The 117,328-nt window shown below is 43.9% G+C and overlaps 2 protein-coding genes across 3 annotated transcripts; both read left to right on the plus strand.

The window, feature by feature from the left end:
• The first annotated feature begins 2,668 nt into the window (after positions 1 to 2,668).
• Positions 2,669 to 36,710, plus strand: LOC136580290 (myosin-4-like). The gene is made up of 41 exons (XM_066580737.1): positions 2,669 to 2,679; positions 4,432 to 4,472; positions 5,190 to 5,402; positions 5,483 to 5,626; positions 5,848 to 6,004; positions 6,095 to 6,122; positions 8,317 to 8,431; positions 10,048 to 10,140; positions 10,223 to 10,286; positions 10,443 to 10,541; positions 11,849 to 11,952; positions 12,041 to 12,179; positions 12,272 to 12,390; positions 14,155 to 14,304; positions 14,396 to 14,566; positions 14,649 to 14,955; positions 15,043 to 15,119; positions 17,500 to 17,587; positions 17,662 to 17,779; positions 19,935 to 20,058; positions 20,141 to 20,277; positions 22,833 to 23,088; positions 23,167 to 23,409; positions 26,228 to 26,404; positions 26,495 to 26,640; positions 26,719 to 26,809; positions 26,894 to 27,283; positions 27,367 to 27,493; positions 28,065 to 28,183; positions 28,265 to 28,461; positions 28,853 to 29,036; positions 29,863 to 30,028; positions 30,859 to 30,983; positions 33,116 to 33,424; positions 33,510 to 33,713; positions 33,836 to 33,961; positions 34,046 to 34,216; positions 34,296 to 34,400; positions 35,025 to 35,120; positions 35,727 to 35,861; positions 36,603 to 36,710. Exons 3-41 carry the CDS (start codon positions 5,202 to 5,204, stop codon positions 36,618 to 36,620), a joined length of 5,820 nt encoding a protein of 1,939 aa, XP_066436834.1. The 5' UTR covers positions 2,669 to 2,679; positions 4,432 to 4,472; positions 5,190 to 5,201; the 3' UTR covers positions 36,621 to 36,710.
• Positions 36,711 to 52,407: 15,697 nt separating this feature from the next.
• Positions 52,408 to 98,530, plus strand: LOC136580293 (protein bicaudal D homolog 2-like). 2 transcript variants are annotated; one of them, XM_066580740.1, is made up of 9 exons: positions 52,408 to 52,588; positions 61,003 to 61,210; positions 63,742 to 63,954; positions 69,235 to 69,387; positions 71,469 to 71,885; positions 81,534 to 82,478; positions 90,210 to 90,361; positions 92,777 to 92,989; positions 95,105 to 98,530. In XM_066580740.1, coding segments are annotated over exons 2-9 (2,295 nt in total). In that variant the 5' UTR covers positions 52,408 to 52,588; positions 61,003 to 61,009; the 3' UTR covers positions 95,106 to 98,530. The 2 variants fall into 2 exon arrangements, with proteins under 2 accessions (XP_066436837.1, XP_066436836.1); XM_066580739.1 differs by having other exon boundaries at positions 52,409 to 52,588; positions 60,976 to 61,210.
• Positions 98,531 to 117,328: the final 18,798 nt, after the last annotated feature.

Consider the following 117,328-nt stretch of genomic DNA (forward strand, 5'->3'; position numbering starts at 1 on the left):
TTATTGCAAAGACAATCCTGATGATAGAGAAGTGTTTCCCTAAGTGGAACACTTGTGCTTCGTGGAAGCTAGGCAAACGTTTTGCAAAAGACACATCAATACATACTGTAACCTGTGCTCAGTAGTCCAAAATCTCACACGGGCTATAGCAATAACCCATGAGAAGATAATTTGAGGTAGGAGCAGATCAGGGCATTTTTAGAGAACCTAGATAACGTGACGCAAGTCCAAAAAGCAAACCAATAAATACCGCCATACTGGAACTGAATGATACTACCATACAGTAAGTGAACCCTTTAAGGAAGCAGTGATTTTAATTTCCACTTTTCAAAAGCTGTAACTTTTTTATTTTTCCATTGACATAGCCATATGATGACTAGTTCTTTGCGTGGCAAATTGTAGTTTTAAATGGTACCATTTTGGGAGTGGCGTAGCTATAGGGGTTACAGTTATGCCCAACCCCTAAGCCAGGGGGCCCAGAGGCCCCTCTTGCCACTATACTGTAGCACCTGTAAGAAAGTTCCCCCAGTGTGCAGCCCCCTGCACCTCAACTCCGGGCTTTAATCTGCACTGAGGTTATCACATCTTCCCGTTCTGGGCCTCATGCTGGTGTTAAGTGCCTGACTCCTCCACTAGTAGCATGTTCTCAGTGCAGGACGAGCTTGTAGAAGAGTCCATCGCTTCGCAGCAGTGCGAGTGCCAGAACGTGATAATGTCCACGCAGATAACAGCCCAGAGTTGCAGTGCATGGGGTGTGATATGGACCATGCTGGTGTAACCTGGACATGTTCTGTACATAATTATATATGTACAGCTGGTATAAGTTAAACATCTCCCTGTATATAGTGATATGGGCCATGCTGGTATAACTTGGGCATGTTCTGTATATAACTAATATATATACTAATATGTATAACTAATACCAGCTGTACTAGTATATGTACAGCTGGTATTAGTTATACATCTCCTGCATATACTGATATGGACCATACTGGTTATACTGGTATAATCTGGGTATCTCCTCTATATAATTATTTATGTACAGCTGGTATAAGTTATACATCCTGTATATAGTGATATGGACCAGGCTGGTATAACCTGGGTATCTCCTGTATATAATTATATATGTACAGCTTGTATAAGTTATATATCCTATATATGGTGATATGAGTCATGCTGATACAACCTGGGTATTTCCTGTATATAATTATATATGTACAGTGGGTATAAGTTATAGATCTCCTGTATATAGTGATATGGACCATGCCTAAGGGGCTACAAACACATTTCCATGCAGTTCAGGAAAGGAGATATGTTTGGAAAGCTTACACCAAGGGCCGGGATCATATATGTAGATTTGTTTTGCAGGTTTAGGTATGGGTACAGGTGATCTCCAGCGCACTCCGATTCCATTCACTGAATGACTATTGCTGCTATGTGAAAGAACAGCAACAATAGTCATTGGGGCAGCTGTAATGTGTTTATGGTCCTGACAGTTGTCCTGTATAAAGTAACTGTAAATGCATATAATCACTATCACCGTGTAGAGCTGGTGTCTGACTATTATATGGTGACAGCATAATTTTGAGATATCCAAAATACTAGAGCTAATCTTTTCTGAGTATAGCAACATTCCTGGTTGCTAGCGTCGTATGCGTGGGACTCCTAAGAGGCCCAATGATGCTGCAGAAAGCTCCGAGCAGACCATGGCCAACAATCGTCAAGTGCGGTAATGGAGAGTAGAGGCCCGCAGCTGGACTTTTGCACCTTGACCCTTGAGCCTTTAGCTACGCCCCTGCATTTTGGGGTACATGTACTCCATAACTCTTATTAAATTTTTGAGTGGCAAGGTGAAAAAAAAAATCAATTCTGCCATAGTTTTTCTATGAGGTGTAAAAGATATGACTATTAATCCCACATGGGAAACACATCTGTAAAAAAATATGCAATGCCAGAATTGTGCTTTTTGGGGTCACCCTGACTCAGAGAAAAAAAGAAATAACAAGCAATCAAAAAGTCAAATATCCATACTCAAAATGCTATAATAAAAACAAAAGGTTACTGCACAAAAAACAAACCCTTATACAACCCCATCAATGAAAAAGTAAAAAAGTTCCGACCTACACTGTTAAGTTTTGACCCACAGAATAAAGATAAGATGTCATTTTTTCTGTATCATGAAGACTTAAAATTTGAGTTTTCTTTCAGTTTGGCTGCTTTTACATGCCACCATTTTTGACTGTGTTTAAAAAGATACCTTGAAAGCAGCATGTAAAACTGCACACGCGTTTTGCGTTTTTAATACATTTTAATTATTCTCAGTGACGTAAAGTTGAAAATGCAGGGGCATTATTAAAAAAGGCCTGTGGTTTTACATCCGTTTTTCAAAGTTTGTTCTTACACACAGACAAGATCCCTGCAGTGTAACAGCATCTTTAGGACTTCCTATTCCTGGTCTCAGTGAAAAACAATCCCCACAAATGTCACATTGAACATTCAAGTATTCATGGTTGCTTCTAAATTAGGTGTGTTATTTTCACATGTGATGAACAGACAATATTGGGTCCTGGTGCCTGATTAAGGTTCATTCCGGTAGTGAGGAGTGCCGAGTTTGCAGAAGGATGCCCTATATAAGCTTACTCGGTGTCCTTTGTTCATCTGATTTCCTCTTTGGTCTTGGTGAGTATTTGTTTGTGTTGCATGTGAAGAAGCATGAATGCCTAAATCTCTATACCAGTTTAAGTGACTTTGGATCATGTACTGATTTACTATTAGACAAAGCTCTTAAATCATATAGAAAATGTCACAGTCTAGGTAAATGTCTCTAATAGGTATAAGGAGCGAGAGAAAGAAGGAAGTGACCGCTGGTCATTGATCTTCTCTCCATGCTCTGTATATAAAGCGTTGCTTGGAATATGTGCTAATGTAATCCACTTCAACATCACTGAATCAAAAGTTCTTCTGCTTGACAACCAATTTAATTATTAACCCTTTCCAATCCACTGTCTGACGTCTGAAGACATTCTGATTGAAGGCTGTACACAGCTCCGATGTCGGAAAACGTCCGGCAGGGTATTCTTACTGTATATTACCGGCTGCTCTGTTGTCGGGGGACCTCTTCAGCAGGTCCCATACCGCAGTACTGGCTCTAAACAGCAGATGGCGCCTTTGTATAATGGCAGAAAGAGAAAGCCCCCTAGGCAACCCTGAATCCAAAATTGGATTGCAAAGGGTTAATAATTGTGTTAAAAAATAATAAAAGCATTTTCTTTATGTAAGCAGTCAGTATTGATCAAGCAATATTTTGTATACAAAATTTCGCATTAAAGAATATCTATCAATGATTTGCTTAGAACAATGATAGCTCCTAATATATCATTTTAATTTGGTGTACCTAAAGGGTTTGTGCCACAAAGAGATCTTATCCCCTATCCACAGGATAGGGAATAACTATATGATGCATAGGGGACCAACCACTGATTACAGAAACAGAGCTTTCAAAGCCAATGCATGAATGAAACAATGGTCATGCATGCACACTGCCAATCCATTCATATTCAATGAGACTGACAGATATAGAGGAGAGGGAGCACTTGGCTATATCCAGCAGTCCCATTGAAATGAATGTAGCAGCACTGCACAGGTGTGATTACCGCTCCATTCATTTGGGGCCATACAGACCCCTGCTCTCATAATCAGTAGAGGTCCCAGGAGTCGGACATTCACTGATCAGATGGTTATTCCCTAACTTGTGGATAGGGATGGAATTCCATTTGCGGGACAACACCTTTATAAGTGGACTGAAAATGATCTAGGTCACTAGGCACTAAAGTTGATAGATTCCTTGGCAGTGACTCTAGTTGTCCATCTCTGAGTTTTGCCTATCACAGAACAAGTCTATGAGGCGGAGTTGTAGACCTACTGAGTGATGGCTTTTACATATGACAGAATGTATGTAATATATCATTCTTATCAAACTTATTTGTGTCTTGAAATGAAGAATAACGTTATTTTAATTAAGTTTAGGTAACTATCACAGACCTTAATGGAGAGAGCAAAACACATGCAAACTACCGTGTTTCCCCCGAAAATAAGACAGTGTCTTATATTAATTTTGGTTCAAAAAGGTTTAACTTTTTTACATGTATAGCTGCCTGGACACTATTTAAATAGACTTTTTAAATTAACTGTTAGCAGGGCTTAATTTTGGAGTAGGGCTTATATTTCAAGCATCCTCAAAAAACCTGAAAAATAATTTTGCATCCTCAAAATTTCTGGAAAATCATGCTATGTCTTATTTTCAGGGAAACAGGGTATTCACCACTCTCTTAATACATAGACATCCCAGAAATGGGATCTCCCCCAATCTGACAGAAATTTCTATAGCTGAACAATTATTACTGATCTGCAATTTGCTTTCTTTTTTTGTAGATAAATCATATATATTGTTTATCCCGCGGCTGTGCTAAAAGGTAGGTGGTGATACAATACAAATATACAGAGAGTTCACAAGAATATTAGCATAATTATGCATCAGCATACGTTATTATACATCTACTACATTTAAACATAACACAAAGAAATAATGGGGCCACCTAAAAAAAAAGTTCAACTTACTACATAATTTAAAATCATCCCTTATCTATAGTGGCGTTACACTAGAAAGTTATAAACAATGGGGCGGATTTACTATTGAGAATTCAACAGCTTTCTGGATCAAAAAAACCTCTTTAACCCTTTCCAACCCAATTTGTATCCTGGTTTTCCTAGGGGGCTTACTCTTTTAGTCCCCTAGGAAAACATACTTTGCACCACATTTATGGTGCATTTTAGACACTTTCAAACACTTTATTACCATATCTCACAAAGAGGCGTGGCTTTGTGAAAAGTAGGCGTGGCCTAAATTCAATAATTTATGTAAAAATGCGAACTAATAGGTGGTATAAAGTTAACTAGACAGTCTAAAGATATACCAAATGTATCATTCAGCAGGATCATTGTAATAAGGGCGACGCATTTAAAGACTGTCCAGTCTAAGTTTGCACTGTCTAACTATTAGACAGTATTAGTAAATCTGCACCACTATTTTTTCTGAGGAAAGGTAAACTGACTGTTTAATGAGAAAATTATTGTTTATTGTAACCATACCAAAGGTACTAGACTGACCTACCTAAGATATATTTTTACAGAATCCAGCAACCATGGGTGACAGTGAAATGGCGGTCTTTGGTGAGGCCGCCCAGTATCTCCGTAAGAGTGATAAAGAGAGAATAGCATCCCAAACCAGGCCATTTGATGCCAAGAACTCTGGCTTTATAGATGACCCAAAGGAATTGTATGTGAAAGCAACTGTTACCTCTCGAGAAGGTGAAAAAATAACCGCCAAGACTGATGATAATCAGGTAATGCTAACCCTATATCTAATAAATTAGAGTACAGGCCTGTATTTAAGATGAGAACTAATTTTATTTTATTTTTAAAGACTGTGACTGTAAATGAAGATCAATTTTACCTTCAAAATCCGCCAAAGTTTGACAAAATTGAAGACATGGCCATGATGACCCACCTGAATGAGGCATCTGTGCTGTATAACCTCAAAGAGCGTTATGCAGCCTGGATGATCTACGTAAGTCTTAACATTTCTTTTAAATAGAAAGCAAAATATGAGATTTCTCGACCTCTTGAATAGGCAGTGAAAGATTTTTGGTGACACATTTTTAATTCTAGCATATATTATGGATATTGACCATTTTCCTTGAGTGGATCACCCATAACGAAGACCACTTTTTAATGCTTTTTGGGTGGTCATCTCAAACATCCTCATTAAAATTCTGTCATGTATTGCAGACCTACTCTGGGCTTTTTTGTGTCACTGTCAACCCCTACAAGTGGCTGCCAGTGTACAACCCCGAGGTGGTGGCCGGCTACAGAGGCAAAAAGCGCATTGAAGCCCCACCACATATCTTCTCCATCTCTGATAATGCCTATCAGTCCATGTTGACAGGTACAGACTCGTCCTTTGACATACATCTTGGTTCATAATATATTCATGTTTAGATACTACTGACCTGTTGTTAATGTCTTATTTTGATAGATCGTGAAAATCAGTCTGTCCTGATTACGTAAGTCACACACGCTATTCCTATTTAACAAATTCTGGGTTAGCTACTATGAAACCTTGAATGGTTACAATGGTCCACCAGAGGATTCTTGAGAGGGCCCTGGTTCAGACACAATTTATTCAAGAGTGTGACCATTTCAGTGGCTGGCTGAGTGGACTGCTTAAGAAAAGCCAAGTTTTGTCCATATTACCAAGTAACTCTTTCCAAACTGTGAGGCAGTCATCTATCCAAGCATTAATCTACCTTTAGTGGGGGGTTAAGATGGACAGCACTTCTTCTAATTCCTTGAGAAATGATGATCAATCACATGAGGGTTGATAGATGAGTAATGTTTAGATTGTTTTGTCTGTTGAAACATCAGTACCAAGGTATTCAAAGAAGTTGGCATCATTATCTTTAAAGAAGCTTTAAAGGGGTTGTCCCGCGGCAGCAAGTGGGTCTATACACTTCTGTATGGCCATATTAATGCACTTTGTAATGTACATTGTGCATTAATTATGAGCCATACAGAAGTTATAAAAAGTTTTATACTTACCTGCTCCGTTGCTGGCGTCCTCGTTCCCATGGAGCCGACTAATTTTCGCCCTCCGATGGCCAAATTAGCCGCGCTTGCGCAGTCCGGGTCTTCTGCAGTCTTCTATGGGGCCGCTCGTGTAGAATGCCGGCTCCGTGTAGCTCCGCCCCATCACGTGCCGATTCCAGCCAATCAGGAGGCTGGAATCGGCAATGGACCGCACAGAAGAGCTGCGGTCCACGGAGACAGAGGATCCCGGCGGCCATCTTCAGCAGGTAAGTATGAAGACGCCGGACCGCCGGGATTCAGGTAAGCGCTGTGCGGGTTGTTTTTTTAACCCCTGCATCGGGGTTGTCTCGCGCCGAACGGGGGGGGGTTAAAAAAAAAAAAAAAAACCCGTTTCGGCGCGGGACAACCCCTTTAACCTCTTAAGGACCAGGCTGTTTTGTACCTTAAGGACCAGACACTTTTTAGGGATTTTACCCATGTGGTGGTTTTACGGCCCTATTTTTTTCCTTTAGCTATCAAAATTATTTTTGCTTTGTTTTTTTTACGTGACCTATAGGATGATTTTTTTGAATATCTTTTTTACTGACTTTTTAAAAAAGTTTTTTAGTTTTATTGGAGGCAGAACGCTAAAAAATGATTTTTTTTAACATTCCGAGTTATTATTTTTTTAATTAGTATATTTACACTAAAATAAAGTATGGGAATGGGTTCCTCATTTTGTTTTGGATGTTTTGATATATAATATGTACGGTTTTGGATTACAGGGCGCTTATAGCGACGGTTTCGGTTTTGGTTGATGTCAGTTTTGGGTTATTTTCTTTCCTTTGTATGTATTGTTGTTTTATTCTGTAATTTTGTTTTACTTGTGTATGTAATCATGTTTTTTACTATCTGTGTCCCCCATGATGTCTTGTAAGACCTCTGGGGGACATTCACAGTTTTTTATTTTTTTTATTTGACACTTTCCCACTGTAGCTGGGGCATCCATAGGAGCCCCAGTTACAGGGGAAAACAAACCCTGCAGTGACATTAGTCACTTGCAGAGCTGATAAGGGTCTAATATGACCCTGCAGCTCTGCTATAGCGGGGAATCCCAGCGATCACATGACCCCCTGGCTCCTGTAATGAAAGTTACACTTCTACTTTCACTTTTGGAGTACACAGTGCTCTTTGAGTGCTCTTTCTGTGTACTCAGGGAAGACAAAAGGCAGAAAGGGTTAAAAAAAAACCTCTTGCCTTCTCCTCTGGGTTATCAGCTGTTACTAACAGCTAACAACCTGTCCTCTCTGATTGATTGATTGATTGATTGCAGAGGCATAAAGCTTAAAGCTGCGCTGTAATTTTATATACGGCTAGGCTTTGAGCCCCGGACCAGCTGCCGTATATTTACAGTGCTGGTCCTTAATGGGTTAAATCAGACAGCTACCTCACCTCCTTTTCTTCCCTGTCTCTCACAATGCAGCACTAAATAGCTCTTGGTATTGCAGGTTCAATTACAGGGCCCTAGTTTTCATCAAGCCATGTTTCAGTTATAAAAATTGAAGCACTGATTTAGTTTTTTGCCGTTCATTTATAATTGGGAAACAATTCATGTTTATTGTATATTGTTCAATATTCGATCCTTTCGCTTTCTATATATTTACGTTTTGTTTTTTTCCTATTTACCTGCAGTGGAGAATCCGGTGCTGGAAAGACTGTAAACACCAAGCGAGTCATCCAATATTTTGCAACAGTTGCAGCTATTGGGGATTCTGGAAAGAAGAAGGAAACTGTCAGCAGCACAAAGGTAACTTTTTACATGGAGGCATGTGTCAGTAGTTTCAATGTTAGTCAATGTATTACATACCAACTTCACAGACTTTTTGGAAGAAGATTTGTAACGGAGGTAATAGTGTTTGTTCATAAAACAAATTACCTTGTTTGTGTTAATATTGCGTTTATCAGGACAGCTAAGTAACTGAGAGGGTACATGGAGTGTCATGGTCGAGTTCAAGATTTGAGGATGTGGCTTTATGAGATTTCTGTGAAGAACAGATCTTGACATTATGGCATACAACTAGAGATGAGCGAACCTACTCGGTTCGGGTGTTTTTGAACTCGAGCACCGCTTTTTCCGAGTAACTCACTACTCGGACAAAAAGATTCGGGGGGCACCGGGGTTGAGCGGGGGGTTGCAGAGGGGAGTGGGGGGGGTGAGAGAGAGAGCTCCCCCCTGTTCCCCACTGCTACCCCCCACTCCACCACGCCGCCCCCCGAATCTTTTCGTCCGAGTAGTGAGTTACTCGGAAAAAGCGGTGCTCGAGTTCAAAAACACCCGAACCGAGTAGGTTCGCTCATCTCTACATACAACCTTTTCCTACTACTGAAACTAGAACAGAGTACAGTAAAGAAGAAAGATGTAAACTAGAACCGGGTCAATTTCCCAACTTTTCCTAATATTTGTGAAGTCCGGATAAAGTTGTGCTTTACTTCTATCATGTATTCTTCTTATTTCTGCCAACATGTTTTCGTCTGCTGTATCCTGCTAGAAGAAATGTATGTAACAGGAATATCTATATGGATACATAGCGGCTTCCAAAAACCAAAGAAAAGAGGGAACAAGTAGGACAAATATATGACAATATTATTAGCATAATCATGGATAGTAGCATAAATGAAAAGTATGTTTTATAATTCTGTTAAATTTATATTTTCAATTATTCTGCCATTATCGATTATGTGAATAATATTGTCTCATAATATATCTGTCCTCCTTGTACCCTCTTTTCTGCGTCAACCCCCTTTCTTTTGATCTGTCTCCCTATTACATATGATGTAGTATTGTACCCAAGCATTATAGAAGAAGATGCCTTGTGCCTCGAAACACGTATATTTTGTGGTTCTTTCACAATAAAAGATACAATCTTTCTGAATTCTCACCATCACTTTGTTCTCTGGAAGGTTGTGCCATTCACCAGTCAGTTTTTGCCTTTAACCTTGTGTCCAACCGCTGTTATAGTCAAGTTAATGGGGTCTGTCCGACGCTGTTCGGTTCTATCCCCCCCTCCCCGTTCGGCCATGAGGATTCCCCTTTCCTGCTCTGAGAATAAAAGCGGAATAGCCAACGCAGATGTGAAATCACTCTAACATTTAGATTTAGTTAGTTTGGCCGAGATGAACTGCCCGAGGTTTGTATTCGCGCAAAACAGAGCTTTTAACAAAATTTGACCCGAAACAGGGTTTGACGGTTTTGGTTCGCTCAACACTATTGATATCCCATTGTGATAAATTCAACTAAACATTTAAAAAAATAATGATGGTTAAAGAAATATTTCATGCAAAACTGATAAATTGTGTAATGCCTAGTGAAGTTTTGTCCAAAATGTTCCTTTAACTAAATATGCCTATGTCTTCTATTTTTAGGGTACTCTGGAGGATCAAATCATCCAGGCTAACCCTCTGCTGGAAGCTTTTGGTAATGCCAAAACTGTGAGAAATGATAATTCCTCTCGTTTTGTAAGTATTGAAGCATGTTCAGATTCTTTTCTATTTTACCCAATACAAAAATGTGTTCATGTTTCCTTTTTGTTTTGTTTAGGGTAAATTCATTAGAATTCACTTTGGAACCAGCGGAAAACTGTCTTCAGCTGATATTGAAACATGTAAGGATGAGTCTGTACAAAATACTAGATCCTAGACTGTTACACAGGCCTACATCAGTAGTTTTACACATATATTACAGTTTCGCAAAATTATAAGGTAACTTACTTGGGGTTCTGTTACTTTTTGTGACTTATAACGTTTCCATGCAACTACAGATCTGCTAGAAAAGTCCAGGGTAACATTCCAGCTCTCAGCTGAAAGAAGCTACCACATCTTCTACCAGATCTTAACAAACAAGAAGCCAGAGGTTGTTGGTAAGTTTTAGATTTTGAAAGAGATTTAAAAACTGAACAGACTTTAAGGACAACACGGTATAAGGCTACGTTCACACGAGCGGATATTGGCCGGCCGATATACACTACATTGAGAGAGGAAAATCTGGTGAACGGGCGCACGAATCAAACGTTTGAGCACCTGTTCATATAGCCTGGTGAGGTCAGTGCAAATGTGCTGAGCTCATCAGGCCATCGCCCATTTTCCCTCCCTCCCCATCGCAGGCTCACCTCTCGTTCCTCCCCGCTTGTTCTGTGCAATGGGAGGGGGCATAGCTAAGCGTCGGTCCACCCTGGCTCCTCCCATTGATGGCTATGGATGAGGGGCGGAGAGAGGGCAGTGCTTAGCTCCACCCATGGCCCACCCCTTGTCCATAGCCATCAATGGGAGGAGACGGGGTGGACCAGCGCTTAGCTCTGCCCCCTCCCATTGCACAGAATGAGCGGGGGGGAACGAGTGGTGAGCCTGCATGGGGGGAGGAGAACAGAGGGAGGGAGTTTAGCAGACACGCTGCTAAACTCCCTCCCACATACGGCCACTGCCATGAACTCCCATAGGAGCCCATGCAGCGGCCGACGTATTCCTGGCTCAAAAGATAGTTCCAAGACTATCTTTTGGGCCCGATGTAAAAATGCCCGGCGCTATATTGGCTTGGCGAGGCGTTTTCATGTCTCAGAAATATGCCCATGTGATCCGATACATTGGAATCCAATGCATCAGATCACAGTGCATATCGGCCGGCATGTGACAGAAACCTAATGCATATACTCCAGAAGTATTTAAAGTGATCTGGTTTTGGAATAAAATTTTGTCCCAGGAGCAGAGGGGGCATGGGAAAAGTTTTTCTTCTTTGCATCCCTGCAATCTGCTGATTCTAGGTTCCATTTTCGGCCTTCCAAGATGGGCAATGCAATCTTCTGACTACTTAATCTCCACAATGCATTGGTTGTGTTAGATTATCAGTGCACTATACTTGCTCTCCGACTGGCCACAGCTGATCTTGTGATCAGCACTGACCAATCAGAGATCAGTGCATATTGTCAGCAGGTTGTTACAAAACTGCTGCTGTCATCTTGGATGGCTGTAAACAGGACCCAGAACAGGCGGATCGGGGACGGCAGAGAAGAGCAGCTATAGGTAATATACCCTTCTCCCCCTACTTTCCTGTAACAGAAATTTGTCTTGAAACCATAGGGTCACTTTAATGCATAAATCACTAGCAAGGAAAATACATATAGCAAAAGTTGTGCCTTGGTCACTAAGTGGATTATGGTCTTCTTGGATTTAGAGATGCTTCTTCTCACCACTAACCCATATGACTACCCTTGGATCAGCCAGGGTGAAATAGGGGTGAAGAGTATTGATGATTCGGAGGAATATATAGGCACAGATGTAAGTAGCTAACAACTTTATTGTAAAGCACACACTCATAAAAAGCAAAGATGTTGTTACTTATCTTGTTCATTTCTCTTCTTAATAGACAGCTATTGACATTCTTGGATTCAATCCAGAAGAAAAAAATGGTATCTACAAAATGACTGGTGCTATCATGCACAGTGGTAACATGAAATTCAAGCAAAAGCAAAGGGAAGAACAGGCTGAGCCAGACGGCACAGAAGGTTAGGTTATCTTTAATAGGCAATAAGATATCTGAATTGTTCTCTTTTATCATTTACTTACAATAAAATGGCGCTATGTATTCTACATGCAGTTGCTGACAAAGTTGGATATTTGATGGGATTGAACCCCGCTGATTTGCTAAAGTCTTTGTGCTACCCAAGAGTAAAAGTCGGTAATGAATATGTCACCAAGGGACAGACTGTATCACAGGTACATTAATCCCTCCTACTGATTACCCCGAGCTATGTTCATTCTACAGAAAAGGACTTTACAGTTTTGGACAGAGTTCATTCTACTTCAAAAGGTTGTGGCTCCGGTTCTATTGTGGTTACAGACAAGCTTTTGGTCTCATTTCAAAGCCACAGTTCAGCAGCCTCTAAAGAACCAAGGCTGTAGCTGTTTGAAGTGAGAGTGGGAATACTGATTTAACAGCTGTCATGTCAATCTGTGTGCAGAGCAGAGTGGGGCAGTGTGTGTGTGCGGAGGGGAGCTGGGGGGGGGGAGGAGCGAGCAGCAAAAAACTGATCTGTGATTCTCCTGCCTGTTCCACTGTCCCAGTAGAGGCATGACATGGACTTTCGCTCATGTAATCACTTCCGAACATACTTGCTCTCTGATTGTTACATATTGGGAGGAGGACTTGGGCAACTGAGTTTTGTACCAAATATATTTACGTGAGACATAAAATAAAAATCTGCAATTAAAATCGAAAAATCTCTCCTGGAAATGACACTTTTTATGTGACTGTAGGGGCTCCTGCACACTGGTGATCGTGATATTGCCGCTTGAAAATCGCGTCTTTTAACCCGCGGTTTTTGAGCGTCAGCACTGCTTTTTCTTGCAAAAACATCGCTGCCACTTGTGATTTTCTCATGCGTTTTTTTAGCACGATTTGTAAGCGCGACAGTCAATAGGACTTTCTAATGTTAAAAACGCATCACAAAGCATGAAAATCGCAAGTTCCTGCTTTTGGATGTGATAAAAAGGAGGCTCCATAGGGAAACATGGGAAATAATAAAACTCAGAACACAGAAAGATAGGACATGCCGTGATTATTTTTCCTGCAACATCACTTGAGTGAAAACATCGCAAATGTGAAGGAAACCATTGAAAATTATTGGTTTCATAATTCTGCACTTTCACTCACTCTCACATCGTGCAAATTTATAGCTAGTTTGCAGGCCCCCTAAAGGCTCCCTTAGCTAAGAGAAAAGCTAAGCACTGGCTGTAATTGGCTGAGCGCTCAGCCAATCAGCACAGCCCTTTCAGAAATCCCCGCCTGCTGAAAGTGCTGGACAGCACTGCAGGGGAGCCCGCCGGAAGACGCGTCTGAGCGGCGGAGAGGTGAGTAAATTTTTATTTTTTTTAACCAGCTAATGATGATTTTCAGGGAAGGGCTTATATTTCAAGCCCTTTCCCGAAAATCATACTGCGGGGGTTGCTACAAACCACTGCTTTCAACAGGGCCGGCAGCAGCGTTGGCCCCGTTGAAAGCAATGGGGTAGCATGCTGGACTTCTGCCACAGCTGTGAGAGCTGTGACAGTTGTGGCTGAAGTCTGCGGTCTTCTCCCTATGTTTTCAATGGGGCTGGTGCTGCTGCCGCTGGCTCCATTGAAAACACTGGGAATATCACAGCGTTTTTCTTGTGCTGTGAGGCGAGTGTTTTCACTTGCTCTCGCAGCGCAAGAGAGAATAAAACGCCAGTGGGTGTGAGCCCAAAGATAGAGCAAGCCACGATTTTGTATCCTCTCAACATCGCATCAGTGAAAACATCGCAGATGGGAATGAAACCATTGAAAATCATTGGTTTCAAGTTTTGCTTTTTTACTGACTATGACAGCTGGCGAAAATTGCGCGATTTTCTCGCGCATGTGAAACCACCCTTAGGGGGATGAGAAGAAAAATATGTAAGGAAGGATTGGTCCAGAGTAATAAACCCCTTTATGTAAACGCTGTTGTATTTTCTACTTCAGGTGTACAACTCTGTTAGTGCCCTCAGCAAGTCCGTCTTTGAGAAACTGTTCTTGTGGATGGTCATCCGTATCAATCAGCAGTTGGACACCAAGCAGGCCAGACAGTTCTTCATTGGTGTGCTGGACATTGCTGGATTTGAAATCTTTGATGTAAGTCGTAATCTGTTCTAGCTTTACTTATCTGTTCTAGTCCACAAGTCAAACATGCTGTATCTTTTCATTGGCTTCCTATGTGTTATAGTATAACAGTTTGGAACAGCTCTGCATTAATTTCACTAATGAGAAGCTGCAGCAGTTCTTCAACCACCACATGTTCGTCCTGGAACAGGAGGAATACAAGAAAGAAGGTATTGACTGGGAGTTCATTGACTTTGGTATGGATTTGGCTGCCTGCATTGAGCTTATTGAGAAGGTACTCTCATATAAATCCATTTCTATTAATCTGTTTCTACATGTTGTTCAGCAACTAAACGCATTTTGCTATGTGCTTTCAGCCAATGGGCATTTTCTCAATCCTTGAAGAAGAGTGCATGTTCCCCAAATCTACTGACACATCCTTCAAGAACAAGCTTTATGAACAGCATCTTGGCAAGTGCAAGAACTTTGAGAAGCCCAAGCCTGCTAAAGGGAAGGCTGAAGCTCACTTCTCCTTGGTGCACTATGCTGGGACTGTCGATTACAACATTACTGGCTGGCTCGATAAGAATAAGGATCCACTGAACGAATCAGTTATCCAACTCTACCAGAAGTCTTCTGTCAAATTGCTGGGCTTCTTGTATGCGAACTACGATAGTCCCGATGGTGTGTGCTATGTTATTACACTTTACGGTTTTACTCTGAAAGTTTACATTGCAGTATTTGTATTTAAACCTGTTATCGTTATCATAGCTGATGCTGGCAGTGGTGGCAAAGGAGGAAAGAAGAAAAAGGGATCCTCTTTCCAGACTATGTCTGCTGTATTCAGGGTCAGTATAATTTACACTCAACTTGTAATAAACCCAACATTATTTTTATTAGTAGTAGTAATAATAATAATAATAATAATAATAAAGGCTTTTTCAAAATGAAAAGTATTGGCAACAGTAGGGGACAAGCAAGGTTAAAAAAAAAAAAAAAATACTCATCTCCCATTGCTATGCTGCTCCCCCAGTACTGCTCACTGCTGCTTCAATCTCCTGTTTTCTTAAGGCTCGTCTCACGCTTTTGCTCCTGGTCTTATGTGATTTTAGAAATTTAAAAAAAAATCTTTTTTAGCACCTCTTGCTGCTTTCTGTGTGAGGGCTTAGTCAGAAGAGTGTTTTTTTTTGCGCACCTATGTGCGCAAAAAGAAGCACACTACGCATTAGCAAATTGCACGTAACCATGGATCCGTGCCCATTTCTTTCAATTGCGTCTTCTTGCTTGGTCCCCGGCACTGCTCTGAAGCACTTTCTGCTGGCCTGGGATTGAATTCAATGAACGACTGAGCGCTGCCTCTGATTGGCTGAGCACTGTGACCAATCACAGGCAGTGCTCAGCTGTCATTTAATGAATGGCTGAGCGCTGCCTGTGATTGGCTGAGTGCTCAACCAATCAGACACAGCCCTTTCAGGAGGCGACAAGACGCGATTGAAACTCGACAGCGGCTGAGAGTTGAGTATATATCTTTTTTATTTTTTACACACGCTAGGGATGATTTTCAGGGAAGGGCTTATACTTCAGGCCCTTCCCTGAAAATCACTGCGGGTGTTGTCTGCAGCCCATTGCTTTCAATGGGAGAAGATTGCGATCCTCTGCCACAGCTGTGGCAGAGGTTCCCGAGGAAGTTCCATCATCACTGAACACTGTGACAGTGCTTTTACAGTGTTCAGTGATGAGGGGACTTCCCCGCAGGTATCCTATTTTTCGCAGGTGCAAAGATTTTGCTACTGTAAAAGACGAACATGTGAACACATCATAGGGAACAAATGGTTCTATCAGATGCGCTTTTTTTTTGCGCACAAAGACGCATGCAAAAAAATGGTGCATTTACACATAACAATATCAGCAAGATTGTTCTGCATGAGGCCTTAGTCACACGGGCGTTTTTTGCCGCAATTTGCGGATCGCATGATGGATGCGCATCCGCAAATCGCGTGACCGGGGCCGAAAAATCGCCCGAAAAAACTGCTCCTAGCCGTGTTTCAATAGAAACGGGCCGGAGTTGTCCAGCGCATTGAATTCAATGGAGTCAGCAATACAGCCGGCTCCATTGAAAGCAATGCGCTGCGGGCAATCTCACGGTGAATTGTCGGGAAGGGCTTAAATATATAAGCCCTTCCCTGCAATTCATCCAGAAATGTGTAAAAATTAAAAAATTATATATACTCACCTTATCCCGGCAGACGGAGTTCAGCGCGGCCGACCGGCAGTGGGTGTGAGTGAGAGCTGCCCCTGATTGGTCCCTGCGCTGAGCCAATCAGAGGCAGCACTCACTCACACCCATTCATGAATTCATGAATGGGTGTGAGTGAGAGCTGCCCCTCATTGGTCCCTGCGCTGAGCCAATGAGAGGCAGCTCTCACTCACACCCATTCATTCATAAATGGGTGTGAGTGAGAGCTGCCTCTCATTGGCTCAGCGCAGGGACCAATCAGGGGCAGCTCTCACTCACACCCACTCACACCCACTGCAGGCCGGCCACGCTGAACTCCGTCTGCCGGGACAAGGTGAGTATATATATTTTTTTTATTTTTACACATTTCTGGATGAATTGCAGGGAAGGGCTTATATATTTAAGCCCTTCCCGACAATTTATCCCGCGATCGCCGGCAGCCCATTGCTTTCAATGGAGCTGGCTGTATTGCCGGCTCCATTGAATTCAATGGGCAAACATCGTTCTTCTCTGCCACAGCTGTTACAGCTGTGGCAGAGAAGAATGATTTCTCTTCTATATGTTCTCAATGGGGTTGGCGCTGCTGCCGCCGGCCCCATTGAGCGCATATGGAGAAGAGAACAGGAATTGCAGATCGCAGATAGGTGCGATCTGCGATTTCTGTTCTATAATTTATCGGACGAGCGCATAAAAAGCGCTCATGTGTCCAATACCATTGCAAAGCAATGGTTTTATAAAATCGCCGGACGCATGCGCAAATCGCGCGAAAAAACACCCGTCTGACCTAGGCCTGAGGGTGCATTTGCACATAACAATATCGACAAGATCGTCCTTCCATTTGCTACTGCAGCTAGCCGGAGTCTAAGCCGCAAGTGATTTTCGTTATGAGGGAACGCATCCTTAGTCAAAATGTCTGGACATTTGGATGCCAGCTTAAAAGGATTTTAGTGTTCTTATGTTGCACCAAATATATTGTTTCATTTTTACTAAAGGAAAACTTGAGCAAGCTGATGACCAATCTTAGAAGCACCCACCCCCACTTTGTACGGTGTCTGATACCCAACGAGACTAAGACTCCAGGTATGTTTTTTCTTCCCCGAGCATTTCAATATTATAGCATTTATACTCTTACATAGTTATATTTTTCTACCTAGGTATCATGGACAATCACCTGATCATGCACCAGCTGAGATGTAACGGTGTTCTGGAAGGTATCAGAATTTGCAGGAAAGGTTTTCCAAGCAGAATAATCTATGCTGACTTTAGGCAGCGGTAATTATTCTAAAGACTTTTTTAATCACTCATACTGCTAGCAGATAGATTGCAGAGTTTTACCAGATTTGGTACATGAGGATCAGAATGGATTCATCAAAGGGCAAAAATATGAAAATAAAAATATAATAGACTTTCCCCACACCCATATACATTACATTTATGCAAAAATAAAAAACTTTACTGAGCATTTCCTGCGCCGGGCTTAGTGCAGCTTTCCCGGGCAGACGGCGCACTGAAGGCCTGAAGAGGTGCACGCCTCTTTCTGTGTTCAGCGCATCCCTGGTAGCTCCGTGCACCTAGACAGAAATGTATGCATTGTCCGACCTGGTGTATATTTATAGTATAAACTACATCAGTTTCTGGCATAGATTATGCATAAACATGTCGGTCTGGGGAGGTCACGCCCTTTCTCAACAAGACCCACCCACTTTTTGAAAAAGTGGCAGGCTCAGAGCAGAAAGGAAAAAAGTCACCAATTTTTGTGCAAGTACACGTTTGCACCAAAATGTTCAACTTTTTTGCTCCAGAAGCTGACATAAAAAGGGTCATAAATGTTTTAAATATTGTAAAAATAGAAAAAACTAAACTACAAATAATGGGTATCGTACATCCATAAAAACCCATACTATAAAACATTACATTATTTATCCAAGACAGTAAATTCTGTTTTAAAAAAATTAAAAGATAATGCGAAAATAGCAATTAATAGCAAAGTAATCAAAAAGTCGTATATATCTCAAAATGGTACCATAAAAACTACAAGCCATCTGTTTGTCGATGGACAAATAAAAAGATTAATGTCGTGGAATGTGGTGAGATGCAAAAAGTGTTTTTGTAAAAAAAAGGTGTTTCCACCAGTAGCAAAACATAATAAAACCTGTATGAATTTGGTGCTGTCATAATCATAATGACTCGTAGAATAAAGAGAACACAATATGGTGAATGCCATAAATATCAATCCAGAAAAACAATGGTGAAATTGTTTATTTTTTTGCCATGGCCCCCCAGCAAAAAAATGTACAAAAGTTATTCATTACATTATATGTACCCCAAATTGGTTCCTATAAAAACTAGAACTCGTCCCTCAAAATAAAAGGTGTTATACAGCTACATGGACGGAGAAAAATAAAAGAGTTATGATTACCGGAACACAAAAGGGGAAACTATTTACCGGTCCTTAAAGGGGTTGTCTCACGCCGAAACGGTTTTTTTTTTTTATTCATTAGGCCCCCCGTTCGGCGCGAGACAAACCCAAGGGATGGGTTAAAAAAAAAAAAAAAAAAAAGTTTATTACTTACCCGAATCCCCGCGCTGCGGCGACTTCTTTCTTCCTTTACCAAGATGGCTGCCGGGATCTTAACCCACGATGCACCGCGGGTCTTCTCCCATGGTGCACCATGGGCTCTGTGCGGTCCATTGCTGATTCCAGCCTCCTGATTGGCTGGAATCGGCACACGTGACGGGGCGGAGCTACGAGGAACAGCTCTCCGGCACGAGCGGCCCCATTCACCAGGGAGAAGACCGGACTGCGCAAGCACGTCTAAAAACGCCAGAAGACAGCGAATTTAGATGGATCCATGGCGACGTGGACGCCAGCAACGGAGCAGGTAAGTGAATAACTTCTGTATGGCTCATAATTAATGCACGATGTATATTACAAAGTGCATTAATATGGCCATAGAGAAGTGCTGAACCCCACTTGATTTCACGAGACAACCCCTTTAAGGCTAAAATGAGTTATGTCACTCAGGGGGTAAAAATACACTTAAGCCAACTGAAAATCTACAATTAAAAAAGTGATATTTTCAGGAGGATTTTTCCGATTTTAATGTAACTATTGAGGGTCTCCAAGGGTTGTCTGAGGTAATCTTTTTGAATTCCTGCTCTTCGGGTCTAAAAATAATAAAAGACCGTATACTTGTTGACAGGCTGCAGTCAACTTCTTTACGGGACATCACAGGCTGCAGCAAATCACAAACCTCAGTGATTGAATGCTGATGGTATAAAATGATCGGTTATACTTTTGGGCATGATGAACAGGAATTAAAAAAACAAATAACTCTGAAAACCCCTTTAAGAGATAATAAAACAGAACACTTTGAAGTTTGGAAGCCTTGAGAAATGAATCCTACTCCTCTCTCCTATCTTTTAGTTACAAGGTGCTGAATGCCGCTGCAATTCCTGAAGGGCAATTTATTGACAGCAAGAAGGCAGCTGAGAAACTCCTGGGTTCCATTGATATTGACCACACACAGTACAAGTTTGGACACACTAAGGTATATAAATAGTACTTATCAGTCTTTTAGTTTCATTCAAGCATCTTCTTTGGCCTATAAAAATAGTTTTCTGTGTCTAAAGGTGTTCTTTAAAGCTGGTCTCCTGGGTACCCTGGAAGAGATGAGGGATGAAAAGTTGGTAGAACTTATAACTCGTACTCAGGCTCTTTGCAGAGGATTCTTGATGAGAAATGAGATTAAGCAGATGATGGACAGAAGGTACTTTTTATTGTTTAATGATATTGTTAAATGCTGATATTTGTGTAGTTGCAGAGCCTAACACTGATACTATTAGATCACCGAAACTATGACAGAACCAGATAAAATTATGATGGACTTTCGGATTATAAGTAGGAAGTTATATTAGATGCCACAGAAAATGAACCTAATTTCACTAATGTAAAAGTTTACTTGGATGAAGCCGATTTTCCTTATCTAAGTACAAAACAAAGAGCGACAGAAGCTCAAGTATCACTGGAGGAGTTGAAAGGGGCATTGGCTACAACATCTACTGGTAAAATGCTCAGGAGTCCAGTGGGCGTTCCTAATATATGACTGACAGCTATTGCTGTATATAACCTCATACAGAGAAGGCTGTACATCACGGAGTAGGAATGACCACTAGACTTCTAAGTTCATACGAAGAAAAGATCCACGGCAGCACCCCGATGCAAAGGATAATAAAATTACTTTAGTCCTCCATCCAAAATATGGCTGCAACATTTCGACCCCTGTTGTTACTAGGTCTTTGTCCTTTTGGATGGAGGAATAAAGTAATTTTATTATCCTTTGCATCGGGGTGCTGCCGTGGATCTTTTCTTCGTATGTATATCCTATGGAACTGAGGTCCGGGTTCCTTTCACCATTGGCTTTGCACCATCGGATCCTGCCCTGTTTGGGAATAAGTGTGTGCTGCTTGTATAAAGCTTCTCTATTATATAGACTTCTAAGTTCAGATTGAGCTGAGGTTTAGACTTCTAACTTCTTTTTAACTAGTAGGAGTAAGGTAAGGTTGACTATTTTCCCTCCTGTTAAGATAGTGGGATTTAGGTATGTTGATAGGCATGAAAGGATCACATAATTTGCAGACAATGTTCTACTGTTTATGGGATCACAATGTTTAAATCAAAAGTTATTTAAACGGCTAACAGAGCTCAGGGGACCTTCTGGACTACACATTATGTGGGAGAAATCCACAATTATACAATTAGGTAATAGATAAGTGCCCTTAAAGGGGTTGTCTCGCGAAAGCAAGTGGGGTTAAGCACTTCTGTATGGCCATATTAATGCACTTTGTAATATACATCGTGCATTAAATATGAGCCATACAGAAGTTATTCACTTACCTTCCCTGCGCTGGCGTCCCCGTCTCCATGGCTCCATCTCCATCGGGCGATTAGACGCTGAAGTTAGACGGAGCCATGGAGACGGGGACGCCAGCGCAGGGAAAGTAAGTGAATAACTTCTGTATGGCTCATATTTAATGCACGATGTATATTACAAAGTGCATTAATATGGCCATACAGAAGTGCTTAACCCCACTTGCTTTCGCGAGACAACCCCTTTAATTACTAGACTTATGCCCCTGTTACATGAGCCGATTGTCATTTGAACGGGCCCACAAGCGAATGATGTCACCGCTAATTTGTTTGCAGTTGTTCGCGCTCCTGCAGAATGTTTAGACAGGCAGATCATCGCTGAGAATGTTTTATTTCTCGTTCATTTCTCTTTCAGTGCTTCACATTCCCATGTGAAACACTGAGCAGGAAGTATTTAATTGTACCAAGAAGTAATGATTTTTATGTAGGCTGAAACTGAGTGGCAAACGAAAAAAGCACGTTGGCTCGCATTTAGACGTAATGATTATCAAGCACTTTAGTTAGTTTGAGTGAATTTTGAGCGACAATCATTAGGCGAAATTGGCTTTAAGGGTCTTTTTACAAACAAAGATCAACTTGTATAAACAAATGAGATTGCTTGTCTTTTCTCTTCTCTCCTCTGCTAATGAATAGCAGATGCCTGTTTACACAAGGGGATTTTAACACTGACAAACAATAAATTTTGGTCAGCTCAAAAGGTTTTATCAAAGACAAACAAGGGAATTCTCATTAAAGTGCTCTCGTAAGAAGTCCATGTAAGGGAAAGTTCAAAATCTGTCATCTATTCACTTGGTTGCAGAAAAACAATACAAGTGGCAGAATATCAAAGATATATAAATTAATGACAAATACAAAAATAAAATATTACTCCAAATGCCTACTAGGAGAGAAGAGTCAGACCACTATTTACTGAACAATGGGATAAGATCCATAAGGTTATCCCAAGACTATCTGTTAAAATATCACAACTATTGGCCTACTATTCACCATATAGACTATTTTAGTTGTGCACAAAATAAAAGATCATGAATGCAGGCAGGTTTGATCATTTATCACATATGTTTGGAGCTGGTGTAAGATGACAGATTTTTTGCCAAAAGGTTAGGATTAGAGATGAGCGAGCACGCTCGGTTAAGGCAGTTACTTGAGCGAGCATCGTTTTTTTTTCGAGTAACTGCATACTCGTCCGAAAAAAAATCCGGGGGGGGGGGGGAGGGGCAGCGGGGGGCGAGCAAGTAACTGCCTTAACTGAGCGTGCTCTAGTTAAGATGGATAGATAGATAGATAGATAGATAGATAGATAGATAGATAGATAGATAGATAGATAGATAGATAGATAGATAGATAGATAGGATAGAAAAAATACATTAATCACATATCAAATTTCTCAAAAAGGGAGTCTATATATATCATCCAGTACAATCTCCGATCCTTCATGAATGTCAAACACTGGCCATGGATGAAGCTATACTTCAAGATTAAGCCTCTTCTGAAGAGTGCCGAGTCAGAGAAAGAAATGGCAAACATGAAAGAAGAGTTTGAGAAGACAAAAGAAGCTCTGGCTAAGTCTGAGATGAGAAGGAAGGAGCTGGAGGAGAAATTGGTTTCTCTTGTGATGGAAAAAAATGATTTACTTCTACGAGTCCAGACGGTAGGAACTTTAGTAAATATCTATATTTATGTGTGATTGTTTACCATTAATGGCTGACTTATATCTACAAATCTACAGGAATCTGAGTCTTTGGCTGATGCTGAAGACAGATGTGATGGTCTAATAAAAAACAAGATCCAAATGGAATCTAAGATAAAGGAGCTAACTGAGAGACTTGAAGATGAGGAAGAAAGCAATGCTGACTTGACAGCCAAAAAGAGAAAATTAGAAGATGAATGCTCGGAGCTGAAGAAAGATATTGATGACTTGGAACTTACTTTGGCTAAAGTAGAAAAGGAAAAACATGCCACAGAAAACAAGGTAGAGTTAAAGAGGTTTTCTGGGCCCAAATGATATGTCGCAATTAGAGATGAGTGAGCACCAAAATGCTCGGGTCCTCATTATTCGAGTTGAGCTTTTCGTAAAATTCAAGAGCTCTATTCGAGTAACGAACCCCATTGACTTCAATGGGAGACTCAAGCATTTTTGTATGTGACCCGCCAGTTGTCAAGCTTTTTTTTTTCCAGTGTTCGTTCTCTCTCTCTCTCCTCCGCCAAGCCAGCCACAAACTACCATTGATGTGTGCAACGGGGAGGGGTCAAATCTGACATGTCAGCGGCGGGGAGGGGCTTAAACTGGAGCGGGATCGAACACGGCGTGATGCTCACTCGAGTAGTGAGCATCATCGAGTATGCTAATACTCCAACGAACATCAAGCTTAGAAGAGTACGTTCACTTAACTCTAGTCACAATCAGTTTTGCACTCCTAAACCGAGACAGATCATAATGTACATATGTTTTGCAAAACACAGCATTCTCACGTTACCAGCAAGTCAATTGAATTTTTTTAAGTACTCATATTGTCCCACCCAATGGACAGCCCAGGCTGCTGTCTAGCCTCCTCAGTCTATGAAGCTTCATAGGAGCGTCAGGTACACTGAAGCCAAAAGTACCCGGTCATGGCCTAAGCATCAGGGCTAAAGGTAGCCTGAGAATTAGGCACAATGCATAAAAGTTGATGTTGGCTGGATGCATGGGATGACAACAAAAGTGTGTACACTAATAGAGCCGCGATTGCCTAGAAACAGATTTTAAAAATTCAAAAAAGGTAGCTGGGCAATGTAGCTGGACATTAAAGGGGTTTTGTCATTAAAAAAAATTATCTAAACTTACCTATTCCTTCCGTCTGTCTCCTTATCACATCTTCTCCTGGTTGAGCTTCTCCAGTGCCCCAGGTCAGTTCACTGCAGGCTGGGCCCAGCTTGTTATGAAGGCTGCTCATCACAAACTCCTTCCCGCTGGGTCAGTGAAGGTCACATCCCTGTGCTGTAGCTTCACTGCCTAGGAAGGAATTGTAATCTATTTCAGAGACGGCTCGCATGAGCAATCTCTGAAGAAGATAAGCAGTCTTCCTGCTGGCCTGTAAGCTGTGATGTAATGTACATTGGCAGACTGCCAACCTAATGTACCAGACTGCCAACCTAATGTACGTAACCTCACAGGAAGGAGAAGAATCAGGCAGCTGGAGCTAAAGTGAGCCCCCGGACTGCAGGAGACAGGAGAAGATAAGGGAGGTGAAGATCTGGTAAGTAGACTGATGGGGGAGGAATAGATAAGTATAGCATTTTTCTTTTTTAGTGACAGAACCCCTTTAATGTGATATGCCAAGATAATTTTAAAAAATTCAATTTAGGGTTGGAAAACCCCTTTAACCCTTTAAGAACATGCCCTATTTTGGCCACAAAAACGCAACAATTATTTTAAATTTTCATCTCTACTTTCAAAAGCCACATTTTTTTTATTTTTCTATCAACATGGCCGTATGAGAGCTTGTATTTTTCATGGCGAAGTGTAGTTTTTATTGGTACCATTTTTGGGTACATATAATATATTGTAAAACTTTTATTTTTTTTAGAACAGGGAGAGAAAACAAATCAATTCTGCAATAGTTTTTTTTAAAAACCCTAATCATGCAGCATTAGTGACATAATACATTTTTTCCACATTACAACAATACCAGAATTATTATTCCACTTTTGCACTTTAAATATTTTTTGGGGAAATCATTATTTTTTCTACATTGTTGCATTCAAAGTCCCATAACTTTTTTATTTTTCCATAGACAGAGCTCTGTAATGAGCTACGGTTTTTATTAGTATCATTTTGGGTTAAATACAGCTTTTTTTGATATTTTTATTGCGTTTTTTTGGGAGACAAAATTAACAAAATAAGCATTTTGCCTCCGTTATTTATTTTTTTTTTACAGTTTTTGCCATGTAGGATAAATAGTGTGTTCAATTTATTGTATGGATATGATGATACCAATAATGTTGGAATTTTTTTTTTAACTATTTGTATTTGGTTTGTACATTTTTTATGCCCCTATAGGGGACTTGAACCATAACTACTATGATAACTGTGACAATGCATTGCAGGAGCTCTGTTCTGCAATGCCTTATCACTTACTCTTTACATGACGCGATCCACATAGATCGTGGCATATAGTGAGTTAACAGCGGAGGTCGATGTTCTCACCCATCTCCAGTGTTGCAGCAGGAGGCTGGCTATCTGTCACAGTCAACTCCTACTGCAAGATAGCGCGGGCTCATTTCTGATCCTGCGCCATCCACACAATGTAAGTTGGTGTGTTAAGTACCGCACTGCCAGGAGTAATAGAAGACAACCTTTATTTCTAAAGGTGCATTTAGACACAAAGATGATTGTTCAAAAAAAGACTTTTGAGCGATCATTTTGCATAAACTACTACTTGGTACTAATGCCTATTAGTACCAATTAGTAGCATGTGAGCTGCTGGGAGCTGTATTTGGGGAACAGACCACCTGCTGTTCACTGAATACATTCCCTTTGTTCTGCCTTGGGGCTGACAGCTGAGACAAAATAATCAACTGTAATAAGCACTCCCCGGGCAGAACACAGTGTGCGGTCCTGCTTATCAGCTGTTCTGTGGAATGGGGGATTTCATGCCGAACTGAAATACATTGTTCGACAGAAAACTGAAAGATGGGCACATTTAGACACAAGGATTATCGCTCAAAAGATGGCTTTTGAGAAAATTTTGAGCGATAATCGTTGTGACACAATAGGCAAAACAATGCTTTAAGATAATCTTTCTTTATAGGTTAAAAACCTCACTGAAGAATTGGCTGGTTTAGATGAAAACATTTCTAAAATCACCAAGGAAAAGAAGGCTCTCCAAGAAGCTCACCAACAAACTCTGGATGACCTTCAGGCCGAGGAAGACAAAATCAGTTCTTTAACAAAAGCAAAGGCAAAGCTAGAACAGCAAGTAGATGATGTAAGTATTTGTAAAATATTCAGTATCATTCCACAGTTTGGATGAATTCCATTCGATAAGAAATAAATGACTTGTTTTATATCCATGTAGCTGGAGGGTTCTCTCGAACAAGAGAAGAAACTCCGTCTTGACCTTGAGAGAGTTAAGAGGAAGCTTGAGGGTGATGTCAAACTGTCTCAAGAAACAGTCATGGATCTTGAAAATGATAAACAACAAAATGAGGAGAAATTAAAAAAGTTTGTATTTCTTCTTTTCTTTTTTTAATTTTAATTCCATTCAGCTGATATAAAAATTTTCCATATTGTCCAACACAGAAAAGACTTTGAAATTACTCAGTTCCAAGGAAAGATAGAAGACGAGCAGGCCTTGGGATTACAACTACAAAAGAAAATCAAGGAACTACAGGTAGATCTCCGTGAAACGAAAACATGCATCAATCTTTTTTTATCAGATTTCCTTACTTTCATAAAAAAAATCTTTGTTGTTTAGGCTCGTACTGAAGAACTTGAGGAAGAAACTGAGGCTGAAAGGGGAGCTCGTGCCAAAGTTGAGAAGCAAAGATCTGAGATCACTAGAGAACTGGAAGAAATAAGTGAAAGACTTGAAGAGGCTGGAGGTGCAACATCTGCCCAGGTTGAGTTGAATAAGAAACGTGAAGCTGAGCTCCAGAAAATGAGGCGTGATCTGGAAGAAGCTACTCTTCAACATGAAGCTACAGCTGCTGCCCTACGCAAAAAACATGCTGATAGCATAACTCAGCTCGGAGAACAGATCGATAACCTGCAGCGTGTCAAACAAAAACTGGAGAAAGAAAAGAGTGAACTGAAAATGGAAATTGATGATCTTTCGAGCAACTTGGAGAGCGTCACTAAAACGAAGGTAGTGCAATTCTGTATATGTTTTTCTTCAGTTGTTCTATTTTAGCTATGATACCACCAATATGAATTTTTATTTATTCAAAGGCCAACCTAGAAAAAGTCAACCGTGTATTTGATGATCAACTCAGCGAAATGAAGGCAAAGGAAGAAGAGCACATGCGTTTGATTAATGACCTCACTGTTTTAAGATCTCGTTTTCAATCTGAGAATGGTAAACTTAAATAACATAATAATTTCCATTTAACATTTGACTCAGAAGCTTTGATATGCAGTGCACCTTACAAGAGAAGAGAAAAGATAGTAATTAGAGATGCGCGAGCAGGCTCGAATAATGCAGTAACTGCATTCTTGTCCGAGCAGGCTTGGGGGGGGGGTGAGCAGGGGTCGGCAGAGGGTAGCGAGAGAGAGATCTCTCTCAATCTCCTGCCTGCTCCCCCCGTCGCCCCCCCGAGCCTGCTTGGACGAGAATGCAGTTAGTTGAGAAGAGCAATGCTCACTTGAGTACTTGCCTTATCCGAGTGTGCTCGCTCATCTCTAATAGTAATCAACAATAAAAATTGATATTTTTTATTTATACATTGACTAATACTTCTCGTTTTTCAAGATTCCAGTTTATCAAACAAGTCTGTTTAGCTGGAATTGCCAAATTATTGCCATCAGATTACCAAACTACTACTGCATGCCAGTATGCATTTTATACAACCAAATAGAAATAGGTAAAGTTGCTGTATCTTGTACTTAACCTTTTTTAAAGATCGTTCACCAGTATTATTTTAATCTAGGTGAGTTGTCTCGTCAACTGGAGGAAAAGGAAACACTGATTTCTCAGCTATCCAGGGGAAAGCAGGGATTTATCCAACAGATGGAGGAATTGAAGAGGCAATTTGAAGAGGAGACCAAAGTAATCAATCAGTTCTGATCATACTAAACTTGGTCAAAGTGCAACGTTCTGTAAATGTTTACAATATTTTGTATACTTCAGGCTAAAAATGCCCTTGCCCATGCTCTTCAATCTGCCCGTCATGATAATGATTTGCTCCGTGAGCAATATGACGAGGAGCAGGAAACAAAAGCAGAACTCCGTCGTGCTTTGTCCAAAGCTAATGGTGAAGTTGCACAGTGGCGAACAAAATATGAAACTGATGCTATTCAGCGCACAGAGGAGCTGGAAGAAGCCAAGTAACTAATTTAAACCTAACAAGCACAAAAAGCTAAAGAATTTAAAGAATAGCTGCCCAGTAAAAAAAAACTTTTGACATGTCATATTGACACATCAGAGGTTTTGATCAGTGGGGTTCCAGATGCTGAGATCCCCACTATTTTCTGAAATAAAGGGGAAGAAGTGCTAAACCAAGAATTGCCAAGAAGTAATGATTACAGTAGAAGGGACACAACGCTTAGATGAGTGCTTCTACACCTTCATTTTGGTAATCAGTGAAGGTCTCACCACCCTGATCCCCACTGATCAAACGTTTTGGCAGGTCGCTATCAAATGCCAAAAGTTTTTTAAATGTGCAACTACTCTTTAAAAAAATTTATGATACCCCTTAACATTTTAATGTATTTATAGAAAGAAGTTGGCTCAGCGCTTGCAAGAAACTGAAGAACAGGTAGAAGCTGTAAATGCTAAATGTGCTTCATTGGAGAAGACCAAACAGAGACTGCACACAGAGGTGGAGGACCTAATGGTGGACATGGAGAGAGCAAACAGTACAGCAGCAGCTCTTGACAAGAAACAGAGAAACTTTGATAAGGTAGTTTTTAAAGTCAACTGCTATTGTTGTATAGGGCTGCATGTACATTGTGCTGTGGAGATCTGCTGCCCTGCACAGCTTTGCTCATAATTTTAATTATTGTACTTTCTCTCAATTGTTTATTTGTTATCTGTCTGATGAAGGACCCTCTGAGCTCCAAAAGGTTGCAAATATAATTTTTCTGATTAGCCAATAAAGGTATCACCTCCATAATAATTTTTTATACAAGAGTATTTTTATACAAGAGCATTTAGCACCACATACGATATATTTGTGGTACTTCATCAAAAATTGAAACAGATCCCAGCACAAAGATGCAAACATTATCTAAAGGTAATTTTATATGTGAAAATATATTACTAAACACGAGTGCTAATCATCGAGCTAACCAGTATCAAAGGGGTTATCTGAGACTTAAACATTGATGACCTATCTGTCTGGGTCCAGCTCCCAGAACCTCTGCCATTCAGCTGTTTGAAGGAGCTATAGCTGACAGTGGAGAGGGGAGGGGGAACTGCACTTGTGCTCCTTCATGAGAGAGACCAGCTGATCAATGCAGGGTACATCATCCAGTCACAAATCTCAGTGGAGGACTTTATCAAAGCAAGTATGTTGCTTTCTTAGTGCACCAGAACGAAAGCTCAAAGCAAAAAAACAGGTAAATGCATCATTTCTTTCTGCAGGGTCTTAGTAAGAACTGTGTGTATTGATTTTTATTCAAAAAGGCTTCCATAAACTTTAAACAAGTGGATGTAATGCTGACAAACGATATTTTTTAGATCATCCTATGTTTTAGTTTAATATTATATTATTTGTTCTTTTATAGGTTCTTATGGAGTGGAAACAAAAGTATGAAGAGGGTCAGGTTGAACTGGAGGCTTCACAAAAAGAGGCTCGTACCTTGAGTACCGAAATCTTTAAGATGAAGAATGCCTATGAAGAATCCCTCGAACAAACAGAGACCTTGAAACGTGAAAACAAAAACTTACAACGTATGTTTATATTTCAAAGAGCTAAACTACTAACCTAATCATGTATTTCTAGTGGTTGCATTTGCCATCATTTGCCCGATAGCTCATCCCATGTAAAAGGACCATTTGTCTTCAGGGAAGGTAACTGGAAAGGTGAAGCCGTGTTCTACTGTGATGTATTCTATCTGACCTTGTTTCATATATGGAAACTTTTGGTAGACAGACATCCAATTTTAACTAATGAGTGACAGCTGCAGCTCAAAACACTGCACTCGGTATTCTCACAGTATTCCGGCTTATTTACACGAGCGTATATTCGTCGGTTTTTCACGACTGGCTGATATACGCTTCTATCTAAGCTGTTCCCCCTTTCCCTCCGACTCACCAGCTCTCTGCATCTCTCCTCCAGTCCGGTGTCTGCAATGGGAGGGGGCATGGGTGGAGCTAAGCTCCGCTCTGTCCCACCGACTCCCATTGCTGGCTATGAACAAAGGGCGGTGAGGGGGCGGGAGCTTAGCCCTACTCCTGTCCACTCCCATTGCAAGCTGCTCGGAGGGGAGGAGAGAGATAGAGAGCCGGTGAGTGGGAGGGAAGGGGGAACGGCTCAGATGGAAGCGTATATTGTCCGGCCATGAAAATGCCGGTCGATATACGCTCGTGTAAATAAGCCCTTCAAGTTATCACTTGATAGTTAACATTGGAAAGTCGCACTACAAAAAGTCACCATGTAGCCCCAACCTAAAGGTCTGGTCAAATTTTGGTAAATTAGCTGGTTATTTTACGGATCAACAAAGTTGCCTTTGTCTGTTTTTTTTTACACCTGTGAATATATATTCATTTTGTTTTTTCAGAGGAAATCTCAGATCTGGCAGAGCAGATTGCTGAGTCTGCAAAACTTATCAACGAACTAGAAAAGACTAGGAAGCAGGCTGAACAAGACAGGAATGATTTGCAGGCTGCCCTGGAAGAAGCTGAGGTTTCTCACTATGCATGTTGTCTGCAGTTTTGGAATTTACCTGATATGTTAGAATGAATTAAATTTCAATGCTTAATTTGTATTAATATATTTATTTCTTAGTAGCAATTTTATTTGCTCTACAATGTCTCCCTAGGCCCCCAACTAACTTGTGTTTTGCATCTTGACATCATGCTTTTAATTTAAAGTAAAAATCTTAAAATCTTAGTATTTGTATAGCACCAACTTATTCCGCAGCGCCTTCAGGTAATTATTACTTATTATCCCCAACCAAGCTGGGTTCTCATTTTACCGACCTCGGAAGGATGGAAGGCTGAGTCAACCTTGAGCCGGCTACCTGAATCATGCGGTGATCGAACTTGTAACCTTCAGGTCGTAGGCGTTTCTTATGGAATAGTTACCATGCTTCCTATTCCAATGCTTGATTATGAGGGAGGTAATGTATGTGTAGCACATAGTGGCAGGCTATTGGATATCTGATAGACTTTTCTGTGATCCTTTCAGTGTACACATTTACAAGTGCTCAAATTGTGGCTGGCAAACTAGACAATGTGCTAGGCAAATTTGATATGCAACTTGAAAAATCAAAGCATGATGTGAAAGAAAGTAATATACATGCTGTATATTTCTAAAATAACTTCCTTGGAGTTACACTGGTCATAGGCATCAGATGAGATGCAAAGAAAGTGGAAGAAACCGGTGGAACAACCTTGTCATGATGCCCAAAGGCCTACCGGTTTGTTGTAACTGTGCAGACGGAAAGATGGAAGATGATGGTGCAACAAGGAGGTTCATCCTAACCAGATCAATGCCTCGCTGAACCTGGTTGTAAGACAAGCCAATATTAAAACTGCGATTAGAAACTGGTAAATGGTGCAACTTTCCAGCAAAGAAGCATGAAGACAAGGATAAATACTAGAGTTGAGCAAACGTACTCTGTTGAGCTTGATGCTTGTTCGAGTATTAGCATACTCGATGGTGCTCATTACTCGAATGAGCATCAAGCTGTGTTCAACCCCGCCCCAAGTTTTGGCTCCTCCCCACTGTGAGGTGCCTGTTTTGGCCCATCCCCGCCGAAACGCAGCGTGAGTCAATGGCAATTTCTTTGTCTGGCAGGCAGGGGAGAGAGAGAGAGAGAGAGAGAGAGAGAGAGAAAACACATGAACCAAGAAAAAAAAAAAGCTCGGGACCCGGCGTCCCACATATAAAAATGCTCGAGTCTCCCATTGTAGCCAATGGGGTTCGTTACTCGAGTAGAGCTCTCGAATTTTATGAAAAGCTCAACTCGAATAACGCAGACAGGAGCATTTGGGTGCTCGCTCATCTCTAATAAATACCTGACTTCTCTTTTATTGTAAGGCCTACCAGTAGAGATGAGCGAACGTACTCGGTAAGGGCGATTTCGCAATCGAACACCGCGATTTTCGAGTACTTCACTACTCGGGTGAAAAGTACTCGGGTGCGCTGTGGGGCGGGGGGTTGCAGAGGGGAGTGGGGGGTAGCAGCGGGAAACAGGGGGGAGCCCTCTCTCTCTCCCTCTCCCCCCCACTCCCCGCTGCAACCCCCCGCTCACCCACAGCGCACCGAGTACTTTTCACCCGAGTAGTGAAGTACTCGAAAATCGCGGTGCTCGATTGCGAAATCGCCCTTACCGAGTACGTTCGCTCATCTCTACCTACCAGCAATAAAACACATTTTAAAGCACAAGGCCTCTTCCTGCTTCTCCTAGACGCTCTACAGGATGTATTGCTTCCCTCTCCAGCTGGTGTCTGCTTAAGATTCTCCCTGTATGTACAGCTAAGCCCTCCTAGAGTGTATCCACACCCCAGCCTTACTGAGGAAGAGGCCTTGCACCTCAAAACGTGTCTTATCAGGGATAGACCTTACAATAAAAAAGAAGTCAAGTAGTTATCCTCATCTTCATGATTCTTTTCGGGAAGGTTGTACCATTTACCAATTTCCTTTCTCAGTCTTAATAAAAGCATGAGGTAGGCTTATCGACTCAACTTTCTCATTAACATGCATGTTTGCCTAAATGGACATGTCATTTTAGCTGAAGGTGGGTAGTTGATGAACCTGTCTACTGCAATGTATGCCTATGGCTAGATTTTATTTAATTGTGTCTCCAAAAGGGTTCACTGGAACATGAAGAATCAAAGATCATGCGTACCCACCTTGAACTCACTCAGGTGAAATCAGAAATAGAAAGAAAGATTGCAGAGAAGGATGAGGAAATTGAGCAGTTGAAGAGAAATAGCCAGAGGGCTACTGATATCATGCAGAGCACACTGGACTCTGAAATCAGAAGCAGAAATGATGCTCTGAGACTGAAGAAGAAGATGGAAGGAGACTTGAATGAAATGGAGATCCAGTTTGGCCATTCTAATCGCCAGGCTATGGAGGCACAGAAGCAACTAAAAACTGTTCAAGTGCAATTGAAGGTCATTTAATAATATAAATACCGTCCAATTAAATATGAACTTTATAGATTTCATATAAAGCAATTATGCATTTTTCTCTCAATAGGATAGTCAGCTGCAATTAGATGATGCCTTGAGAGGACAGGAAGATTTGAAAGAACAGCTTGGTGTCATTGAACGTAGAAACAGTCTGCAACAGGCTGAGACTGAGGAATTAAGGGCTGCTCTGGAACAGACGGAGAGATTTCGTAAGATTGCTGAACAGGAACTTCTGGATGCCAGTGAACGTCTTCAGCTCCTCCATTCACAGGTAAAATCTTCTGCTGATGATCACCAAAAGTGTCTAAAGCTGACCATAAATTATTGTGCAAATGGGCTCTGCTAATTCATCCAATTAATGAAAACTAATGGATAACACCCAATTCTCCTTAGAACACCAGCCTCATAAATAGCAAGAAGACGCGTGAAAGTGAGGTTGCTCAGCTCCAGGGTGAAATTGAGGAAGCTATCCAAGAAGCTCGAAATGCTGAAGAAAGAGCTAAGAAGGCCATCACTGATGTAACTCTCCTCTTTAATGCTATTAGTAGGCACTGATCCATTTATTGAGCACCAAAACGTATTCTTTATTAATGTTTTCTCAAGGCTGCTCTGATGGCAGAGGAGCTAAAGAAGGAGCAGGACACTAGCGCTCACTTGGAAAGAATGAAGAAAAACCTTGAACAGTCAGTGAAGGATCTGCAGCACCGTCTTAATGAAGCTGAAGAGTTGGCAATGAAGGGTGGCAAGAAGCAGCTCCAGAAACTGGAAGCTAGGGTAAACACAAGTTATACAGCAACTCCAAAGATACTGATTTGGTAGGTGTGAAAAGTAGGATTAACAGTTGTATTTACAGGTTCGTGAACTTGAAAATGAGTTGGAGAATGAACAGAAACGAGGTATCGAGTCTCTCAAAGGTGTTCGTAAATATGAGAGGAGATTGAAGGAACTGACCTACCAGGTAATGTATACTTTTTTAAAATTATGTCACAAGTATTATATCCACATAAACCATTGAACATAATCATTCAAAAACAAATTTGCCAGGATCTCTAAAGTAATCCTCTTTAACCCTTTGCAATCCAATTTTGACTTCAGGGTTTCCTATGGGGCTTTCTTTTTAAGGCATTATACAATGGCGCCATCTGCTGACTAGAGCCAATACTGCAGTATATGACAGGCTGCAGAGCCCCCCCAACCCCCCGACAACAGAGCAGCCAGTAATCTACAGTAAGAATACCCTGCCGGACGTCTTCCGACATCGAAGCTATACAGCCTTCAATCAGAATGTCTTTAGATGTCAGACAGTGGATTGGAAAGGGTTAAGCCAAAGTAAGCAAGTGGCATTGTATTATCAAACACTTGCTCATGCTTTATAGCATTTCACCTGGCCCGACTAGTTGACTGGCAGCTATGGAGTCCTCCTCTGATATACTTCTTATCATTCCGCCTTGGTTTGATACAGCACCTCCCATAACCCCCTCTCAATGTAATGCCAAGACTCGCAGTCATTATAATAGCACTCTTTCTAGGAGCCTCCTTCTCTTATAGTCAATAATTAGTACCATCTCTATTGCTCACTTAGACTGAGGAAGATAGGAAGAATAATCTGAGACTACAAGACCTGGTTGACAAGTTGCAGTTGAAAGTTAAGACCTACAAGAGACAAATGGAAGAATCTGTAAGTTCAAATCTGTATATTAATTCTTGTAGAGGTACCTTTAAACGGGCCGACAGTCACCCATTGAGAAATTATGGGTGACAAGTCGCTCGGTCGTTGCTAGTCGTTCCATTTCAGCTCACTGAAAGGGGATGACTTCTGAGCGGTTTCTCGATCCATCTTTGAATGGCTCCTGTTTATTTAATGGAGGCGAGTGGGTATTAAAGTCTCCGGCCACTCCACCACCATTCTCTGACAAATGGCAATGTTAAGTGACTGACAGTGATCAGATAGTTATTAGTTTATGTGATACCCTCAGTTTCATCTTTGATTTTAGCACTTTAGAGAGAAGTGTTCTTTTATATATTATGATGTCCAAATTTTTAGGGATTTGAGCTCTGCTATGATTTCATAATGGTCTTTTGGCAGAACTTTAGCAGTGCCAGCGTATCACTAAGGTACTACTAGTTTATATTCATTCAGCATAGACAGCAAAACTGGTAGTCTATATTGCTTTCTATATGGATTAAATGCATTTTATGCCCACTAGTGTCAAAAGTTAGTTTATTAATGGGAATGGCTCATCGGAAAAATAATACAGTATATTGTCAATTTTTTCTTTACCAGGAAGAACAATCAAATGTTAACCTGAGCCGCTTTAGGAAGGTTCAGCACGAACTTGGAGAGGCAGAAGAAAGAGCCGACATTGCTGAGTCCCAAGTGAACAAGATGAGGGCTAAAAGCCGTGATGTTGGTGGAAAGGTAACATAAAATATTGTTTATATACTCTATTTGAGTGTATGTTGTATATATTTGTTTATTCATGTTGCTTAGAAAACAGCATATTCTGCTGTGCTGTACAGAGAATATCATCCCTCATATCAGTGCCTTTCACCAATGGCGCTCACAATCTAATTTGCCTATGGGCTCATGCCCACAGCCGGGTCGGATTTCGCCTGCAAAATATCGCAGTGCAATCAGACTTGGCACCCCCAGAGACCCCATACTCACCTGTCCAGATCCACTGTGAGTGTCTGTCTGGCGAGCCAGCGCTGGGCGGTGACACGGATTCTCGCGGTACTTCCGCTGTGCTCACACAGAATAGAACATGCTGTGATTTCTTGCCCGCGAGTGGCAAATTGTAGTTGATTTCCACTCATGGGCATGGGAGAATCATTTAACACAGCATGTCTATGGACGGACATTGCTGCAGAATTCGCTGCAGTTTCTAGCCTGTTTCCGCAGCGATAATCCTTTCGTGGGCATTTGCCCTATCTCAGACATAAACAATATCATAGGAACCTATAGGGTTTTTTTGGACTGTGGGAAGAAAGCCAGAACATCAGGAAAAAAACCACACAAACACAGGAATAGCAAAGACTGTACAGATGTTGTCCTTGACCAAACCTGGGCCCAGGATCCTAGCACTGTTGTGTGTGTGTGCATGTGTGTAGATATGTACATATATGTATATAGTGTAACATTTATGTTTTTCTTTTACAGAAAGAGAGCAAAGACTGAAAACCTCTATAAAAATGTGGGAATTTATCGAAATTCCCATTTGTTCTCCCCTATTACTTAAATGAAAATAAAATATTTTAAAAACTCTTAGTCTGTTTTTTCTTTCCAATGATTTTTATTGGTATTTTCAATAACATTACATACACGTGTAAGTATGGTTGTGGACATCAGTATTAATTACGAAGAATATATTATACATTCTGAGGCCTGATGCCCACGGCCGTATTTGCACTGTGGGATCGGGAGCGAGCGTTCGCCTCTGGATATGCAAGGAAAACTCTTTCCATGGTCACTAGCAGGAAAAATCGCGGCATGTCTTATTCTAATGCGAGGCTACGGACGGCTTCCATTGCAGCGAGAGACAACAAGACAGGTACGTGAGGGTCAATGCGGGGCACAGGGTCTGATTTTGCAGTCGGAAACCGACCCAGCCGTGGGCATGAGACCTTATACATATAGTCGGAGTATGCAGATTTTTTTACATAGTCTGTTCTTTCTAATCACTGTGTGACTCAAAGTATAAAATGTGTTGAGGGCTGCTTTTTTTCCCTCAGCATGGTAGGTATCATTTCATGTTGCTAATTAGAAATAATGAAAGCATGCTGATGCATCTGTTATTCTTATAGGGAAGAGGGGTCTTTATCGATGCCCCTTTTACACAGGGTGTTCACTGACATACCGTTCAAAAGAGGGGTTACCATGCAAATTTGTTTACAAGTTTTGAAGTACAAATGACAGTAACTTTACACCAGATGACTTTCGATCAACCAGTAACAACTATCAACTAGTGAGCGAATTACCGCTCATTAGGCCACTCTCACACATGGGCTACTTGTAAAAACACTTTTTAACACAGCATTTACTGCATTGAGAGCCGCGTCGACATGCGTTTTTGACATGGTTTAACTGTGTTTTTAGCACCGTTATAAATGCCAGAACTGAAAAAATGCAGTCAAAATCGCGATAACCACATTCTACCGCGTTTTCAGCACCCCATTCATTTCAATGGGCAAAGCATCACGTTTCAAAACGCAGAAACGCATGAAAATAGAAAAGACAGCGCTTGAAAAATGCGGTGTTAAAAACCATTAAATTCAACGGTAGCGTTTAACAGGGTTTAGCGCTGCGCTGAAAACGCAGCGTTAAACGCTGGAAAAAACGCATGTGTAAGAGTGGCCTAACCCGGTTAGTGGCCAGAACGACTATTGTTTGCATTTTATTTTTGAAGGGATTAGAATCTACACCAATCACAAGAACGAAGGGGCTGAAGTGTTTTGAAAAGACCTATTGCCCATTCAGACTTTAATCACAGATGGTTCTGCCATGTCCAGTCAATGTGTATATGGCCCAGCTTCAGGACTACATGTTCTGCCTAGTGCTGCCCAAGAAAGGCAATAGGACGTGCCATACAGCTCAGCTGATTTCAGTAAATACAAAATAAAAAATTACTACAATTTCCTGATCATCAGAACAGGACTTATAGCATAATGGACTTATGGTATAATGGACTTATGGCATAATGGACTTATGGTATAATGGACTTATGGTATAATGGACTTATGGTATAATGCATTTTATTGAGTATCATGGTCTTTTTTTTAACTGATTTCTCTTACGCACACCTATATGGCACTGCTTCTTCTGCCGTTCCCCTTGTTGGATGCTAGTCACTGATAGACTACTTAAAGAGTAACTGCACTTTTTAAAAACTTTGACATGTCAGAGCAAGATATCAAAAATTTTGATAAGTGAGGTCCAGGTAATAAGCCCCCCGCTGATCGCTAAAATGTAGGGACTGTAGTGCTCACCCAAGTGCTGTGCCCCTTCAGTTGTCATTGTTGCCTGTTGGCTCCTCTAGAAAACTGAGGATTGGCACATAGGAGGATATTTAAAAAGGCTTTAGGGCTTCTGTCCACGGGCAGATATTTGCTGTGAAATCTGCGGCGGGTGTCCACACCACGGATCGGCAGCAAATAGCGCCCCTAGCATGCTATGGGAAATCGATTCTTCCTCCACAGTTTCGGAAACCACTTGCAGTTTCAGCAAGCGGAGTAAAAATCGCAGCATGCTCCATGGAAGCCGGCCGATCTGTGGCCCGTCCGCAATGAACATTGTGGATAGGTCGGGGATTCCGCGTCGCCGCTTAGCTACAGCACAGGCAAGAAAATGTGAAAAAAAAGACTGTACTATTCAGCCAGTACAGATTACCCGGTGACAGACCAGGTACGCGCGAACGCTGCTGCTGGCAGAGCCGAATTCCACTGGGGGATTCTGCATGCGGAATCTGGTTCTGCAGTGTGCAGGGGGCCTTATGGTACTATTCTGATGTAGCAAAGTAATAACATTTGGTGCAAGTGTTGCTTGCGCAAAAACCTTGTGACTTTACAGCCTTCTGTGCCAGCCTTGTCACTTTCAAGGACAGTGGGAGGGGGCAGGGCAGACGGACTGCCAAATTTATGTATAATCTATGCCAGAAATGTACGCCAGGTCAGGACCATTTCTGTCAGGGCGCACAGTGCTGCCGGGCATGCGCTTAGACATCTATAGATATTTACCAAGAGTTACTGACAAACAACGATGACAGTTGAAGGGGCAAAGCACCCGGGTGAGCGCTGCAGCCCCTTCCTGTCAGCAATGAGCAGGAGACTCAGCACCCGGGTGAGCGCTGCAGCCCCTTCATGTCAGCAATCAGCAGATTCTCAGCACCCGGACTCTCACTGATCAAAACTTTTGACCTGTCACTCTGATATGTCAAAAGTTTTTAAAGAGTGCAGTTACTCTTTGAGACCAAATTTGTGTTTACTGTATAAGCAGTACTAATAAAGCTGAATATTGATGGTGCCATCAGCGCTCCGCACTCAGGAAATAAATAATATACTGAATTACATAGTCTCTATTTATGCGCATTAATTATTAGTAGGTGATGTGATTTATAGATATAGATTTATATAGAGGCAGATTGCATGACACTCAATATTTGCAATTAAAACTAATTTAAAAAGACCTAATAAAACAAAACGCCAATGTAGTCATTACAGAATCAGAGTTCCTGAAACTGATGGCGCTGGCATCAAGTCTGGAAATAGTGAAAGGGAATTTATATTGATTCCTATTGCAGTAAATGTTACTGTCTGTACAACATTACATCATCTACTAGCGACAATTAGACTTTAAATTACATTTGACATTTTAGATGATTAGACATTTGTGTCTTGTCAATTTAACATTAACATTTAACTACAAGCATAAATGTCTGTAATGGGAAAAGCCAGTAAATGAAGCGTGCACTGCCATCTACAGTCCACAAGTGTGAGTTCATAATCTGATGTAACATCATCTTCACCAGGACGGGCTCAGACGGCCGTAGGCGCAACTACGGAGCATAGTTGCACTTGAACGGGGGAAATTTCTTCAACTTCACGGCATAACGTAGGAGTTTGAAAAAAACAACGCGGGAAGATAGATCCTGCCCTAGTTAATTCTACGTGTGGGTAAAATAGGGCATGTCCTATCTTTTCTCGGCCATAGTATTAATGGTGGACAAAAGAGCTTGTGAAAGCGAAACCACTAAAAACCATTTAAATAATTGGTTTCATTTTGTCCCGTTATGTGTCCGTGATTATCACAGCCGCATAAGGGGCGAAAAAACTTGTTCATGAGTTTAAACCCTAGAATGCACGGTCCAAACAGTTTCTTAGAATAATCTTTAATCCTGTTGATCCTGTTGCTCCTGTCACAGCTCCAGCAGGGGATTCCTTCACCCCCCGGGGAGTCCCCTCATCACTGAACACTCTGCTGCTGCTGTCACAGTGCTGAGTGATAAGGGGACTCCTCGCAGGGGTGAGGGAATCCCCTACCGCTGCTGTCGCTATGATCTCCCTATGTTTTCAAAGGGACCGGTGCTGCTGCTGCTTCTGACCCCATTGAGAACAAGGTTAAGCCCCTGGATGTGACAGCCTTACATCCCTGGGGGACTGAAGGAATCCCCTGCTGCAGCTGTGATAGCTGCAGCAGGGGATTGCGATCATCTCCCATTGTTTTCAAAGGGGCCGGCAGCAGCAGCGGCTCCATTGGAAACAAAAAGATAGAACATGCGAACATGAAATGCAAGCGTGAAAACATTGCATATAAAGTAAGCCATTGGCTTCATAATTTTGCAATTTCCTGCAGACTTGCAGCGCTGGGAAATCGTGTGATTTCATCGCTAGTGTGAGGGCACCCTTACACAGACCAGTAAGATAGAAATACATTGGTGTTACGATGAAGAGTCCTAAACCAGGATTATATAAATATCTATGCTCAGGAAAATTAGTCAGTGGAATTAGATATAATAGTTATAATTTGAAGGCGTTAGTCTGAATACACAAAATACCCGGTACAAACCAACGCGGAGTTCCCTTTATTGTCTCCTTCTCTCTGCTTGCACAGCTTGGCGCTTTGATAGTATATATTTGGTCTGACTCTGTTCCTATCCATGTATCTGTATGTACGTCGCGGGTATAAGAGATAAGATGAACCAATAAGTGTTAGCTTTTAATAAGCCCACCCACACTGTATAAGGCTGTTAGAATCTTTTTGTATAATCACTCTGGGTGAAAGATGTGAATCGACCAGGGTCTGTGCGCACATAAAATAAATACCACTTCCTGAAGAGATCCTGCATTATCCTGTCAAATGTCGTATTTCATCTGGGGACCTCGTCTGGGATTTCACGGAGATGGCTTTTTGCCAGCTGGCTTCCCTGGGTTGGGGGACAGAGACGTTTCAGTGAGATTTGACCGTCGTGGCACCACTCAGAGATTTCTATGGGATGAGGGGAAACTCTTATGGGATGTCTCTGCCTCCCAGCGAAACAAAGGGAACTCTAAGACGGATCCCAGGATCTGGACTGTGTTCAGTGCTGTTCGTTTGAGGGCAACTACAAAAGGTAAGACACGGCATTCTGAGATAGTATATTCTGAGATAGTATGGTAGCGATGGTATAGAGGCCATCGCAAGTAAACAAGCTGTCCCATATGGACAGAAGTAGGGCCCTGGCCACGCCTTAGATAGACCTTAGTAATTTGAAGGGAATTCCAAGTGAAGATGTCTTGAGTAATAACGATGATTGGAGGTCATCGTAGTACAGTTTGTAGATATTTGCTAACGAACCTTGCTAGTATGAAGTAAATAAGGTTGGTAGATGGGATCTACCAAGGATTTGAATACTATCTCAAGTGTCACCTTTGGAATGTATGTTGCAAAATTTCAGTAAATGGTGTTGTAAAGTTAGTAATGTAAAATTAGACAGCAAAAGATGTTATAAGATGGCGATTGTTACATGTGCTGTGTGTAAAAGACAAAGAAGGCCAGCCCTTTTTCACCATCTGAGGGCTCTGCCCTGGACATGTCATGGAGGATGTTTCCTCCCTGTTGCCCTGCCCCTAGATGGCTGTGTTGTTAATGTGGCCAGTAGCAGTCTGCATACCTTGTTCCGTGTTTAGTGTGCAGACCTACCCCTTACCATTGCCCAGTCAGGCCACACCCCCGGTTGCCATTTCAGTGCCAGTCATGGCCTTGTCGCCTGTTCTGCCCAGTATGTCCCTCAATATCATGAAGCAAGTTCATGCAGAATCTGTGGAAGAAAAAAATTCCCATTAACAGGTGTCTGTCATATGTGACAAATAACCACCGTTTCTCCTGTATGTCTTGCTGTTGTGTTGTCTCTTAACACTGATATTTTCTGTACGTGTTGTCCCCCTCATACAAGTGTCAGGTAGCATCTGCACTGAGGGAACAGGTCACTATGGGTGACAGTAGCATTGATAAGGATCAGAAGATAGCAGACAGCAGTATAAAATCTTTCGGAGAGAGAGAGAAAGGATTATTACATGATAATTTGAGTCTTGTGAGAGTGCAAGAGTGTTCTTGTGTCAAATTGGGATGAATATAGGAAAAAGATGTATGATAATAGACATATATATATAGGAAAGGGGATTGTAGGCTACACTAGCATTGAATGGAGTTGCATCTATAAATGGTTAAAGGATGCTTGATTCTCGCCAACCTCTGATAAAGCTGCAGCTCCACCTTGGCCCCCCCTTTTCAGCCTTACAGATACTTTCAGCAAGAGAAGGAATATGTGTTGACCTTGTACTGCAGACATCTCACAGCGGTACTCGGCTACCATTAATGGAACAGAAACTTGTAATGAAAACAAACTTGTAATGAAATGAATTACACTGTCTTTATTAGAAGCTTATGCAAATAGGAATGATAATTAAAAATCATCAGAAAGGGGATTGACCATACCTTCTTTGTACTCTGTTTAGCATTGAGGAATGTTGCTGTATTGACACAAGTTTTAGGGAGTTCCTGACAGACCATAGTCCCACATTTCTGGAGGCATGGAGGTGATACTAATAGTGACATTAGAAGAAAGTTACAGTGCACAATGGCTGGAGACAAAAGACTTAAAAATGAAAAAGATGGCCTGCAGCAATCCAGTCAAGGCAGCCCCACCCCAGTACAATGCCCAAAACAACCCACCTCCTTCATATGTACAGAAGGGTGGGCCCCAACAATGCTCCCTTGATGGAGAACAATGCAGAGGGTGCAGGAAGCATGGTCACAGGAATAGAGACTACCCCCTCACTTCCTCTGCTCATACAGGAAGAGAAGGAGGAAGGGGCCAAGCCCAAAATGGCTGCTACCAGAGATGAGCACATGGCAGAGCCATTCAGGCCCCCCACCACCACCACACCACCTCCATCTTGTTTTGCTCCTATTGTTCTGTTGTATGAAGATAATGCTGATTGAGGATGACCAGGTTCCTATCTGCTGGACCCCCAGGAACCGATGGTCAGAATAAATGTATGGGGTTATTCTGTGAATTTCATAGTTGACACTGGAGCTGAATATTCAGTTATAACCCAAAGAAGTCACTCATCAATTCCTGTATCCAGAGGACTGTCCAATACCAAAATTGGAACAGGATAAGATGAGAAAACTACAGGCTCAAGTGTCCTTTGAACCGGAAGGACAGATGCCTTTACAACTTGCAAAAACTCCCGCCCACATCCTCTCACTCACAGCCCAAGGAGGAAGAATGGAGATTGTTTGCTGTCACTCATAAGCCAGAACACTCAAGTCCCACCCGAACCTATTAATGAAACTGCTAGGAGTATGAGCGGAAGATAGTCCACCAGGACTAGCTCAGAATTGTATGACAGCTTGTGGCTGCTGCTTCTACAGTGATCTCTGTTGCTACTGATCTCCAATCTGCTGTAGCTGTTTGCAACTTGTGTACCTTCCAGGTTCTCTGTTACCTACTCTCACCCAGACTTCTTTTCCTGCTTGGCATGACCCGTTCTGGTGTTAGGGTTGAGATAGGGTTAGTCAGTGCCCAGGTTCCAGCTCATGACTGTCCTTGTCAGGACAATGACCCTGCTCTCTGTTAGGCAGGGATTTCATATTCCTCACCAGCGCAGGGCTAGTTCAGTCCTAGTTTCCACCTCGTACCAAGCTACGCGCTGAGGAGTGAGTATCCAGTCTCTGAGGCAGCTGTCAGTTTCACCGAATGGTTTTCCTGCCCAGAAGGATGACACAGTGTTTCCACAGCTGACTACGTAACAAGAATATACCTCTAGTCACAGTGCAGCTGAAGCCAGGGGCACAACCGGTGTCCATCAAGCAATACTGCTTACCATCTGCGGCCTGCCAGGGCATCCCACTGCATCTGGAAAAGTTTATGAAGTACAGTATCCTGAAGAGATGCCAATCACCTTGGAACACCCCTCCCAGGGCTGTAAGGAAAGCTAGAAAAACACCCAGTCCAGAATCTTAGAGCAGCGAATCAAGCTATGGTTACTTTGCATCAAACAGTGCCCAGCCCGTACACACTGCTTGTACTGATACCTGGAAAAGCCACTCACTTTACTGTGCTGAATTTGAAAGACGCTTTCTTCACCGTCAGGCTGACAGAGGACGGTCGGCTTATTTTTGCCTTCCAAGTGGAAGATCCAAGAATTGGAGAAAAGCATTGTTTTCCCCAAAGGCTCAAGAACTCACCTGCACTCTTTGGAGAAGCTCTTGCTATTGACCTAAAAAGAATTCCCAGCCAGGCAATGTATTGCTACAGTACGTGGATGACCTCTTCATAACCTAATCTACCTCTGAACGATGTCTTCAGAACACTAAGGCCGGCTTCACACGAGCGTGACGGGCTCCGCCGCGTAATATTCCGCAGTGAAGCCCGTCATGGCGCCCCCCAGAGACCCCATACTTACCAGCGGAAGATAGCGTGAAGACGCTTCCCCGCCCACCGCCGTCGCGTCATGTGACACGCCCACCGCGTCACATGACGCGGCCGGCCGTGTCACGTGACGCGCCGGCCGCGTCATATGACGCGCGGCGGTAGGTGGGGAAGCGTTTTTTCATGCTATCTTCCGCTGGTTGCAGCGGGAGATAGCGTGAACGGACGGCTTCCATTGACTGCAATGGAAGCCGTCAGCGTGTACACCCGCGGCAAATAGAACATGCTGTGGGTGAGGACGGGAGATTTCACGGTGCGAAATTCCGCGGTGGAATTCCGCACCGTGAGCATTGTGCTATTAGGTTCAATAGAACCTAATAGCTGCGGGCAACGCAGCGGATTTTTGCCGCGGATTTACGCGGCGTAAATCCGTTCGTGGGAAGGAGGCCTAAGACAGTGCTTCATCATCTCTATGAAGCCAGATACAAAGTCTCAAAGAAGAAGTCACAGATGGGCCAAGCAACTGTCAAATACCTGGGATATCATATCTCACAAGGGAAGGTATAACTGGGAGTTGAAAGAAAGTAGGTCATCTACAATATCCCTGTATCAACCACCAGAAGAAAAAGTCAGAATTCCTTGAAGTTGTTGGATTCTGCAGAATCTGGATACCTGGCCTTGCTGAAATGGCCAAACCCCTTTATGAAGTCACAAAGGGAGGTGAAGATGCCCCCTTCTGCTGGAAGCAGGGACATACAAGGGCCTATGACATTATCAAGCAAGCTCTGCTAAAAGCACCAGTGCTGGCCTTGCCTAATCTGGAGAAACCACTTATTCTGTATGTTCATGAGAAGAAGGGACTGGTGATCGGTGTTCTCACCCAGATGATGGGATCATGGCATCAACGTGTTACCTATCTCTCCAAGCAACTTGATAATGTAGCTGTGGGATAGCCTCCCTGCCTGAAAGCACTGGCAGCAACAGTGGCCTTGGTTACAGAGGCTGACAAGCTAACCCTGGGTCAAGATCTTACAGTATGAGTGCCACCTTCTGTCCTAACTCTGATGGACACCAAAGGTCACCACTGGCTGACAAATGCTCGCATGACCAAATACCAAGGCCTCCTATGTGAAAACCCAAGACTGAAGTTGGAAGTGTGTACTACTCTAAATCTAGCAACTCTGTTGCCTACCAGAACTGAAACCCCTGACCATAACTGCTGTGAGGTGATGAATGAAGTCTTAGCAGCCGTCCGGATCTACAGGATACACCTCTTGAAGTTCCTGATGTCGAATGGTACACAGATGGTAGCAGGTTTATGGATAAAGGCATATGTTATGTTGAATATGCAGTGGTCACCGTACAGCCTACGACAAAAGCAGAAACGCTGCCCAAAGGAACTTCTGCTCAAAAGGCAGAACTTATTGCACTTATCAGAGCCCTACAGCTGGCAGCTGGGGTGAAAGTCAAAATCTTCACTGAATCAAAGTATGCCTTCCTCACACTCTATGATCATGGGGCCCTGAAAAAAGAAAAGAGTCTGATCCCTTCACCGAGTCAAGAAGTGAAGCATGCTCCTCTCATTCCAGAACTGTCAGAAGAGGCGTGGGTCATTCACTGTAAAGGAAGACAGAAGGGAGACTCACTCGTTGCACAGGGAAACAGAGAGGCAGATGCTGATGCCAAGTGAGCTGCCACTCTCCAAAACGCCGAAAGTCCTGTCAAGCTACAAGTTTTTTTTCTGGTTCCCCTCAGGAACTGGAACCCCTGCTACAATCAAAGTGAACAGGAATGGCTAAAGACAGAAGATGGAAAATACACACCTGAGGGCTGGTTCATTCCCTCGGATGCAAGAAGTATGGTCCCAACAGCACTAGCAATGGAGATCGTCAAGAAAGTGCATGAGGACTCACTATGGGTCCACCACTATGGAAGATCTAATCCAAGATGTGCTGTACAACCCCCAGACTTACCAAGTGAGCACCAGAAAATGTGTCATTTGCGCCGAAAATAGTCCCAGACAAGGACCTCTGAAGACTCCAGGGATACAATCTTATGGAGCTGCTCTCTTCTAAGATATATTAGTGGACTTTACTCAAATGTCTGCAGCTGATGGATGAAAGTATCTCCTGGTCTTTGTCTGCACTTACACGGAGTGGGTGGAGGCCTACCCCACTAGGACTGAAACATCGACCAAAGTGGCCAGAGCACTACTGAGAGACATAATTTCAAGACATGGCCTACCGGTGTGGCTTGGGTCAGACAATGGACCAGCCTTTGCTGCAGAGATCATACAAGAGCTACCCAGCTGCCTCACGATTAGATGGAAATTGTACTTTGCACAAAGACCTCAGAGCCTAGGAAAGGCTGAGAGCTTGAACTGGACTTTAAAACTTGCCTTAGGGAAGCTCTGTCAGGAGACTCACCTAAAATGGCAACAAGTCCTAGCCATTGCTCTGCTAAGTATCAGATCTGCCCCCACCAAAAGAACTGGTTATTCCTCTCTTAAGATGATGTAGGGTAGGCCTAGCCAAGCAGTGTTAGGGATTAGAGCAGACAACAAAATAGTGGGAGAGATGATAAATCACCAGGAGATTCTTGCCCTGGGTAAGACCATGGCAACCATGGCCAAAAGAGCAGGAGAAAGGTTAACTATTTGTTTGAATATTGCTGTACAAACGTTACCTATATCTCTGGATACTGCTGTGTACTTCTTTTGTTTTCTAGGGGAAACATTCTGGGTGAAAGATTGGCACCAGAGGCCTTGCAAGCCTAGGTGGAAGGGCCCATACACCATTATCCTGTCTACCCCGACTGCTGTTAAAGTTGCTGAGATGGGACCTTGAATCCACCAGACCAGAGTCAAAGTGGCCTACACTTACCGTGTCTGCTTACCACACCCGACGGATCCCCTGAAACTCACCTTAAAAAAACCTCCAGAAGTGCCTTGGACCAGACAGGGACCTTGTCCCCTCCTGGAAGTTCAGGAGGCACCAGCTGGTAGTGTTTTCTACACAGAGACAGTGGTTTTCGCTCAGAGACATTGTTTTTTCCCTCAAATACCTAGGAGAGGGGAGAACTACAGCTGCAAGACAACAAGAAGAATGAAGAACCTACTAAAGACTGTGTTGGGGGTGGTGGGATTACGCAATACAGGAAATTTGGACTTGTGTAATAATTGTGATAAATGTATGCAAGAAGCTAGAACGGGTACATGCACCACACGAACATTTAGTGTACCATACTTACTACACGGGTAAGTGGGGACAAGTAGGGGGTTGCACATACAATAAGACCACTTACTACACGTGTGAACATGGTTTACAGATCATAGGCTATAATCCAACATATTCTCCCTCTAATACATGGATAGACACTGATGGAGCATGGGATACACAGGCTATACTCAAGTCTATGGGGGCATAAACCCCTAAATTAGGATGATAGGCTATAAACCAGTGATAGCTATCAAAGGGAGGAAAATGTGGTACGAGGACATAGAAAAATGAATGTACTTTAACTGCTATTGACTCTCTGTTATCAGCCAGAGAACTAGAGTATATTGTAAGGTTTCTTCTGCTCGCACTGTTGTAATTGGATACTAAAATTGCCCACATTGCATTCCAACCCTCAATTCCTATCCCTGTATCTGTATGTACATAGCGTATATAAGAGATAAGATGGACCAATAAGTGTTAGCATTTAATAAGCCTACTCCCACTGTATAAAGCTGTTAGAATCTTTTTGTATAGTCACTCTGGGTGAAAGATGTGAATCGACCAGGGTCTGTGCGCACATAAAATAAATACCACTTCCTGAAGAGATCCTGTGTTATCCTGTCAAATGTCGTATTTCAATAGCACGATTTCACAGGGCTTAGGCCTCATGTCCACGGGGAAAAGAAGAATTAAAATCCGCAGCGGATCACCCGCACGCGGATCTGCGCCCCATAGGAATGCTTTGACCACCCGCAGGTAGATAACTACCCACGGATGGTCAATAAAAGTGAATTAAAAAATTTCTGGAACATGAAAGAAAATGCACATGCTCCATTTAGGTGCGGGTCTCCCGCGGGGACGGCTTCCGCAGGCTTCTATTGAAGCCTATGGAAGCAGTCCAGATCCGCAGGAGACCCGCGCCTGAATTAAACTCACCTTCTCCGGGCGATGCAGGTCTTCCTTCCTTCGCGGCAGAATCTTCTTTCTTCGGCCTGGCGGATATGCCCGGCGCATGCGCGTGGCACGCAGCCGGCGTGCCGAGAACATCCGCCGGGCCGAAGAAAGAAGATCCGGCCACGAAGAAGGGAAGACCTGCACGGTCCGCAGCAGGTGAGTTTATTCTTATTTTAATGCCTCATGTCCGCGGGGCAGGCGGGACCCGCTACGGATTCTCCATGGAGAATCCATAGCGGGCCTGATTTTCCCCGTGGACATGAAGCCTTAATTCTGGAATTTGCTGAATCAAGATTTTGCTACTTTGTGAAACCGTCATCGTGGATCCTCAGCAGGTGATTGATGAATAAGTGTACATTTTACCATGTAAGGGCTTATTCACATGGGTGTATATCGGCCAGGTATACACACCCGGCTGATATACGCTGTCCCAATGAAGCATTGGTTTACAATGCATCACTGCATAGGGGTGCATATCCGTGGCGTAAAATGGCAGCTGCCGGAGAAGGGAGGTGGGAGGGAGTTTAGCAGCAAGACTGCTAAACTCCCTCCCCCTTCTCTTCTCTGCCCCTTGCCACTGTTTGCAATGGGAGGGGGCGGAGCTAAGCTCAACTGGCCCCTCCCATTGCAAACAGCAGCAAGGGGTGGAGAGGGGGCGGTAGCTCAGCTCAGCACACTAGCTCCCACCCCGTCCCACCTCCTCTCCTTGCAGAGAGACGGTAAGGGGGAGGGAAGGGGGAGATAGCTTAGCAGAGCTAAGCTGTCTTCCCACGCCCGATGGCATATACGCAGAGCCCTGCATCACATGGTAGTGTATATCGGCCGGCCAAGAAAATGCCAGTCGATATACACTTGTGTGAATAAGCCCTAAGCTTGTATGATTTATAGGGGTAGCTTCACACTGCTTGTGTGGATGAGATGTGAAGTTTATTGTAGACTAGCTGATATACCCGGCTTCGCCCGATTTAATTTGCTACTGGTGTTTATCTGGTGTTCACACAGAAAATCTTATGAAGTCGTGGTTACTTTAGAGATACCGAGGGGAAAAAAATATGTTCACCATTTTGCATGGTTCTTTGCGTTACCCAGGAAACACCACGTGGAGGTAACCATGCGACGTTTCCTTTATATAAAATGACATCAGGAAGTGAGAGAATTAGATTACGTACGTAAAATTTGGCCGTTAATTCTTTTGCGCTTAGAATTGAATAATCGAGTTGGGACCCATTAACTTTTCCTATCTATGACACAATCAATGCTCGTGCCAAATTTCAAGTTCTTATGACATTGGGAAGTGAGAGATTTAGATTATGTACGTAAAATTTCAACGCTAATTCTTTTGCGCTAGAATTGAATAATCGAGTTGGGACCCATTTACTTCTCCTATTTTGGACATAATCTATGCTCGTGCCAAATTTCATGTTTCTACGATATCGGGAAGTTGGAGAATTTTTGGCGAGTCAGTGAGTCAGTGAGGGCTGTCTTTTTATATATAGATACTATGATGATGAGTGTCAGGTGTAGTGTGTAGTTATATAATGCATACACAAGAGGGCAGAGTTGTTTTGATAACAAACCACACCAAATAAGACAAAGCATGATTTTCCAGAATTTTTGAGGATGCAAAATGATTTTTTAGGCTTTTTGAGGATGCTTAAAATATAAGCCCTACTCCAAAATTAAGCCCTGCTAACAGTTAATTAAAAAAGTCAATTTAAATAGTGTCCAGGCAGCTATACATGTAAAAAAGTTAAACCTTTTTGAACAAAAATTAATATAAGACACTGTCTTATTTTCGGGGAAACGCGGTAGTCAAATACAAAGATGGTCATTGTCATTCCAATGGGATAAAAATGGTTTTGGAGAACCATCTTAATATTGGCCGTGTGCCAGAATTCTGGTGTAAAAAAGCTAATTTTCTGTGCAGAAAATAAAACACAGCATATTCTATTTTACCGCGGATATCTGTGACCCCCAGCCCATTGTTCTCCATGATCGTGAATATACCTGCAGCCCATACACAACTACATTGTGTACGGGTAGCGGGCACCCACGTCATCGCTAAGTGATGGCGCCGCAAATCTAAGCAAAAAAAGGTGTACTGCGCATGACTGCCTACGTGACTCTGCCCTCACGCTCAGGACCATTTCGTGGCGGTACGCCGGGCTCACAGCTGTAATCCGCTGCGGGCATCCGCTTACACCCGTGTGAGCCCAGACGTATGCAGTTACGGCTCCCTCACACTGGCGATCGCGATTTTGCTGCGAGAAGAATAGGGCAAAATCGTATCTTTGTTCTCGCGGTTTTGGAGCGCCAGTGATGCTTTTTCTTGAGAATAATCTTGCATCGCATCGCTGCGGCCCGCAATGAAATCGCACGATTTTTTATTGCGAAAGTCAATAGCACTTTCTAATACTAAAAACGCATCGCATTGCCCAAAAATCGCAAGTTGCGATAAAAAGGAAGCTCCACGGGGAAGCACGGGCGATAAAAAGATGCAAACGTGAAGGAAGCCGTTTACACTGATTGAGTAATTCTGCTTTTTTACTCACTCTCACATCGCGTGAAAATCGCGCGATTTCATCACCCGTGTGAAACCGTCCCTCTGCACGTGAGCGGACGTGTACTTTTGCGCCCTAAGCGGTGTATTTCCGCAATAAACTATGCTTTTTTGTGCGTGCATTGGCGTATTTTACTGTACTTTTTGTTCCCCGTCAGACACGTTCATTTGCGCGCGGCAACCAAAGGCGAATGAAATGGCTAATTAGTCTAATGAGCTCTAGATGTTTTTCCTTCCTAACTACGCAGTGATTCACGCGTCCCGTTGACTTTTATGGAGACTTTGGGTGCGCAAATGCACAGGAAATCCGTGCGTGCGAACGGCCCTAGAATGGCTCCTACTCTATGCATATTGCGCACACGCTAACACGCCCGTGTGAAGGGCGCCTCACGGTCCCTAATTCAATAGGTCACTGAATAGTACTAAAAATGGTGAGAGCCTTTCCCAAATACGTGAATATAACCGATACGGACAGTTTTTTGAGCATTTTGTGGGCAAAAAGTTTATTTTATACGAATGGCATTTTTTAAGCCTTTTATATCAATTCGTGAAGGAACATGAACGTCCAAGGATATTAGGGAGTTGCTATTCATGCCCTCCTCTGACCTCCCCCTCACCACAGGTGACCTACAAGGTCCCTCCACAACACACAACTGCGGACGAAGCACACACACACACCGGTAAAATACGCCCTCTATATGAAATTAGCCAATCAGCGCCTCAGACTCTACGAGGGCGGGCAGTACAGTGTGACTGACGGTGCGCTCGACCAATCGGAAGTGAGGAATTTTGAACACTGAACAGAGAAATGCGGCGACGCCACTGGGCGGGAGACGCTTTTCAAACCAAACGGAACACTCCTCCTCTGCTGACTGACTGAAGTACCGGAAACAGGCGGGGAGAGCAGCAGCGGTCCGGACATCTGTTACCGGGGCAGACAAGAGGACGTTAAAGAGGCTCCGCTGTCTGTATGGCCGTCTAACAGACTTTACTGGGGTTCTCGGTAAGTGCCGTGCGGGCGGGTTGTTCTTTATAGTGTGCTTTGTTTCGTGCGCCCTCCCGCTCAGTTATTTTCTAGTACCAGATGCAACTTTTGTAGCATGCGATGTGTTGTAGAACTACAACTCCCAGCATCTCTTGTAGGCTCTGTGCATGAGTGGAGTAACACTACAGCTGGCGGCTCCTCTTAGCTGGCCTGTATGTTAAAGGGGGTGCAGGTTTACAGTGTTGTAGTCATGATGTAATGTTCATGTGGTTTCTCCTTAACCCTTTGCGTGCCAACTTTCCCAAAATTGGATCATTATAGTGGCCTAAGTTTTACGTTTTACTGTGTTTTATTAGAGGGGGGAAAAAACTTTGATCACTTTGTGTTTTGTTTAAAAAGTTTGATTAACTTTTTACAGCCTTTTTGGGGGGGGGGGGCTACCTACCATTTGGTCTTGCCCCTTCATGGGCTTATATGTTATACATTTTTATTTGTCACACGCTGAAACTAGCGACTTTCCAACTTATTTCACAGGTAATTTTTATTTATTGCCCATTTTTCCGACCTGAACCATGTGGGGATTGAACCCACAACCTTAACACTCTGCACCACACTAGGCCGTTGACATCCGCAATATTGAGCCTATTCTCTATGGTTCCGTCCAGGGTTTCCACTTAAAAAAAAATCCCGAAATCAGCCCTGTCCTGGGCAAACAAAGCTAGCCGAACGTCTTCTCTAAACACCTGATGCACATTAGGCTGCTATGAAATGAACCCCAGCGGCGGCTGCTAACGCTTGTGGGTCCCCGACAATTGCTGGGCTGCCCCTGCGCTGTTCACATGCAGCCCAGCAATTGTCAGGAAAATGCTAGCGCTCGTATTATAGCAGCCTAATCGTGCGTCGTTGGCAGTCGTGTAGCAGTAGCCTGGCACTCTGGTTCTCTCGCCAATTGCCGGGCTGCTCTTGCAAGCACTGGTGTAACCTGTTGGCGCTGTTATAGGGTGTGTGATTGCTGGGCTGCACCTGTTCCTGCAGGTTATAGCCTCAGTGTGCATTGTTGGGCTGTAATGGTACCCTTAGGCTGGATGCACATTAGCGAGCTTCCCATGCGAGTTTGGTGCATTCCAAGAGTCGCAGAACCTGCACAGAAATAGAATCCATTGTTTTCATGAGCTCTATTTTTACACATGCATTTTTAACCCTTGATGAGATGGGGGGGGGGGGGGGGATTTAAAAAAAATTGCGTTTTCACGCGCAGGAGAAAAAACGCGGCATTCTCCATTTTGCCGCGGATCGGCCACATTGCTATCACAATGATAGCAATGTGTGCAGATATCTGCATGCAAAAAAAATACCATTTAAAGCAAATCCGCCGCGGAAATCTGCGGCAGATTCTGCGCGGATTGTGTTTTTCTAGTGGACATGAGGCCTGAGACCTTCGGGAATTGGTTTATTGAACGTTCTTATATGCCTCATTAATAGCCAGACGAATCCATCTGGAAATAGAGCTTTTAGCGCAATGTCCACGGACGGATTTGATTTGCGGAATCCATGTGTGAGATCCGCAAATTAAGCCGCCCATAGGGAAGCATGAGGTGTTCGAACTTCATTTTAACACCTGCGGATTTGTTTTTACTTAATTTGTGGATGCCACGCTTGGATAATCGCAGCATCCTCCATTTTTACCGCGGATCACGCACGGATGCGCTCCATTCATCTCTAAGGGAGCTTACAATCTGTAAATACATTTGCGAATTCACTGTGGATTTGAAGGGTAAAATCGATTAGCGAGGTGGGGAAGAGGCTGACGGGTGGGGATGGGGATTTTGTTTCTGTGCAGATGATCCACAGTCCATCCGCGCAAAAAAAGTGAGATCTTCCGCAAGCAATAAATCAATTTAATGATGACTCGCAGCGCATCTGCTGTGGAAATCCGCAAGAAAAATGCGCGTGTGCCGTGGACATGAGGCCTTAGGTGTCCTTCCCACGAACGGATTTCCGCCGCGTAATTCGCGGCGAAAGTCTGCTGCGTTGCCCGCAGCTATTAGGTTCTATTGAACCTAATAGCACAATGCTCACGATGCGAAATTCCGCCGCGGAATTCTGCACCGTGAAATCTCCCATCCTCACCCGCGGCATGCTCTATTTGCCGCGGGTGTACGCGCTGACGGCTTTCATTGCAGTCAATGGAAGCCGTCCGTTCACGCTATCTCCCGCTGTAACACAGCGGAAGATAGCGTGAAAACGCTTTCCCGCCTACCACCGCCGCGTCACATGACACAGCTGGCCGCGTCATGTGATGCGGTGGGCGGGTCATGTGACGCGGCGGCAGTGGGCGGGGAAGCGTCATGCGGGAGCGAAGACGCCGGATCCGCTGGTAAGTATAGGGGCTCTGGGGGTCGCCGTGACGGGCTTCGCCGCGGAATATTCCGTGGCGGAGCCCGTCACGCTCTTGTGCAGCCGGCCTTAGCTGTTTTTTTTTTTTTTTTTCCTCTTGTGACCAAAGAATCAAATGAATACATTCTTGTCATGCCTCTAACTCGTGGATTCAGTGTATTGGAGAACTGTTTTAACATCAAGACAGTAAAAACTATGTTCTTGGTTTTTGGTTTTTTTGGGTCCTTCCAGAAAGAGAGAATTATGATATCCTGAGAACTATGAAGTGATACTACTACACTGAGCGACAATGAGGGGTTTAATATAAATATGACTTAATTCTCACGAACCCCAAAAAGGCTCCTGAATTGATGAAGCCTGAAATTCACTTAAGGTGCATTTGCACATATCTTTTAAAAGATTGAAAGATCAGCAATCGCTTTGCATAAACTACTAATGGGCACTAATTACAATTAGTACTTTATTAGCTTAATTTGCATGCAAATGAGCTTCTGGGGGTTTCAGCAGAACTCAGCAGGAGGTCTGAGCTCTGTAACTGGCTCCATTGTTCAACCACGGACTTCCCGTGGAGAATTCAGCACCATGGACAGCAGACACAGGATACGGTCCTATGCGGTCCTGCTTATCGTCACTTCTGCCAGGGGGGCTGAGAACTGAGAACAGCTGTAACAATGTTATCTGCTGTAATCAGCTCTCCCTGGGCAGAACACAGCTCGTAGTCCAGCTGTTCTGCTGAATGACTGTCTTCAAGCAGAACTGAAAACTGTCCTTCGGCCGAACAGTGAAAATGGGCACATTTAGATACAAGGATTATCACTCAAAAGACTGCTTTTAAGTGAATTTTGAGTGATAATCGTAGTCTAAATGGGCCTTTACTCTTACTGCTGTGGTTATGGCAACTAGAAAACCTGTCTAGTGTTAAGGCCCTCATTGAGGTGCTGAAGCGGAGGCTTGAAGGATCCAGTTTAAATTCCAAGATGGAAGTAGATTCTTAATTCTAGGTTTTAATTTGCCGCTTTCAGAAACCTCAAAATCCTTGTGCCTTTCGAGAGCTTGGAGTGCTGCTATCTGGACCCTTAATGTACAAAGGGGTAAAAGAATCCTGTCCAATCAGTCCTGAAGAAAGTCAAGAATTAAAGAAATACTTGGAAATTTGCCACACCATGATGCAACTTTTTTCACACTTTAAGGCCTCGTTCACACGGGCGACAGTCGCATGATTTTGTCGGTTGCTACAATGCTACAAATCACATGTATGTGAAGTCCATGCTTTCCTATGGGTTACTTCACACGTGATGTTTTGTGACATCCCGACACAAAAACCTCTAGGGTCCTGCTTATATGCCCGTGACTCGTGAGGTTTTGTAGCCCATGTTTTCCTATGGAACTTTCCTCTCTGTTGAATCGCACGAAAACTCGATTTTCGTGCAATGCCACTTTGACAATAGGAAATCCTACTGTCAAAGCCAAATCTAAGCCCTAGCTGCAGGGGGAAAAAAACAAAAACACATCACCTTAGAAGCGCTCGCCGCCGCAGCTTCTCCCCAGGTCCCGGCACTGTTTCTGCTTCATCTTCTGGCCAGGGATTAAAAAATCGCCACCTCCTGGAAGCGCTGGCTGTGATTGGCTGACGCTTAGCCAATCACAGCCAGTGCTCGATGAATGGCTGTGATTGGTTACAATCCTGGTATTGCTGAGAGAAGATGCAGCGATATCGCACGGACCAGCGATGCGATATCGCTGCGATTTTAATTTTTTTTCAAACGGTGATGCCGTTTCGCCCGTGTAAGAGAGGCCTAAGGTAACTCTTGTTGATCGTATCTTTCCTACTAGACAGCAAGGCTTGGATCACCCTTTCTGACAGGACTTTCCCTAAAAGTATCGGTTTTTGTTTTTGTCCGTAAACTTGCTTAAAGATGAAGGTTTGATACATTGTGATAGGTTAATGGACCCTGGGTCAATAAAAGTGGAAGGGTTGGGAGATGCACTGGTTCCTGTATGCACAAGTTCTTCAGAAAGGACAACCAGTTTCTTTGGGGCCAAAACAGGACTACAGTAATCAGAACATTTATTTATTTTTTTGGTGAAGAAATTTCTGGAGTTCTCTGGGGATTGGAGGAAATGCATTCACTAGCTTGTTGCTCCAGTTCTTTGTCAACGCATCCCTTGTTGCAGAGATCCGAGAGACTCCCCAGTTGTTAGACTCTGGAAAACCTCTTGAGAAAGGGACCGTTCCTCTGAATCCAGGGTTTGGTGATGGAGGAGATCCACCGTTCCTTTCAGGTGATTTGCTGAGATGGAAAGAACATCCTGCTTCCCCCAATTGAATGTTTTGCGCAAGGTTCTATAGAGAAGTATGCTTCTTGACTCAAGTTGTTATGGTTTTCCACCGCATGCTGTGAACATACCCCAAGAGTGCCTGCACACCTGCGATCGCAATATCTCTGCTTTTTAAAAAATAAATAAATAAAAAACACAAACTTCAATAGGACTTTCTAATGTTAAAAAGGCATCACCCAAAAATGGCAAAGCACAAACTTGCAGTTTTTGTGTGATGTGGTTTTAACATTAAAAAGTCCTATTGACATTTGCGTTAACCTGTTCCAATCCAATTTGTATCCTGGTTTCCTAGGGGGATTACTATTTTTCTGCTGTTATACAACAGCGCTATCTGCTGGCTAAGGCCAGTACTGCATGAGGCGACACGTTGGATAGGCTCCGACAGCAGAGAGGCTGGCAATATACAGTAAGAGAACCCCGACGAACATCGGAGCTGTACAGCCTTAAATCATAATGTCTTTAGACGTCAGACAGTGGATTGGAAAGGGTTAATAAAAACCGCAACAATTGCACGATCGCAAGTGTGAAAGCACCCTTGCATAGACTCGTGGATCTTGAGGGAACAACGCGTGGTGCGCACTATATTGACGCGATTTGTGGATGAGGCCCGCCTGTTCAAGTCAATGTGGATACGAAAAACAGACAGCACTTTAGTGTTATAGTTCTCTGAAGAGATGAACAAGAAGAATTGGACCTATTTCAGGGGGGGGGGGGGGCTGTTATACGTGAAAAACGGATTGCATACAGAAGTTAAAAATACACATGGACCGCAGATGGATGAAAATGTCCTTTTGTGGATAGAACACTGGCAAGGATTGTATTGTTGCTAGTATGTATCTAGTCTTGTCACTTGTATCAGTGAGCGCACCGGCAGGATACAACGGCCTCCTACTCATTCTCTAAAATGAAGGGGGTGTTGCCGTGGCTGGCTTCTCGGTAACTTCGTGATATTGGGCAGTTGGCTTGTAGACTGGCGGTGGGGGAAGTTCTCGCTGGTTTCCTGTATGACTGATAGAGGCGTGTAACTAACTATTCTTAACCACAAGCCTTGTGATATGAAGCGTGTAGAGGCTGTGCTGAGTGACGATGTGCAACTCGTATGAGACTTGGAAGATGTCAAGATAATCTAGTAGGGCCTAGCGGCCCTTTTACATGGGCCGGCAGTCTTTTACACGGCTGCATGAGCGCTACGGTCGTCGGCGCTCAGAGCATTTAAACGAAGACTTCTCATCTGCTTCTCACTCAGCGCTTCACCTACTATGGGAAGCACCAAGGGTTTCCACAGGACGACAAGCCAGCAAGTCAATGAGCCTTTTTTAAGCTGCAACCGTGGACAAGTGAGCGTTTTTTTTGTTTTTTTTCCTCGCATTCACTGAACCATTATTGGTCAAATTCGTAAATTTGAATGAATTTTTACCGATAATCTTTACGTGTAATTGGGCCTTAAATGGTGTGTTTACAAATTCGTAGCCTGAGGAAGGACCCCCAATAGGTTTGAAAGCTTGCTATAACATGTCTTTTGTTGGACATATCTACAAGATGACTTGGTTTCTCTTGCTGAGAACAATCACATTTTAGAGATTAGCAGAACACACTAAATGCAACCCCCAGGCCCTTCTTCCTCCCTGAACTTGGGTCCTGGCATATGGTTGCGAAACGGATCCCCCTACCAAAACCTTGTACCAACCCAGTACCCCTTCATGACGACAGTATTCCCCCAATGGCAGTGCCCTCTTCCAGCAGGATAATGTGCCCGGCCATTTTCAAAGATTGTTCAGGGATGGATGAGGAACATGATGGAGTTTGAGCTGGACAAACAAGTCCTTCATGGACGCACCTTGCAACTTTCAGGAACATCTGCCAGTGTTGGTGGCAGATACCCACGGGCACCTTGTGTAGAGGTCTTGTGGAGCTCATGCCTCACGGGGGCAGACCTGTTCTGGAGTTATAAGCAGAATCGCTGCTGAGACGTCCGCCAATCTCCAGAACGGAACTCCCATGTCCCATTCTCTGTATCACTGCAGGGGTCAATGGCCCATGTAATCCACTGATAGAAGTGGACAGCACACGCTTGATTGGGGGGGGGGGGGGATGCAATAATGAAGGTGCTTTACTTGAACAGTCTCATGATGTCAGCAATTTATGCTGTTAAATTGCTGATGTTAGGAGATTGTTCAAATAAAGCAACTTCTTTATTGCATAAGAACCCCTTCCAACAGTGGATTACATGGGCCATGGATGGTCCCTACATCAAACTAACAATCTGTGATTCTTATGCTCCACCCCTGGTCATGTCATTTTTTTTTCTTCTGTCAAACTCCTCCAAAATCGCATATGAATAATAGAGATGAGCGAACCTTGGCTGGTTTGCCGAACTTCTGCAAGAAGTTTGGTTCAGTCTGAATTAGTTTGAACCAAAAGTTCACCAAAACATCTAAAACTTATGTATAATGCGAAGAGCCATAAAAGCCCTATATAACATTCAGTGTTCTACAGGGTTTTATGGCTCATCCAGTGTGCACGGCTCCTGTTCCACAAACTGAACCTGTGGAACGCTGCTAAAAACTGTTTGCTTACAGCCAAACCAAACTGTCAGCAAAGTTCAACCTGAAACGGGCTTTTCCTTGTTCGGTTAGCGTGACACCATTTTTTTTTTTTTTTGACCAGAACGATTAAAAATGATGTATCCACGTCAGATACGGATATGAACTCCTTACCAACACTGTTAGGCCTAAAATGATGCTTTGTCGCAATGACCTGCGCTAGTACCAACTGCAATACCAACTGTGCTAGTCCTGACAACATTAGGCCTCATGTCCACGGGGAAAATCAGGCCCGCTACGGATTCTTCATGGAGAATCCGTAGCGGGTCCCTCCTGCCCCGCGGACATGAGCGCTGAAAATAAGAATTAACTCACCTCTCGCCCGCTCCGGATCTTCCCTTCGCCGCGGCTTCATCTTCTCTCCGTCGCGGCCAGATCTTCTTTCTTCGGGCCGGCGGATTCGCAGGGCACGTCGGTTGCGTGCCCCGCGCATGCGCCGGCCCGAAGAAAGAAGATCCGGCCGTGACGGAGAGAAGATGAAGCCGCGGCGAAGGGAAGATCCGGAGCAGGTGAGTAAATTCCGATTTTGGTCTCCCGCGGATCCGGACGGCTTCCATAGGCTTCAAAAGAAGCCTGCGGGAGACCCGCACGAAAATGGAGCATGGTCCAGATTTTTTTCATGCTCCATTTTTTTTTTTTTTTAAATCCCTTTTATTGACCATCCGCGGGTATTTATCTACCCGCGGGTGGTCAATGCATCCCTATGGGATGCGGATCCGCGGGCAGGAGGAGAGTTAAAATCCGCTGCGGATTTTAATTCTTCTTTTGCCCGTGGACATGAGGCCTAAGTCTGCAGAGCTTTACAAACTTCTGATGCTCATTAAAACTTGACCAGGGTGGAGTTAATGATCATCAAGAAGGAGAATCTGCTTTAGTCCTTTGCGTTGTCCAATAACTGGGTCACGCGGCTGTCGTGTAGCGACTTCAACTTTAGACTTTTCTTCTTCCTCTTTAGCAGGGTTAGTTGGCAAGAAAAGCATTTTGCTTTCCTCTTCAGTTTCTCTCTCAAAGTACCGCTTGTCGGCAGCAGTATCGTATCTAATAGGACTTATGGTTTTCCTACAGGTTCATCTGCGGGCTCTTGTTTTGCAGCAGCACAATGGACGGCGACGACGTAGCAGCTTTGCGGGCAGAGCTCGATCGTGTGTCAGCCGAGCTGCAGGAGACAACGGAGGAGAAATTCCAGGCGGCTCAGTACGGGTTGGCTGTGTTAGAGGAGAATGCAGAGCTGAAGCAGAAGTGTTGTGACCTAGAATGTGAATGTGATGCGCTGAAGCTCGAGTTAAAGCAGATGAAGGAGGTATGCAGGACAAGCTTTTATATAGCAACGCCTGGAGATAAGATTATGTATGAAATTCATAACATGTGTTTTTTTTTTTTGTTTGTTTTTTTAAGCAAGAGTTTTAAAACTTTGAATATAAAATTCTATGTGAAGAAGCCCTAAACTTGCAGCTCCTCTTAAAGGGGTTGTCTCATGAAAGCATGTGGGGATATACACTTCTGTATGGCCATATTAATGCACTTTGTAATATACATCGTGCATTAATTATGAGCCATACAGAAGTTATTCACTTACCTGCTCCGTTGCTGGCGTCCTCGTCTCCATGGATCCGTCTAAAATCGCCTCTTCTGGCGATTTTGGACGCGCTTGCGCTGTGCGGTCTTCTGCTTTCTGAATGGGGCCGCTCGTGCCGGAGAGCGGCTCCTCGTAGCTCCGCCCCGTCACGTGTGCCGATTCCAGCCAATCAGGAGGCTGGAATCGGCAATAGACTGCACAGGGAAGATCCCGGCGGCCATCTTACTAAGGTAAGTAAGAAGTCGCCGCAGCGCGGGGATTCGGGTAAGTACTACCCGTTTTTTTTTTATCACATGCATCGGGTTTGTCTCGCGCCGAACGGGGGGCCTATTGAATTTTTAAAAAAAACCATTTCGGCGTGAGACAACCCCTTTAACCCTTTCCAATCCAATTTTGGATTCAGGGTTTCCGAAAAGGCTTTCTCTTTTTGCTGTTATACAACACTGCCATCTGCTGGCAAAAGCAAGTGTGTGTGCGCCGGGAGTGGCTGGCAATAGACGGTAAGACTACCCTGTCAGCCGTCTTCTTACATTTGAGCTGTACAAGCTTCAATCAGAATGTAGGAAGGTGTCATCCAGTGGATTGGAAAGGGTTAAAGTTCCTCCCTGTACAGCTGTGCCCTTTTGGTCATCCTCTTAAATAAAGCGGTTTTGGAGTGCTCTGCACAGTAGGTGGTCGGGGGCACCAAAGTCGTCTCTGTATCGGCGAAGGACAGACCCTCACTGTTCATAAGTTTGATAGAAATGCTACTTCAACTCTTTAAAGGGGTTTGCTGCTACCTGTTGACTGAAAGCCGTGGCCCTCAAATGAGCACTGCAGGCTCTGGTCAGGTCACTGATATCCCATTCATCAGTCGCAAGGATTAAGAGCAGCTTAGTCCCTTTCGAGCTACAATACCAGGCACAGCCACTAGACAGTGCAGTGTCTGGTATGACTGAGCGCCACTGTTGCTTCAATCAGCTGATCAGTGGGAATCCAGAGCCGGCGGACTTCCGTCGATCAACCATTGATGACCTTTTGTGAAGATGGGTCATCGGTGGTTTAGTGCTAGAAAAAAACCTTGAAGTAAAGGTACCTTTACATGGGGCGATTACTTTTTAATTCAGCTAAAAACCAAAGTAGTAGTGGGTCAAGTAAACAGGAGCCGCTCTGAGTGACTGTTTACTGTAAATGAAGGTAGGTGGGCCAGATTGATCACAACCCGCTACATCTCAATTCACTTAAAGGGGTTGTCCCGCGCCGAAACGGTTTTTTTTTTATTCAATAGGCCCCCCCGTTCGGCGCGAGACAAACCCAATGCATGTGTTAAAAAAAAAAAAAAAGTTTAGTACTTACCCGAATCCCCGCGATTAGACGCTGAAATTAGACGGCACCATGGAGACGAGGACGCTAGCAACGGAACAGGTAAGTGAATAACTTCTGTATGGCTCATATTTAATGCACGATGTACATTACAAAGTGCATTAATATGGCCATACAGAAGTGTATAGCCCCACTTGCTTTCGCGGGACAACCCCTTTAAATGACTGTTGCTCCTGTGTAAAGCACGAGAGCGGTAGTCAGACGGTAGCCTGTGGGATGGTTGTCTGATGCTAGGGCCCCCAATAGCAGTCTTGTGTAAAGGTTTTCAGACTGAATATACAGTTTAACTGATACTCAAAGCAAGCTTCAGGTCCCATTGTAGACAGAATAACTAAGTGCATTGCTCCAGGCTAAACACTATACCTAAAGAGTCATTGGCTCCAAAACTGGAGAAAACTCTCTGTGCAGTGCCTCGGCTCTTACCACCTTTTTAGCTTCTTACAGGCGAACTTTAAATCTCCTTTAAAATTCCTGGCTGGCAGAGGCCCATTCCTTCTGATTGGCCAAGGGCCCATTGTTCCTTTTTAGTTGTAGAGTCTTCAAAACAAAAATATTAAATATATTACACTGGATGTTACAAGTAAGCATCTTACTAATATATGAGCTTCTTCAAGGCTGCACTCCAAGGCTTAAAATCTCACACTTACTGACACATCCTTAAAGAGACTGTCAGTCGTCTTGGAGCTCTTGCTAAGACCACCATCTACTGCACAGATAGTCATGTGAGGTGTTGCATCCAACTGCAAGTCAGAGGAGTTGGAAGAACTTATTAGAGACTGCTGGCACTTCTGCAAGTTTAACAGAGCTCTGAATGTAAACAACCAGTCTGTGACATTGTCACAGGAGGCCAGAGGGTGTTTTGGTTGGTAACATATTGTATTTATATTTGTCAGGCGCTAGCAGAAGCCCACAGCAACCAGAAGAGAACAGAGGCCGACGGGGAAAATAGAGAAGAAAGTCTGCTGAAGGAAACGGCCTCCAGGGAAGCGAAGTTCACAGGAAAAATTGACGAGCTTCAGAATGAACTCCGGCAGATGAAATGTTTCCTTACCAATACCTCGGCAGACAATGAACGTCTCAGCCTTGTCATACAGACCCTCAAGAAGGTAATGTGAGGTACCTGAATACAGAACTGCTGTAAGGGGGCAGTGGGGACAATAAAACTAAGGGACTTATCTGACAGCACATCAGGGCAGTTCTCAAACTGGTATCAAATCTATCCAGGTGCTTTTAGATTTTAAGATGTACTTGGAATTCATTTCTTCTTGGAAGTTGGCGCCAGCTGACTCTCTAAAATCTGTGCATGTGCACTCCCATAGAGATTAGTGTGCATGTGTACAGCCTGCAGAGATGAGTCAGCTGGCACTGACTTTCATGGGTGACAGTATGGGAACAGGGAGTCAGGTGAGTATAAAAAGTCCATTCCTGGACTCTGTGGAACCTGTCCTATGAGCAACATGGCTTTAACAGTAAAACCTAACTTTAACTAATGACATTAGTGTATGGTGTCTTTAGATAGTGATAGCTTCCCTTCAAAGGGGTATCCCAGAGACTTGAAACATTAAGTTGTTTTCACTCATTCAGTGGATACGTTAAAAATGATCGGTGGAGGTACAACTGCTCGGATCCACACTTATCTCGATAATAGGGGTTTGGTTGGTCTCTTAAGTGAACACAATGGAGGTTGCACAAATGGTTTTTCAAATTTTCACTCATCCACTAGATAGGGGGAAACTGATAGATCAGTGCATTTAAGTCTCTGGAATATCCCTTTTAGTTATATTCCATGAAACGGTGCAGCTTCTGCAAGGAACAATTAAAGGGATATTCCAATGTCTGCTTTTAATGGGAAAACCTGGCCCTTTTGTTTAACAACCACCTGTTGGAAACAGCAGCGTGCTTCTCCTTAGCGCTGTTTCCATACCTCTTAAGGTGAAGGAGAGCTACGGAAATGGCATAGGACAACACTGCCTGCTACACTGTTTCCGTAGCCTCTGTTCACTTCAATTAGAGCTACGGAAACCACGCTGGGTTGTAGTTGGACGGTAATTATAGCTTCTGTTTCCCATCACTGCTGTAAAAAGCTGAAACTGGAATACCCCTTTAACCCCTTGAGTGGCATGCCCGGAAATTTTCCGGGACGAGCTCCACTGCTCAAAGCGACATAGCCCAGAAGATTTCCGGGCTATGTATCACTATGGGAGCTGCAGAGCACAATGCCACAAGCTGTGACAGTGTGCTCTGCCTGCACAGACCCACAGAGAACAAAGCAAGGGCTTTGAAAAACCAGCAGAAGATATTGCCGATATGCCGGCAATCTCCTGCTTTGTTTACAGGTTGCCGTAGAGACCATCGGCTTGTCAGAAGCAAGCCGATGGTCTCTGTGGCAGGGAGAGCTTGGTGCTTGGCTGTCAGAGGACAGCTAGGTACCAGCTCTTACAGCAGAGATCAGAGAAAACCTCCGATCTCTGCTGTTAACCCTTTACATGCTGCAGTCTGTGACTGCAGCATGTAAAGGACTGTAACTGCAGCATGTAAAGGGCTGTCACCATCGGACCCCTGGAATGTGATCAGGGGTCCTGATGGGTCCCTGTGGAAGTCCCCTAAAGGGACAAAAAAAAATTTAAAAAAAAGTCAAATTATAAAAAAAATAATAAAAACACTTGTCTCCCTTTTTACTTTGTAAAAAATCAAAAATACAATCACACATGTGGTATCCGTGTGCGTCGTAATGACCCAGAGAAGGAAGTTAATGCATTATTTAACCCCTTAATGACATGGCCCCTTTTTTTCTTTTTTCCCCATTTCTTTTTTTTCCTCCCCCCTGTTTAAAAAGTCACAACTTGTCCCGCAAAAAACAAGCCCTCACATGGCCATGTCAATGGAAAAATGAAAAAGTTATGGCTCTTGAGACGCAACTGCAAAATTAGTTGAAATTCAATGATTAGACCATTTTAAAAAACCTGCGACAGGGTGGTAGGAAACCCGCCACTCAAGGGGTTAACACTAGATCACTAAACTTATTCACATTAGAGTCGCTACATATTAGTCCTTCAGACTAACCAAATTAAACTTCAATTATTTATTTATCGTATTGGTAAAAAGGAAAATTTGAAAGGCCCTTTTATTAGATTTACCTAAAACCTATCATCAAACTAAATAAACTTATTCCTTGCAGTCGCTGCAAACTGGAGCCGTGTGTTCGCCACAAATGGCCTTGCTGCAGGAGTGGCTTGAGGACTTGGTCATCCTGTGCTTCTGGTATGGACCAAATGCACAAACTTTGCATTTGGCTGTGCTTGAGAAGTACTTTCCATTTTCAAAATATCTTTGATACTTGCTCTAATATCCTTCCTGAAAGAACCAGGAGCGCACCTATACACCGAATACGTTGAGGTTTGTAAGACTGTTTAGGGATCTAGGGGTCAAAGCATTCACAACTGCAATTCCTTAATATACCCAGTACACTAATGGCTTCCTTCTAAGCAAAATTGACTTGACGTTGTCTGTATGAACAGTGCAGCTTGTTTTCTGTTTCTGAAGTGTTAATGCTAGCTAATACCCGGTTACTGACAGGCAGCAGGGAGTAGGACTCCCCTGCAGATTCCTCACAAGTTGCAATGTATTAATGCAGCCTATACACCATAACGGTGCTTTCCCAGCTACGGTAATATTTTCTACCAGAATGCTGGTTAAAGTGGCTGTCCATATACACTTTCCTGCTCATCTGAAACCGCGTGTTGAGACCGCTGCATGCAGGAAGGCAGGTGTCCAATGCCAGCGGTGTCTTGCACAGGTTCTGTTAACTGGAATTGGACCCATGCAGGATACTTGCTGTCCATCAGACGTGTTTCAATATGTATAACGTCTATATATTTTAGCTTGATTGCTTCAGTTTCCTGCATCTTACTTGTGACTATCTTACAAGTCGAGGAATGAAAGATTTGTATGCTTCGTGCTACTCGGAGACGTCTTGGCAGTGCCTGGTACAAGCTGTATCTTTCTTTTCCCTTTCTCCCTTCTCTTGAAGGACAGGCTGGTCATTGTTGTATAGACACTGGAGATTCTGTGTGCTGTATCATGTTTGTTCATATAGTGAATAAGCAATCACAACTAAAAGTAATTCTAAAGTCTGATTAGTTTCAGTAGGACTGCGGGAGCTCTAGTTTCCCTCCTCTGATCTGACCTGTAAGTAAATGCGTAAGGGGGGGGGGGGAGGAGTAAAAAAGCTTGCTTCCAGTCTTGTCCAGGGAAATTATCAACATTATGGCTCAGCCACACATTTAAATATACTTACAATACAAAACCTTACCCATCTAGTTTCTGAACAGAAGAGGGTCCTTTGGAAAGTGTGTGTGTGTTATATATATATATATATCAATCTATATCCTCTTGGTTGCAGGAGTAAGCCAATGTAATGGGCTGCAGACACATTCTATGTCCCAGCAGACGGTCTCCAGAACTTTACATGTATAATGGCTATAGGCCTTCCCTTCTTAAAGCAGTACCTAAAATGTCGGCATTTGTTTTTAATCTGTCGATACTTTTTTGATACTCTCAAGGAGTCTTGTCTCTAATTCATGATTTATATAACTAATTATGTTTGAAGAGCAGCAAATAAAGTCTCAAATGAGTATATAAGTAATACAATAGTGCTATAAACAAGTCCATGGTAAGGAGAATTGGAGAACAGGGATTACTGATCAGGGGTCTTTCGTGGTATAGAAAAAATATCTGTATAGATGCAAACAGAATATATACATGTGTATGTTTAATGTGTGTAATCCAACAGCTCGCTGCATTAAAATAGCGGTGGCAAACTTTGACGGTGCAGTCCTACAGATGCAAGTTCAGTTAGGCTGGACTCACTTGAGCGTGTTGGTATAGCAGGGAATACGCTGTACCAATCTCCCATAGGCGGCCATGTTACTGCTCATTTGAATTAAGCAAAATACACACGCAAGAAAAATCACAGCATGTTTGATTTTGCTGCAAATTACTCCCGCATACACGCCAAGATGGTATACGGCGATGGACGGCACGCAGCCAGTACATAATGTGCCCCGTGTGTAATATCACGCAGCCTGCACGCTGCAAGATACGGTCGTGTGAGCTCAGCCTAAAGCCGCCTGCATACGGGTGGAATCCGTCCCTGTGCCCAGCCAGGATCCGTGCATACCTGTCCTAAAGCCGTCAGACACGTGCAGTAGAGATTTTTATTTACTTTTTAAGTCTCTGCTTTTCCCGCGTCATCGCTAGGAATCCGTGACCAATGTCATTACGGAAGGGCCACGGATCGTAGTGCTTCTATTGACTTAAATGGAAGCCGTCTGTGCGGAATCTGCGCAGAAATGGAGCATGCTGTGATTTCTTTCATGAGCGAAAAATCACAACCCATTTCCGCTTGTGTAGAAGAAATCTTGTTTTGCCATAGCATGCTATGGGTGGTATTGGCTGCGAAACATGGACGCCTGCTCCGAAATCTGCCGCTGTGCAGGAGGCCTAATGGGGAGATTAGTTTTTGTTGCTTTTCAGATATTTGGTGCATTTTAATGTTTTTATAACTGATAGGGGATTGCTCTTCTGTCCTGTGGTCCCATCCTGTATGGATACTACGAGTTATATGTGAAGCGCACTTGGTGCCCATCCATTTTATGTAGTTTGCACCAGGGAATAGTCTTGAGTTTTCTTTACTAACTTTATTTTTTTCTTCAAATGCTTCTCATGGTTATTCTGGGTCTGTTTGCTGGGAAAGGCTGTTGCCAAGGTTTCCAGACAAGAAATATGTAGCTGCAAATGAGTTCTTTGTATCACTACAGATCTGAAGGAATGAAGTCGGATACAATTTTTTATTTTATTTTTTTGTAATATGTCCATTCTTAACTTGTAAGAATAGCCCAGTGGACTACACTATTCCTGCCAGTTCAGCATAGTTTTAGCAAGGCATGGTGGGGATGAGAGAAAAATCTCAGTGTAAGGGCTTATTCAGACGACCGTATATCGGCCGGGTATTCACGCCGGCCGATATATGGTGTCTCTCTGCAGGGGAAGGAGGCTGGAAGAGCCGGGAACAGTGCTCTGAGCTCCTGCCCCCTCTCTGCCTCCTCCACCCCTCTGCACTATTTGCAATGAGAGGGGTCTGGATGGGGGCAGGGCTAAGTTCTGGGAATTGGCTCTGCCACATCCCACCTCCCCTCATTGCAAATGGTGCAGAGGGAGGGAGCTCAAAGCACTGCTCCCGGCTCTTCCAGCCTCCTCCCCCTGCATAGAGAGACGCCGTATATCGGTCGTCTGAATAAGCCCTAAATGTAAGTGTTTTGTTTTTTTGTTTTTTTAACTAAGTAATTATTGTAACATTGCATTTTTTTCCCCTACAACTACTATAGGAATGCCATGACACCGAGAAGGAGAAATCTCAACTGCGAGAGGATATAAAACAATGCAAAATTAGGGAAATGCAACAACTCCAAGACTTCTCTGAGCTGGAAGAAGAGAATATTTCTCTGTTGAAACAAGTGTCCGTGTTGAAGGAAAATCAGGTAATTTAAGAAAGTGGTACAATCCTCAGACTTTGTTTAAACCTTTCAGTTTTCAAAACTTGTCCTTCACAAGGAACTTCATTGTTTGCTCTTTGGGGGGTGTGAGTTGCTCTAGTCAGATAATGAGATGTGCACCTATTGATCGCATGCCCAGCATGGATTGCCCCCTACTCCAGCGAACAAGTCTCATGTTGAGTCTTCAATTTGAAAATCTTTGCCCAAGATGGTGTGATGCGTACAGTGTGCCGGGTTTTCAGTATCTCTTGAGCTCTGTCGCACTCCAATTTTAATTATTTGGGGGTTACAGAAATGGCAAAAATCAGCCAACTAATCTGTTTGCATAGTTCTGGCCTCCGGTGGCTGCAGAGGTAAGCCAGGTCAGAGGGACCACTGTGTTAAATATCGTGCCTGGGACTTACACCATCAGACAATAATGGCATATCCTGTGGATATGTCATAAATCTAAGAGATCGTAACATTCCTTAACCCCTTAATGACACGGCCTATTTTGGCATTGAGGACCAAGCGTTTTTTGGTTTGTTTTTTTTCCCCCCATCTCCATTTTTCAAAAGCCATAACTTTTTTTTTTATTTTTCCGTGGACGCGGCCGTATAAGGGTTTTTTTGCGTGACGAGCTGTAGTTTTTATCGGTACCACTTTTGGGTACATAGACTATATCGTAAAATTTTATTTTTTTTTATAACGGAGAAAACGCATCAATTCTGCCATAGTTTTCTTTTTCGTACAGCGTTAATCATGCAGCATAAATGACACACAAATTTTTTTCTGCGGGTTGGTATGGTAACAACGATACCAAAATTGTAAATTTTTTTTTTTTAGGTTTTTACACTTTTTTGCAATAAAACACCCCCTTTTTTTTGGAAATTTTTTTTTTTTTTTTTTCTTCTCTATAGCTGCCTTCAAAGTCCTGTAACTTTCTTTTTTCTTTTTCTATGTACGGAGCTCTATGAGGGCTTATTTTTTGCGAGACGGGCTGTAGTTTTTATTGGTACCATTTTGGGAAATGTACGGCTTTTTTGATCACTTTTATTGCATTTTTTTGGGAGGCAAAATGCTAAAAATTAGTATTTTGCCTCTGTTTTTTTTTTTTACACTTTTTGTCGTACAAAATAAAAAGCATGTTCAACTTTTTGTACACGTTGTTACGGACGCGTCAATACCCAATAGTGGGGTTTTAATTTTTTTTTCCCCTTTTTTTATGTTAATATTAGAAAAAGCATAAAGGGGTTTTTTAACCTTTTTTTTTACATTTTTCTTTTTTTTTTTACACTTTTTTTTTTTTTTTTTTTTACACTATTTGAGTCCCTCTGAGGGACTTGCAGCACTGTGCCTATGATCGCTGTCATAAGGCATGGCAGAGCTACTGCTCTCCCATGCCTTATCGCTTATACAGCGATTATAGGCACAGGCAATACAGGACGCCAGTGTCTGGCGTCCTGTTGCCATGGTGACAGGCCGGGCTCTCGGGATGACATCGCGAGAGCCGGCCGGAGACAGAGGGAGCGCGATCCCTCTGTGAACTCTTTCCCTGCCGCGATCTACTTAGATCGCGGCAGGGAAGGGGTTAACAGCGGGGGGGCACATCTCCGATGCCCCCCTGCTGTTGCAGCGGGACGCCGGCTGTGACTGACAGCCGGCTCCCACTGCGGGATAGCGCCGGATCTTATGTGATCTCGCGCTATCCCCAGGACGTACCGGTACGTCCTTTTGCGGGAAGTACCAGGCTGCCAGGACGTACCGGTACGTCCTGGAGCGGGAAGGGGTTAAACTTCTCGCGTACAGAATTTTTCTCTTAGAAACCCCAAACTGGAATACCAGTTTTAAAAATTTAGACAAACTATGACCTATAGGTAATTATGGCACACCTTTTGGTAGTCTCAAATCTTCCTGCCAGTTCATCGTTAGCTCAAGCTTCATGCTTGCTCCTCCTGCATACTTTACACTGCAGATTTGTGTATGCACACTTGCTGCATTGTACAATCTAAAGGCTAATGTCTGTGAATGGGGAGCTGTCCACTTTAATTGCAGCATTGGCTAATGACCTACGGTTTCTTCCTCAGGTGGATTATGAAGGTATAAAACATGAACTGAAAAGAAAAGATGAAGAAATTGACTTTTTGAATAGCCAGCTAGATGAGCTGGTGCAGCTGAAAGATATTGCTGACCGTCAGCTTGAGGAAGCCCTGGAGACACTGAAAAGCGAAAGGGAACAGAAAAATGAACTCCGGCGAGAGTTATCAGGTTACCTCAGCTACGACTCCATAGGGAATCTACAAACAAACTTTGAAGACCACAATGAAGAAGAAGAATTTGACAGTGGTTATAACTCTGGTGGCCTAAACAAGTCAAACGGAGAGATCCTGATGTCCACGCCGCGTAACAGCGACCTCTTCCATCCCGGCCCGAAAATGGCATCTGATCTCTTCACTGAACTTAGTCTGACGGAAATTCAGAAAGTCAAGCAGCAATTATTGCAGGTATTACTCACTCTCCTCCCTTGCCGAATATTGTACTCCATGTTCTTAGGAGGACGAAGGCTTTGTAGACTGCTTAGCACATTAGTATTTACATGTTAGAAATATTCAAGTCTTTATACTTTTCCAGTAAAGTGTGTTTGCCAGCGCTGGGGTCCTTTTTTAAAATCCGCTAAATTCTCAGCCTGCATCGATGAATGTGCATGTCGTACAGGACTCGTTAAACTTTTTTACACCGGCTGAGCATCTGCTTGTGGTGAAAGATCATGAATAGAGATGAGCGGCTATACTCGCTAAGGCACATTACACGAGCGAGTAGTGCCTTAGCCGAGTATCTCCCCGCTCGTCTCTAAAGATTCGGGGAGCGGCGCGGGTGACAGGTGAGTTGTGGCAGGGAGCGGGGGGGGAGAGAGAGATCTCCCCTCCGTTTCTCCCCGCCGGCCCCCAAATCTTTAGAGACGAGCGGGGAGATACTCGGCTAAGGCACTACTCGGTCGAGTAATGTGCCTTAGCGAGTATACTCGCTCATCTCTAATCAAGTCTTTTGTTGGCCAGTTGTACATCTCTATCACATAAGGTTGGGGATGTACACAATCGGCGAGCAATTTAACGTTTGCTGAAAGTCAAGCAATAAATGAGTCGGCGTTCACTCATTGGCACTTCTATACAGTTTGTAAGGCGAACAAACATTCCGAGGAATGTACACGCTCCAGATAGAAATTTAAAAAAATTACCTAGAAGCCTGTCTGCTTCTTGACTGAAACATTTAGGAGTCCATTTACATCTTAGTCACCAAAAAATGTTAAATAAAAAATGCCCAAGGGTATTTTCACACAGCAGGATCTTCTTTTAAAACTTAGGGCAGAAATCCACTGTAGCTGCAGATTCACATGTGGAATTAGCCCTGTGAATGGGCAAAATCTGCATGCAGAATTTCCAATGAAATTCTGTAACAGACGTGTTCTATCGCTACTCAGTGGGGACCCACGTAGATTTGGAAAAATCCACATTTGATTCCATCGTGTGAACATCTACTTAGTTTGCAATACTGTAAATCATCTACACATCCAGAGTGAGGCCCCCCAATATAATATACAGGGCCACAACCTAGTGTACACATGTTGAGCCTACCTCCACAGTATAACACATTCAAAGCTCCCACTCCCATTAAGGGTGTATTCACATGGGGTGGTATGGATGCACTATAAATTGCTCCGAAAACCACTTGGGGGATGGGGGGGGGGGGGGGGGGGGGTTTGCCGCAAAAATGCACATGATTTCCGTTTTTTTGCATTTAAACCTTCCCTGTATGAATTACTGTACCTCCCATCCCCACTGTGAAAGCAGCCGGGTGCCCCATCCCCTGAGTGGTAGCTGAGGTGAACATGTAACAGCAGGAGAGCAACACTCATCAGGCATGCTGATGCCTATTTACTCTTTAGGGCAGTGTCCTCAAGGGACTAGTCTATTATATGTGTATATCATCAAGCACACTAGGCATGTTTGTAGATAGAGAGGTTGTCGTCTTAGTCATGCCGCAGCAGGGTTGGTCACAGTTGGTTGCCAATGCATTCAAGATTTTGCAAATTGTTACAAGTCTCAAGTTTTGCCCCCATTTTGGGTGCTATCTGGAGCCATGCCTATTATAGGGCAATGTAAAAGGACCTTAGATGGATTCTGCCAGAATAGACTCCTAGTCATAGGTGGTCAATCTAATTGGGGGTCTCATTGCTGAGACATCACCAGTCCTGAGAACAGAAGTCCCATGACCTCCACTTAGTGAGGGCTTGCTGGACCCACCTGCAGTTTATTAGGGCTGACGGAAATGGCAAAGTACAAGTACTCTATCTCCATCAATGCTATTGACAATGAATGGAGCTACAGTGCCGCTCCATTCAGTCTCCTCACTGCAGCCGATTTAAATGAAGATGTGACACGGGCCCCTTGGGATTGCTGTGGGTCTCAGTGGTAAGACCCCACTATCTCCTACATTTTATTCTAGTACAACCCCTTTAAGTCTTAAAGGGTATTCCAGACTTTTACTATTTATGACTTTCCCTCAAGGATAACCGATCAATAGTTGATCACCAGGGTCCACCGCTTGGGATCTTCACCGATCAGCTGATCTTCCGGCCCACTGTCAGTGCAGTAGGTTGGATGTCATCAGTGGTCAGGGCTGGAAGTGTAATATACAGAATCGCTCCCATTGATTTTTATGTACCGTATATACCGGCGTATAAGACGACTTTTGAACCCCGAAAAATCTGCTCTGAAGTCGGGGGTCGTCTTATGCGCCGGTAATACAAAAAAAAGTGTAAAAAAAAAAAATCATTACTCACCTCCCCCGGCGTTCTGTCGCGCTCCGGCAGGATGTCGCTCGCTCCTCGTCCCCGGCGCAGCATTGCTTTCTGAATGCGGGGCTTGAAATCCCCGCTTCCAGAAAGCTAATACACATGCCGTCAGCCAGTTACAGCCATTCAATGACAGCATTGAATGGCTGTGATTGGCTAAAACACAAGTGGCTTCAGCCAATCACACTATTCAATGACATCATTGAATGGCTGTGATTGGCTGAAGGCGCACGTGTGTTAGCAATCACACCCATTCAATGATGTCATTGAATAGTGTGATTGGCTGAAGCCACTTGTGTTTTAGCCAATCACAGCCATTCAATGATGTCATTGAATGGATGTAACTGGCTGACGGCGTGTGTATTAGCTTTCTGGAGGCGGGGATTTCAAGCCCTGCATTCAGAAAGCAACGCTGCGCCGGGGACGAGGAGCGAGCGACATCCTGCCGGAGCGCGACAGAACACCGGGGGAGGTGAGTACTGATTTTTTTTTTTTTTTCTCCACTGTAATACCGGCGTATAAGGTGAAAGTTGGGGGGTCGTCTTATACGCCCCGTCGCCTTATACACCGGTATATACGGTAGTCTATTACACTTCCAGCGTACAGATGCAACAAATTGTAGCTTGATTGTGATGGCACGGAACAGAAAGGTGTCTTAACCCATTATGAACAATATTCTCAACATAACAAAAGCCATTGTAAAGCAATTTAAAGTGTAAATAAACCACCCTGATGGCGTGGCACACCGTAATCTCACGTCAAGCTAAAGATTATGCATCTGTACGTAAAGCCCCGATCAGCTGCTCGGCAGGAATACAGAGCAGTATACCCCTAGCGATCAAGTATTTATGACCTATCTGAAGAATATGTCCTCAATGGTAAAAGGCCAGAATACTCCCTTTTTAAGGTTTGTAGGCATCTGATGATGGGAGGAGCGGCTGAATGCTCTATTTTAGTTACTAAGGATTTGAAGATGGTTTTTGAGAGGGTCACATGTTGGTCATCAGGACTACATTGCATCTCCTTGTTCTTCGGTCGTTTGTCTTGCACACACTGTTCCGTAGCAGGAATTTCTCTATAAACACATCGCACTCAGCTAGTGACTAATCTGTGGCAAGCATCCTAACGTTAACTATATATGGTCTGTGAGTAAGTGTGGCATGCAGAACTGGCTGTGTAATGGGCGGGCTGTGCCAGTGATAGTAGATGCCATCTACTTATATTTGTTTGCTCCGTATAAAACTTGACAAGTCAAACATCTTTGTTGTGAGACGGTTTACGTTGTGTGACGGATCTGTGACCTGACACTGTAATCACGCCGGACGGAGCCCACGGACCTGTTCAACGGGGATCCACATAGTATCTGTTATGTTACTGAAAATAGCTCTGCATGCTACACTTATCATTATTGAAACATGATAGAATCTGCAGCAGATCATCGGTTTGGTATAGCTTTGGTCCGAGGCAAATGTGACCAGGTGAAGGGGCCACAAGTTAAAGGTGGGGTGCAATTACTTTTTAAAAATTTAAATGTGCAGATGTGCTAAAATAACAAATCCATCAGAACTTGCCCATCCTCAGCCCCAGCGCTGCAGTCCTGCCATTCACCTGGTCTCTAACAGCAGAAGTCGGTCTCTGCCCATTCTCCTGGCATCGGCACTCACATGCTTGATGCCAGGAGTTTTGACCGGCAGTCATCTCTCTTTTTACAGCGCAAGGTGATCGCTTAAACGTTGAGCGATCACCTTGCGCTCTGTTATACAGCCGAGTGCTCCGAGCGAAGGATGCAAAGGCAAGTGGGGTGTCCGCGCTTGTTTTTGCATCCAGCTGTTCCCTGCTTGGAGCGCCCGGCTGTTATACAGCCAAGTGCCCCGAGTGGGGTATGGAGAACACAGTTGGACCGCTCTGTTCTTCTTACCCCGCCTGTCATCGAGGAGACGGGTACAGCTGAAACGATAGTATCAGCTGTATCCCGCTGTGAATCCCTGATAAGGCTCATTGTTGTCTTTCAGTACGCTGAAGGACAACGATGGACTGCTTACCGAAAACTGCATGATGTCAGTGCAGTTACACACAACGATTATCGCTCAAAAGACGGCTTTGAGTGTTTTTTGGTTTTGTTTTTTTCTTTTTTTTGTTTGAGTGACAATCGTTGTCTAAAAGGGCCTATACTATTGCTATATTTGCTTAGCATATCTGCACCTGATTTTCGAAAAGTGACCAGACAATTCGTAGGGAGAGACGGCAACACTCTATAGGGCCCTGTCTACTAAATGCCATTCAAGAGTCATTGATGCACTAGTAAATGTGCTGCAAGCATGGCTGTAAGAGCCCTGTGCTATGACACTTGATGATTTGTTACCTTCATTAGCTTGGGGCGGTGGAAACTCCACTTGAAGGGCATTGTCATAGCAATGCCCTTGTAGTAGTAAAACTTGTCCTCCCTGCTCCTCCAGTCCACAAAGAAGCCCCCCTGATCTCACGAGTAGCCACAGTGGGCCTATCCCTTCATCTGGTGACAACACAGGGTTGCCCACTGCCTCCCAGTCTTCCACTCTTGCATGTTCTTGCTTACTCCCACAATATATCCAATGCTGTCAGCAATACATGCAGCAATATATAGTTACCTGCTGTATGCACCTGCTTCCACCATATAACAGCCGCTGTGCACGGTCCGTCCAGCAAAACAGGTCAGGCAAATGGAGCTGGATGATTGTATCTAGCTTCACACACTCAGCAAATGCACAGATCGCAAGGAGCCAAGAGGGTTGCCACTGCCAAACTTCCATTGCCTTGCTGCTGTTTCAGAAGTTTTCTTCTTGCAGCAGAAGGTCCAGCGAACATCTGATCATTGAGAATCCTGAATGCTGGATGTCCACCAATCAACTATTAATGACCGGTCTTTTAATTCGAGGTTTTTGTATTATGTAAAACTAGCTTGCCTAATTCACCCGGCCTTCTGTGGAGTCAAGCTAATAAATATTCACGAGTGCCAGTTATGACATGATGATCTTTGCAAAGCTGCAGCATGAAAAAAATGCAACAAGTTTGGAAGTAGTTAATCACCCTGACTTCATTCCTCAAAAGTAGCAGTGAATCTGGTCTCAATTAGTGCGTAAATAGTCGTGCCCCCCCCCGGGTTTGCGGTATGTCCCCCTGCAACGAAGTTCTCCTTATGTGCCGCACAATGGAAAATGGGGTAATTTAGTTAGCACAAGTGTTGGAGAGTAGTGACTTCGCATGTTTTTTTTGTTTTAGGGGGGTGGTGATGGTGGTGGGTGGATTCTGTATATATGTACACTTTATTGCCTGAAACTAGTGTCAATACAGTATCTGCAGCAAAGTTTCACTTGCTTTTCGTGTCGCCTTTGGCAAGTGATATCTGAGCACACTAAATACAGCTGACATATTACACTATGAGGGGATTTGCTACTGATGGCCAGTAATTGCCTGTAAGGGTCGTACTTTCTCTTCAGTGTGTAAAGGAGAATCTGTGTTTACCAAGGAGAAGACAATCGGATCTCGTGTAGGAAGCATGGGCCCCTCGGGGAAATACAAAGCACACCTGCTTGTTGCAGTATCAAATGATTTCTAGTTTATTCAAAGGTGCATGGGGTTTATATACCATAAATGACATCACAGGAAAAGTACATACCTCCAAGAATAATTAGAATACATGATGGGCTACAACTAAAATGTTCAACATAAGTGACACCTTTTAAGGTGTAACTAATTTAATATACAATGAAACCCACAATCTAATAGCAAGAACAACTGATCTATTGATCTCCAATTTTTTTTAAGTGTTCAGATTCAGCCTAAACATATCTATAGACTATAGAGGTTGCTGAGCACACAGCACCCCCAATGCCCATGATGATACTGAGATGGAGGAGCAGTCTTCTGTCTCTATTGTCCTCATACTATGGATGTGTTTGCACAGCCGCTCTGGTTCTCAGAGCTCAGATGTCTACAAATAAATATTGGTCTTTCTTTTGTTTCCTCCGGCAAATAAGTAGCAATGGAAACGCGAGGTCCTTTAACCCCTTGAGTGGCACGCCCGGAAAATTTCCGTGACGAGCTCCACTGCTCATAGCAACATAGCCCGGAAGATTTCCGGGCTATGTATCACTATGGGAGCTGCAGAGCACAATGCCGCAAGTTGTGACAGTGTGCTCTGCCTGCACAGACCCACAGAAAACAAAGCAAGGGCTTTGAAAAAACAGCAGAAGATATTGCCGATATGTCGGCAATCTCCTGCTTTGTTTACTGGTTGCCATAGAGACCATCGGCTTGTCAGAAGCAAGCCGATGGTCTCTGTGGCAGGGAGAGCTAGTGCTGGGCTGTCAGAGGACAGCTAGGTACCAGCTCTTACAGCAGAGATCAGAGAAAACCTCCGATCTCTGCTGTGTTAACCCTTTACATATGGCAGTCTATGTGACTGCAGCATGTAAAGGGCTGTCACTGCAGCATGTAAAGGGCTGTCACCATCGGACCCCCGGAATGTGATCAGGGGTCCTGATGGGTCCCTGTGGAAGTTCCCTAAAGAAACAAAAAAAAAAAAAAAAAAAAAAAGTTAAAAAATTATAAAAAAAATAACACTTGTCTCCCTTTACTTTGTAAAAAATCAAAAATACAATCACACATGTGGTATCCATGCGTCGTAATGACCCAGAGAAGGAAGTTAATGCATTATTTAACCCCTTAATGACATGGCCTGTTTTTTTTTTTTTTTCCCCATTTCTGTTTTTCCTCCCCCCTGTTTAAAAAATCACAACTTGTCCCGCAAAAAACAAGCCCTCATATGGCCATGTCAATGGAAAAATGAAAAAGTTATGGCTCTTGAGACGCAACTGCAAAATTAGTTGAAATTCAATGATTAGACTATTTTAAAAAACCTGCCCTGGTGGGCACAACAGGGTGGTAGGAAACCCGCCACTCAAGGGGTTAACACTTGGAGAGACTGTAGCGAGCATGCGACCAGCGGTGAAGTAGCTATCATATGTTCTTCACTTGGCAGGCACTAACACTGCTCAGTAACTGGTTAGCTTTGATCTTTCTTTCGGGGACAATGCTTCTAGTTAACCCTTCTGCTGCCTTCCAGTCAGAATATTACATTTGTTTATGTGAAAGGATCTGCAGCAGACAAATTAGGGCTTTTTGTTCTGCATGAAAGATCAGTTGGTGATCTAATTTATCACTGATCGTTTGCTTGCTGCATGAGTTTACACCTAACAATTATCGCCCGTCACTCTAGTGATCCGCATGGCAGTCATGCTGTGTAAAAGGACCCAACATCAGTTTGCATGCAGCCTCCTATGAAAAGCATGATAGAAGTTATAGAAACATCCCTGAGTAAAGGCCCTTTTACACGCAATGATCGCTCAAATGACAGTGAGCGATAATTGTTACATGTAAACGCGGGCAGTTGTGCACTATTCGTTCAATTGTTCAGCGCTGCTTTTTAACCCGCATTTAAAAAAAAATTATTATTATTTGACAGCTCAAGACATTCCATTTGAATAGAATTCGTTCAGTCTTTTGAGCGGCTTGCTGACTTGAAAGTACTCATTGTGTTTGTCTTGCATACATAATGAGTACATTGTTGACTCATGCCAGATGACCATGGAATCCTGCTGGCCAGATAATCCCTCGCCTAAACTCATGCCCACCTGCGCAAACAACTGCTACTCAGTTTACTTCAGCTACTGAGGAAATGGAGCTGCATAAAATTACTTACAGATAATAGCTTTTAATCAAAAATCTCATCAGTTCATTCAGTCGTGCGGATATTTTAGCGATAATTGTATGTAAAGGGGCCTTTAAGGCTCTTTTACATGCAAAGATCTTTCAAAAGATTGAAAGACTGACAGTTCGTTTTGCATGAAGTGCTAATGGGAACTAATGGCATTAGCACTTTATTAGCTTTGTTTGCATGTAAATGAGCCTCCTGGAGCTGCTTGCAGACCACAGTAGGTGGTCTGAGCTCTGTAATCCGCTCTATTCTCACACGGGCTGTCAGCTGAATGCAGTGTAATCAGCGCTCCCGTGCAGAACATAGCATGTGGTCTGTTATCTCTTCTCCGGCTGAATGATGGATTTTAAGCTCTCCTAAAAATCATCATTCAGCCGAAGAGTAAATGATGGTAGCATTTACACACAACAATTGTCGCTCAAAAGCCATTGATTGAAAAAGATTTTGAGCGCTAATCGTTGTGTGTAACTGGGGCTTTAGTGTATGCCAAGGTTGTGCACACAATCAACCAATGAACCATCTATATTGGATAAGACAACTGTAAACCCCATGGTGTATGCTAACAAAGGACATTGGTGAAGAACCTGCAGTGTAAAGAAAACAATCCCTTAGATCTTAAAGCTTACAAAGTGGATTAGCCCAGTCCTAAGGCCCAATGCACAAGGCCGGATTTGCATTGCAGAATCCTTTGAATTCCGCAGCAAATACCAGCCATTGCATGCAATGTAAAAGCGTGTTTCCATGCCCACGAGCAGAAACCAATTGCGATTTAGTAGTCTTTCCTCCCATGTGTTTCTTTTTGTAAGCATCTTGTGGGTTTCTCCCACACATCTGAGCATCATGGCTATTTAAGCAATTTGGTCCCATTCAGGTGAACTGGTCATTATTAGAGATGAGTGAGCGTACTCGGAAAAGCACTACCCGCTCGAGTAATTTGCTTTATCCGAGTATCGCTGTGCTCGTCCCTGAAGATTCGGGTGCCGCTGCGGCTGACAGGTGAGTCACAGGGCAGAGCGGGCGGGAGAGAGGGAAAGAAAGATCTCCCCTCCGTTCCTCCCCGCTCTCCCCTGCAGCTCCCCGCTCCGTGCCGGCACCCGAATCTTCAGGGACGAGCACAGCGATACTCGGATAAAGCAAATTACTCGAGCGAGTAGTGCTTTTCTGAGTATGCTCGCTCATCTCTAGTCATTATCCTAATCCCTAAAAACACCATGCAGTTACTAGATGTCCTTTCTATAGAGGGAGAATACAGGAGGTGCCGCCTGTCTTCTGACACCCTATTAACATTAGCATGTGTTGCGTCCGTGAAAAAATGGACAGCACACTGGCGCAATCCATGTGCTATCTGTATTTCACGGATGGGTTTCCCCTGAATGGACTATTGTCGGCAAATCGGACCAGAACAGTGCATTATGCAATACACACCATAGGAATAGTCCAATGGGATCATATGAAGTCATGGATTCACGTGAATAAGCCTTAGTGGAATCAATAAATTTGCTTTTCATCTATTGTATCCTAAATGTGTTACTTACTATTCTGCAGGTTGATCGGGAGAAGGCCAACTTGGAGATTAACATGCAAGAAGTCAGGAGGAATCTGGATGAGATGAGCAAGGAGCTATGTAAGGAGCAACAGAGGAATGCTGAATTGGCGGAACAGATGACGATTCTCCAAAAAGATGGTAATCCTAAACACCAGATTGATAATGGAGATGAACTTTCAAAATGTACCTGTGGGCAAGAAGGGTCTGAAGTGTTAAGACTCGAGAGAGAGCTGAAAGACCTAAAGCACAGAGATGAAATGTTAGAGAAAAGGTACCAAGAAGAAAAACTGGAGTGGGAGAAGAGCAAGAAGGCAGTGACGGAGGAGCTCCAGACATGTGTAAAGTCTGAAAGTGATGATCGAGGACTCCTGACTGTTCTTCAGGAAGAGTTGAGGGCGGCGAGGAGATTATATTGTGACTTTCAAAGCAAACTGAACTTGGCGCAAGACGAACTATTATCATTCGTAGAAGAGCTCGCCCAACTCTATAATCACGTCTGCATGCGCAATAACCTGACGCCCAACCGCGTCATGCTCGATTACTTCCGAGACGGGAAAGGCGCCAAGTTACAGTTTAGGAAAAGAAAATCTTCAGACTTTTTCGGTAAACTTCTGGTGAACACAGACTTGGAGATAACAGACCTTCACAGTGGTGAGCGCTCGCCTCTCAGTAGCCCCGACTCCTCCATAGGGTCGGATTTTGGCGACTCTGCTAGAGAACCTCTCAGCATCACCCACCTCATAGCAGTCGTTAAAGACCAGATCAAACATCTACAGGGTGCCCTTGCTGTATCTTGGCACCACACGTCGTTCGAAATGATAACCTCTGAAATGGATAAGGAAAAAGAGGTTTTGGTGGAAGAAATCATGAAACTGAAAGCTTTGCTGAGCACTAAGCGAGAACAGATCGCTACTCTGAGGACTGTGCTGAGGGCAAACAAGCAGGTACATTTTGTCTTAATCAGGGCTCCTGGTTTTATCGTAATCATTTTTTAAGTGTTCCTGTTATGTCTTATCTTTGTTAGTTTTGTGGGTTTTTTATACTTTTTTTGCGTATTTAATAAATTAAGTTAGTTCTCTTTTTTTAAGGTTTGCGTTTTTTATTCCCACATGGTCCTCTAGGTGTGTTTGCATGAGTGGACGAAGCCTGCTTTGATGTGCTTTAGTAGCTTTATTGTATGTTCACTTGTGGCACATTTGTTCCATACATGCGAATGGGGTTGTCGGTTGAAGCCCTGGTTAAGATGAGACGGATGCAAAAACTTCTGCTACAAATCTGCCCTGTGTAAATATACTTTAAGGACTTGCTAATACAGTTGTGTGCAGATCAGTCTACCATACTTATCTGAATATGTTCACATAACACGGGGAACACCACTTTTAGAGGAGTTCTTAAGACCTGCATAACTTGGGCCAGCACCACCCAAATATTAAGAGCCAGAAAGCAAACGTGCCTATTTTTTTTTTTTTTGTAATACTAGCAACTAAAATCAGGTAGACCTTTTTAGTATTCGTTTCCCTAGAATAGATGATGGGGATTGCTATGTACATGGACTACTAACTTACTAAATGTTCTCCCAGTTTGTGTATGAACAAGGTACATGTATAGATTCTATCTGTTCTAGAACTCCACCCTAAATTCATACGGTCTTGCTGTGGGCAGTGTTCATTAAAGGGTTATGCAGAATTGGTAAAAATGATGTGTGCCTGACCTCCCATTCAGAAGAGGTGCCTCTATACTATAGGCTGTGTTTGGTAATGCAGCTCAGACCCACTGGTGGTCTTCCTGGCATGGGGTAGATTCATTTTTCTTATCCCAGAAAACCCTTTAAGGGGGTCCAAACAAAGTAGATTTGCCACGGAATTTCCATGTGGACCCTTCTCACAGACATTCTGTAGCATTTACAGTAGCAGCAAAGTAGATGAGGTTTTAAGAATCTTGTCCGAAAGCTGTGGAAATAACCCGCACAAAACCCGTGTGGAATTCAGTTCTGCAGCATGGTAATTTTATCAGTTTCAATTGTGGAATTTACCTCTCAATGAGAGGGGGAACTCCACACAGGAATACGTGACAGTTCTTCAAAATCCACACCAAATAATGCTGGTTTGGGGGCAGGATCTGCATTGCAATGCCTGCTGCAGATATTCCACTGTTGTGGGTTCACACTTCGCTGGTCTGTTGCAGATTTCACCTGTTCAATTTGAACTCAATTGAAAAAGTGAAATCTGCCTGAGATTTGCAACAAAATCCGCAGCAAAAACGGCGAAATGTGAGCGCACCTTTTTAAAGGGATTTTCCAAAGTTGAACTTTTTAATGAGCTAGCCTCATGCCAGACCGTTTTTACTGCAGCGCTTTGAGCACCAAACTAATGGCGGTATAATGCTCAGTTTTCAATGGGACCACCCAGACGGCCACTCGATCGCAGCGCTTTTCAGCGCCGTGACTTTTGAGCGCTGTCCTATTTTTGAGCATTTAGTGCCTCTCCTCAATGAGTGCTAAAGGTCAGCACGCTGTGGGTGAAAATGAAAGTAAAACGCTGCAAAGTGCTGTGATTTAAAATCATGGCGCTTGCTGCAATTCCTGTATGAGGGAGACCTGGGTAGGTCCTCAATAGCTGATCAGCAAGGCCAGGGTTTCCATGTACAGAGCAGATGTGTACCTGCTATACCATACTGACAATCACCGTGTGCATGGAGCGGTGTGTTTTTGGCAAAACGCTTTGAAGCACAGCAATTGGCCAGGTGGCAGATTCGTGCCAGTCAACTATGTCTTATCCCGCAATAGTTCCACCTAACTAAAGCTTGTTCTAACATCAAAGAAAGAAACCTATCTCGCTCTTCATTTGTTATACTGGACTTGGAAATCCTCCTTTTTAAAGAGGTTTTTCGGGAAATTTAAAAATTAAGGGCTTAAAATGAAAAATTCAATGCTCTCCTATCTCGGCAATTCCATGCCCAGCGCTGCAGCCCCAGTGCCCACTGCATGGAACCTAGAAGATACTGCAGGCATGTTACTTTCATGGTGTATGTGACAGCGCTGCCACTGAGGGGCTTCAGCGGTCATAGAAGAATCCCCGCTTAAAGGGGTTGTCCCGCGCCGAAACGGGTTTTTTTTTTTTTTTAAACACCCCCCCCCCCCCCCCCCCCCCCGTTCGGCGCGAGACAACCCCGATGCAGGGGTTAAAAAAACACACCGGGTAGTACTTACCCGAATCCCGGCGGTCCGGCGTCTTCATACTCACCTGCTGAAGATGGCCGCCGGGATCCTGTCTCTCCGTGGACCGCAGCTCTTCTGTGCGGTCCATTGCCGATTCCAGCCTCCTGATTGGCTGGAATCGGCACGTGACGGGGCGGAGCTACACGGAGCCGGCATTCTGCACGAGCGGCCCCATTGAAGACGGCAGAAGACCCGAACTGCGCAAGCGCGGCTAATTTGGCCATCGGAGGTCGAAAATTAGTCGGCACCATGGAGACGAGGACGCTAGCAACGGAGCAGGTAAGTATAAAACTTTTGATAACTTCTGTATGGCTCATAATTAATGCACAATGTACATTACAAAGTGCATTAATATGGCCATACAGAAGTGTATAGACCCACTTGCTGCCGCGGGACAACCCCTTTAAGCCTGAGTGGTTGAGCCATCACACGCACAATGAACAGCATCTGACCGTCTGCCGCTTCTGTGTAGCGGGCATCGGAGCTGCTGGGGTAGAGAAGTATTGAATGTCTCATTTTAAGCCCTTTTCAAGGGGTTTTCCAGAACAAAAAAATTAGACTAATTCAATTTGTATTCAACTTTTTGTTGAATAAAAACACTTTGCAAATATTTGGCTTTACAGTTTTGACTATTAAGCCTCATGTCCACGGGGAAAATCAGGCCCGCTACGGATTCTCCATGGAGAATCCGTAGCGGGTCCCTCCTGCCCCGCGGACATGAGCGCTGAAAATAAGAATAAATCAGAATTAACTCACCTCCCGCACGCTCCGGATCCTTACTTCGCTGCCGCGTCATCTTCTCTGCGTCGCAGCCGGATCTTCTTTCTTCGGCCCGGCGGATGCGCAGGATGACGTCGGTGACGTGCCCCGCGCATGCGCCGGTCCGAAGCAAAATGATCCGGCCGCGACTGAGAGAAGATGGCGCCGCGGCGAAGAGAAGAAACGGAGCCGGTGAGTAAAATCTGATTTTTGTCTCCCGCGGATCCGGACGGCTTCCATAGGCTTCAATAGAAGCCCGCAGGAGCCGTCCCCGTGGGAGACCCGCACGAAAATGGAGCATGGTCCAGATTTTTTCATGCTCTTTTTTTTTTTTTCTTTTTTTTAAAATCACTTTTATTGACCATCCGCGGGTATTTATCTACCCGCGGGTGGTCAATGCATCCCTATGGGGTGCGGATCCGCGTGCAGGAGAAGAGTTAAAATCTGCTGCGGATTTTAATTCTTCTTTTGCCCTTGGACATGAGGTCTTAATGACTTTCAAAACCCGCGCCACATGACTCAGGCCTCATGTCCACGGGGAAAATCATGCCCGCTCCGGATTCTCCATGGAGAATCTGCAGCGGGTCCCTCCTGCCCCGCGGACATGAGCGCTGAAAATAAGAATAAACTCACCTCCCACCCGCTCCGTTTCTTCTCTTCGCCGCGGCGTCATCTTCTCTCCGTCACGGCCGGATCTTTTTTCTTCGGCTCGGCGGATGCGCAGGATGACGTCGGTGACGTGCCCCGCGCATGCGCCGTCCCGAAGAAAAAAGATCCGGCCGCGACGGAGAGAAGATGGCGCCGCAGCGAAGAGAAGAAACGGAGCGGGTGAGTAAATTCCGATTTTTGTCTCCCGCGGATCCGGACGGCTTCCATAGGCTTCAATAGAAGCCCACGGGAGACCCGCATGAAAATGGAGCATGGTCCAGATTTTTTCATGCTCCTTTTTTTTTTTTTAAATCCCTTTTATTGACGATCCGCGGGTATTTATCTACCCCGCGGGTGGTTAATGCATCCCTATGGGGTGCGGATCCACTGCGGATTTTAATTCGTATTTTGCCCGTGGACATGAGCCCTCAGGACTTCAGCTGCAGAAATCTTGTGGGAATTTCCATGCGGTCCCCCTGCGGACACTCCACAAGCCTTCCGCTCTATGTGAACCCAGACTTACATGGTGATTATTTTAATATTCATCTCCACTACTGCGATCAACACTCGTTTTAGTGAATTTTATCAGCGCTATTAGTCTGGATTCAGATGGGAAAGTTAGTAACGGTCTTCATTCCATGCAGTGCTGGAGCAAAGCATATGCCGTTTTTCTAGAATAGTTCTAGAGGAGATGGTAACGACCGCTTCTGCACACATCTTTATGCTACCTTCAAAATAAAAAGTGTAAAAAATAAATTAAAAAATCTGAAGTTTCTGGATACAAGCACTGCTTCAAAACGCCAAAAAGTGGTGTTTTTACAAAAGGCTGTGAAATTAACCTTTGGGCTTTTGTTGTGAATTCGCACTCCTGAGAAGGTCAAGATCACTAGCCATAAGCTTTGTATTGGCTAATTTAATGACATGTAGCTCATCAGAAGCTTCGCCAATAGCTACATGCCCTTTACCCAAGGGTGGATCTGCTTGGACATTTAGTCGGCGGCTATACCAAGTTACGAGGCAGGGACAATTACTCCCTCAGCATGTACCGAAAATATCTCTGCCTCCCCTGCCCCTAGCTGCTACCATCCTGTGAGCAGTGCATTATGGGAGGACAGGGGTGGAAGCACGATGCTATATTGCTAATGTGCAGTTCAGAATGCCAGACTGTCGCATCTGCCAGTTGCAGCAGCGTTCTCTCGTCCTCTGAGTGAGAGGGAGGTTGGGCTAGTAAGTTGTAGGACCCATGAGCTGGGGGTGGAGCTACAGTGCTGGCCAGGTGACTAGCGCGATGCATGCTGGGAGTTGTAGGCTATGGACTACTGCTGTGCTTACTGTGTAAGTGATGCATGTAAACACAAGGGCAGAGCAGCGGCTGCATGCATGAGATGAAGAGGGTCCAGCTTGGCCCATGAAGGGTACAGGCTGCAGCTAGTTAGGTGAACCTTCTAGATTTCAGCATTTTCAAATGCCTTTTAAACCAGCAGTTCTCATGTACAGCCAGCCACAGACTGGATACAATTGTATCTAATCTCCCCGGTCTCTGGGGTAGGTTGCTACATTGTATCTACTCTGGTAACGCTCTGTTCATACACTTCCTCCGTCACAGATTCCATTGTCTTCAATGGGAAAATGTAGCTTTATGCCAAGACTTGGATGCAACAGTATCAGATTTTCAGCCTGTAGGAGCTCACACAACATATACTAGAAATCTGCAGAACTTCTCATTACGAGGGTTAAGCTGTATAAGGGTGCGTTCACACAGTGCGGAGATGATTACGATTAAATCCTGTTCACGTAGAGGGTGGGAAAAAATGGTGGATTTTCTGCTGTACGGGCCCCTGCACACTGGCGAGAGCGAGATCTGGTTGTGATTCATGACCTGATATTGCTCTTGCAAACCTTCTAAAAACCCCGGATGAGCGATGTTTTCATGGGAAAACAGCCTCACTTCACTGTGGGGGTTCCCTTCTTCCCATTGTTTTCAATAGGGGAGCAGCAGGGCCGGTCCCATTGAAAGCAATGTAAGACGTTCGCGATCCCTTGCTGCAGCAGTGACAGGGAATTCTTTCATCCAGGGGTTTCACCTTGTTTTTAGTGGGACCGCCGGCGGCAGCGCTGGCACCTTTGAAAGCATAGGAAGCAGATTGTGATCTCCCGCTGCAGCTGTTAGGGCGCCTTCACACTAACTCTAGCCTGCGGTTTTCTGCAACGTGTGACCACGCTGTACAGGGGTTGCCCGGTTTATAACAAACAAAATAAATAAATTACAATAAGCTTATTTTGCACAAAGTAATAATGGTCGGTCTTGTCGTTTCACATTTGTTGTTGAAGTTCTGCTCCCTTATTCGGTCATTCTTCGGCCGGGTCTGGATGTTGCGCCAGTCCTTGGAGTGGCTGCAGATGGAGGAACATGTGTCCAAAACATCTGCTTCACAGTACATCTTCCATCCCTGCGGCTCCTACATGATTGGGTTTAGCATGCTGAACAATAGGTGAGGAATGATGACATGTTGCTCATACTCACCTCTATCTGTAGCCATCCTACAGACAATGCAGTCCAGAATCTGGAGGACGGATGAATGAGGGGATGTGGCTTCAGTATTGAAGGACAGGTGGAAAACCTTTTAATGAGAATCTGTCAGCAGGTCCTTCCATGAAGTGTTAGCTTAGGGGCAGATGAGATGCTGCCAAAGGCTGTCTCACTATGACTCAAGTTGTTACGGACTGGTGAAGGGGTTATCCTGGGTCAAAACGACTGCTCTATCCTCAAGAACAAATTGCCACAAGTCTGCCACTTGGGACCTGCGCTGATCAGCTATTGACAAGCTGCCAAGGAAGGCTGGAATTGTCAAAACTCTCTCTGTAACACAGCGTCCTGGTCTGATACTGCAGGGAATAGGAGAGAGCTGCGCAACAGGGAACCCCAGCAGCAGACCCTGGTCATCTCCTATGAGTGACTTAAGGCCCTTTTACACACGATAATCGCTCAAAAGCTATCTTTTGAGCGATAATCGTTGTGTGTAAATGTGCTCATCTTTCACTTTTCTGCCGAATGATTATTTTCAGTTCGCATGAAATCCATCGTGCGGCAGAACAGCTGATAAGACGGACCACATGCTGTGTTCTGCCCGGGGAGTACTGATTACATTGTCTCAGCTGTCAGCCCCGTGGCAGAACAAAGTGAATGTATTCAGAGAACACGCGCTGTTCTCTGAATACAGCTCCCGACGGCTCACACACTACTAATTGGTACTAATAGGCATTAGTACCAATTAGTAGTTTATGCAAAATGATCGCTCAAAAGCCATCTTTTAAGCGATCATCTTTGTGTGTGTAAAAGGGCCTTTAGGCCTTATTTACATGAGCATCTTGTGCAGCATAATTAATTTCAATCAGTTTGTTCAAATGTGTAGTAAGTGGCTCTTATGTTGGATGTTGCCCCGGTTTACTGCTCCTATACATAAAGGAGAATCTTTAATAGTCAAAAATTACTGTACCAATGAAAACTAGTGCAGCTGCCACCAACCAGATTCCAGCTCTCTGAGCCGCTGGGGTAAATGGAAGACCTAACCGGACCAGTTGCTTTGGGCTTCTTCTCTACTCTTCATTTGCCCTAGTTTTAATAAGTCTTCCCTCAATCTTAGTCAAAAATCAAGGTTAACATGGTCAGAGCCTAAACCCAATAAATAACTAGATCCAATCAGTTCCTTGCACCCACTTTTAGCTGTACTGCCCGCGTGAAGCGAGGTGGGAGCCCTTCTGATGGTCATACTGCCATATGAAGTCCGATTTCAGGCCCAAATATCGCCACGTGTGTAAGCTCACGTTTCAGCATCTGTCAAAGCTACATAAGCCAATCAAGCCTGCTTGTATGTAGCTCGCCTTAACACACAGTCTAGATGGAGGACCATAAGGAACATTTATCTCATTGGCTAATAGCCTAAAACCCGAAGACTTGTACCAACCAATAATATGAATATATTTCGTTGATCTGTATATCTTGTGCCCGCCATTGACGTTCCCCTCTAATTTTGACTTGACTTTTGTTTAGACAGCTGAGGTGGCCATGTCAAACCTGAAGAGCAAGTATGACAACGAGAAGGCGCTTGTATCGGAGACCATGGTGAAGCTGAGACACGAGTTAAAAGCCCTAAAGGAAGACGCTGCTACTTTTTCGTCAATGCGCTCTGTGTTTGCAAGCAGGTACTGTATCAGTGTTTGTTTGCCAAGGGTTTTATTTTCTCATGGGAACATTTTAGAATATTTGTAGAATATCTATTTATGCAAAGTTAACCAGAGCTATAAAATACTGAGCTTTTTACCCAACATACAGTGTGTCCCAAAAATCATGGTGGAGTTTCATATAATTACATTGTTGGCATTAAAAGGGTTGTCCAGTTGTAAACTATGGATGGCCTATCTTCAGAACAGATCGCCTATAATAGACCCGGTTCGTCACCTGGGAAGCCCATCCAGTCAGCTGTTCTCTGGGCTGGTGTTCTCATGCACTAAGCTGATTTCTGCAGGAAGCAGATGGCTCTGTTTTTACTGTAGTGGCCAGATTTGGTATTGCAGGCCAAGCTCTCATCCAGTTCAATGGGAACTTGACACGCAATACAGAGCCTGGCCACTGCAGTAAGAATGGAGCTGTCTGCCTCCTGCAGAAATCAGCTTAGTGCACAAGTGAACCAGCCTTGGTGAACAGTGGATCTTTCTATGGCACTAGATCAGTAGGAGCGGATGGAAGTAATGCCCTAACCCTCTCCATTCCCCCCGCATGTTCTCTAGACCGGACCTATCTGGACTTCTATTTCTGGGGGTGAAGCAATCTGTAAATGGTTTTTGTATTCAAAAAGATGCAACACTTGAAACAGAGAATCGGAGAAGTTCTTTAGTTTGTCAGGAAGTGGAATACGGCTTATATGTTGGCAGAGCTGCCATTGGAACCCACATAGGACTGCGATAAACATGGGAAAATCTATTTGAGTTGTTCTTTAATTCAATAATATGTTCCAGGTTATATGGAATAACATTTCATCATTTGAAACCCCACCATGGCTGCTGGAACACAAGATCGGAGACTCTGCCTTTCGTGTGCTTGTCAAGTTTCATTCCCACAACATAATCATTTTATACTCCACCATGACTTCTGGGACACACTGTATTTGATAAGGCAACATTGGTCTTTTTCTTGGTATGGACATACACAGACTTCTAAACATCTCATCTGTCCGCCCCCTCAAGGATTCCAAAATCCCTATAGTGCAATGTCCTTTTCTTGAGTATTCACAATTTAGTGCTTTTACTAAAGTACCACTTAGAATAGCTGGAACAACGCCTCCACAGCGCCACCTATTAGAAGGCAGCATTTCTGCAAGTCACTGTCAGACCGACTGATTCCAAGCACGCATGGCCTAAGTCTCCTCACACGTACTAGGTGATCTCCAAAGAAGAAACTTTACCCCTTTTGACCCACGTCTCACCCACCCAGCCAGTCAGCAACCTACTGCATACTAACGAGGGTCAAAACCCCCAAAACATTCTGTCTGTACATGGTTATCTTTTCCTTCTAGAGAAGACACAGGGTTTGACTTATATTCCCAGTCATTGTTACAAGGCTGTTTAAAAAGTCTGCATATACTTGCAGGAATGCTGCCTTACAATAGGTGGCGCTGTAGAAACATTTTTCTACCCTTACACTTGCATAAATTTCCCAGAGGAGCATGCATGACCTTATAAGCCTCCTCGCACCTACTACCGGTAGATGCTCCCCCTAAGGTGAAACTTTCCCCCTTCTGACCTACAATAGACGCGTGGCATACACGAGCTCTGGGATCTGCTTCCCCTGTTTGCTATAATGGTGTAAAGCCGTTTTCACACAGGCAAGGGCGATATTGATCTGAGAAACTTGGACCAATATTGCATTTATAAACCTGCAATTTTTTTGCGATGCGTTTTGCAAGACATACGTAAAACGTGCATATTGTTCAATAGTAAAATTAGAAAATCGCATTTACACGTGAGTGCAATACGTTTTTGTCTTTTTCGCTCCCATAGGAAATAATGCGCGATTCTGGAATGTATTTGCCCAAAAATAGGACATGATGCAAATTTTTTTTTTTGCCGTTGCACTATTGGTGCAAGCGAAAAAGCGTTAAAATATGTAAATTGACTAGAGATGAGCAAGCCTACTCGGCCACGCCCCTTTTTCGCCCGAGTACCGCGATTTTCGAGTACTTCCGTACTCGGGTGAAAAGATTCGGGGGGCGCCGTGGGTGAGTGGGGGGTTGCAGCGGGGAGTGGGGGGGGAGAGGGAGAGGGCTCCCCCCTGTTCCCCGCTACAACCACCCGATCCGCCACGCCTCCCCTCGCCCCCCGAATCTTTTCACCCGAGTACAGATGTACTCGAAAATCGCGGTGCTCGATCGAGTAATTACTCAAAACAAGTATACTCGCATATCTCTAAAATGAACCCATTGTAATAAAGGGGTTATTTTCCTGTGCCAGGTCGTCCATAGCACCATCGCACAGGAAAATAGTTTGTGTAAATACACCCCCATAGCAGTAAATTACAACCATTGCTATTAGCTGGTACTAACATTGTGACTCTGTCTTTAGATGTGACCAGTATGTTAACCAGTTAGAGGACATGCAGCGCCAGCTTGTAATAGCCGAGGATGAGAAGAAGACATTGAATGCCTTGCTGAGGATGGCGATCCAACAAAAATTAGCCCTCACTCAACGGTTGGAGGGGCGAGAAGCGGCTCAAGATACCTCGAAGTCGGGTCGTTCAAAGATGAAAACACGATCTTCAAAATCAAAAGTGAACTGGTGCGTAATGACATTGACTGACTGACTGAATGTGAGCTTCTGTTTGTCCTACAGTCACTCGGTGATGAATATGTATCACTTTAGATATTAACCCTTTCCAATCCACTGTCTGATGTCAAAAGACATTATGATTTAAGGCTGTAGAGCTCCGATGTCGGAAGACGTCCGGCATGGTATTCTATTACTGGCCGCTCTGTTGTCGGGGGCCTCTCCAGAATGTCACATACCACAGTACTGGCTCTAGCCAGCAGATGGCGCCATTGTATAACAGCAGAAAGAGAAAGCCCCCTAGGAAACCCTGAATGCAAAATCGGATTGCAAAGGGTTAATAGTTTTATACTCCTGACTTGTATCACTTGATGGTATCAATATCTTCAGGATATTGGGGTGCAGTTCACCTCCTGTCACTCTACATAGAGGGAACCTTGCTCCAGCTGTGGGTCTGTCTCCTCCGAAACAGGTCCTAAACTACTGTAATACGTAAATAGCTTAAAAAATTATTCTTAATTTGCAACTTTTTTTCTTTTCCTTACTGTAAGCCTGCAAACAGGCCATGCGCTGCTTGCTAATACATAAAAAGGACTTCTAAACTCACATAATATATTGGAAAGGACATGATGTATTCGTAAGTCCTTGGGAGTTACGGAAACCACATAGGCTGCTGTGCTACACAGTTTGGGTAGTGCCCATTGACTTCTATGGGGGTTACAGAAACAGCGTAGCAAAGTTCGCTCAACTGTTTCTGTAATCCTGGCCGCCTTGTACAGCTAGTCTGGGTGGGGGCAGTGAGGGCCAGAACAGAAGATAGGTGCAGTTCTTACTTCAGGGACTTGCACCTATCTGACTTTTATGGCATATCTTGTGGATATGCCATAAACATTGGAGATAGGAATACTCCTTTAAGCCACTTACTGATTACAGTAGTTGAGAGAGGTTTCTGGATGAAAGATTCTCTTCAAGGCTGTCTGTCCATGGGCGAATTTGAATTGCGTTCCCCGCGGCTATGTAAAAAAAAAAAAAGTACAAAGTACTGCACAACATAAAAAAAAACTAAAAAACAGGCAAAATGCTTATTATTTTTCATTTTACCTCCCAAAAAAGCAATATGTTATCAAAAAAGTCATATGTACCATAAAATGGTACCCATAAAAACTACAGCTTGTTACGCAAAAAACAAGCCCTCATAGAGATCCGTCCACGGAAAAATAAAAAAAAGTTATAGGACTTTGAATGCAGCGATTTAGAAAAACAAATGATTTTTAAAAAAAAGGGGTTTTTATTGCGGAAAAATGGAAAAATCTTTTTAAAAAAATGTTATCGTTATAATCGTGCCGGCCCGCAGAAAAAATATATTGTCATTTTATGCTGCACAATTAATGCCTGTATAAAAAAAAAAAAACAATGGCAGAATTGATGCGTTTTCTCTCCCTGCGATCATAAAGAATTATTAAAAGTTTTACAATATAGTCTATGTACCCAAAAATGGCACCAATAAAAACTACAGTTCGTTACGCAAAAAAACAAGCCACGTCGACAGAAAAATAAAGTTACGGCTTTTGAAAAGTAGAGATGAAAATCCCACAAAAATCTTTGCGTCCTGAGCGCCAAAATAGGCCGTGTCCTTGAGGGGTTAAAGGGCTAGTCCTTTCTGGTCGACCCCTTTTCTAGCTGAGGACCCATTGATAATGAGCTTATTGCTCTGCATTGGAAAAGCTTGACTATCAGAAGATATGGCTGAGACAAACATCAGCAGGCCACATACCTCTACTCTGGAATTGTAGCTGTGCCCATTAGAATGAATGGAGGAGCGTGTAATACATGGTTGTGTCTTGTTATCCAGACTAGGAGCCACTCTTGGCAGCAGCCATCTGCTCTGATTAATATGGTGGAGGAGCCCAGAGCAAAGTCTCCCCTCTGGCGTTAGTATGCGCTGACAGCATATGGACATTCTAATAGCACATCCCCTTTAAATCCTGCATGGACTCCATCATGGTCATCTAGTAGCATTACTTACCTCAATATGTAGAACCCCTTTAATATGTTAAGCTACGTTATGTTCATTCCCACCACTACATGACTCTAATGGGACAATGGCTTTTTTTTTTTTCTCCACAGAAGGTCTCATTTCCTCCATTCGTCCAGTCTAAGGATCCTCCTGCCTCTACGCCTCTCTGCCTGTGACCACCAACCATGAAGACATTCCCACGGAAAGGACTTTGAAGAAGTCAGGCACATCAGTAACGAGCTGCACCCGCTTCCTGCTTGTGATTCTGATGCCTCCTACTAATTTCTAGGGTTTTGATCTGCTAGCAGAAAACTTGCTTCTGGAGACAAAGATGTAATTTTTTTTTTTAACTTGAAATATTATTAGTTTAAGAAAAAATCTGTATATAAAGTTTTTATTTTGAAAAGTGCCTTACATAGTTAAACGTCACTAACACGATCCGTGTCATTTTATCATGTGGTCGGTTTTGTGGTTTTTATAATACTGGAATCCGGATGTGTCATTTTTCCTCTAGAAGAAAAGGTTTACACATGTGGAGACGGAATCGCTGAGCAAACTGTTCTGGGGGCATTCAGAGATGTAATGACTAGTGATGAGCGAGCATTGCCCTTAGCGAGTACCTGCCCGCTCGAGAGACAAGGTTCGGGTGCCGGCAGCGGGCACGGAGCTGCTGGGGAGAGTGGGGCGGAACGGAGCGGAGATCTCTCTCTCCCTCTCTTCCCCCTGCTGACTGCCGCAACTCACCGCTCCCCCGGGCCAGCACCTGAACCTTGTCTCTTGAGCGGGCAGGTACTCACTAAGGGCAATGCTCGCTCGAGCAATTGCCCTTAGCGAGTATGCTCGCTCATCTCTAGTAATGACCTATATAGACTGATGAGGTCAAAACTCTGCTGTATGGAGCCACTTTAGTGTATCAGGCAGATGTGTTATGAGTAGAGATGAGCGAGCGTGCTCGTTTAAGCCTGCTACTCGAGTAACTGTGTACTCGCCGAGCAGCATGCAGGGGGCGGCGGGGGCCAGCGGGGAGCAGTTCCCTAATGATGTAACTAAAATCTGACTCTCCTTAAGGCTACATTCACACGACGATTTGTGTGCTGCGAGACGCACAAAACCTGCGCAAATATGAACTCCACACATGAGCGATGTTTTCCCCCACAGCGATGCTGCGATGTTAAAAATCGCTGCATGTCCTATTTTATTCGCGTCCATCGGAACGCCTTGCCCATTGTTTTCAATGGGACAGTCAAGCACATGCCGTGCGATATGATGCTTCCCATTGAAATCAATAGGAAACACTTGTCGATCCTCCGACACGCGAAACGTGTCAGAGGATCGGAATTTCAGAGAAGTTTTCGCAGTAAAAATGTCTTTCATCCACGGGTAAAACTCACATTATTGAGCGAGATATCAGGCTAGGTTTAGAATAGAATCCACTGATATCAATGGGTTTGTTCACATCCTCTATTTTCCTGCGCATTTGCACAGCAAACGTCCCCATTAAAGTCAGTGGGAATGTGCAAATGAGCGCAAAATACGCTAGGAGATGCGTGAAACACTGCGTAATGCTCAGGAAAAAGGACACTTCTAGAATCCATTAGACTAAATAGCCATTTCAGTCGGTGCGTAGTTGTTTGCTGTGCGCAAATGCACGTGCGCAAAGAAAACGTACAGTAAAATACGCCGATGCACGCACAAAAAAGCTCGTGTGAATCTGGCCTTAGTGATCAGCTGTAACCTGTAGGGGATCTGCAGCAGGTACTCGGTGAAATCAAGTAAGCGATAATAAAGCATTACACAGTGGCCATCAGTCATACGTTGTATCATACACTGACAGGATCGGTCCGGGTCCTAAACAAGGGATCCCCCTCAGAATTCACCAAAGATATTTGAAAATTGATTTATTTTTTATTTTATTTTTTTATTTGGACATCACCTTTTAAAGTGTAGCAGCCGTTTCAAAAAACTTTTGACAAGTCAAAAGTTTTAATCGTTGGAGGTTCAGGTGCTGAGACCTCCACTGATTGCTAGAATATGAAGTAGCAGAAGCGCCCAGCTCAGCGCGGTCTCTGCCCACAAGTTGAAAATGGGCTATAGACTGTTGAGCCTGTCCGAGCTGTGACGGTACTCGGCTGGGTTCTTAGGGTGCTCTCAGTCTTAGGGCCCGATCACACGGCCGTAATTTCAGGCGTTTTGCTATTCGTGCATTCCATGGACAGCACATGGCCCCATAATAGTCTACGAGGCTATTGAGCTGAACCATCTTTCACACAGACCAATATGCCATGTGCAAAAAAACCACTGCATGTCCTATTCTGTTCTGTTTTCATGGAAAATAGGACATGCAATGTGCAGGAATCTGAGACTTACACCGATCCTGAGAACAGGGTTCCCTTGTTCCCCGTCCTCCTCACTATGGGCATATTTCTCCCCCTGCAGTGAGGAGGAGACAGAACGCAGAGCCGGTTGCCCAAGCACACTGACGCCCTATTCACGTAGTGGAATTGCGAAAATAGCCGAGTGCCAAGCTGTTGGGTATTTCCGTCAGCTCCACTGAAATGAATGGAGTGCGGTGACCATGTATGCTCAGCCAGAGCTCCAGTCATTCTGATGCCACTACGGAGGAAGAAACAACACCGCCCTGACAGGCAGAGAGGGACACGAGGCCCCCGACTCTTAACACTGGCAGTGGCCTCAGCGGTGAGACCCCCACCAGTCAGCAAGTTATCCCTTATCTTGTGGATAAGGGATAACTTGTGATCCTTGTACAACCCCTTTAAAGTGCTATAGTTATATGGGAACCTTTTGCTTGGCCGGGTGTAATAATCTACGTTCAGTCTTCCCCTAGGCTGGGTTCACACAGGGCGGATTTGCCGCGGTTTTTCCGTGCAGAATTCAGCCGCGGCGAATCCGTCCACGGCCGCTAATCTCGGGATTAGCCAGCCATGTGGATGAGATTTCTCAGAAATCTCGTCCACACGGGACGGCCAATCCGCTGCGGTAAGTCCAGCATGTCTGTTTATTGTTTACTTTCGTCGCGGCCGCGCTCTCCTCTATGGGAGCGCCGTCCGCAACGGAAAAGCGAGCGGCCGGGCCGCTTCAAAGCCGCTGTGGCTTTTTCCACGGCGCTTCTCCAGGCGGAAATCTCGCGGTTTTTGCTGCGGCCAAACTGCGGGATTTCCGGCGGGAATCCGCCCTGTGTGAACCCAGCCTTACAGTTCCATCAACTTGTAAAACGTAGATGATACAAACATGTTGAACTCCACATATATAAATATTGTAAAGGTGCGAAGCTATTGTAAGAAAGAGATCCATAAATAACACATTGAAAGGCATCTGTCAGAGTGTCCTGAAGTAGATAATGGTACAGAGAAACTTTTTGAAGTTTGTTTTGTTTTTTTTAACTGGTTCTCTAATCTAGAGGGATCAAGAGGTGTGAGAATACCTGTAAGTGACTGTCGGATTCCTAGTGACTATTGACTGTTCATCTTCACCTAGCACTGAAGCAAATGTTCAATAAAATATTAATATTTTTTGGACTTCTGTTGTCACTTTTATTCTGATATTGTAACTTGGTGATAATTCTAGGGTGCGTTCATACGTAACGGAATTGGTGTAGATCTGCTGCTGGTCTGCGGCAAAAACCATGTAAAAGGGCAGTTACTCGAGCGAGCCTCACTCATCTCGAGTAACTGTCTTCTCCTCCGAGCGTGCTCGGGGATGGGGGGTACGGTGAGCGGCGTGGGGTAGCGAGATCTCTCTCACTCCCCCCCCCATGAGATGAGCGAGGCTCGCTCGAGTAACTGCCCGTAGTGAGTGTGCTTGCTCATCTCTAGTAGCAATCGATCTTCTGCATTTTCCCCAGCATAGTGGCTCTGTCATCTCCCGCTGTGTGGGAACTGCAACGCACCTTTTTCACAGTTTGGTCAGTTTTTTGTATCCCTATTTATAAGCCAAAGTCAGGAGTGGAATATAAATACAAAAAAGTATAAGGGCTCAGTCAGACGGGCGTTTTTTCGCGCGATTTGCGCATGCGCATGCGTCCGGCGATTTTTTTAAAACCATTGCTTTGCAATGGTATCGGACACATGAGCGCTTTTTATGCGCTCGTCCGATAAATTATAGAACAAAAAATCGCAGGTCGCACCTATCTGCGATCTGCGATTCCTGTTCTCTTCTGTATATGCGCTCAATGGGGCCGGCGGCAGCAGCGCCGACCCCATTGAGAACATATAGAAGACAAATCATTCTTCTCTGCCACAGCTGTAACAGCTGTGGCAGAGAAGAACGATGTTTGCCCATTGAATTCAATGGAGCGGCAATACAGCCGCTCCATTGAAAGCAATGGGCTGCCGGCGTGCGCGGGGTGAATTGTCGGGAAGGGGTTAAATATATAAACCCTTCCCTGCAATTCATCCTAAAATGTGTTAAAATTAAAAAAAATTGTATACTCACCTTTCCGCTGCAGCCGGAGTCCAGCCGCCGCCGCTGTCAGTTCTCCTGAACTGCTTCTCGGCACTATTCAGCCGGCGGGGCTTTAAAATCCCCGCCTGCTGAATGATCTGCCTCTGATTGGTCACAGCCCTGACCAATCAGAGGCTGAAAACACTCACACACCCATTCATGAATTCATGAATGGGTGAGTGACTGCTGCCTCTCAGCGCTGAGCCAATCAGGGGCAGGTCTGACTCGCATCCATTCATGAATGGGTGTGAGTGAGGCATGCCTCTGATTGGCTCAGCGCTGAGCCAATCAGAGGGCAGGTCTGACTCACACCCTCTTCACACCCACTGCAGGACGGCCGCACGGAGCTCCGGCTGCAGGCAGAAGGTAAGTATACAATTTTTTTTAATTTTTACACATTTTAGGATGCATTGCAGGTAAGGGCTTATATATTTAAGCCCTTACCGACAATTCATCCCGGGCTCGCCCGCAGCGCATTGCTTTGAATGGAGACGGCTGTATTGCCGTCTCCATTGAATGCAATGCGCTGGACAGCTCCGGCCCGTTTCTAATGAAACGCGGCTAGGAGCAGATTTTCGGGCAACTTGCGCGCACCGGTCACGCGATTTGCGGATGCGCATCCGTCATGCGATCCGCAAATCGCGCTAAAAAACGCCCGTCTGACTAAGGCCTAAGGCCCAATGTCCACGTGCGGATTTTAATGATAAAATCTGCACCTGAGATCTGCAGTTTTAGAGGCCCATAGGGATGCATTGGTATCCGCAGGGCAATTTAAAGCATGCGGATGTGATTTATTTTATTTTTTTTGTTGTTTTCCGGCGTACGGATTGCACATGCAGAAAGAAATCACAGCATGCTCCATTTTGTCTGCGGATCCGGCGGGACGGCTTCGACTGAAGTCAATGGGGGAGCCGTCATATCCACGGCACAGCCACAGCTGTCATTGTGCTTTGCAGCGAGAAAGCAGGACATTTTTAAAAAATGCACTGCGCATGCGTCCAGCAAGTCCGTAAAGAAAGAAAATCCGGCGGGCGCAGAGGAGGTCCGCGCTGGAGCCGGACAGGTCAGAAAACCTTTTTTTCTCCCAATATCTGTGGGCACAGCTGGATTCCGTTCGCGCAAATAGACATTGGGCCTAATGGAAAGATTTGTGTCTCTTTCAAGTTCCACTATTTGTTTTGGCTTATAAATACTGATGCAAAATACTGACATATGGAAGTTCAATCTTTGCCTGTTTGCAGCGAATGAAGGCGGATGGACGGAAGAGATCTCCTCATTGACAGGGGCTAGCTTCACATCTGGCTCTGTCTACAAATCCACAGCAGGCCAAAATCTGCTGCAGGTCAATTAGAATAGATATCTCATCCCCGCTGCTGCTGCCATAAAATGCTGCAGATTTTCCACAGCCAGTTCTGCACGCGACAAATCAGCTGCATTTCCGCTACGTGTAAACCTAAAATAAATACAATATATAAAAAAAAAATGAAAATGGTGTTTTTATGCATTAGATTCCATTATAAAACTTTATGGAGGCTAACACCACCATCTACGTAGCTTAAAAAGTGAACGACTTGTTGCAGGGCCTCGAATCACGGATAATTTTAAACATAAGGTATATTGACTGGATGCGAGGAGGCAGAAATCAACTTACTCCTTGAGAAAACTTGATGGGCACTAGGGAAAAATAGCAGACACCTTATAATATTATAACTCTGCTTTCTTTCGCTACTAGGTCTCTTGGAGTTTGGAACACAAGAAGCTCAGTCCGTCTGACACCTATGGCCTCATGCCCACGGGCACGCACGGATTCTGAGTGTGGAATCCCGCAGCGGATTCCGGCCGTGCCCGCAGACATGAGGCAGAAAATACATTTACTCACCCATCCGGATGCGGCGCGGGTCTCCTCCATCTCGGCTGGATCTTCTTTCTTCTGCACTCGGCATGCAGGCTGGCGTGCCACGCGCATTCACCATGCCTTTTTTAGTTTGTTTAAATCTCCTGCTTTCCTGCGGACCAAACGGCTTCCATTGACTTCAATGGAAGTCGTACCTGCAGGATCCACAGAAAAATGGAGCATGCTGCGTATTTAAATACCTGCGGATGACCAATTATAGTCAATGGGCATATTGAACTGCGGATTATCCACGCGGGGACCCACACAGATTCCGCAATTTAATTATGCCCGTGGACATGAGGCCTATGAAGTTCTTGGATGAAGAGCCTTATGGCCTCCTGAGAAAAGTCAGCAGGGGGCAGTGTTTTGGCTTCTGACTATAAGTAATATGTTCAGTGGACTCCTGACTACTTTTGCTTCTGTAGGCCCAGGGGAATAATGAGGAAACCCTTGCCATTAAGCTATTTTCCGCCATCAATATTGATCACAGGGTAAGATCACTACACGCTGATCCATGTCACATGGTACCTTGCGCTTTATCAACTTACAATGAACCTCCAGCTATTGAGTAAAACCATTATAGAGCAGGATAGTGCACAAAAATTGTCTTTTTTTTTATTTTGATTTTTTTTTTTAAATACATTGCAAAGCAGATAATTGGCAGCATGGGCCGGCTGTGTCCTGTGCTGCTCAAATCTAAGGACCTGTAGGCAAACTGTCCTATTCTGTTTCCTAAGCGCCAGTAGGAGAGGCAGTGCTATAGAATTGCATTACATCCTAGAGTACTGGCTCCTGTACTAGAGCAGGGCAGTCTGCCCCCTAGTGCATAGATCTGAGCAGCACAGACCATGGCCGGTCCATACTGCTATGTAATATACCATTATACATCAGTCTACTTAGAGAAACTATTCTTGTGCACACTCCTGCTCTACAGTCCTTGTGAATAATTGGAGGCTTTCTTTAACCCTTTAAGGACCTAGCTGTTTTGGTCCTAAAGTACCAGAAGCTTTTGGGGGATTTTACTGATACAGAGTTTTTACTGCCCTATTTTCTTTCCTTAAGCTACTACAGTAATTTTTGCTGCGTTTTTTCTGTAACATATAGGGCTATTGTTTTTATATTTTTCCGTTTTTTAGTTTCATTAGGAGTAAAAAGCTAAAAGAAAAAGTTTTTGTTTTTTTTAAATTAGTATATTTAGGCTAAAATAAAGTATGGAAATGGGTTCCTCATTTGGTTTCAGGCGTTTTGATATATAATATGTATAGTTTTGGATTACAGGGCGCACAAGGTGATGGTTTTGCTTGCCGTCGGCTTTGGGTCATTTTCTTTTTTATGTATATATTTTTATTTGATTCTGTTATTCTTTTTTACTTATTTTTGTAATTATTGTTTTTACCATCTATGTCCCCCATGACGTCATATAAGACCTCTGGGGTCATTCATATGGTCTTTTTCTTTTCTTTTTTTCTTTTTTTTATTTCACACGTTTCCACTGTAGCTGGGACATCCATAGGAGCAGAATCCATAGGAGCCCCAGATGCAGGAAAAGCATTCCCCTGTAGTGACATCAGTCACTAACAGAGTTGATCACGGTCTGCTAGGACCCTGCAGCTCTGCTGTGACAAGAGATCCCGGCAGTCACATGATCACCTGGTCACACAGTGGAAGTAATACTTCCACTTTCACTTTTTAGTGCATAGCACTCATTGAGTTCTATGTACCCAGGAAAGGAGAAGGCAGAAGGGGTTAAAAACTGCTCCTTTGGGTCTGCTATTGGCGGGTTTAAAGTCCCGGACCAAGCGCCATATATTTATCGCTCTTGGTCCTTAAGGGGTTGAATCAAACTTAGTAGGATATAAAAAGTATTCTGAATATCAATAGTGCATCTATGTAAATGTCTCTGGAGATTCTCAATACCGGAGATGTGAGTACTTAATGTAGAGGGCAGGAAATTTCCTGGAATTCCTATAAGTAATCCCATTGGAGAACTTTTATCTCAAAACAGCAAACATTAACATTAAAGGCCATGGGCACTTTTTGGGGACAATTTGATTTTGTATGCAGGTATTTTGGGCTGCAAAAAAATTCTGCGCCATTTGTGTTAGACTGCTTCTGTATATCACTGTATGTAGCAAACTGCAGAATGCCTTTCACTGACAGATCTTTCTCTACTCCCCTAAACATACTTCTAAGCTGACAAAATCAAAGCTTATTTGTTTTGGCCACAAATCAGCATAGATATTCAGGGCTTAAAGGGGGTGGACCAAAATTGACTTTTATCACCTATCCATCTCTCCTGTTGAATGTTAGTAAGGCCGGCTGTCCAGGGGCAATGCGCTTGCCGCCGCCCGGGAGCAGGAGCCACCGCCGAATCTCCGCCGGTCAGCCCTATCTAATACATAGGCTGACCACGGAGAATCGGGGCAATTTGCAGCATGCTGCGAATTGCCTGCCGCGAGCAGAGAATTCCAATGATTCTCCGCTCGTGGACAGGTGCCGGCGCTTTCCATAGCAATGCCGCCGGCAAAATCACTGCCGTGGACAGGGGGCCTAACTTATATCATTGTCCTTTCAGGAGCATGGGATGGTCAAAGAGTATTCGCAGAGGTGTTGGCTACATTGATCAGCACTGTAGTGTATTATACAGCATACACTGCAAAGAGCAACATCCAAGCGTTACAAGAACAAGTCGCGATAAAGAGGAATGACTGCCACTAATAAAAATAAACCTTTTTCAATACAATTATGTTGTTGATATCTGTGGAATCACACTCCTTGATTCTTCAACTTTTTCTTTGGGGTGGTGATCTAAGGCTGCCTGTCCACGACCGCGATGGAATATCGCTGATCTATCAGTTTTCATCTATCCAGTGGAGGGTTGAAAACTGAACAAAATAAATGCCCCTTCTCTGGAATACCCCTTTAAACTCTAATCACTGTGGTTGAAGTAGCAATCCAGCAGTGACCACAAAAAGGGCAAACAGGACCCCAGTTCTTAGGATCGGTAGGGGTGCAAGTGGTCGGACCCCTACCGATTTATCATTTTTCACCTATCCAGTGGATGGGTGGAAACTAAGAAAAAAAAAGCTTCATCTCCCGAAATCCCCTTTTAAGCCTTTGGGCCTATACTACAAACATATTGGTTAAATCCCATTCTTTACTAACCAACCCTATACCCTTTCAATCATCATTTCTGACTTAGGCTGCATTCACACGAACGTATATCGGCTCGATTTTCACGCCGAACCGATATACGTCGTCCTCCTCTGCAGGGGAAGGGGGGAGGATGGAAGAGCCAGGAGCAGGAACTGTGCTCCTGCCCCCTCTCTGCCTCCTCTCCACCCCTCTGCACTATTTGCAATGAAAGGAGGCGGGATGGGGCGGGGCTAAGTTCTGAGAATTAGCCCCACCCCGTCCCGCCTCTCCCCATTGCAAATAGTGCAGAGGGGTGGAGAGGAGGCAGAGAGGGGGCGGGAGCTCAGTTCCTGCTCCTGGCTCTTCCATCCTCCCCCCCCCCCCCCTGCAGAGGAGGATGACGTATATCGGCTCGGCGTGAAAACAGAGCCGATATACGTTCGTGTGAATGCAGCCTTAGACCTAGGAACAATCATTACCCTATCCAACTAGCACTGATTCCTGGCCTGAATTGGGCTATAAATCAAATCCCTACAGTAATTCCATTAATAACTAAAACTCCCCATCCTCAAACCATCGAGGCTGCAACAAAATACTTGTTCATTCAAACAGCAGCCTTAATTCTTTTCTCTACTGCCATAAACACCTGAATCACAGGAGAATGAACTGTTTTCATCCACATTAGCAGTGCCTGACATTAATTGCCATTATAATAAACCTAGGCATCGCACGTTCCATTTCTGACTTCCAGACAGGCCTAATTATCTTAACATGATAAAATTAACCCCATAGCCCTTTTAATTCACTCTCACAAGTCACCATCCCTAATCTTATATTAACCTTAGGACTCTTATCAACTATAAATGTAGGCTGAGGCAGAATCCATCAAACACGAGCCTGAAAAATCTTAGCATTTTCTTCAATTGCCCACCTAAAATGAATGAATTAAAATGAATTATCCCCATAACTCACACTAAACTTTTTCCTATATATTCTCATAACATCAACACTGTTTTTAACATTCTTACATCTCAAAGCAAAAAAACAGTTATTAATTAGCAGCCTTCTGACTAAAGACTCCAGCCCTCATGGCCCTCTTATTACTTTTGCTCAACAGCCTCCCCCACTCACTGGATTTTTACTTATCTCTCGAAAATGATTAAACAACATCTAACATCCTACGCCCTAATTATCCTCATATCTACACTACTAAGCTTATTCTTTTGCCTATGCCTCACATACTCCATATCACTCACCTTAGCTCCCAACTTAACCTACTCCGCTGTATCTAAATCACAGCAACCTTAGGGCGGATTCAGACGAACGTGTATTTCTCCCCTCATCGGTCATAATAATCACGGCCACATAACGGGACAAAACGAAACCACTAAATTCAATGGATTTCAGTAGTTTTGTTTTCACTTGCTCTTTTCTCGGCCATTAACTATACGGGCGAGAAAAGATAGGACCTGCCCTATCTGTCCCGCACGTAGTGTTCTCTACGTGCGGGAAAGATCGGGCAGCACCTATTTTCCCACAGTTTCTTTCAAACTCTTGCACAAAATTTGAAAAGCTATAAAGGGGAAGAAATTTCCCTTGTTCAGGTGCAGCTACACTTCATAGACTCATAGACGGGTAGAGTGCAGGACTCACTAAATCAACCCAGAGAGATATTTGTCCAGCCTCTGTTTGAACACTTTCATTGAAGGAGAAACCTGTTCCACTCATTGATCAGCCTCACTGTCAGAAAGGGTCTTCTAATATCTAATATGTGTCTCCTCCCTTTCAGTTTCATCCCATTGCTTCTAGTCTTTCATTGTACAGATGAGAATAGGGCTGATCCCTCCGCACTGTGACAGCCCTTCAGATATTTGTAGACAGCTATTAAGTCTCCTCTCAGCCTTCTTTTTTGCAAGCAAAACATTCCCAGATCCTTTAACCGTTCTTCATAGGACATGATTTGCAGACCGCTCACCATCTTAGTAACTCTTCTCTGAACTTGCTCCCGTTTATGTCTTTTTAAAAGTAGGGTGCCCAGAACTGGACACAGTATTCCAGATGAGGTCTGACTAAGGAAGAGTAGAGGGGGATAATGACCTCACGTGATCTAGACTCTATACTTCTCTTAATACGTCCCAGAATTGTGTTTGCCTTTTTGGCTGCTGCATCACATTGTTGACTCATGTTCAGTCTATGATCTATTAGTATACCCAAGTCTTTTTCACATGTGCTGCTTAGCTCAATTCCTCCCATTCTGTATGTGCTTTTTTCATTTTTCTTACCCAGATGTATGACTTTGCATTTCTCCTTGTTAAATATCATTCTGTTAGTCGCTGCCCACTGTGCAAGCTTTTCTTGATCTTTTTGAATACTCTCTTTCTCTTCCCTAGTGTTAGCTATCCCTCCTAGCTTAGTGTCATCAGCAACTTTGATCAGTTTGCCATCAATTCCCTTCTCCAGATCATTTATAAAAATGTTGAACAACACTGGGCGCAGGACAGAGCCTTGTGGTACCCCACTTGATACATTCTTCCACATTCTTGGATGTACAGCAATTTATGACCACTCTTTGAGTATGATCACTCAGCCAGTTGTGAATCCACCTAACAGTTGCCTTGTCAATTCCATATTTGGTCATTTTTCAATAAGTACCGTATGAGATTCTTTGTCAAATGCTTTACTAAAGTTAAGATATACTATATCTACCACATTTCCCTGATCAACCCAGTCGGTCATTCTGTCATAGAAGGAAATTAGATTCATCTGGCATGACTCGTTTGTTACAAACCCATACTGGCTCTGGTTACTCCATTTTCATCCAAGTACTTGCATACATGCTGTTTAATAATTTGTTCAAAGATCTTTCCCGGTACAGAAGTCAGGCTCACAGGCCTGTAGTTTCCTGGATCCACTTTTCCCCTTTTTTGAAGATAAGTACAACATTTGCCCTTTTCCAATCTTCTGGGACTTCTCCTGTTCTCCAGGAATATTCAAATATTATGGTGAGTGGTTTAGCAATTACCTCCTCTGCTTTCATTAATATCCTAGGATGTAATTCATCTGGACCTTGAGACTTGAATTCATTTAAGTTAGCTAAGTGTTGCCTCACCATCTCTCTGCTTATAGATAGCCTGCATTCTTTTATTTCCCCAATATCACAGGGAAGATCAGTTGATGTTCCATCTACTTTCTGATAGAAAACAGATACAAAATAGGAATTTAAAAGTTCGTCTTTCTCAACATCATTCTTGACCAATTCAGCATTTTCATCTTGTAAGCTCGTGCCGGCGAGTGTAGTTGCGCCTACGCTCGTCTGAAACCATCTTTAATCACATTATTCCTTCTTCTCTTCTCAATTTCCCATAATGTTTTTTTTTCATTACATAGGGTCCGTTTACACCAAATGATTCATCGTGTGATATGTCCCACTTTTTTAAAACGAGAGTAGCCCTGGCAGAACTTATCATGCTTCTTGGGATTTGCATTCCCACGTGTGACACCCCGCCTGGCGAGGAGAAGACTTGAAGCTCTGTGATCAGAGCTACAGGCTGCCACCTAACTCACAGTCACCTTACTTGTGCTAATTACCTGATGATTTTACTCCACTAACCACAAAGACATTGGAACGCCTGTATTTGGCATTGGGTGCCTGGGCTGGAATAGTAGGTACTGCCCTTATCCTTTCTATCTGAGCGGAACTAAGTGAAATGCTCTGGCAACATATTATTTCTTCTAATAATTGGGGCTCCTGACATAGCCTTCTTACAGATATATAAACTTCTGCCTTCTCCCGCCTTCATTGCTGCTTCTTCTAGCCTACGCTGGAGTTGAAGTTGGTGCTGGGACCTGATGAACAGTCTATCCCCCTTGTTGCTAAGTTAGCCCATGCTGGACCATCTGTTGACTTAACCATCTTTTCATGTCATTTGGCAGAGGTGTCCTCGATTCTTGGTGCCATTAACCTCATCACAACAATTTTTAACATAGAACCCCCATCTTTTACCCAGTACCAAACACCTTTGTGTATGATCCATTCTAATCACCACACTCCTCTTACTCTGCTCTCTTCCAGATCTGCAGGTCTTACTATACTACTCACAGACCGCAACCTAAACACCACCTTTTTCGACCCAGCTGAGGGAGGGGACCCAGTTCTTTATCAACACCTGTTCCTATTTTTTCGTCACCCAGAAGTCTACATCTTAACTCTACCAGGTTTTGGTTTTATCTCTCATGTCATAACTTCTCTAGCAAAGAAGAAGCATTCAGTTACATGGGTATAGTATGAGCTATAATATCTATTGGGCTCCTCACTATGTACTATAAATTGGAACTGTATTTGCTATTATAGCAGGCTTTGTTCACAGATTCCTCCTATTCACAGGGTATTCCTTTCACAAAACCTAAACGAAACTCCACTTTGGAGTTATACTTACTGGGTTAAATCTAACTTTCCTTCTCCACCACTTTTTAGGTCTAGCTGGTATACCATGACTATATTCATACTACCCGGATGCCTACACATTCTGAAATGTTGTATCTTCCGATGGCTCTTTAATCTTCTTAGTTGCCATCATTATTATATTTATAATCTGAGAAGCATTTTCATCAAAATGACTATTCGCCTCAACCAAACAACAGCTATAAACGTAGAGTGATTGAATGGCTTCGCCCCTCTTTACCATACATTTGAAGAAGCCTCTTTTTCTCAAGCTATGAGCTGGGAAATGAGGGAATTGAACCCCCATTCACTCGTTTTATGCCAGGAACATTGATATTCTGTCACTTTCTTAGAGGTGTTAGTTAAATTATAACCCTACCTTGTTGAGGCAGAATAATGGGTGAGACCCCTGTACCCCTCTTATGGCTCAATCAATTCAACTAGGATTTCAAGTTGCATCCTCACCAATTATAGAAGGATATCCACAGAATAAGGGATAACTTGCTGGTCTGTGGGGGTCTCACCCTTGAGACCCTCGTTGATCTCAAGAATGGGACTTTCCCATGCAGTGAAGTCACTTTGCCTGTAGAGCTCAGAGACAGGATTGCATGGAGGCACAGATCTGGAAAAGGCTACAAAAACATTTGCACTGAACGTTACCCAAAGCACATCAGCCTTCATAATTCTTAAATGGAAGACGTTTGGAACAACCAGGAGTCTTCCGATAGCTGTCTGACTGATCAAATAAAGGCCCAGTTACACACAAAGATCTTTCAAACGAGTGAAAGATTGAAAGATTTAGCGATCTATATGCATAAAGTGTTAATAGCCATTAATGGTCATTAACACTTTATCATCTTCATTTGCATGTAAAAGGGCCTCCATGAGCTTTTTGTAAAGCCCAGCCTGTGATTAATCACACGCCCAGCTGTGCACACAGCTGCATTGTTCTGCTCGTCGCTGCCGGCAGATTACAATGTTATCTGCCGACTCATGTGGCGATAACAGCATGCAGTCTATTGACAGATAAATGTGTTTGCTTTTCCTGTCAGTAGCTGAACGATGGATTTTAAGTTCACCTTAAAATCATCGTTCAAACGAAAAGTAATCGTTACGTGTAAATGGGCCTTTTGTCATTGGGGGAGAAGGGCCTTGGTAAGAGAGGTGACCAAGAACCCAATGGTCACTCTGGCTGAGCTCCAAAGATCCTGTGTGCAGATGAAAGAAACTTTCAGAAGGTCACCCGTCACTGCAATACTCCAACAATCTGGGCTTTATAGCAAGGTGTCCAGAAAGAAACCTCTCCAGTAAAAAAATACATAAAAGCCCCAATCGAACATCTATGGAGAGACCTGAAAATGGCTGTCCACATACGTCCCCCATCCAACCTGACAGAGCTTGGAAGGATCTGCAGAAGAGAATAGGCAGAAAGTCCCCAAATCCAGGTGTGTAAATCTTCTGGCATCATACCCAAGAAGACTGGAGGCTATAGTCACTGCCAAAGTTGCTTCAACTAAGTAGTAAGTACAGGGTGTGAATACTTATGTCAATGAAAAATGTTAGTTTTTCATTTTTAAACATTTTGAAAGATTTCTAACATTCTGTTCTCACTTTGTCATTATGGAGTATTGGGGGCAGAATGATGGGGAAAAACGTGAAACTTTTAAAAAATTTGCACAAGACCACAACATAACAAAATGTAAAAAAGTGAAAGGACATGAAGACTTTCCGAATGCAATGTACGCTGTAAAAAAATAGATAATCGGGATCCTTTTACTCAGTAGAACAAATGAATAAGACACTCTTCCTTTGAACGCCTAGTTGATAAAAATGGATCCTGTGAAAACCTGTCAAAGGGCGACAGACACTTTTAACTATGACAGGTTCTCCACCGACAACCTATGGATAAATAAAGGATCTGCTTGACAAAAAAATAGAAAAAGATGTTGAACAGGATGCGTTGAACACATATTTAGATGTCAGACTTGTCTTCTACAGTAGGTTGAGTCAATAGCTTTGTGTATACCTCCCTCTAGTGGTGAGATCTTAATTCTTAACTTTTATTTCAAACTGTATTCTTTGCTAAAACTAGAATATTTCTGTTTTGTCGTTTTGCATTTTAGGATTTCTCTACCACCAAAAAAAAAATACAAAAAGTATAATACAACTTCTTTAATACCTGAGTTATGGGAACAGGAAAACAGAATCCATTGGCCAAATGCATGCCTCTTACAAGGGAATTGAGTGGTGCCAGATGGAGTATTATTGTATCTTGTCACCACCTGAAGCTGGGGGGTTTACAGGGCTTATATGGAGGGATGGTCCTGCCACACCCCTAGCTCTTGATTGGTTGCATTGCTGTCCGGCCATCAAAGTTCTAAGGCCGATAGCAACAGACAAAGAATTTGTGCAAGGATGGAGGGTTAGGATTAGGGTAAATTAAACTGTGAGGCTTAGGCTGGGTTCACACTGGGCGGATTCCAAGTGGAAATCTCGCGGTTTGGCCGTATGCTTTTCCATTGCGGCCGGCGCTCCCATAGATAAGAGCGCGGCCGCAGCGGGGGAAAAAAATGAATATGCTGCGTCCGGTCTCTGCTGGCTTTGCTGCGACTGATTCGCTGCTCCATGTAGACGAGATTTCTGAGAAATTTCGTCCACATGGCTGGCTAATCCCGGGATTAGCGGCTGCAGGCAGATTTGCCCCAGCGAAATTCCGAACTGAATTTCCGCGACAAATTCGCCCTGTGTGAACCCAGCCTTACATTAGTAGCTGTAAATGCTTCCATGTGAGTAACGGCCGGCACTCACATGGAATCGTGTACACACCTATTAATGTAAGCCTCACATTTAAATTTACCCTAACCCTCCATCCCAGAATAAACTGTTTCAGCAGCTGATCCTCCAACTCGCTGTCAGTGGAGCCAAGCCGGAAGTCCACATTGGTGGTCAGAGCCAGAATTGTAATGAAAGACATTGCCTCTATTGATTTAAATGGAAGTGAAGACTTTCTATTACACTTCCGACTCTGACCTCTGATGCAGATGTCCGCCTAAGCTGCACTAACTGGGGCTGAAGGATTCCAAGTGGTGGAATCTTATTGATCAATAGTAAATACTTGGAACACCCCTTTATTATCAAAGCTCATTCTGTTCTTTTTTTTAAAAAAACGTCAATTTATTTTACCATGTCTGCTTTTTTGTCTGTATAGGTGTGTTTTTTCAGATACTTTGTCATACCATGCTAGACGAGAAGTCATTGGACGAGACACAGAATAATGTTGAAATGGTTATTTCCTTCTCTATATGCATGCATAGAAGGGAGAATCTTCCAATGTTAAATGGGCTGTGGATATTGTCTCTGTATTTATAGTCTAATTCTTATTTAGCCCTTTATGGACATGGCCTATTTTGGGCATAAGGACGCAACGATTTTTGGGGGATTTTCATCTCTGCTTTTCAAAAGCCATAACTTTTTATTTTTTCGTCGACATGGCCGTATGAGGGGTTGTCTTTTGCTTGGCAAACTGTAGCTTTTATTGGTAGTTTTTGAATATATAGACCATATTGTAAAACTTTTATTAATTTTTGGATGACAGGGAGAGAAAACACGTCAATTCTGTGATTGTTTTTTGTTTCTTTTACAGCGTCAAGCATACAGCATAAATGACGCAATACATTTTTTTTATGCGGGTCAATACGATTACAACAATTCCAAAATTCTTATTTTTTTTTTAGCCTTTTCCACTTTTCCGCAATAAAAACCCATTTTTTTGGAAATTCTTTGTTTTTTCTAAAACGCTGCATTCAAAGTTCTATAACTTTTTTATTTTGTACGGAGCTCTGTGAGGGCTTGTTTTTTGTGTGACAAGCTGTATTTTTTATGGGTGCTATTTCGGGGTACATATGGATTTTTTGATCACTTTTACTGCGTTTTTTGGGAGGCAAAATGAAAAAAATAAGCATTTTGCCTCAATTTTTTAGGTTTTTTTTATACACTTTTTGCTGTGCAGGATAAAAAGTGTGTTCAATTTGTTGTATTGAGTCATTATGGATACAACGATACCAAATACGTGGGGTTTTTATTTATTAACTTTTTATACTAACAAGGGGAAAAGCACAAAAAAGTTTTGTTTTTTTTACATTTTTTTACATTGCGAGAGTCCAATGACATCACAGAGGGAGCGCGCTCCCATGCCATGATCTACATAGATTGCAGCATGTAAGGGGTTAACAGCGGGGGGCGCTGTCCCAATGCACCACCGCTGTTGCAGCAGGAGGCTGGCTATCGCTAACAGCCGGCTCCCGCTGCTGGATAGCGCGGGATCTCTTTTGATCTTGCGCTATCCCGAAGGTGTAACTGTATGTCCTGTTGCATTAAGTACCACCCTGCCAGCATATACAGTTATGGCCTGTGGCATTAAGGGGTTAATGTCCTATTTTCAAATTCTAATTGTAATTTGCATATGGAAGTTCAATAAAATCTTTTTGAACATAAATTCATTTCATTTTAGTTCAATTAAAAGGTATCATATATATGAGAATATTTTTTTTTTAGCCTAACTTCACGAGTGCAATATGGGGCCGTGCATCTGTGATGCCCCACGGCGACCGAGATACAATGCCCACGCTGAGGAGCTGGCGGGGGTAGAGGTGTCACTTGTCACGGTGGCTCTACCAGACTCCTGCCCGGAGGGACGCACGGAACCCCGGCCAAGGCACTGCTAGGCCTCTTCCAGGCAACGCCGGGTGGCAGTTACATGAATAAGTGTAGTGGACTAGATGAGTTGTCATTGTCACACGTGACGCCAGCGTTCCTTTCACACCGATGATTCTCTGGCGGTAAAATATTGAGAGTCCACACACAGATAAACTTGGAAAACTTAATCACTGGGAACGGGAAATGACCGGTGAACTCTACTTCTGCCTCGGCAGGATACAGCTTACTCGCACATGCAGGTGAAGACAACTTTTAGAAGATAGTCAGGGAGGAACAACTCAGGATGATATCGTGCCTACAGTCTACGTTATCTGTAATGCTCTGCTCCTGTCCACACACACTCTGGGACTCAGAATAACTCCGGAGGGGGACACCACTCTCTGCTGACAGTCACTCAGTGCTCTTGGGATAGACGCTGCACAGCAGACTCCCTTTCTCCTCTTACTCCTCAGAGGTGGTTCCTAGGATGGTGGATGGTAGACTTGTTACTTTTACCAGACATATCCGAGCCACTTGCAGAAATTAACCTCTTGTCAGCTGTGCCGGAGGATTGCGTTGTTTCTCCTATTGTTTTCAATGGGAGACCTCGCATTGCATGCACCTAGCACATGGTGACATGCTGCCGCCGGCCCCATTGAAAACAATAGGCACTGTGTAATCCGAGAGCACACAGCATGAAAGAAAATGCAGCAATTTATTTCCTGCATAGCATCGCATTGTGGTGCCATGCAGGGAAACATCTCTCATCTCACACAAATCTTGCGCGATTTTCTCGGCCGTGTGAAGCCAGCCTTACTAACAGCAATAACATTTTTTGTATTGGAGAACACGGTGCCAAGTTTTGTTCTTTATCTGTGTATGGCACAAATGTGGGCATCTCTTGAATAATTGTTGGTTTTGCAATGCATTTTTTGGCAAGACGGCGCATGTAGGTGCTAAATCACCTGTAGCACCTCGATGTGCCGTGTTGCCAAAAAACGCCCGATTGTGTGCTTTCACACCAGCGACGGCAGCTGCATAGATTCCTATGGGAGCTAGCTGCCTGAGAAGGGGGGTGGGAGGGAGTTTAGCAGCGTAACCGCTAAACTCTCTCCCTCTTCTCCGCCCCTTGCCGCTGTTTGCAGTGGGTGGGGGCAGAGCTAAGCTCCGTCCCCTCCAATTGCTGGCTGTGGACAAGGGGCGGGAGCTTAGCTCCGCCCCCTCCCATTGCAAACGGCCGGAGGAGAGGAGGTGAGCCAGCGAGGGAGAGGGAACGGGGAATGTCTCCCTAGGCCCCACGGCATTGCAGCCTTGGCGTATATGCGCCTGGCCCTTTGCCGGACAGGCATTTTTACGGTGTCGGCGGACGCACGTAAAACACCTACGGCCGTGTAAATGGGGCATAAAGGATGTCTCAGGCATTCTGTGTTCCTGCTCCAATTAGGCCATGTTCACATAGGGTGGATTTTCAGCTGAGCGGGCGCATGGTGTCAACACCGCAAATACAGAGGTCAGAGTGGAAGTCTCTGCGCCGATCTCTGTGTAGTGGCTGGCGCTTGTAACTGCAGGCACGCCTCCCATTGATTTCAATGAGAGCTGTGCTTGCAGTTACAAGCGCCGGCCACTACGCAGAGGTCGGCGCGGAGGCTTCCGCTCTGAACTCTGTGTTATTGTGGTGCGGACAGCATGCGCCCGCTCAGCTGATCAGTCAGGGTCCCGAGCAACAGACCCCGTACGATTAACTATGAATGACGTATCCTATATTTCTCTGGAAAACCCCTTTAAGTCAAATGCTGGTATGACCCAAGCATAAGGCCTGTGTCACACGAGCGTATGTGTATTTATGTACGCATTTGATTGGGACCCGACCAAGTTACTGCTGGGGAAGGTCAAAGGGAAAGGTAGTTGGAAATTACACTGAGTCTCTTTTGTCACTCGTGACGCCACGGTTCCTTCCTCTGCTGTGAAACTGGATGATGTAATAAAAGAGTCCACACACAGGGTAACTTTTCATGGACAAACCAGGAACGGTCGGTAATGTCCGTTTACTTCAACTCCGGAACAGTTCCAACAAACATTAGGGTACTGACACAAATCACCCTTCCAGAAGGTGGTGTGACAGGAAGGACGTCTCGGGATGACTCTGGGCAATCCACAGGCTAGTTATCTGTGAGATCCCGCTCTCGGTGACTTTTCACTCTCACTTTTCAACTCTCTACGGGTTCACACTCGCGCTTCAGGTGTTTTCCCTCTCTCCCTCGGTGTTCTAGTAATGACACCGGCACTTTCTGGATGATGTAGTCCCAGGCCAAGCTGATGGATACCTCTCAGCTTCTTCCATTCTCCCCCCACAGACCAATCTGTGGCTGTGTGGCCCACTCGCTTGTAGACTAGATTCCAACTCCAACTGCTCTTTGGCAAGAAGACCCTAGACTTTCTCACTTTCCACTTTGCACACACATATATGAAATACAGTCACGTGCTAGACAAGATGATACATTTCTCAGACATAACCCAGACGTTAACCCATTCAGTGCTGCAGAGGTGCAATACACATCAAATGCATACAACATAAAAGACACAGACAATACCATTGCACGGGACAAACACATAACATTATGGAGGGGTCCCGTTAAGGCTGGCTGTCCACGGGCGAGATGTCCAACCGAGATCCGCGTTGATAAATTGCCCGCGGACCTCGCATGACATGCTTTCCATAGGAGAACTATGGAAAGCGCAGCCCAACGTACACGAGCGGGGAATCATAGCGATTCGCTGCTTGCGGGATTTAAATCGTGGCATGCCGCGATTCTCCGCAGTGAGCTTATCTATTAGATAGGCTCATCGCGGAGATCTGTCAGTGCTCCTGCCCCGCGGCAGAATATCGCTAGCGATATTCCGCCTCGGCCGTTGACAGGGGGCCTAACTCTGGGCCACTACATCGTTATCACTGACTTCCAGTTAGCATAGAAAACATCGCTGGATTGCGGGATTCTCGCTGCGAGCGAATGCCCGCCACTTCACATAGAAGGTGAAGCGCTCAACGAGAAGACCGCAATCCAGCGGTGATCTCTGCCTGTGTAAACGCTCTGCACAAGCGCCAATGACTTAGCGGTGACATCCGCAATCTTGCAGTCATTTTTACAACTCTCGCCCCTTCTAATTAAAGCTGCCTGTCTACGGGCGTTGCGGTATCCCGCGCGATCTCCGCCACCTAGGAGCAGAAGCCTGCAGACGGATCTCCACGGTCAGCTTATCTGACAGATAGGCCTACCGCGGAGAATCGCAGCAATTCGCAGCATGCTGCGAATTGCCGGCCGCCAGCGGAGAATCGCTATGATTCTCCTCTTGTGGACAGGAGGGCTGCGCTTTCCATAGCAACGTTATGGAAAGTGTGCATTGCGTTCCTCGCGGTCGGATTATCGCCGGGGGGAACGCAATGCTAAAACGCCCGTGGACAGGCAGCCATAAGTGTCATTACTCCTACGTGAAAGCAGAAGAGCGATATCGCGGGGTGATTAATGGGCTTTAGAGCCTGACAATCGTCCCGTGTAAAAGCGTACGCCTCAAACAGCATTAAAAAACGCAATGAAGAAGCGCATGTGGTTTTACCTCAATGTGGCATTTTTCAATGCGTTTTATGGTAAAAAAATAAATAAAAAAACACATCCGAAAACAGTATAAAACCTCACGCGGTATTTGAAAGCT

This window comes from Eleutherodactylus coqui, chromosome 10 (genome assembly GCF_035609145.1).
Source record: "Eleutherodactylus coqui strain aEleCoq1 chromosome 10, aEleCoq1.hap1, whole genome shotgun sequence".
NCBI lineage: Eukaryota > Metazoa > Chordata > Amphibia > Anura > Eleutherodactylidae > Eleutherodactylus > Eleutherodactylus coqui.

Bases quoted from the DNA above. Each gene is read 5' to 3' on its own strand.
- LOC136580290 (XM_066580737.1), top strand. From the start codon at position 5,202: ATGGGTGACAGTGAAATGGCGGTCTTTGGTGAGGCCGCCCAGTATCTC. The intron at 27,494-28,064 runs GTAAACTTAAAT...ATTTTAATCTAG, and splicing joins TCGTTTTCAATCTGAGAATG to GTGAGTTGTCTCGTCAACTG. The intron at 35,121-35,726 runs GTAAGTTCAAAT...TTTCTTTACCAG, and splicing joins AGAGACAAATGGAAGAATCT to GAAGAACAATCAAATGTTAA.
- LOC136580293 (XM_066580740.1), top strand. From the start codon at position 61,010: ATGGACGGCGACGACGTAGCAGCTTTGCGGGCAGAGCTCGATCGTGTG. The intron at 69,388-71,468 runs GTAATTTAAGAA...TTTCTTCCTCAG, and splicing joins CCGTGTTGAAGGAAAATCAG to GTGGATTATGAAGGTATAAA. The intron at 71,886-81,533 runs GTATTACTCACT...ACTATTCTGCAG, and splicing joins TCAAGCAGCAATTATTGCAG to GTTGATCGGGAGAAGGCCAA.